Source organism: Scyliorhinus canicula, chromosome 5, assembly GCF_902713615.1.
Source record: "Scyliorhinus canicula chromosome 5, sScyCan1.1, whole genome shotgun sequence".
NCBI classification, from domain to species: domain Eukaryota; kingdom Metazoa; phylum Chordata; class Chondrichthyes; order Carcharhiniformes; family Scyliorhinidae; genus Scyliorhinus; species Scyliorhinus canicula.
The window spans coordinates 72,560,399-72,704,577 of NC_052150.1; the positions used below are offsets into that span (position 1 = coordinate 72,560,399).

At 48.5% G+C, this 144,179-nt stretch overlaps 1 protein-coding gene and 1 pseudogene across 1 annotated transcript; one reads left to right on the plus strand and one right to left on the minus strand.

Moving 5' to 3' along the window:
* Window positions 1-29,342: 29,342 nt before the first annotated feature.
* Window positions 29,343-78,153, minus strand: c5h5orf49 (chromosome 5 C5orf49 homolog). The gene is made up of 3 exons (XM_038797205.1): window positions 77,687-78,153; window positions 54,091-54,207; window positions 29,343-30,201 (listed from the first exon to the last, which is right to left on the minus strand). Exons 1-3 carry the CDS (start codon window positions 77,804-77,806, stop codon window positions 30,049-30,051), a joined length of 390 nt encoding a protein of 129 aa, XP_038653133.1. The 5' UTR covers window positions 77,807-78,153; the 3' UTR covers window positions 29,343-30,048.
* A 54,867-nt stretch (window positions 78,154-133,020) lies between these two features.
* On the plus strand, window positions 133,021-134,693 carry LOC119966045 (annotated as a pseudogene).
* Window positions 134,694-144,179: the final 9,486 nt, after the last annotated feature.

Genomic DNA, 144,179 nt, shown 5'->3' on the forward strand with positions numbered 1-144,179 from the left:
TGATTGAATTTTTTGAAGAGGTGACCGTGTGTAGATGAGGACAATGCTTTCATATAGTCTATCTGGACTTCAGAAAGGCTTTTGATAAGGTCCCACACGGGAGACTGATAGCAAAAGTAAGAGCCCATGAGATCAAGAAGATTTGGAAAATTGGATCCAGAACTGGCTGAATGGCAGGAAGCAGAGGCTGATGGTCTAGGGTAATGTTTCTGACTGGAAGCCTGTGCCAATGGGGACCTGCAGGGACCAGTGTTGGAGTCCTTGCTGTTTGTGATTTTTAAAAATTATTTAGACAGAAATTTGGGAGGGTTGATCAGTAAGTTCATGGATGGTCTGGAAATTGATGGAGTAATAAATAGTGAGGAGGCTAGCCTTAGATTACAGGAGGATATAGACAGGCTATTTAGATGAGCTGATCAGTAGCAAATTGAATTCAATCCGGATAAGTGCGAGGTGATGCACTTGGGCAGCACAAAGAAAGCAAGGGAATACATGATAAATGCCAGAACACTGGGAAGCACCAAGCATGGTGTGTGTGTACACTGGTCCCTTAAGGTAGCAGGGCAGGGGAATAAAGTGGTTAAGAAAGCATATGGTATACTTCCCTTTATTAACTGAGGCATTGAGTTTAAGAGCAGGGAGGTTATGCTGGAACTGTACAAAATGTTGGTTAGGTCAGAGCTGGAACATTGTGTGCAATTCTGAAATCCACATTATAGGAGGGATGTGATAGCACTGGAAAGGGTGCAGAGACGATTTGCCAGGATGTTGTCTGGGCTGGAGAGTTTTAGTTATAAGAGAGTTTGGATAGACTTGGATAATTTTCCTTGGAGAAGAGGAGACTGAGGAGGGGATATGATTGAGATGTGTAACATTGTGAGGGGCATAGATAGAGTTGACAGGAAAAATAGTTTTCCCTCGGTGGAAGGATCAATGACCAGGGGGCATACAGGGGGCATAGATTTAAAGTAAGGGGAAGGAGGTTTAGAGGTGATGTGAGGAAAACATTTTCAGCCAGAGGGTGGTGGGAATCTGGAACTCGCTGCCTGAAAGGGTGGTGGAGGCAGAGATCCTAACATTTAAGAAGTATTTAAATGTGCACTTGCAATGCCAAGGCATAAAAGGCTAGGGACCAAATGTTGGAAAGTGGAATTAGAATAGTTAGGTGGTTGTTTTTGACTGGGCAGATGTGATGGGCTAAAGGGCCATTTTGTCCTGTAGACTTACGTGACTCTATGACTCTATAAAACAAGTTTCCTGGTAGGTCTAAATCAAATAAATTATTTTCATAAATAAATTTAGATTACACAATTATTTTTTTCCAATTGAGAGGCAATTTAGCGTGGCCAGTCCACCTACCCTGTGGGGGTGAGAGCCACACAGGCATGGGGAGAATGTGCAAACTCCACACGGACAATGACCTGGCGTCGGGATCAAACCCAGGTCCTTGGCACCGTGAGGCAGCAGTGCTAACCACTGGCCACCGGGCTGCCCCAAAATCAAATAATTCTAAGGAATTAGTCATTTCTACGATGCAGTGTTGATGGCATGGATGGGTTCTCTCATGTAGTTCTTTAGAGAAGAATAGAAGTTGGAAATCTCTAAGTTTCCAGATGAAGTTATTCCCGAGTTTCTACAGTGATGAATCCTTGCAGATGAAGAAAAATTAGTCTCTTTGCACTGCTTGGTTTGACTGGTTGTTTCAACAGGGTAAACTGGCAAACCTAATGGCCCCTCTTGTGTCCAGTTGGTCTGCAGGCTGAATGCTCCCATTTGGTCCTTGGAATAATAAGATTTGTTTTCTGAAGTCAGTTTTGGTCCTGTGAGCACATGATCAATACATCTATTGTCCACACAGGAGTCAAAGTTAGAAGTCGTCCCTACAAAATGGGGGGACAAATTGTGACCATTCACACCTACTTGTGATAAACTGCCATAGTCATACCTCCCTTTACTAAGTTTTGAGTTGGGGGGGCGGACTATTATATTTGAGTTTTGGTAATCATTCAGACAATAGGAGCTGTATATTCCACAAGTGATTTTACAGAATGTCTCTTCAAATGAGAGAACTCCACCCATTGACAGTTACATTTTAATGACTGTCCGGAGACATGTGTTATTCTTCTGATAACGCTTACGAAACCCACGAGGGTTGATCTCCCTGTGGAACTTGGGGAATAATGGGCGGATGTCCTCCCAGCTGGGGCTCGTTACCTTTCTCTGTAAAAGCCAGCCTCGACAGGGACCGGCATTCTGGCAACCTTGACTTATTAAGAACTTGTGTGTACACCGCTGTGGCGGATCATTTCTTTGACACAAATAGACTTTTGCTTACTTTCCTTCTCGGGCCTCCTGGGTCTTCATACTGGCAATAAGGTAAATACTGGGCTTCCCAGTTGCATCGGAATACTGCCGCTCTGGAAAGAGGTCGAAGGAATTTTGAAAATGCTGTGCTTCGGGAAATTAGAGGCCTTTGATGTAGGCCTGTAGGATTGGGCCCAATATGCCGAGCAAATGCGGTATTACTTCCAGGCGAATGGCATCATTGGAGAGGACCGACTAAAAATAATCCTGCTGGACTTCTGGTGACGGACATTGAGTGAGTGGTTGCACCTTTCATGCCTCCCGCTCGAGGTGGATTTTTTCAGTCCTTTCCCACCCGAATTGTGTGATGTTTTGAGGGCAATAGATGCATAAGTATCCAAGAAATGTAATAGTCCTCTGGTGGGGTTGGTTTACGGCTCATCGAATGAGGGGTGCAACGAGGAAGAAAGAGCAATTAGAGCGGGAAAGTTTTTGTGGAGCGACACAGGTGAAGATGGCAGCAGGCAAGGGGCAGCGGAACACCACTAGTTGCAGATCTCCATTCGGAAAAACACCCTTCCACTGCTGCCCTCTGTCTTTTATGGCCAAGCCAGTTCTGGATGCATCCAGCTAGTTCACCCCTGACCCCATGTGACCTAATCTTTTGCACCAGCCTACCATGAGGGACCTTATCAAATGCTTTACTAAAGTCCATGCAGCCAACACCCGCAGCCCTTCCCTCATCTATTATTTTGTCACCTCCTCAAAAAGATTCAATCAAATTAGTGAGACACGACCTCCCTTGTACAAAACCATGCTGTCTGTCACTAATAAGACCACTCACTTCCAAATGTGCATAGATCCTATCTCTGAGACTCTTTTCCAACAATTGCACTATCACTGACGTCAAGCTCACTGGCCTATAATTACCCGGGTTTTCCTTGCAACCCTTCTTAAATAATGGTACAACATTAGCTATCCTCCAATCCTCTGGGATCTCCCATGTGGCCAATGAGGACACAACGATTTCTGTCAGAGGCCCAGTGATTTCATCTCTTGCCTCCCTCAAAAATCTGGGATTGATGCCATCTAGCCCTGGGGATTTGTCTACCACTTAGACACCATCAATCAACATGTCCCTTTCCTTTGTGAATACTGATGCAAAATATTCATTAAGGAGCTCACCTACTTCCTCTGGTTCAATACATAATTTCCCTTCTTTGACATTGAGTGGGCCAACTCTTTCTCTAGCTACCCTCTTGTTCCTAATATATGTATAAAATGCCTTGGGATTCTCCTTAATCCTGTCTGCCAAGGACATTTCATGACCCTTTTTGCCCTCTAACTCCCTGCTTTAGCTCTTTCCTACTTTCCTTGTATTCCTCAAGTGCTTTATCTGTTTTTATTTGCCGGGACCTCACATATGCATCTTCTTTCTTTTTGACAAGATTCTCAATTTCCCTGGTCATCCATGGTTCTCGAATCCTGGCTTTGCTGTCTTTCCTTTTTACCGGCACATGCCTAACCTGCACTCACATCAACTGCTCCTTGAAAGACTCCCACCTGCCAGATGTGGAGATGCCCTCAAACAGCCTCTCCCAAACAACAGCCTCCAAATCCTGCCTAATCTGGCTGTAGTTAGCCTTCCCCCAATTTAGCACCTTAACCCTAGGACAACACTCGCCCTTTTCCATCAGTATCCTAAACGGGGCAGGTTTAGCACAGGGCTAAATTGCTGGCTTTGAAAGCAGACCAAGGCAGGCCAACAGAACGGTTCAATTCCCGTACCAACCTCCCCGAACAGGCGTCGGAATGTGGCGACTAAGGGCTTTTCACAGTAACCTCATTTGAAGCCTACTTGTGACAATAAGCGATTTTCATTTCATTTCATAAAGCTTACAGAATTATGGTCGCTGTACGCCACATGTTCTCTCACTACAATGTTGATGACCTGGCCGGGCTCGTTCCCCAGTACTAGGTCCAATATAATCCCCTCTCTAGTCGGACTATCCACATATTGTTGCAAAAAACCTTCTTGGGCACACTTAACAAATTCCTCACCATCCAGACCCCTAGCTCAAAGGGATTTCCAGTCAATATGAGGAAAATTAAAGTCTTCCACTTCAACAACCCTATTATTTCTACATCTATCCAGAATCTGCTTACATATCTGTTCCTCAACTTCCCGTGGGCTTTTGGGTGGCCTGTAGTACAGCCCCATCATAGTGACTGCCACCTTCCTGTTTCTGAGCTTTACCCACAGTGCCTCGTTACGTGATTTTTACATGGTGGGGGGGGGGGGGTCCTCCCTATGCACAGCTGTAATATGTTCTCTAACCAGTATTGCAACTCCCCCACCTCTTTTACCTTCCTTCCTGTCTCGCCTAAAACACCTATATCCTGGAATATTTAGCTGCCAGTCCTGTCCCTTTTTTAACCAAGTCTCCGTTACAGCAACCACATCCAAGTTCCACGCGTGAATCAAGGCTTTAAGTTCATCTGTCTTACCTGTTATACTCCGTGCATTGAAGCAGATACACTCCAGACCTCCAATCTCACTGGGTTCGACCTCACCCAGCCTACCCTTCCTCTTAGTCAGCCTGACCCTGGTACCATGCTTACCCCCAGCCTCTACAATTGCTGGCTTACTGTTCTGATTCCCATCCCCTGCCAAATTAGTTTAAACTGACCCAAACCATACTAGCAAACCTCCCAGCCAGGATATTGGTGCCCCTCCAGTTCAGGTGTAACCCATCTTTTTTATACAGGCCCCACCTTCCCTGGAAGACATCCCAGTGATCCAAAAAACTGAAGCCCTCCCTCCTGTACCAGTTTTGTAGCCACGTGTTTTAGCCACAAAGGTTGAGGTCCTGGAGAACAGAGTGAGGATGCCGATCCTCAGAATCGTGGGGTTGCTGGAGAGGATGGAGGACCCGAGGCCAACAAAGTACTTTGCTCAGATGTTAACAAAGTTGTTGGGGAGCGGGTGGGGGGTGGGGGGTGTCGGGGGAGGATTGAGTGACCTCTCCTAAGCTGGAGAGGGCCTACCGGACACTCCAGCAGAGGAGCTGGGTGAATGAGTCACCCGGGCAACGATATTTTGTTTCCACAGCTACCAGAAAAAGGATTGGGTCCTGAAATGGGCCAAAGAGAACCGGTATGTGAGATGGGCAACAAGCAGCATCCAAAAAAAAGAGGTGAGCGGCCTTTATTAGGGCCAAGTCAGCACTATTTAAAAGTGGAGTGCTTTTTGGTGTGGTCTACCCAACGAGAGTGAGAGTGACGCATAACTCAAAAGATTTTCTTTTCGAGGCGGCAGAGGAAGCGGAAGATTTTGTCAAAGAACAATGACTTGAACTTAATTGAAAGCGTTTGAATGGGACTTTAATGGGTGCTGATGGGATGGGATTGTTTGGGGCTGCTTCAGTTTTTTGTATGTATGTTTGGTTAACTGGGGTTTATTGTTCCATATTGGAGTGTATATGTTGTTGGGGGAGTGATCGTGGGGCCAAAGTTGACGGGATAACGGTTAAGGCAGCAATGTGGATAATATATGGCTCAAGGTGAGTGGTTGATGAAGGAGCTGCGCTCCAAAAGCTAGTGATTTGAAACAAATCTATTGGACTTTAACCTGGTTTGTAAGACGTCTTACTGTGCCCATCCCAGTCCAACGCCGGCATCTCCACATCATGGATAATTGTAATTATCTCGTTAGATGCCGAAAAGGCATCTGATAGGGTAGAATGAGAGGTATCTTTTTGCGGTTCGGGAGAGGTTTAGGTTGGGTCCCAAGTTTGTTTCATGGATACGTCTGTTGTATAAAGCCCATCGGCTAGTGTCTGCATCAATACCACGAGCTTGGGGTATCTTCAATTAAATTAGGGAACAATAAGAAGTGTTACAACACCAGGTTAAAGTCCAGCATGTTTGTTTCAAACACTAGCTTTCGGAGCACTGCTCCTTCCTCAGGTGAATGAAGAGGTATATTCCAGAAACATTTATATATATAGACAAATTCAAAGATGTCAGACAATGCTTAGAATGCGAGCATTTGCAGGTAATTGAATCTTTACAGATCCAGAGATAGGGGTAACCCCAAGTTAAAGAGGTGTGAATTGTCTCAGGCCAGGACAGTTGGTAAGATTTCACAAGCCCAGGCAAGATGTTGGTGGATGAACCTAATGCGACATGAATCCCAGGTCCTGGTTAAGGCCATACTCATGTGTGCGGAACTTGGCTATAAGTTTCTGCTCAGCAATTCTGCGTTGTCACGCATCCTGAAGGCTGCCTTGGAGAACGCTTACCCGGAGTTCAGAGGCTGAATGCCCTTGACTGCTGAAGAGTTCCCCGACTGGAAGGGAACATTCCTGCCTGGTGATTGTCGCCGCGATGCTCGTTCATTCGTTGTCGCAGCTTCTGCATGGTCTCGCCAATGTACCATCCTTTCCTGCAGCGTATGAGGTAGACAACGTTGGCCGAGTCGCACGAGCATGTACCGCGTACCTGATGGGTGGTGTTCTCATGTGTAATGGTGGTATCCATGTCGATGATCTGGCATGTTGGACTTTAACCTGGTGTTGTAAGACTTCCTACTGTGCTCACCCCAGTCCAACGCTCCACATCAGGGAACAAGACGGGGCACCCTCTGTCCCTCCTCTTGTTTGCATTGACAATAGAGCCCCTTTGCCCTCACTTTGAGGGCTTCGGATAATGGCAGAGAGATAATGAGGGATAGGTGGAGCATGGGGTGTCCCTGTATGCTGATGATCTGTTACTTTACATGATGGACCCGGTCCCCACCACGGGAGATATAATGGAACTACCTGGCTTCTTTTCAGGATATAAGGTAAACTTGGAAAAGAGTGAGTGTTTTCTGGTGAATCCCCTGGGGAGGGGAGTCAATCTATCATTTTGCACGGTTGGTTCCAACTTTACACATCTGGGGGTTTATGTGGCTTGGGATTGGCTTGACTTCATAAACTAAATTATACTAGTCTGGTCAGTACAGTCAAGATCAATCTGCAAAGGTGGGGTAACCTTTCCCTGTCCTTGGCGGACAGGGTCCAGTTAAACAGGATGAACATTTTGCCACCATTTTTGTTTCTGTTCCTGTGTCTGTTGGTTCTCCTTCCTAAATCCTTTTTTAAGAGTGTTAAGAAGTTGATTACATCCTTTATATGGGTGGGCAGGACCACGAGGAATCGTACGACAGTCCTTCAGAGAGATAGATGGTCAGGGGCCTTGACGTTGCCAAAACTAGTATTTTATTACTGGGCAGTGAATGTGGAGAAGGTGTTCGGTTGGTGGAAGGATCCGGGAGCCACGTGGGTGCAGGTGGAATCAAGGTCATGTAGCAGGTCTGGTCTGGGGGTGTTAGCGACGGCCTCACTCCCGATCTCACTGAAACAGTTTTTGGTGTTTCCACTTTGCAGATATGGAGACAATTTCATCAACATTTTAAATTGGGGTCAGTGTCGAAGCTGGCAGCCACCTGTGTCAATCATCTGTTTGATCCAGCGAGATTGGAAGTCACGTTCGGTTGGGGGGGGGGGCGTCGGGGCGTTGGGAAGAGAAGGGGCTGGAGAGAGTGGGCAATTTGTTCCTGGACCGGTGGTTTGGCAGTTTAGAGGAAGTGAGGGAGAAGTTTGGACTTTCAGGTTCAGATTTATTCAGATATCTTCAAGTTGGTAACTTGCGAAACAGATTTTCCCAACATTCCCCATGGTGCCACAGGGTCGGAGGGAGGGAGCACTTCCGGTATTTATGGATGGATCATGTCAGAGGATTCAACTGTGGAGGGGTTAAGGCTAGGTGGGAAGAGGAGTTGGGTCGCATACTAGATGACGAGGTGTGGGGTGAGACCCTTCACAGGGTGAACTCCACATCCTCATGCACGAGGCTTGGTTTGATCCAACTTAAAGTATTTTTTAGGATGCACTTGACCAAGTTCAGGATGATTTGCTCCTTTGCAGGATAGGTGCAAGCACTGTTCAGGACGTCCGGTTAATCATGCTCACATGTTCTGGACTTGCCCCAAGCTCATGGGTTTCTCCGTCTCCTTCTTTAGCACCATGTCAACGATTCTGAAGATTGAGCTGGAGCTTTGTCCTTTAGTGGCCATATTTGGGGTGTCAGACTCGCCGGAGTCACAGAGGGTGCAGGGGCCGATGTCTTGGCCTTCGCCTCGCTGATTGCCCGGAGGCGAGTACTGCTGGAGTAGAGGTCGGCTTCTCCATGTCGTGCCTTGATGTGGCTGGGAAACCTGATAGGGTTCATATACATCAGAATAGTAAAGTACAACATGAGGGGAGCAATCAAGGGGTTCTATCGGAGATTGCAGTCATTAACTGTTTATTTCAAGGAATTTGTCACCATTAGTTGTTAAGGGGGAGGGGGAGAAGGGAAAGGAGGTGGGGTCAGGTTGTGCGAGGGTTTGTTTTATGTGTTGGTTGTTTTAGAAATATTATTTGTGTTTATTCTTTCTGATTATTTTGTATTGTTTAAAATGAAAAGTTTTAATAAAAATATTTTAAAAAATAACAGGACCAGACAGAATAGATGCAAGAAGCTGTTCCTGATGGCAGGGAAGTCCAGAACCAGGGTGTCACAATCTAAGGATACGAACTAAATCATTTAGGACTGAGATGAGGAGAACTTTCTTCACCCAGAGAGCGGTTAGCTTGGGGAATTCTCTACCACAGAAAGCAACTGAAGCCAAAATATTGTCGGCAGGATTCCCCGTCTCAGGACACCTGGATTGGGTTCCCTGATGGAATGGAGAATCGGGCGCGGGGGGAAATCAGTTCATGGCAGGGTCCTGCCCGAGGAGGTCAGGACAGTCACTAGGGACTGCCACATCTGCGCGGAGTGCAAGCCACACTTCTACCGCCCCAAACAAGCGCATCTGATAAAGGCTTCCCGCCCCTTTGAACACCTCAGCATGGACTTCAAAGGTCCCCTCCCCTCTACCAACCGCAACACATACTTCCTCAACGTGATTGACGAGTACCCCCGCTTCCCGTTCGCCATCCCCTGCCCCGACATGACCACACCCACCATCATTAAAGCACTCCACAGCATTTTCTCCCTGTTCGGATTCCCCGCTTACATTCATAGTGATAGGGGATCCTCCTTTATGAGTGACGAGCTGCGTCAATTCCTGCTCAGCAGGGGCATCACCTCCAGCAGGACGACCAGTTACAACCCCTGGGTTAACGGACAGGTCGAGAGGGAGAACGGTACGGTCTGGAAGACCGTCCTGCTGGCCCTACGGTCCCGAAATCTCCCAGTCTCCCTCTGGCAAGAGGTCCTCCCAGCCGCCCGCCATTCAATCCGGTCACTTCTTTGCTCATCCACTAATCAAACGCCTCACGAACGCCTTCTTGTTTTTCCCAGGATGTCTTCCTCAGGGACCCCACTCCCGACCTGGCTGGCTACCCCCGGGCCCATCCTGCCCGAAACACGTGCGGATGCATAAGCCGGACCCGTTGGTCGAGAGGGTCCAGCTGCTCCATGTGAACCTGCAGTATGCATATGTGGAGTATCCCGACGGCCGACAGGACACGGTCTCCCTACGGGACCTGGCACCCGCCGGATCCCGGCCACCACCCCCGGCGCAGCCCCCCCCAACCACCTCCCAACCGCAACTACTCCCGGCAGGCGCTCCCCTCCCTGGCCTGCCGACACCCTTACACGCTCTGCCTAATGGGCAGGACGACCCTCCCCCAGCCTGGCCCTCGCCAGCTCCGACTAGGGGTACGGATGCAGCCACAAGGACCGGATCATCGCTCCCGGAATCACGGACGACCACCACTCCAACGTCTCCAGCGCAGCTCCCCAGGTCGCACAGGATGTCCAAGGCACCTTTAGGGGCCAAGCCCTCACATTGAGGGGCTTGGCCCGCGCCGGAGTGATTGGCACTCCACCAGCTGGCGTGAACGGCCTTTGGCGCCACGCCAGCCGGGGCCGAAAGGTCTTCGCCGGCCAGCATAAGTCCGCGCATGCACTGGAGCGTCAGCGACTGCTGACGTTACCCCGGCGCATGCGCAGGGGAGGGGGTCTCTTCCGCCTTTGCCATGGTGAAGACCATGGTGAAGGTGGAAGAAAAAGAGTGTCCCCACGGCACAGGCCCGCCCGCTGATTGGTGGGCCCCGATCACGGAACCGGCCACCGTGAGGGCACACCCCCGGGTCAGATCGCCCCGCGCCCCCCCCCCCAGGACCCTGGTGCCCCCCCTCGCCGCCGTCAGGTAGGTGTTTTGATTCCCACTGGCGGGAGAGGCTTGAAAGCGGCGGGACTTCGGCCCATCGCGGGCCGGAGAATCGCCGGGGGGGGCCCACGGATCGGCACGGCGCGATTCCCGCCCCCGCCGAATCTCTGGTGCCGGAGAATTTGGGACACGGCGGGGCGGGATTGACGCTGGCCCCCGGCGATTCTCCGACCCGGCGGGGGGGGTCGGAGAATCCCGCCCCAGGGGTCAAACAAAGCAAATGCATGAACAAGAGCAGCATACGGCGTCGTGAACAGTGTCCTTACAGGGAACAGATCAGTCCGAGGGGGAGTCGTTGGGGAGTCCTGTAGCTGTGGGGAAGAAGCTGTTCCTATGTCTGGATGTGTGAGTCTTCAAGCTTCTGCACCTTCTGCTTGATGGAAGGGTCTGGAAGAAGGCAATGCCTGTGTGGGAGGGGCCTCTGATAATGCTGTCTGCCTTCCTGAGGCAGTGGGAGGTGCATACAGAATCAATGTGGGCTGGCAAGCTTGTGTGATGCGCTGTGCTGAGTTCACCACACTCTGCAGTTTCTTGCGATCTTGGACCGAGCAGTTGCCATACCAGGCTGTGATGCAGCTGGATAGGATGCTCTCTAAGGCACATCTGTTTGAGGTTTGTGAGAGTCGATGCAGACATGCCAAATTTCTTTAGCTTCTGCTTACAGGTGTATCACCACAAAGTGTGGGCTGGCCGCAATAGGAAACCCCATTGGCCGGCTCCCGGAACAGAGGATCCGCTGCCGGCGGGGGAGCGCCAGAAAACGGGGCCGATGGGAAGGAGAATCCCGCCCATGGCATTTTAAAATTATCTGCAGATCTAAAACATGGCCTGCAAAAAGAAGTAAAAAATATTAAAGCTAAGTCACACATAAGAATTGGAAGAACTATAGTAAAAGGAAATAACTTTCCTTGGGTAAGTAAAGGAAACAGAAAATAAATACTGGATTGTTAATCTAGAAGTGGTTGGACACCCCACATTGTTGAATTAGACAGGGGCAAGAATTTCTATCTTACCCAGCCAAATAAAATGGCTTAAGCACATTACACTATAGCCTTCATCTATCACGTTTAGGGTCTAAGTGGGACTACGCTGAAAGTCATAGACAGAGAAAGCTCTGTGAGTCATTCAAGAATCTTCTTTGCCAAGCAGGAATGTAGGCTTAAGATTGAAACTAATCCAAAAGGTTGATGAATTTTCTGATGGGCATTACAGCAATACGTTTAGGAATGAATTCCCAAGATTATTTACAGACTTGGGAAAACTGATGCCGAGTACAATATCACCCCAAGAGCTGATGTTAAACTAATTTGCCTCTTTACATTTCGGAAAGTCCTTCATCCACTTTTCAACAAAGTCAAAGGTGAAAATGAGATCATGCTACAGCAAAGCGTTTTCTCATTGGTAACCATACCAACAAAAATGGTATTCAGAAATAGTCATGGTCCCAAAGCCAAATGGTTCAGTTAGAATCTGTGTGGATTTAACAAACTGAACAAATCAGTGGAATGTGAAACTCACTCGATGATCTGAGTGGATGAGAGTTTTGCAAAACTATGCAAAGGTACTTGATGGTGTCACATCAAAGGAAACTAAAAACTCACGGCATGGGGGGGTAACATGTTGGCATAGGAAGAAGATTGGCTGGCCTATAGGAAGCAGTGAGTAGGCATAAATAGGTCTTTTTCAAGTTGGCAAGATGTAACAAGTGTGCCACAGGGATCAATGCTGGGACTTTAGCTATTTATGATTCATATAAATGACTTAGACAAAGGGATTGAAGGGCAGAGCGATTGCACAGTGGTTAGCACTGCTGCCTCACAGCACCATGGACCTGGGTTCAATTCTGGTCTTGGATCACTGTCTGTATGGATTTGTATATTCTCTCCCTGTCTTTGTGGGGTTCCTCTTGGTGCTCCAGTTTCCTCCAATAGGTCAAAGATGTGCGGGCTAGGTGGATTGGTCATGATAAATTTCCCCTTAGTGTCCAGGGATGTGCACGTTAGGTTATGAGGTTACGGGAATAGGGCGGGTGGATGGGGGAGTGGTCATGGTAGAGTGCCCTTTTGAAGGGCATTTGATGGGCCAAACAGCCTCCTTCTGCACTGTATAGATTCTACAATCGTATGAAGGAATGGTTGCCAAACTTGCTGATAACACAAGGGTAGTAAGGTAGGAAAGTAAGTTGTGAAGAGAACAAAATAAGGCTACAAAAATATTTAGATAAGTTAAGTGAGCGGACAAAGACGTGGCCAGTAGAATATAATGTGGGGAAATGTGAAATTCTCCATTTTGGCAGGAAGAATAAAAAAGAAACATTATCTAACTGATGAGAGATTGCAGAGCTCAAGTGCAGAGGGATCTGGGTGAGCTCGTGGATGAATCACAAAAGCCTAGTATGCAAGTACAGCAAGTAATTAGAAAAGATAATAGAATGTTGCCATTTATTCCTCTGGGAACTGAATTCAAAAATTGGGAGATAATGCGTCAGTTATACAGAGCACTCATGAATTAATTCCTAAATGTATTGCTGTAATGTCCATCAGAAAATGAATCAACCTTTTGGAGTACTGTGTAGAGTATTTGTCACCTTATTTAAGGATGAAGGATGTAAATTGTATGGAAAACATTTTTAAAACATTTTCTGATCCTGGTTTCCTTTTAATGCCAGTCCTGCTGGGTGTTTTTAAAAGTACACACTTTTAATTTTGAACTTAACCCCCCCCTCCCCCACCTCCCTGCTGCAAGTAGCTATTTGAACTGACCCAGACACATCATCTGATACAGTGTGCTCTGTGGCGTAGCTCGTGATGTCATTTTGATGGACTTCGCTAGCAGCCATTCCCTTCTTCTGCAATTGTGGGACATTTTCTGTTTTTGATTGGGATTGGTGAAGCATTTTGGATGATTTTGGAACAGAATGGTTTTCATCTCAGTTCTGTGGAAACCTAGGATGCAGCAGGAGCTGATTTAAATACTCTCAGGCCTGTGAAAGTTTAACTTCTGATTTCAAAGTTGCAAGCCAGGCCTGTGAAGTTTAACCTCTGATCAAAATGAATCCAGATTGCTAACCACCATTACAGCACCATTTTGGTCATTGCTGTTTTTTGAAAATTATTTTTATTGAGATTTTACAGTTTTTAACAAAATACCACAACAAAGTTACAAAATAATACAGCATCCAAAGGAAGGGAAAAAACAGATGCAGCTTAACCCACATGAGTGAAGAATGGAACAGGAGAACGTCATCGCGATTGGCTTACTACCATCATTCAGTGATCTAACACAGCCTTATCTTCTCAGATTCCAGACCACCTGGGCCCATGTGGGAGCAAGCAATGGATCTGTCATACTCACAGATTCAAAATCAAAAGAAAATTCATGGATATCCCAGAGTTACAGGCATACTGCATAACACAACCCCAAACTCAGGTCCAGTACCAGAACCCACAATTATAATGAACAGTAAGAAGTCTTACAACACCAGGTTAAAGTCCAACAGGTTTGATTCAAAGACGAGCTTTCGGAGCGCAGCTCCTTCCTCAGGTCAGGTCCTCAGGACCTGAGGAAGGAGCAGTGCTCCGAAAGCTCGTGTTTGAATCAAACCTGTTGGACTTTAACCTGGTGTTGTAAGACTTCTTACTGCGCTCACCCCAGTCCAACGCCGGCATCTCCACATCAATTATAATGAAAGGAGCAGAAGAGAGGACCGGCAACAGTATTAGTATATTCAGAATACCGTCAGGCCCACTGGACCTCTCTAGGCAGAAAATAAAGGAAGAGCGACAAAACCCATCCCCACACCCTCAGAGAGGGACATCCGGAGACTCAAGGGATAACAGCCACAGCACTGAGGCGGGCCTCGCCCAACTGACAGAAAACCACAGCCCCAGTGCTTCCAACACACCCCAAATCAAAAACCGGCACCCCAATCACGCCTGTACCTTTCCAGCCACATCCAGAGAAATACACCATAAGAAGATGATTATTCTAGCCCCAGCTAAGAGGGGGGCTCCTGCCCGAGAAGAAAAGGGATCATCGGGACACCCAATAATTAGATTAGGTGCCTTGGGAGGGAGGGCCGACTCCCTCTTCCCTGGCACAAACACAAAAAGGCCCCCAAACCACTGGGCCAGATCAGAATGAGGAAATAACCACCATGCTCACCTAAATGAAGAAAATACAAGAGAAAGAAAGCCCAGAAATGAGGCACCCACCCTAGCTCAAAGCGGCCCTATCGCAGAAAGGATATCCAGAGCAACCTCCCACCTTAATGCCCGACCACAACAGAAGCCTGGGGGAGGGGCATAAAGCGAGACCCAAACAAGAGGAAAGAAAAACTCAGCCTCAGCAAGGAGACAGAAGGAACCCAGTCTTCCCCAGGATGCAAACTCTGCCCAGGCCAAACAACGATGAGGACACGGATTCTTAATTCATGGAATGTACAAATCCAAAAGTAAAACCCGAAACAGATTAACTCTAACTGCGGGCAGGGGGGCTAATCCCAATCTCAGTGAGGACCAAACTAACTCTGCCAACCATATCCACCCACCCTTCACCCCACCCCAGCTCCACGTGACTTCTCATAAACAACACATAGGTTGACAAGAGTCACTCCTAACCCAAACCACAAGGATTATAAAACTATGCACAAATCACACTTCTCATAAGACAGGATAACAGGATAAGAATAATCAACGGCACAAGCCATCATGCTGACATTTCACACTCTCCAACTGGAAAAACGACAACAATAAGAAAAAGCATGATAAACAGGGAGTCATGGTCAGGATTCCCAAAGATCTGTAGGGTAAGTTGCAGGATAAAGACATCTTCCATGTTGCACGTGAGGGCAAAGGGTAAGGTAGGGCGTTGGGGAGAGTTACAGAATAAAGATATCTAGGGATACAGATTCATAGCCCTTGAAAGTGGAGTCATAGGTGGACAGGGTGGTGAAGAGGGCATTCAGCATGCTTGGTTTCATTGGTCAGAATACAGGAGTTGGGACGTCATGCTGAAGGTTACAAAACAGTAGTAAGGCCACACTTGGAATACTGTGTACAGTTCTGGTCACCCTATTATAGAAAGGATATTATTTAACCAGAAAGAGTTTAGAAAAGATTTACGGGGATGCTACCGGGACTTGACGGTTTGAGTTATAAAGAGAGGCTGGATAGATTGGGACTTTTTTCCCTGGAGCGTAGGAGACTTAGAGGTCTACAAAATAATGAATGGCATAGATAACTAGATAGTCATTATCTTTTCCAAAAGGTAGGGGAGTCTAGAACTTGAGGGCATAGGTTTAAGGTGAGAGGGGAGAGATATAAAAGGATCCAGAGGGGCAATTTTTTCACACAGAGGGTGGTGAGTGTCTGGAACGAGCTGCCAGAGGCAGTAGTAAAGGTGGGTACAATTTTGTCTTTTAAAAAGCATTTGGACAGTTATATGGGATAGATGTGTATAGCGGGATATGGGCCAAATGTGGGCAATTGGGACTAGATTAGTGGTAAAAACTGGCCGGCAAGAACAAGTTGGGCCGAAGGGCCTGTTTTCATGATGTAAGCCTCTATGACTCCATGACTAATCAATGAACACTCTCCAGGATCTCTCTATGATTCCATCGATGGAAGCACGAGACATCATTACTTCTACCATGCTGTCTTCCCGACGCCCAGATGGTCCACAACGTATACCCCACACTGGGGGCAATGGCTTGATCCACTCGGCCGCCTACAATCCCTCATGACAAGCACCGAGAGTAGGACAATATAGAACTAGTGATTGGTGGGCTGTCCTGTCTCCTGGTGTCGCAGACAGGATACGTTGTTCTCCATCAGACCTGATGCACCCAGCCTTCAAATCAAGATTACCAAAGCATGGCAGCCAATTCTCAAACTCAATTGGGAATTCATCTCCCATCTTTCACCAAGGACTGGGCTCAGCGGGAGATCTCGCCCAAGCCATCATCTCCCGAACCAGTCACGATACCCGACCCAACATGCACCAGGACTTCGACAACACAAAAGCGACCCTTGACAGGACAGTGCTCCTTCGAGTGTAAGAGCCCTCTTATGTGCCTCCACCGCTCTTTTAAAGGTATCCCACAATACCTCGAAGTGAGCTTTGATGATGTGCACCACAGAGCCGAAATTCACCATCTTCAAAGATGGCGATCATCCGATGCACTGTCAAGGCAGGAACTCGCTCAGCAGCAATTGTGCTACTCCCAGCTGAGCCCTACCCTGCTACTCTGACGGCAACAAAAAAAGTACGGACTTAAGAAGTTTTTTCGCAGTTTTTTTCTCAAACAAATTCAGGAATTTCCCAGGTCAACCATGTAGCCTAAGCAAAATCAAGTAAAAAATGTGAAGCACGATGAAATAATGAATTAATTGATAAAGAGAGTTAAAGCTTGTGAAAATGCTACTGCTCCCGTGTTCACATCACGTGACCTCCCGTCATTATTGTTTTAATAGATTAGCATTCAGAATTGCATCCTGAAATAGTCCTGTGAACCATACCACAAACCCCAGAAGGCATGGGATGAATAATATTCCATATGGATGGCATTCAAGGGACATAACTCCATGGATGAAGAGCATGGCCATAGAGTTAGAGAAGTCCTGAAAGTCTTACAGAATGCAGGCCTGACATTGAGTAAAAAATTTGAGTTCACGAAACCTATGATTACATTTCTAAATCACATTGTACAAGCCTCTGGAATAACAGTCGACCGACAAAAAGCAAAGGTGATCAGAGAGTTTCCAAAATCCAGGAATACGCCTGAACTTTAGAGATTTCCTGGGATGGTCAAGCAAGTAGGCAAGCTCCTATCAAATTTGGTAGAGGTCAATGAGCCTTGAGACAGCTGTTGAGGCAGGGTCAAAGGCGGTCCTGGTATAATGCTTTTGTGAAAACCAAAAATCTTTTAATATCCTCTGAAACGTTAGCACATTTACTGATCCTACTAGGGGCAGATGCATCATCTACAGGTCTGGCCACAGTATTATTTCAATATAGATGGTGAACATAAACCAATTTGCTGCATCTCAAGACTACTCACAGACACAGAAAAAAGTTATGATACTTTTGAGAAGGAAGCACTGGCAATAACATCAGCATGCGAGAAATTCTTGGGACTACATGATGGGATTGCGATCCAAAATGTAAACAAACCATAAACCACTAGTCACTCATCTGAACATGAAAGAGATTGCGAAGATGCCACCTAGAATCTAATGGTTCACGTTAGGATTAATGAAATCTGCCTCCATAATAGAATACTTTCCAGAGAAGGCCCTTGACAAACGACAGAGGACTTTCCAAAGAAGTACCAGATGACAGCAGATGCATTATCGACGATACTAGTTGAAGGAATGAACCTCTATATAGGATTTTCATTTCACCGAGGAGGTTGAAGTGAGTACTTGTCTCATTATTCAACTAGTTACTGCAAAGTTTAAGAAGATAAAACAAGCACAGCAGCAAGATAACAATTGTATCCAGATAGGAAAATACCATTTGGCAGGTTGGTCAGACTATAGTCCTCACAATCCAATACTAAGGCAGTACTTCGGAGAGAGAAAAAACCTCACAATCATTGATGATTCCACTTTGTAATGAGAGAATAGTCATTCTGAGAACATGCTGTCTTAATATTCTTCAAAGATTTCATTAAGGTCACTTAGGGACAGCAAAATGTTGAGCGAGAGCCCAGGAATTAATCTGTTGGCCAGACATTACTCGTTCGATAGAAGTAATGATTTCCAATTATTTTATGTGTGCAATAAACAGCCAAAAGCAAAAAGAACTACCATCACCATCTACTTTTCCATCAAGGCCATGGAACTGCCTGGGAATGGATATATTTAATTTTAAAGGGAAGGTATTCCTTATTATTATTGTTTGCTCCTCATGGTGGAATCAAGTGAACAGCAGAAGCAGTCATTCAACCACTGAAGATAATTTATTTAACACATGACATTCCAGACATTGTGCTATGAGTCAATGGTCCACAATTTGCTCATGCATTATTTCTTTTTCTTATTTTTATTGATATTTTAACGGTTTTTAATAAAGTTTACACAAAAAACATATATTAACATAAGTAAAGGAATAACCTCTTCCCCCCTCCCCCCATACCAACATCAACTAATCACCCCCCAACTGTTTACATATTTCATTGGCATTGCATTCTATATTACATATTATCAGGGTTTTAGTTATTTACATGTGTCAGCCCCATCAAACAAAAACAGGAGAGGGAGGCATTTCATGTGGGGTACCTCATCTCTATCCCTGCCCCCTTCCTTGGATGTACACTGGCTCAGCTTATTCACCATTCTTATTTACATGTTTCCATATGGGATTGGGGATGGGGGGGGGGGGGGTTGTGCCCCTCCCCTAACAGTGTTAGTTCGGCATGTTATGCCCCTGTTCTGACCTGGCACCGTTTGACCCTGCTGTGGGGTCCTTTCTTTGCTCTCGATCCCCTGTCGTCTCCCTTCCCCCTCCTTCCTTCTTCTCTCTCCTTATTCTTTGGATATTTTGTGGCTTCTATGCGGAGCCCACTGCTCCCCCCCCCCCCCCCCCCCGCCCCGCTCTATTGGCGGTTGGCTACAAACAGGTCCTGGAACAGGTTGGCTAATGGTTTCCATGCCTTGTGGAAGCCCTCTTCTGACCGTTGAATGGCGAATTTGATTTTCTTCAGTTGGAAAAATTTCGCCAGGTCGGTCAGTCAGTCTGCAGCTTTGGGTGGTGCTGCTGATCGCCAGCCGAGCAGGATTCCTCGGCAGGCAATTAGGGAGGCAAAGGCAAGGGCATTGCCCCCCTCCCCATGAATAGTTCTGGCTGGTCTGATACCCTGAAGACTGCCACTTTCGGGTTGACTCCACCCTCACCCCCACAACTTTGGGTATTGCTTTGAAGAAGGCTATCCATAACATGACAGGTCTGGGGCATGTCCAGAACATGAGAGTGGTTGGCTGGGCCTCCCTGGCACCGTCCATATGTGTCCTCCACCTCCGAGAAGAACTGGCTCATTCAGGTACTGGTTATATGCGCTCTGTGCACCACCTTTAGCTGCATTAGGCTTAGCCTAGCACATGTGGAGGTGGAGTTGGCCCTGTTCAGTGCTTTGCTTCAGAGTCCCCATCCTATTTCTATGCCTAGTTCGTCCTTCGATTTTTCCTGTGTCTTGTCCAGTGGGGAGTGTTCCCCCTCTAACAGTCTCTGTAGGTCCCCCCACCTAAGTTGCCTGCGTCCAGCAGTTCTTCCAACATTGAGTGTCCGTGGTTATCATGTTTTTTCCTTGCGGAGGAGGTTTTTTACTTGTAAGTGTTGCAATTTGTTCCCGTTGGGCTGTTGTAACCTTTCCATCAGTTCCTCTAACATTGCTAGCCTGTCGTCCATGTAGATGTCCCTAAGTCAGCGTCCCTCTTTCCTGTCTCCACCTTGGCGGCTTCCATTGTAGCTGCTGTGAATCTGTGATTGCTGCAGATGGCGGCCATGGTGGACATTTCAGTCAGACTGAGGTGCTGTCTCAGTGGTTCCAGGTCCAGAGTGTGGATACCGCCACTGGGTTTGTTGGGAGTGCTGTTGTGGCGAGGGCTTGGAGGGACGTTCCTATACCACTGCTTTAGCCGCCAGTGGTATTGTAGGTTTGAGAGGGCCAGGCTCCCCCACACTTTTTCTTTGTAGGACTATTTGGGAATCCTTGTTTCTCCTCCCCCCCCCCCCCCCCCCCCCCCCCCAGACAAACACCATTGTTGGATTTATTAATTGTATGGGGTCCTTTAAGAAATCAACTAAATACATGCTGGGAAATAAAATGGTTTTTAGAAATACTAAGTCTGCAAAAAGTATAATCGATGTTCTGAAAAATGAGTGAACTGTTGAATCCTTAAAGGTCATGCCTGCAGATACGAACAATGTTTCGAAGAATGTTCCATGTAAACTTTGCTTAAAGAAACAGTGTATATGGATATGCCATTATACTGAATACACATTTAGCAAATTGCAACAATCAAGTAACATAGTAAGGCTTGTGACTAGACATGATGTAAAGGCTTTAACCATGAGAAAGTGTGCAGGAAAGTGTTTTGTGTCAGGGAAATATTCATTAATCTTGAGTGAGTGATTAATGTTTAATTAACTAATCACCTGTTGAGTGATTGACATATTTCTGAATGAACCAGGGGGGTCTCAGCTGAGAGTTAGAACCAATGAAAAATGAGTAAGGGACTAAACTATAGATAAGGTTGTGTTGATTGTATACCTGTGCAGATGCAATACAACTGAGCAAGCACTAGAGGGAGCACAGGAGAGGTATAAATACACACGAACAGGAAGTCAGGACACACTTCACAGGAACGGGAGATGGTAGCAAGACACAGACAAGCAGCACAGATGTAACATTAAGTTAAGCACCGAAGAGAGAACAAACTCACAATAAAGCATCTACTTCAACTTTAAGACTACGAGCTTTATTAAGACACAAGGAATAACACAAAGGATTTTCTTAAGAGTATAATTGTATGATTAATTTTTGAGCTGAATTCTAGCCTTCTGGAATTCTTGAAGCATCTGTTGAAATTACTTTTATTGTCAAAGTATTTTCTTTACATTTTTCCATTGTTTATGTTTAATGCTTGTTCGCTATGTCTTGACAAGTTTATGTACTATTTTGATCTAAGTTTTGATTCAGTTCTTATGCAAGTGTATTAAGTGATTCTTGAGCAATTAAATCGTGATTTGGACACCTTCAATCAACTGGACTGATTACCTTACTTTATGAGAAAATTGATCAGCCATGATCAAGTTGTCAACTGTGTTTTTAAAAAAAATTTAGAGTACCCAATTCATTTTTTCCAATTAGGGGGTAATTTAGCTTGGCCAATCCACCTAGCCTGCACATCTTTGGGTTGTGGGGGTGAAACCCACACAAAGACGGGGAGAATGTGCAAACTCCACATGGACAGTGACCCAGAGCCAGGATCGAACCTGGAACCACGGCTACATGAGGCAGCAATGCTAACCACTGCGCCACCGTGCTGCCCCCATTTTGTCAACTGTGTTAAAGTAGGCCTTGGGGATGTAGATCGGTATGGATCTAAACAGGAAGAGGAACCTGGCCAGCACGTTCATCTTGAGCGTCTGCAACTTCCCCACTAGGGAGGGTAGGAGTGTGTCCCACCTCTACAGATCCTTGTTAATTTCCCCGCCAGACTGGACAGGTTCCATTTGTGGATCCGTGTCCAGTCGCGGGCAACTTGAATCCCTAGGTAGCGGATTTTGTTTTGGGGTTTGTTGAACGGCGGCTCCTCTAGTTCTGCTCCTCCCTTTCGGGTTCCCCGGGAAGATTCCACTCTTGTTCAAGTTTAGTTTGTAGCCTGAGAAGGCTCCGAACTCTTTCAGGAGTTTCCTGATTCCTTCCAAGTTGCCTTGTGGGGTCCGAGATATAGAGGAGCAGACCATTCATATAGAATGAGACTCTGCTCTCTGTCCCCTTCCAATTTCTCGCCTTTCTAAGGGCGACCGTCAGTTGCTCGATGACCAGGGTGAATAGTAGCAGGGACGGCGGGCATCCCTGCCTTGTGTCTCTCTGCAGATGGAAGTATTTAGAGAGGTGGTGTTGGTCCATACACTCACAATTGGGGCATTGTACAGGTGCTTCACCAGGGAGGTGAACCCTGGTCCCAGCCCAAACCGCTCCAGTAGCTCAATGAGAATCCACATTCAGTCGAGTCTTTGTCTTTCTTGGGTATCAGCGAGATAGTGGCTTGCGCTAGCGTTAGAGGCATGGTGACCCTTGCTAGTGAGTCTGCAAACATTTCCCCCAAATGTGAGGCCAGTGCACCACAAATCTTATGTGGAAGTCCCCCAGGAACCCATCCTGTCCCGGCGCCTTCACCGCCTGCATGGAGGTAATGCTGTCCATGACTTCCCCCAGTTCTAACCATGCTTCCAACCACCTCCTCCTATCTTCGCCCACGATGGCATGTCCAGTCCATCGAGGAACCACTTCATTCCCGAGTCATTAAGAAGTGTACAGTCCCCGGTAGAAGGCCTTGAATGCTTTGTTTGACCTTTTTTGGCTCAGCTACCAGTCTGCTATGAGAATAGCCTCTGCTATTTACTTTGTGACTTCCTGCTTTCTCTGTTGATGAGCCAGCAAGCAACTGGTATTTTCTCCATGTTCGTAGAAGGTCCCCCATGTCTGGTGGAGTTGGTGCAGTGCTTAATTGGTGGACAGCATGTTCAAGTCCATGTATAGCTTTTTCCTCTCTGCCAAACTCTCTACGTTTGAGTTCTCAGAGCATCGCCGGGCCACCTCCAGTATAGAGTCAACCAGTTGTTGCCCAGCTGCCCTTTTTTCCCCAATCTCTGCGGGCTTTGTAAGTGATAATTTCTCCTCTGATCACAGCCTTCAGTGCTTCCTACAACGTGGAGGGTGAGACGTCCCCGCTCTGGTTCTTGGTTATATTCTCGTCTATGGCCTGTAATATTTTCCCACAGAAGGCCTTAACAGCCAAGAGGGCCATGTCCAACCTCCATGGGGGGCGCTGGGCATTGTCCGTCTCCAACCTGAAAACCATGTAGTGTGGAGCATGGTCGGAGATTTTGATTGTGGAGTATTCTGCTCTTACTATCCCTGGAAGCATTGATTTCTCCACCATAAAGAAATCGATACAGGTGTTGACCCTGTGTACCAGGGAGACGAATGAAAATCCTTCTTCTCTGGGTGCGTGAACCTCCATAGGTCCACTGCCCCCATCTGCTCCATAAATGCCCCTAGTTCTTTTGCAATGCTTGATGTCTTCCCTCTTTTGGGGTTTGATGTGTCTGTCAGTGGTACACAGCTAAAGACTCCCCTGCCATAATTAATCTGTGGTTGTCTACGTCGGGTATTTCCGCCATGGTTGGAAGCTTACACGTTCACTGGTGTCGCCTAACAATGACCCCCTGGGTCCATAATCGTCCTTGTCGCGCTAAATGCTGTCCTCTTATTAAGAGTATGGCTACACCCCTAGCTCTCATCCCATAATGTGACTTGTACGTCTGTCCCACCCATCCCTTTCTTACCCGCAGTTAGTCCTTCTCCTTCAGGTGTGTTTCTTGGAGGAAGACTATGTCGGCTTTCATACTTTTCAGGTGGGCAAAGACTCCGCATCTTTTCACTGGGCAACTAAGTCCCCTGATGTTCCAGGTGACTATTCCGATGGAGCATTTTGGTCACACCCCTACGGGATCAACCATACTTACTTTGTGAATGCGTCCCTGCACTTTGTCCAGGGGCCACCCAACATGGCCACCAACTATGTGTACACCATGTGGGTGAGACCCTGCACTCTGGGGTTTCCCTTTGGGGACCCTCCAAAGTGATTTATTGCGGTGCCATTTTATTCCTTGTTACTTTGTGTGGCCTGTTGTGGCCAACCTAGACTCCTTCCCTCCCTTGTCCCTTTGTTCCCCCTGTGGTTCTGCCTCTCTACCCCCCCTTCCCTAGTGTTGTCCCCACCCCCATTCTCTCTCCCCTAGCCATCCCCCCATTGGTGTACACCGCATCCCCCACCCTGGCGCCAGGCTTTCTCTCCCTAGTGGGAGATGAACTACGCCCCCCCCCCCCCCACACTTGTACTTCCTGCTGCTAGCTTTCCCACTATGTGGTGGCCTCCTCCTGGGGGAGGCTAGACCCCCTCTTTCTCCCGCTGCTTTGATTTCCCCTCTTTCTCCTCCTCACCCTTTCCTGTGCTCCATTGCCCTCGCCCCCTCCTTTCTGTGCTCTGATTCCCAGCTTCAGAACGAGGCGTTACAGTCCTGCACAAATTGTCCTTTAGCATTCTCCACATCTCAGGTGTCTGCCTCATCGTTGTCTCTGCTGCTTTCTACCCAGCCCGTTCTTTTCGACAGAATGCATCCGCAACCACAGGGGTCATGGAATAATGCTGCCTACCCTGGTACATTATCCAAAGTCTGGCTGGGTATAGCATCCTGAACTTCACTTCACCTATACAGGGCTGCCTTCACTTTATTGAACTCTGCCCTGCACTTTGCCAGGTCCGCACCAATGTCCTGGTATATCCTGATCTTGTGTCCCTCCCAGTTACAAGCCTTTGTTTGTCTGGTCCACCGCAGAATTTTCTCCCGGTTTTGGTGCCGGTGCAATTTGGCAATGATCACTCTCGGCTGCTCCCAGCCTTGGGTTTTGGACGGAGCGACCTATGGGCATTTTCGATCTCTGGTTTCCCAACATCTCAGCCACATACCCTGTCGCGTCCCTGCCCACGGATCCCTCTGGCAGGCCCACTATCCTGAGATTCTCTTGTCCTCAATCTTTTCCTTCAGGTACCCCTTGGTTGCCACCAACCTCTTTATTTCCGCCTCCATGTCGACAATCCAGTATTTCTCCAATCTCCTTTTCACTTTGTCGATGGCCACCTGCATGGTGGCCAACTCTTCTGTAACTGCCACCTTAACCACTGCCTTGATCTCGATCTTCATTTTATCCTCAGCTCCTTTAGCTCCCTCATGAGGACCTTCCATCCATCCTCCAGCAGGGTGGAGGTGCACTTGGTTTGTGGCTTGCTGGTCTCCCTCTCTCGGGTGTGGCTGGGGACCCCCCCCCACCTCGTGGGTACACTGATCTGCTCGCTCACTTCTCCTGTCCATTGCTGCTAGAGCTATTGCTTCTTGGTATTTATCCTTGTCTGTGCATTGCAGAGGGTGGGGGGATGTTCTTTGTCCAATCTTTGGAGGCTAATTTTGGCTAAAAGTGCCTCTTGTCCGGTTCTTCTGAAGCGAGCCACCTTGTGTGCGTCCGCTCGACACATCCCCGTCACCGGAAGTCCGTTAATTAATTATTTCAAAACGTTGCAACGGAATATGGATTCATTCAGGTAACCAGCTCCCATCATTATTCTCAGGACAGAAGGGAGAATATGGAATGTCCTCAAACTCAGAAAGAGGTCAGAATAAGATCAGGGACATTGGTCATAGCACCTCAGAGACTAACGCTGTGAAGTCTGAGACTTTGTGGGTGTAGGAGGATGTTTATCATTGGGATAAACATTTGAGGAGAGATGTAGAATAAAGGGTGAATATCAGAAGCACATGATGCTGATGTAATGATGACTTGACATCACACAATCGGAGATCTGGGGGGAGCAAAGGTTCCAAACTCATGCCGAGGTCCCGGCATGTACATAATGACTGGGTTCTCCATGCTGAGATTCCCGGAATGTGTTCCTCGATTGGATGGAGAATTGGGCATTGCAGCAAACTTGGGATTAGCACTGGGTGCCACCAACATCATGGGCTGGATTCTCCACCCCCGACGCCGAAAACGGTTCAACGCCGGGGCAGAAAATCCATTTTGATGCCAATATCAGGAGTGGTGCCGGTTTTTGTAACCTCCGCCCCCTGAAAAGCGGCGTACCGCTAAGTATCCACAGCCTCATTGCCTGAGGCCCGTCCCACGAAGACCCATCCTCGACCGGCTGAGTTCCCGACAACGTGGGTTACGCGTGCTCACACCGTACGGAAAGCTCGCGTGGTGGCTGCAGACTCAATTCCAGCACCGCCACAGTCGGGTGAGGTCCGATCCGCGGGCAGGGGGTGGGGAGGGGGGGTGCTTCTTTCAGGGCTGGGGTACTGTAGGCTGCAGTCCGTGGTGCGTGAGTGGCTGAAGGGGGGCACTACTTTTGAGGTCCAGGTCCGTGGGCGGAGTCCGCCATGGAGCCCGGCGTGACCGCTGCAGGCCGCCGCCGTGCGCATGCATGGCCATGGAACCGGAAATGCTCAGGGCTGTATCGGCAGCTAGAGCTGCGAGCTCTACGCTGCCTCCCTACTAGCCCCAGCAAAACGGGGAATCGGTGGCCATTCTGCGCCAGTTTTCCTGTTTTCACCACCGTTTTCATGCCAGTTTGGGGACTTAATCTCCAAAAGGGAGAATCCAGCTCCATGCTCCAATCCAACGCTGGCAGCGCAAGTGAGTTCCGCACCTCACGCCAGTGGGAGCATGTAAATAAATGGAAATGGGCCGTAACATGTTATGTGGCAGCTGTTGGGAACACAGCAGAGAGCCTTCACTGTGAATGAATGCACTGCTCGACGGTTGGTAGGAAATGGGAGATTTCACTCAACAACTCAGAGAGTTGGCTTTGCTAGTGTTGCAAGGCTTGGATCAGTGATCAGTGAGTCATTGGACTCTTGAGAGGGACATGAGACTCCAGACACCACTTGGGCAGAGGTGGGTAGACAAAGTCTTAGTGAATCAATGAGCATCAGGGAGGGGTTTAGAGACGGAGGCAGAACACTCTGACATTGGACAGAATAGCGAGGTGTTTCAGAAGATGCATTCTCCTGATCAGGAGTGGGAGGCCAGGGTAGCATAGCGGGGGCGTGTTAGTAAAAGGTGCTACCCAAGACATGATGTAGTACCCAAGAGTTAAATGACAGAGCGCTAGTGCCTATCCAGGCAGGTGATTTTGGACATTTGTGCTCCAGTGCCTTATAGCCCCCATGGAAGTCCTTACAATAGCAGCTGTCAAGGTTTCCAAGGTGATACATTTTTCAGGTCATTCCAGTATTAATTGTGGAGCTGGGTTACATCTTGCAGTTGGCTGCATATCATGCAATCAGGCAGATGACAGATGCCTTCTTCCAGAAGGTGGGAGGCTACATTTAGGCCATCACTGGCATCAAAACGCAATGGGCAGGATTCTCCGGCCACGCCCGTCCGGTGACTGGAAATTCCTGCCTGCTGTCAATGGAACTTGACATGGACCGTGTCCCGCCTGTGGCGATGTTGTGGCTGGCAGGACGTGGAAGAATCCAGCCCAATATCTTCTTTACCTGCAAGAGATTACCCCAGATCCAGTGGATCATCAATTGGATCCATGCAAACAGCAAAATGTTGAAACCAGCCAATTAGATTCCTGAACAGAAAAGGATTTCACTCCGTGAATGACCAGCTGGTCTGGAAGTACATATTGCAACTTAAGCTTGGTTTCTAGGCATCTGTTATGATGTTAATATTCTTTGAGAGTTCCAAGTGCTACCCATCTTCAAACTAACATCCAGACGCTGTAGATGCCTGCTGGGAGATAAGGGTTGTACCCTGAATGGGTGGTTCCTGATATTCATCCACCATTCAGTCCCAGGGCAGACAGGTGCTGCAACCAAAACCATCTACTGACACATACGTGCACTGAACAAGCCATTGACATTTTGATGTTCCCATGGGATCTCCTCTCGGCCCAGCTTTTACAAAAATCTTTGCTAGGTTCCATGAGAAACGTGTCTTTGATGGAATGACACCAAGCCCCCACTGTAACATGGATAACCTGGCCTGGCTCATTCCCCAACACCAAGTCTAGCATGGCCCCTCTCTGGTTGGATTGTCAACATACTGTATCAAAAAGTCCTCCTGGACACATCTAACAAACTGCTCTCCATCCAAGCCCCAGGCTGTAAGGGATATCCAGTCATTATGGGGACGGTTAAAATCGCCCATCACAACTGCCCTGATTTTTTCACACAACACAGCTGTGATCTGCTCCCTAATCAGCAATGCAACTCCTTCATAGAATCATAGAATTTACAGTACAGAAGGAGCCCGTTCAGCCCATCGAGTCTGCACCGGTCCTTGGAAAGAGAACCCTACTTAAGCCTACACCGCCACCCTAATCCTGTAACCTCGTAGCCCCACCTAACCTTTTGGAGACTAAGGGCAATTTAGCATGGCCAATCCACCTAACCTGCACTTCTTTGGACAGTGGGAGGAAACCAGAGCACCCGTAGAAAGCCCATGCAGGCATAGAATGTACAGTGCAGAAGGAGGCCATTTGGTCCATCAAGTCTGCACCGAACCACTTAAGACCTCACTTCCACCCTATCCCCCTCACCCAATATCTCCTCCTAACCTTTTTTGGACACTAAGGGAAATTTAGCATGGCCAATCCACCTAACCTGCACGCCTTTGGACTGTGGGAGAAAACCTGATCAACCGGATGATGCGCTATCAATCGTATTAAAGACTCAAATGGGTACAATAGAGGCTTTATTACAGTTAGATGTTTATCCTCCGACTGTAGCTGGTAGAATGGCTGCTCAGGAGAAGTCATGCATATTTATACGGCTCCTTGTGGGCGGAGCTAGCCGGCAGGGGCTACCGGCGAACCTGTAGTATAGGTACTACTGTACATCCCCTAATATAGGCACACAAACAATTACACAGTGGATCACCACACCGGAGGAAACCCACGCAGACACGGGGAGAACGTGCAGATTCCGCACAGATAGTGTTCCAGCGGGGAATCGAACCTGGGACCCTGGAGCTGTGAAGCCACAGTGCTAGCCACTTGTGCTACCATGCTGCCGACATGGGGAGAAGGTGAAAACTCCAGACAGACAGTAACCTGAAGCCAGAATTTAACCTGGGACCCTGGAGCTGTGAGGCAACAGTGCTAATCACTGTGCCACCATGCAGCCCTTCCTGTTTCCCCTTCTAAAACAACACTATCCCAGAATGTTAAGCTGCCAGTCCTGTCCTTCCTTTAAACATGTCTCCATAATTGTAATTACATCATAGTTCCATGCTGTAATCCAGGCTCAGTTCATCTGTTTTACCTGTTACACTTCTTGCATTGAACCAAACACACACCAGACCTACAATCCCGCTAAGCCATGCGGCTTCCCTCTACCTGCTCTTACTCTGCACTATGTTTATCTCAGTCTCACTTTTTTCCCCAGTCTCTGGATTTACTGGCCTGCTGTTCCAGTTCCCACCATCGACATGGAGGACAGAAGACTTCCAGCGAGTGAGAAGCTCATCGGGAATTGTAAGGGCTTGTCAATTCCAATTTAAACACTCGCTTCATGGGCAAATAGGCTCTCTGGCAACTTCAACAAGTGTGGAGTCTCATTTTTAAAGATTTTAATTAATGTTGGTGAATTAAAAAAATGTTTTATTGTTTCGTTTATTTCTTTCTCTTAATCCAGTATATTTTCTCTTTATTTTGCATGCTGCACCTGATTTGTCAGTGAATATGATGGAAACTTACGGACCAAACTCTGTGCTCCTTAATGATTTTTCTAGTTGATTAGTTCAGGAAATATACAGACCTTTGCCCTACTCTCAGTTCTGATACCCTGTAGATGACACTAGCTGGCTGACATGAACGTACAGTGCAAAAGCCCAAAAAACTGTACGGAAATGTAGGTATAATGAATGGCTGACAACATTCCTTTGCCACTGAACATAAAAGCTTGTCCATAGTATATAGAATGATAGCTCCCTGCAGATGACCTCCCATCTGTGAAGAGATTACTCCATGTGTAAAAAAAGTCTTGAACTGAGTTTCAATTTTTAATCAAGAACTCTTTAAAAAAAAAGCAAAATCTAGATTTTAAAAGGGACATATTAAAATTGTAGAGGAAAGAAAACCATATTAGTCTGACTTTACTCTTTGTCATTACTAATCCTCCTCCAAATAATTGGCAATGCCATTTCTTCTGTAAAATTCTGTTTGGACTCGGGCAATTCTGACAAAAGTTCGATTTGGTGCTTCAAGTGGTGGGCGTTTACCATAGTGTGATGAAGTCAATACTGGAACTATTCGAGATTTTTCCTGAAAGACAGATGAATAGTTATCACACAAAAGTTTTTAACAGTAAAATGAAGAGTGGTAATATATCCTGAACGAGATCCTAAACTAATTATTATTTAAAACAAGCTATACGTTTCTTAACAATTATCATTCCATGTAATAAGAGTTCGGATTTTACTCCTGAAATCTCTGAAGATTGAAAACAAAACTAATTCTGAAATCTTTCTTATTTCCTGCACTAAACTAGTAAACTAATTTATATTTTTCAATTCAAAACAGCTTGTAACTCTTGAAAAGTGAAAACCATTTTTCTGCTTTGAATAAACAATTCGGCTTCGCCCAAGGAGAGGAGATACAAAAATACAATTTGCTACACAATCATTCTTGATAAAATTATACTTGTCTATTGTTTCCTTGTCTTTGCTAAACATACCAGGAATAATTTTCTTGCATGTTAATCTGGCAGAACAGATCACCTACCTATTTGCAGAACAGGTCCCATTCAATCCATTCTGACAGATTACTTTGCAGATGGTGAAGATAAAAATGATGCCCAATGATATGCTGGAGTATAGTTCCACAAGCACTCTTAGCTCAAATAAACATTCTTCATGCATTAGCTTAGAAGGTTGTTATTGATTTGCAAATGCAAAGCATCGAAGCCAAGCCAAAGCCTCCAGAACATTTGTGACATTTCTCTGTAATGTGCAGCATTGTTTGTGCCTTTCCACAAGTGCATAAGGCATTTGTACTGAATCCTCAGCGGTAAAGGTTGGCTGCACAGGGGCCCTACTTTGTACTGAGGCCCCAAAGGTGGTGGTTGGCTGCACAAGGGCCATAGTCTGCCCTAAACCTATTTAGCACGGAGCACTGATGCCGTGGCAATTCAAAGCCTAACATTCGACAGAGGAGTTTGTCACAAGTAACTTTCTAGTGACTTCCTGTGTTTCCTGCTACTTGATCCAAAGGATGTCTGCTGGTAGATCTTGCTCAAGAAGGGTTCTCCATATGAGGCGCCAAGGTGAAAGGCGGGTAGTAGGTGGTTTTAACAGGTATTCATGGAGTGGAACGTGAGATGCAACACAGATATTTCAACCAGCTTGTGAGTTTTCATCAGTTCGCAAATGTAGCAGAGCGATGTTTTCAAGAATAGGAATCCAGGGAGGGATGTTGAACAGAAAGTTCAATTTATGATGCGCACAGCTGCATTTAGTTGAGTGTCAACTAGGTGTGCACATGATGACCTTCGCACAGTGTCTGCTGCAGAGTAGAATGGGGTAAGTGCTGAGGTCTGGAGTGTTACGGAAAACAGCTTGGTCAACATTAAGGATAGTCTCTATTTCCTGGGATATGTGCTGCAAAATAAGATGCTCAGAGATCTTAAAGCACACAGTGATGCACTATCAATTACGCAAAGCCAAGAGCAGGATGTAATCAAGGCTTTATTGCACTGAGATGTGTGGCCTCCTACAGCAGCTGACGAAATGGCTGCTGTACGGGGAGCCCACATATTTATACTCTACCTACTGGGCGGAGCCAGCAGGCAGGGATCTACCCCCGTACCTGTAGTACAGGAGCCTTACCGTAAAGCACCTGTAACAACATCCTCTATATACAATATATACATCAGTGGTGACTACCACATTCACCCCCTGTTAAAAATGAGTCCGGCGGGGATGGTGGAGAACTATATACAGGAAATTGTGTTTTAAAAGTACAGATAAAATTATAAATTCAGGCGGTCCAGTGCCTTAATCTGTCGTAGAGAGCACCGTAGTGTTGGTGGCGACTCCGGCGGCGGCATCGTCTTCGGAAACTCCGGGAGCGTGTCGAAATCCTCTTCATCCCCGGGTGTGGGCAAGAGGAGGGTGGAGTGTCCCGGAGCGGAAGCTGCGGTGGGATGTGCCGGGGGAAGGGAGGGTGGCGCCGGGTCGGTGGGGGGGTGATGTGTGGGGAACCAGTTGGTGCCAGGTCCTTGAGGGAGACTGTGTCTTGGCGGCCATCGGCCATACGTAAGCGGGTTGGCGTGAAGTAGCTGTACCCCCTCAACCAACGGGTCCGCCTTGTGGAGTCGAACGCATCTACGGAGGAGAACGGGTGCTGGAGCTGCCAGCCACGTTGGGAGCGATACCTCGGAGGTGGACTTCCTGGGGAAGGCAAAGAGACATTGATGGGGGTTTCATTAGTCGCGGTGCACAGGAGCGACCGAATGGAGTGAAGTGCATCGGGGAGGATCTCCTGCCAGCGGGAGGCCGGGAGATTTCTGGACCGTAGAGCCAGCTGTACAGCCCTCCAGACCGTCCCATTCTCCCTCTCTACCTGCCCTTTTCCCCTGGGGTTTTAGCTGGTCATCCTGCTCGAGGCAATACCCCAGTCGAGCAGGAACTGACGCAGCTCATCGCTCATGAATGAGGATCCCCTGTCGCTGTGGACCTAGGCGGGGAAACCGAACAGAGCGAAGATGGTGTTGAGGGCTTTGATGATGGTGGCAGACGTCATGTCGGGGCATGGGACAGCAAGGGGAATTGGGAATGTTCATCGACCACACTGAGAAAGTACGTGTTGCGGTCAGTGGAGGGGAGGGGCCCTTTCAAGTCCACGCTGAGGCAATCAAAGGGGCGGTAGAAGTGCGGTTTACACTCTGCGCAGACCTGGCAGTCTCTGGTGATAGCCCTGACTTCCTCGATGGAGTAGGGCAGCTGGCAGGCCTTGATGAAATGGTAAAAACGGGTGACTCCTGGGTGACAAAGGTTGTTGTGCAGGGTGCGGAGTCGGTCCACTTGTGCGCTGGCACATGTACCTCGGGATAGGGCATCGGGGGGCTCATTGAGCTTACCAGGGCGATACAAAATCTCGTACTTGTAAGTGGAGAGCTCGATCCTCCACCTCAAGATTTTATCATTTTTGATCTTGCCCCGCTGTGTGTTGTTAAACATGAAGGCAACCGACCGTTGGCCAGTCAGGAGAGTGAATCTCCTGCCAGTCAGGTAATGCCTCCAATGCTGCACAGCTTCAACGATGGCTTGGGCCTCCTTTTCGACGGAGGAGTGCCAAGTTTGGGAGACATGGAGGGTGCTGGAAAAGAATGCCACGAGCCTGCCTGCCTGGTTGAGGGTGGCGGCCAGAGTGACATCTGGTGCATCGCTCTCCACTTGGAATAGTAACGTCGCGTCGACCGCGTGCATCACGACCTTGGCAATTTCAACATTAATACGGCTGAAGGCCTGGTGAGCCTCGGCCGTCAGTGGAAAAACGGAGGATTGGATGAGTGGGCGGGCCTTGTCCGCATAGTTTAGGACCCACTGGGCGTAATACGAAAGGAACCCCAGGCACCGTTTGAGGGTCTTGGGGCAGTGGGGTCGGGCCCCAGAACTCCGTTCTGGACCACATAGCCGAGGATGGCTAAGCGGTTTGTGCTGAACACGCATTTCTCCTTGTTGTACGTGAGGTTGAGGCGAGTGGTGGTGTGGAGAAATTTGGCAAGGTTGGCGTCATGGTCCTGCTGATCGTGGCCGCAGATGGTGACATTGTCCAGGTACAGGAAGGTGGCCCGCAGTCCGTACTGGTCAACCATTCGGTCCATCTTCATTGGAAGACCGTGACCCCGTTGGTGAAGCCGAGGGGGACCATAAGAAAGTGGTAAAAGCGGCCGTCTGCTTCGAACACAGTATATGGGCGGTCCGCTTTACGAATGGGGAGCTGGTGGTAGACATATTTCAGGTCCACTGTCGAGAAGATCCGGTATTGTGCAATCTGATTGACCATATCAGATATGCGTGGGAGGGGGTACACGTTGAGCTGCGTGTACCAATTGATGGTCTGACTGGAGTCAACGACCATCCTATTTCTCTCCCCAGTTTTGACTACTACCACTTGGGCTCTCCAGGGGCTGTTGCTGGCTTTGATGATGCCTTCCCGAAGCAGCCGCTGGACTTCAGACCTGATGAAGGTCCTGTCCTGGGCGCTTTACCATCTGCTCCTGGTGGCTACGGGTTTGCAATCCGGGGTTAGGTTTGCAAAAAGGGAAGGTGGATCGACCTTGAGGGTCGCGAGGCCGCACACAGTAAGGGGTGGTAGGGGCCCGCCGAATTTCAGGGTTAGTCTCTGGAGTTTGCACTGGAAGTCCAGGCAGAGTAGCAAGGCAGCGCAGAGGTTAGGGAGGACGTAGAGGTGGAAGCCGCTGAACTCCAAGCCCTGGACAGTGAGAGTGGCGATGCAGTACCTACGGATCGCCATGGAGTGGTATCTCCGGGAGATTCTCTGATTGGCAGGGTGTACCGCGAGGGAGCAGCGCCTTCCCGTATCAGGGTGAATGAAGCTTTCAGTACTCCCGGTGTTCAGCAGGCAGGAGATCTCATGTCCATTGACCTTCACTTTTGTTGAAGCAGTGGCGAGGTTGTGTGGTCGAGACTGGTCAATCGTGACTGAGGCGAGACGTGGCTGGTCGTCGGTGGTTGCAGGTGATGAGTGGCCTGATGAGGTGCCCGACGGACAGGGGTCCCGAGTCGGGCAAGATGGTGGCGCCCACGAGCCGCACGTGTCGTGGGGGAGGCAAGGTGGCTGCGCCTGTTGGTCTTGGGAGGAACAAGATGGCGGCGCCCACGGGCCGCACGTGTTGCGAGTCGAGCAAGATGGCGGCATCCACTGGCCGCCATGGACCACAGAGGGGAAGACGGCGGTGCCCACTGGCCGCACGTGGGGGGTGCCGGGACAATAGTGGCGTTTCAGGGGGCCTGGCACACTGCAGCGAAATGTCCCTTTTTGCCACAGGCTTTGCACAGAGTGCTCCGCATTGGGCAGTGCTGTTGGGGGTGTTTTGACTGTCCACAGAAGTAGCATTTGGGCCCCCCGAGATTGGTTGGCTGCCGCGCGGCACATGCGTGGGGCTGGCTAAGGGCGGTCGCTGATGGGGTCCACGATGGGGCAGTCATCTGCAGAGTCCACGATGCACATTCCACGTGAGTTCACTTCAGCCATTATCACAGCGGTCTACATCCCACCCCAGGCAGAAGTGAGGAAGGCGCTGGATGAACTGTACACAGTCATAAACAACTATGAAACAGAACACCCGGAGGCCTTGTTCATTGTGGCCGGAGACTTCAACAAAGCCAACCTCAAGAGTGTACTGCCAAAATTCCACCAGCACATCTCCTGTCCCACCAGGGGCGACAACACTCTTGACCACTGCTACTCAAAAATCAAGAGCGCCTACCGTTCCATCCCCCGACCGCACTTTGGGAAATCAGACGATAAGACTGTGCTCCTTCTCCCGGCTTACAAGCAGAAGCTCAAGCGGGAGAATCCAGCTAAGAAGGTTGTGCAGTGCTGGTCCGAGGAGACAGAAGAGCTCTTACGTGACTGCTTGGAGACAGTGGCCTGGTCCATATTTAAGAACTCAGCGACTAACTTAAATGAGTATGTCACCACCGTCACAGACTTCATCAGCAAATGTGTGGACGACTGCGTGCCAAAGAAAGCAGTACGTATGTTCCCCAACCGGAAACCATTGCTCAACCGCAAGATTGACTCCCTATTGAAGGACAGATCTGAGGCGTTCAAGGCAGACGACCCTGTCCTATACAAGAAATCCAGGTACAACCTCCGCAAAGCCATCCGAGATGCCAAGAGAGAATATCAAACTAAGCTAGAGTCACAGACAGACTCTCGGCGGTTGTGACAAGGACTAAACAACATAACGGGCTACAAAGCGAAGCCGAGCAGTATCTCTGGCAGCAGCGCACCCCTCCCCGATGAACTTAATGCATTCTATGCTCGGTTTGAGCAGGTAACCAACAATCCGCTGTCGAGTGCCCCAGCAACCCATAATTCACCCATACCCACCATCACAGTTTCCGAAGTCAGATCGGCCTTCCTGAATGTGAACCCACGGAAGGCGATGGGCCCGGACGGGATCCCTGGTCGTGCACTCAGAGCCTGCGCATACCAGCTGGCAGATGTATTCACAGACATCTTTAACCTATCCCTACTCCACTCCGAGGTCCCCACCTGCTTCAAGAAGACCACCATCATACCGGTACCAAAGAAGAACCAGGAAACGTGCCTCAATGACTACCGCCCGGTGGCCCTGACGTCAGTTGTAATGAAGTGCTTCGAGAGGCTGATCATGAAGCGCATCACCTCCATACTCCTGGAACGCCTTGACCCACTTCAATTCGCATACCGTCGCAACCGGTCCACATCAGACGCCATTTCCCTGGCCCTACACTCATCCCTAGAGCATCTCGAAAACAAGGACTCCTACATCAGACTCCTATTTATTGACTACAGCTCCGCCTTCAACACCATAATCCCAGCCAAGCTCATATCAAAGCTCCAAAACCTAGGACTTGGCTCTCCACTCTGCAACTGGATCCTTGACTTTCTGACCAACAGACCACAGTCCGTAAGAATGAACACCAACACCTCCTCCACAATAGTCCTCAATACCGGTGCCCCACAAGGCTGCGTACTTAGCCCCCTACTCTACTCCCTGTACACACACAACTGCATGGCAAAACTTGGTTCCAACTCCATCTACAAGTTTGCTGACGATACGACCATAGTGGGCCGGATCTCGAATAACGACGAGTCCAAATACAGGAGGGAGATAGAGAACCTAGCGGAGTGGTGTAACGACAACAATCTCTCCCTCAATGCCAGCAAAACTAAAGAGCTGGTCATCGACTTCAGGAAGCAAAGTACTGTACACACCCCTGTCAGCATCAACGGAGCCGAGGTATAGATGGTGAGCAGTTTCAAATTCCTAGGGGTGCACATCACCAAAAATCTATCCTGGTCCACTCACGTCGACGCTATCACCAAGAAAGCACAACAGCGCCTATACTTCCTCAGGAAACTAAGGAAATTTGGCATGTCCACATTAACCCTTACCAACTTTTACAGATGCACTACAGAGAGCATCCTATCAGGCTGCATCACAGCCTGGTATGGCAACTGCTCGGCCCAGGACCGCAAGGAACTTCAGAGAGTCGTGAATACCGCCCAGTCCATCACACGAACCTGCCTCCCATCCATTGATTCCATCTACACCTCCCGCTGCCGGGGGAAAGAGGGCAGCATAATCAAGGATCCCTCCCACCCGGCTTACTCACTTTTCCAACTTCTTCCATCGGGCAGGAGATTCAGAAGTCTGAGAACACGCACGAACAGACTCAAAAACAGCTTCTTCCCCACTGTCACCAGACTCCTAAATGACCCTCTTATGGACTGACCTCATTAACACTACACCCTTGTCTGCTTCATCCGATGCCAATGCTTATGTAGTTACATTGTATATATTGTGTTGCCCTATTATGTATTCTCATGTATTTTCTTGAATTCTGTTTAATTCCCTTTTCTTCCCATGTACTGAATGATCTGTTGAGCTGCTTGCAGAAAAATACTTTTCACTGTACTGAGGTACACGTGACAATAAACAAATCCAATCCAATCCAAGGAAGCGTGGGCCGCGCGGTTGGGGGCATAGGTCTGAATGTTGCGTGATGCGACCGTAAGTGAGAGCGCTAGCTTTTTGGTCACCGCGAGGTCGAGCGTGGCCCCTTCTAGGAAGCACTGGTGGATGTAGTCAGACCCTATGCCTGTAACAAATGCTTCTCTCATCAGCAAATTCGAGTGTTCCGTGGAATAAATGGCCTCACAGTCACAGACTCTAACTAGGGGAGAAGGCGCGCCAGAAATATTCCACTGACTCACCGGGAAGCTGGCGCCACGTGGAGAGGAGGTGTCTGGCGTAGATTTTCCGCTGAGCGTAGTTTTCCTTCAGTAGCGCCATGGCCTCTGCGTAGGTTGGCGCATCCTGGATGAGTGGAAAGACGTTGGAGCTCAGCTGCGTGTAAAGGATCTGGAGCTTCTTTGCTTCTGGAATTGTGTCTGGCGCAGACCTGATGTACGCTTAGAAACAGGCTAGTCAATGTTCAAAGTCCTTTTTGGCATTGTCTGCTTGAGGATGCAGCTGCAGGTGATCCGGCTTGGTGCGGAGGTCCATCTCTGAAAACTCAGTATAATAAATTGATGCTCTATCAATTACGCAAAGACAAGAGTAGGATGTAATCGAGGCTTCATTACACTGAGACGTGTGGCCTCCTACAGCAGCTGACGAAACGGGTGCTGTACGGGGAGCACATATATTTATACTCCGCCTTCTGGGTGGAGCCAGCAGGCAGGGATCTACCCCCATACCTGTAGAACAGGGGCCTTACTGTAAAGCACCCATAACAACATCCTCTATATATAATATATACATCAGTGGTGACTACTACACACAGGTGTAGTGGAATCAGTGAATAGCTGGCCACCAATTTGAGATCTTTTCCAGGTTTTGCAATGGCAATTACTTTTGCCATATGCCACACCTTTGGGAGTGAGTTTGGGCTGATGATTCTTATGTAGAACTGATTGAGCTCGGCTTGAGCACGGGAGCCACATTGTTTCAGGAGTTCTGGTGCAATGCTGTCATATCCTGCTCCTTTGCCACATTTCCCAGCTCTTAAACTTTTCCCAGCTCTGTGATCTTGAAGGGATCAGGACTGTCAAGTTCTGGATGTTTCTGGTGTTAATTTTTTCGGCTTGTTATGTGATGTGTTTTCATTTCTATTTCAATGGTATCCTTGCTACCTTTTTCTATTTGTTCATGGGATGCAGGCGTCACTGGCTAGGACAGCATTCACTGTTCACCCTGAATATGGAATAGATGGCAACTTGGTTAGGGGTGACTAATGTAGGTGAATTTTGGGCTGTTCCATGATAGCGAATCAAGACCAGCACCTTCGACTGGAATGAGTGAATTTGAGCCCTGCTGTTGTTTCCTGTCACCTAGGTGTGATGTGCAGCACTGAAAGATTTGATGAGATGGTCTGCTATATCAGGGTCACTAAATGGGTTATATTCCTACCGGAGTCTCTGTGTCAAGGCATGGATGAAGGCATGGAACAAGCACCTTTGTGAATACCACCACAATTCTTCCACAAGTATATTACGAAAAGACAGTGGTTGGGATTTTCCACTCCTGTTCAAGACAGGCAAGTTTGGCAATGAGAGCGGAAAATATTGCATGACCAAAGTTTCACGTCGATGCAAAAGCAGGAAACAATTACCCCCTCACTGTTAGTGGCAGGCTTCATTCCTGCCGTTCAACATAGGGAACCTTGTTGTAATATATTAGCATCTCATTATTAGGCCCATATGAAGGGATCACATCCCCACGTAAAAAAATCTAACAATGCTGGCATGAAGTCAGAACGGCGCGAAGCATGACTGGCATCAAAAGGCATCCACTGGGCAAGCAGAACTCTGAGGGGAACTTGGAGGTGAGCGCAGTGTTTCAGACACAACTACATGTCTTTGGAGGGAGAATGGGGTATGAGGGTTGAGTCGAAGGATTGAGACAGAGGGTACAGGAGTTGATTTGGGGGAGATGAATGTTGAGCCAGGGGTATGGGGGTTGACTCATGGGAGGACAGGGGTGAGCCTGGAAGATGAGTCTGGGAAGATGGGTGGGGGGTGGAGGGCAGGGCAAGCCAGAAAAGACAGTGGGGTGAGTCAAGGGCGATTCAGGGGAGGAGGGGGGTCGGATCATTGACTTAGGGGAGGGGGTGGGCGGGGTTATTCATAAGCAAGTGTGAAAAGCAACGTTTTGGAGGATGCCTCCTGCTGCTAGGTCACAGAAGTCTTGGAAAGACTGTGCAGGAAGAGAAGCCTGGGTCACAACCTTCTTGGAAGGACTGTACAGAGGGAAGGGAAGCTTGGTGCATGGGCTTCAGTGTGCCGGGGTGGGCAGTCACCACAAACTGACGGTTCCACTACATCACTGGGGGGGGGGGGGGGGGGGGGGGGGTTTACATCTGGAAGCATAATGTTCACAAGAGCAAGGATAACGGAAAAACTTGTCAATGATCAGTACCCTGTTGAAGCTGAGACCATTCAGCTTGAACTCAATTTACATGCTTAGAGTCAAAGTAGTCACACAATTATTCCCATTGAAGCAGCAATTATGTGTGTCAGTGCCGCTCATTGCTGCTCAGCTATTAACGCTTGGTGCACCGATTACTGAAATCGATAACTGCCAAGGTGTGACTGTACCATTGCCTGACTAAGCAAACAACTATATCCTCTTAGAAATGCCACACTGCCTGAGGATAGCGCTCCTAATCCTTGGTTGTGTGCTGAGATGTGTCCCCAATGGATAAAATTGAGTGCAAGGCCTTGGAGTGAAGCTTAGGATAATGCCTGCACCGGAGATGAGAGCTCAGGATGCAGTCAAGCAGCCAAAAGCATCACTTCTTTGTCATGTGGTTGGAGCAAGGATTGTGTGGGGTCTTGCCAAACCAACAAGCAAACCAAGGACTGGCTGTGGCCAGCACATAAGTCTGTGGGCTTTGAGAGGCAGCTTTAAATGATGAATGGACATAGACTGATTGGTCCTTAGAAGACAAATGGTAACGGTGAGTCTCTGTCTTTAATACTGCAGTGTGGAATCTTCACGAAGGCACACAATCTCATCCATCTTGACCGGGGTGAGGCAAGATCAATGGGATTTGTGTATATCTCTGTGTGTTCCACAGGTGCAGGGTGCCATCGACTGCTCTCACATGACACTCAGTGGTCTGTGACATCAAAAGCACCATAAGTTGTTGGAGAAATAGGCCATTCAGCCCATCAAATCTGCTCCACCATTCAATGAGATCATGACTGAATCTGGTATGATAGTTCTCAATTCCACTTACCCATATTGTCCATCTGAGCCTTGAACATACTTAACGGACAAGCCTTTATAGCTCTCTGCGGTAAAGAATTCCACAGATTCACTACCTTCTGAGAGAAGAAATTCTTCCTCATCGCTGTCTTCAATGGGCAACTCCTTACCCTGAAGTTATGCCCTCTGGCCTTAGACTCTCCCACAAGGGGAGGCAACTTCTCAGCATCTACCCTGTCAAGGCCCCAGAAAATTCTATATGTCTCAATAAGGTCGCCTCTCATTCTTCTAAACTCCAATGGGTCCTGGCCTAACCTACTCAACCTCTCACCAACCCAGTGAACCTTCTCTAGACTGCTTCCAATGTCAGTATATCTTTCCTTAGATAAGAGGACCTAAAGTGTTCCAGTACAGCAGGTGTAGTTTAACTAGTGCCTTGTATACTTTTAGCAAGACTTCCCTATTTTCATACTCCATTCCCTTCGAAATAAAGTCAACATTCCATTTGCCTTCCCTATTACCCAGCTTTTTGTGATTTATGCACAAGGAAATCCTTCTGTGCTGCCGCTTTCTGCAGACTTCTCCATTTAAATAATATTCAACTCCTTTATTCTTCCGACCAAGTGCAAAACTTCATATTTTTCTACATTATATTCCATCTGCCAAATTTTTATCCACTCAGTTAACTTGCCTGTATCACTCTGTAGCCTCATTGTGTCATTCTCACCACCTACCTTCCCACCTATTTTTGTGTCATCCGCAAACTTAGAAATAATACATTCACTCCCCTTGTCCAAGGCATTTATATTATAAATAATTGTGGCCCAGCACTGATCCGTGTGACACGCCACAGCTAGATTGCCATCTTGAAAATGCCCCACTGATTCCAACTCCCTGTCTTTGATTAGTTAGCCAATCCTCTATCCATGCTAATATACTACCCCCCAATGCCATGGACTCTTGTCTTATTAAGTAGCCAAAATTTTGTGTGGTACCTTATTGAACGCTTTTTGGAACTCCAAGTACATTACGTCCACTGGTTCCCCTTTATCTATCCTGCTTGTTAACACCTCAAAGAATTCTAATAAGTTTGTTGGGCATGATTTTGCCTTCATGAAGCCATGCTTACTCTGCTTAATTATGTTATCTATTTATAAATGCATATTACATCCTTTGTAATGGACAATAATACTTTCCCAAATGACAGATGTTAAGCTAACTAGCCTATAGTTGTTACCCATTTTTGCCTCCCTTCCTTTTAGAATAAGGGTTTTACACTGGCAGTTTTCCAATCCTCAAGGCCTTTTCCAGAATTTAAGGATTATTACCAGTGCATTCACTATCTCTGTAGCCATTTCCTTTAATATCCTCGGATGCAAGCCATCAAGTCCAGGAGATTTACCAGCCTTTAGCCTCATCAGTTTCCCTAGTACCCGCACAAGATGGCGCCAGAGCATGGCGACTCTCTGCAAGCTCTCCCTAACAGATCCCCTTTTTACTTATCTTACAATTGTTCCAATCTTTACATTGTGTACCTTGTGTTGTCCTATTATGTATTTCTTTTATTTCCTTTTCCTTTCATGTACTTAATGATCTGTTGAGCTGCTCGCAGAAAAATATTTTTCACTGTACCTTGGTGACAATAAACAAAATCCAAAACCAAACATGTTCTCAAGTGATAGTTATTATATTTGTTTCCCCAACAAATTATTTAATGTTTTTGGATTGTTATTTGTGTTTTCCATCGTGAAGACTGACACAAAGTATTTATCTAACACCCCTTTCATTTTTTGGTTCCCCATTATTATTTCCCCAGTCTCATTCTCTAAGGGACCTATGCTCACTTTGGCCTCTCTCTTCCTTTTTATATATTTACAGAAAATCTTATTGCCTTTTTTATATTCCTTGTTAGTTTCCCCTCATCTTCATAATATTTTGATAATCTTTAATTGTTTTTTAAAACTCTCTCAATCCGCTGGTTTACCTCTGATTTTTGCCACATTGTATGTTTTTTCTTTAAGTTTAATATTACTCTTAATTTCCTTGGTTAACCATGATTAATATATCCCCTTCCTAGAATCCTTCTTCCACTCTGGGATCTATCTTTGTTGTGAGTCATGAACTATTTTCATAAACATCTGCCATTGCTGATCAACTGTCTTTTCTGTTCAACTCCTTTCCCTGTCCACTGCAGCCAACACTGCCCTCGTTTCTTTGTAATTACCCCTATTTAAGTTCAGCACAGTTGTTTCTGACCCAAGTTTCTCACTCTCAAACTGAATGCTAAATTCTATCATGTTGTGGTCACTGTTTCCTCGGGATCTTTCACTCAGATTGTTTATTAAACCTGCCTCATTATACATTTCTAGGTCCAAAATAGCCTGATCCCGAAGTGGATCTATAACATATTGCTCTGGGAAACTGTCCCAAATATACTCTTTTAAAAAAAAACATTTTATTGAAGGCATTTTAAATATTTACAAAATCACAAAAATACAAAAATCAACCATGGCCACAGGTAACAAGCCCCACCCACCCTGAAATTTCCCCCCCCCCCCCCCCCCCTGACCAACACCCCCACTCACCTCGCTACCACCCCAGCAGCCGCATCCCTTTCCAACTTCCCCCCCAATAAAAAATAAAACAACCCTACCTCCCCGCCTCCGCTGACAATTGAATACCCCTTAAAGAAGCCGACAAACAGCTTCCACCTCCTCCACCCCCGAATGGCAAACTTGATCTTTTCCAAATGCAAGGGAACTCTGCCAAGTCATTCACCCATCACCCGGCCTTCAGCAGTTCTGAGTCCCGCCAACACAATAAAATCAATCTCTGTGCAATCAGGGAGGCAAAGGCCAAGACATCGGCCTCTCTCCCCACCTCTCCCCCCGGATCCTCCAACACTCCAAATATTGTCACCTCCAGACTTGGAGCTACCTCAACCCCCATAATCTTTCTTTGACATTGCAGCTGAAAATCCCTCCCAAAACCCCCTCAACCTCGGATATGCCCATAACATATGTACATGGTTCGCCACACTGCCCACACCTATCCTCCGCCCTGGAAAAACCAGCTCATCCTGGGCACCGTCAGGTGGGCTTTAAATTAAATTATATCGAATAAGACTTAGTATTGCACACAAAGAGGATGCATTCACCCTCTGCAGAGCTCCCCTCCACATTCCAGACCCCAACACCTTTCCCAATTCCTCCTCCAAGTTGAGCCTGACCTCTTCCACAGGAGAACTCTTCCTTTTCATCAGCTGCCCGTACATGTCTGCAACCTTGCCCTCCCCAATTTCATCTTTGGACAGAAGCTTATCCTGCAGCACTAAGGCTGGCAGCGTCGGGAACGACAGCACCCCCTTCTTAATACCTCCCTGACCTGGAGGTACCTGAACATATTCTCCATTGGTAACTGGTAAGACCCCTCCAGCTACTACAGGTCTGCAAACATCGCTGCCATAAACATTTATTGTTTCCTGAACCAATGCCAAGAAAACAACTACACGCCATTTCGGGGAGCCCACCATTTACCATTTCCAATGGAATCATTACTTTGTGCCCATGTGTTTTATTTGTACATGTGTTGAGTATATGTGTTTGTGTGTATGTTATGTATGAGTAAAGTATTTTAGAAAGAAAAATTATACTTCCATATTTCATACTGTATGTTAATAAGCTTTGCCTTTTGACTTGCCAAGTCTGGTTTTACAACAAACTAAGAATTTTATTATTTATTGTGGAGACCTGGTCATTGAGTGTTCACATATTTGGCTATGTAGCTAGTTTGAAATGTCATTTAAATATATGTTGTGACCTGTGGAGTAGTGGAACTAGAAACAGACAGAGCATTCCTCCCATCTCGGTCATAACAATGCATTTAACTGGATGTAAAAACGTATCCCATAATATCTGTAGTACAACCTGCATTTTTAAAATTTGTTTCTAAATGTGTGTTTATATTACAAGGAAACCAGGCCATTCATAAGACTTCTTGGGCGAGATTCTCTGTTTCTGAGACTGAGGGCGTGATTCTCCGCTCCCCACGCAGCGTGGGAGAATCGCGAGAGGGCCCCCCGACATTTCAGGCCCCCCTCGCGATTCCACACCACCCCCCCCCCCACCCCCCCCCCCCCCCCCCCCCCCCCCCCCCCGGGAGAATCGCCGTTCGCCGTGAAAAACGGATGGGCCGAGAGGCCTGCCGTTCACGACCGTTTCACGGCGGCGGCAACCACACCTGGTCGCTGCCGTTGTGAAATGGGTGTGGAGATGCCCGTTTGGGGCTTGTAGGTGGCCTTTTGGGGAAAGAGCACCGCGACTGTGCTCGGGAGGGGACAGGCCCGCGATTGGTGCCCACCGATCGTCGGGCCGGTGTCCCAATCGGACCCACTATTTCCCCTCCGCCGCCCCGTAAGATCAAGCCGCCACGTCTTGCGGGGCGGCTGAGGGGAAAGACGGCCACCGTGCATGGGCAGGTTCGAGCCGTCAGCGGCATGACCTCAGCCGCGCATGCGTGGTTTGGAGCTGGCCAACCTGCGCATGTGTGGCTGATGTCACATAGGTGCCGCCGTCGCGTCATTCTTGGTGCGACGCCTTGACATCAGCATCAAGGCCCCGCCGCCGAGAATAACGGAGCGCCGCTCCTAGCCCCCCGGGTGGGGGTGAATTAGATACGGGAAGCGGGCTCCGAGGCCGTCGCGAAAGTCGGCTGATTTCACGACGGCCTTCGCGATTTTCCGCGGGAGCGGAGAATCGCGCCCTAAGTGATGACATCGGTAGAGAATTTGTGGATTTTCACAACAGCAACCGAGACCACGGGAAACACAATCGATTCAAATGAAAAATGGTGCTGGATTCACCAGGTCTGTGATCGACACTCGGGAGGCTGACAAGCTGCAGCCTTATGTACAGATTACAATCCCCACACACACTCATCTCAGCCAACAAGATGGTACAGGTTGTGCTGAAGTGCACCCATAGAGCTGATGGTTTGGCTGGGGCCAGAGGGCACCTAGGAAGGTTGCCTAGGGCACACACATATGATCTATGGCCCTAAGTTCATAGTGGGCTCTGAGCGGCATGTGCAGCTGCATGGCTGCCTTTTTGGCTGCGGCAATGGTGCTCCGTGCCCGTCCATCCACCCCCACAGTCCACCGCATGGTCATGGCCCCATACTCCCCCCACACTAGCAGAAGCCCCCCCCCCCGGCCAACGGCACCACTGTCGGAAAACTATGGCGATGTTGGACACTTTCCATACCCCTTCTTTCTCCCTCAACAGCCACAACGCTGTTTCACCATTTTAAAAAGCACAAGTGAACCGCTCCATCGGGAACTCGGCCCATCGGAGGTGGAGAATCGCGGAGGCCCTGGAGAATACCAGGTCAGGCCCGCTAATGATCTGCAAACAGTTTTTACTGTATGTGCATTCTGGACCGCATTGATGTCGTTATCGAAGGGATGAAGAATTGCGATTTGTCATCAAATCAGTGCCTGCTATGATTGTGGCGTTGGAACCTATTCTCTGCCCAATCACATTTCCTGATTTTGATGTCAGCTACCAGAGAATCCGCCCCTTAGCTCTAATGGTCGCAATCACAAAAGCTGTAGGAAAAATGATGGGCGAAATTCTCCGACCCCCACGACGGGTCGGAGAATAGCGGGAGGGCCTTCCCGACATTTTTCCCGCCCTCCCGCTATTCTCCGACCCCCCCCCCACCCAACTCCCGACACGAATCACAGCTGTTCGATGGGCCGAAGTCCCAGCCCTTTACGCTGTTTTTACGAACGGCAAACAGACCTGGTCTGGCCGTTCGTAAAAACGGCGGGAACAACTCGCTTTTTATAACCATGGCACCGATTGGCACGGCCGTACCACGGCCGTGCCAAGGGTGCCATGGGCCCGATGCCCGCGCACTATTTGTCCTTCGGCCGCCCCGCGAATGGGGGCATCCCGGCCCGCGCATGCGCGGGTTTCGCGCAAATACGCGATGACGTCATCCGCGCATGCGGACGAAATTCGTTAAGCCCGTGATGCCGGAGCTTGCAGCGTCGGGCTGCTAGCCCCGACTGGGGACCAGAATCGGTTCCCGGTCGGGAAGGGGCGCGTTGGCGTCAAACCCGCCCGGGTTTGACGCCAGCCTTACGATTTCTCCCGTTTTGGGAGAATCGCACCCGATATGTTTCTAAGAGCCTCATTCTCATCATTTCAGGTGCTCTGATCAGAGGAGTACTTAGGAGCTTTACATGGCTATTTTTAAATTCCATTAAACATTGATGTGAGCAGAATTTAATGTTAAATAATTTATTTCATTTTACTCACTCTTAGAGTACTGATTTTCACTCAACCGTACAAAAAGGTGAAGTGGCCTTTTGATGGCACCCTTTAAAAGCTTGGAGTGTGAAATCCATCCCCCCTCACCCTCATTTTTGGGTGCAGGTAAGTCCATGTCCATTGAAAACAATGTGAGTAAGAAGTAAAATTCAAGGAAGGGGCAGCTGGTAGTTCAAATAGGGGGGAAAACAGCAGAGCCTCTGCCCTATTGACCCACTAGCTGCCTATTTTTGGGTGGGTTAGCAAGAAACAGTGTTCTTAATAACAACAAAGAACAAAGAAAATTACAGCACAGGAACAGGCCCTTCGGCCCTCCCAGCCTGCGCCGATCCAGATCCTTTATCTAAACCTGTCGCCTATTTTCCAAGGATCTACTTCCCTCTCTTCCCCCCCCCTCCATTCATATGCATCTTAAATGATGCTATCGTGTCTGCCTCTACCACCTCTGCTGACAAAGCGTTCCAGGCGCCCACCACCCTCTGCGTAAAAAACTTTCCATGCACATCTCCTTTAAACTGGTTTAGCTCACCAGGCTAAATCGCTGGCTTTTAAAGCAGACCAAGCAGGCCAGCAGCACGGTTCGATTCCCTTACCAGCCTCCCCGGACAGGTGCCGGAATGTGGCGACTAGGGGGCTTTTCACAGTAACTTCATTGAAGCCTACTCGTGACAATAAGCGATTTTCATTTCATTTCAACTTTCCCCCTCTCACCTTGAAATTGTGACCCCTTGTAATTGACACTCCCACTCTTGGAAAAAACTTGTTGCTCTCCACCCTGTCCATACCTCTCATAATTTTGTAGACCTCAATCAGGTCCCCTCATAACCTCCATCTTCCCAACGAAAACAATCCTAATCTACTCAACCTTTCTTCATAGCTAGCACCCTCCATACCAGGCAAAATCCTGGTGAACCTCCTCTGCACCCTCTCTAAAGCATCCACATCCTTCTGGTAATGTGGCGACCAGAACGGCACGCAGTATTCCAAATGTGGCCTAACCAAAGTCCTATACAACTGTAACATGACCTGCCGACTCTTGTACTCAATACCCCGTCCGATGAAGGCAAGCATGCTGTATGCCTGTAGCGCTAACAATTATACTCAAAGACGAGAGACTAGTACAATAAAGGCTTTATTGCTGTGCGATGCTATTCCTCCATCTGCAACTGCAGACTAGGGTCTGAGTAACTCACACGCATATTTATACACAAGCCCCCTGTGGGCGGAGCTAGCCGGCAGGGGCTTACCGGAGGAACCTGTATTACAGGTACAGGCATACATCCCCCTACTGCAAGTACACATATCTACAGTGGTTATATCACCACATTCACCCCCTGTAAAACATGTGTCCGGCGGGGGTGACGTGTAACCATAATACAAAGGATGAGCTATTTACAAGAGGGTCCAAACATAGAAATCCAAGAGTCCATCCGGTTAGCAGGTTACAGGTTGAGCCGAATCGGCGGTCAAACGTTCCGCTGTGATCGGCGTAGCGGTGATGGCAACGATGGTGCAGGTGTTGGCAGTGTTGATGCTGGCTGCTGGCGGGATGACTCCGAGAGCGAGCCAAAATCTTCCGTGTAATCCAGTGTGGGCAGGGGGACGAGGGACGGACCTGGTGGGGGCGAATAGGGGGGCGCCGGAGGAAAGGAGGTTGGTGCGGGGGAAAAAAGGGGCGTGGGCATGGGATCGGCACCTGAGGGAGCCAGTTCCCGGATCGAGACTGTGTCCTGGCGGCCGTCGGGGAACTCCACATAGGCATACTGAGGGTTGGCATGGAGAAGGCGTACTTTGTCCACCAGGGGTTCCGCCTTGTGGTGCCGGACATGCCTATGGAGAAGGACTGGGACCGGAGTCGTGAGCCACGCCGGGAGCGACACCCCAGATGTAGACTTCCTAGGGAAGGCAAAAACACGTTAGTTGCGGTGCACAGTAGCGACCGAATGGAATGGAGCGCGTCAGGGAGGACCTGCTGCCAGCGAGCGGCTGGGAGGTTCCTGGACCGTAGGGCCAGCTGGACGGCCCTCCATACCGCCCCGTTCTCCCTCTCTACCTGCCCGTTTCCCTGGGGGTTGTAGCTGGTTGTCCTGCTGGAGGCAATACCTCTGCTGAGCAGGAAATTACGCAGCTCATCGCTCATGAGTGAGGATCCCCTGTCACTGTGGATGTAGTCGGGGAAACCGAACAGGGCGAAAATGGAATCCAGGGCCTTGATGACGGTGGCAGACGTCATATCCGGGCATGGGATGGCGAAGGGGATCCTAGAAAATTCATCGACCACACTAAGGATGTAGGTGTTGCGGTCGGTGGAGGGACGGGGTCCTTTGAAGTCCACGCTGAGGCGTTCAAAGGAGCGGGATGCTTTCACCAGGCGCGCGCGATCTGGCTGGTAGAAGTGCGGCTTGCACTCGGCACAGATCTGGCAGTCTCTGGTGACTGTCCGTACTTCCTCGACGGAGTAGGGCAGGTTGCGGGCTTTGATTAAATGGAACAAGTGACCCCCAGATGGCAAAGGCTCTCGTGCAAGGCACGGAGCTCGTTCACTTGTGCGCTGGCACATGTACCTCGGGAGAGGGCGCCTGGGGGCTCGTTGAGCTTGCCGGGGCGATACAAGATCTCGTAGTTAAAGGTGGAGAGCTCGATTCTCCACCGCAAGGTTTTGTCATTCTTGATCTTGCCACGCTGCGTGTTGTTGAACATGAAGGCTACCGACCGTTGGTCAGTGAGGAGAGTGAATCTCCTGCCGGCCAGGTAATGCCTCCAGTGCCGCACCGCTTCAACGATTGCCTGGGCTTCCTTTTCAACAGAGGAATGCCAAATTTCGGAGGCGTGGAGAGTGCATGAAAGGAATGCCACGGGTCTGCCTGCCTGATTTAGCGTGGCGCAAGTGCGACATCTGAAGCGTCACTTTCTACTTGGAAAGGCAGTGTCTCGTCTACTGCGTGCATCCCCGCCCTGGCTATGTCAGATCGAATGCGGGCGAAGGCCTGTTGTGCCTCGGCCGAGAGGGGGAAATGTGTGGACTGGATAAGTGGGCGGGCTTTGTCCGCGTATAGTGGGACCCACTGGGTGTAATAAGAAAAGAACCCAAGGCAGCGTTTGAGGGCCTTGGGGCAGTGGGGGAGTGGAAGCTCCATGAGGGGGCGCATGCGGTTGGGGTCGGGCCCCAGTAGTCCGTTTTGGAATACGTAGCCGAGGATGGCTAAGCGGTCTGTGCGGAACACACACTTCTCCTTGTTGTACATGAGATTAAGGAGAGATGCGGTGTGGAGGAATTTAGAAAGGTTGGCATCATGGTCCTGCTGGTCATGGCCGCAGATGGTGACATTGTCGAGGTACGGGAAGGTGGCCTGGAGTCCGTTCCGGTCAACCATTCGGTCCATTTCTCGTTGAAATACCGAGACTCCATTCGTGACTCCGAAAGGAACCCTAAGAAATTGGTACAGATGTCCGTCTGCCTCGTAGGCAGTGTAGGGACGGTCCGATTTACGGATGGAGAGCTGGTGGTAGGCGGATTTCAGGTCAATAGTAGAGAAGACCCGGTACTGTGCAATCTGATTGACCATATCAGAAATGCGGGGGAGAGGGTACGCGTCGAGCTGCGTGTACCGGTTGATGGTCTGGCTGTAGTCCATGACCATCCTGTGCTTCTCCCCGGTCTTAACCACTACCACCTGGGCTCTCCAAGGGCTGTTGCTGGCCTCGATGATACCCTCCCGATGATACCTGATGAAGGCCTTGTCCTGGGTGCTGTACTGTCTGCTCCTGGTGCCGACGGGCTTGCAATCTGCGGTCAGATTGGCAAAGAGTGAGGGAGGCTTGACCTTGAGGGTCGCGAGGCCGCAAACGGTGAGGGGAGGAGGGGTCCGCCGAATTTGAGGGTGTGGCTCTGGAGATTGCACTGGAAATCCAGGCCTAGTAAAAGTGACACGCAGAGGTTGGGGAGAATGTACAGATGGAAACGGTCGAATTCCACGCCCTGTACAGTAAGTTTAACCAGGCAGAAACCCCGGATCGGGACAGAGTGGGAACCGGAGGCGAGAGAGATCTGCCGGTTGGCGGGATGGACCGCAAGGGAATAGCGCCTGACCGTGTCCGGGTGGACGAAGCTCTCGATGCTCCCGGAGTCGATGAGGCAGGAGGTCACGTGGCCGTTGACCAGCACCGATGTAGAAGAGGGTGCCAGGTTGCGAGGACGGGATTGGTCGAGCGTAACGGAGGTGAGTAGCGGGCGATTGGCGGTGGAGTCAGATGAGTCCGACGAGGAGCGGTAGCGACCCGTGTCCCGTGGCCCCGTCCCGAGGGAGGACAAAATGGAGGCTTCTGGAGTACCTGTGGGTAAAATGGCGGCGCCCATGGGGCGCACGTGGCGGGGGGCGGCGAAAGATGGCGGCGCCCACTGATCGCATGTGGGGTCGGGGGAAGCGGACGGCGGGGCCCATTGAGCGAGCGGACCGAGGGCGCGAAGGCGGCAACCGTCCAGGACTGGCACACCGTTGCAAAGTGGCCTTTCTTGCCACAAGCTTTGCAGGTCGCGGTGCGGGCCGGGCAGCGCTGGTGGGGGTGCTTCTGCTGACCGCAGAAGTAACAGTGGGGACCCCCAGGGAGTGCGGTGCGGCGGGCAGCACAGGCATAGTGCGCGGGGGTGGCTGCTGGGGGGGGCGTTTGGCGGGTCCACGAGGGGTAGGACGGGTGGGCCTGAGGGGCTGTTTGAGGGGTCCACGAGGGGTAGGAAGGGTGGGCCGAGTGGCTAGCGGAGTAAGATCGCGCACTACGGGTGGCAGCCATCATGGAAAGCGGCAGAGCCTTTGCGGCCGCGAGGTCGGGGGCGGCCCCTTCCAGCAGTCGTTGCCGGATGGGGTCCAATGCAATGCCTGTAACAAATGCATCGCGCATGAGTAAGTCAGAGTGTTCCGTGGTTGTGAGGGCCCGGCAGTCGCAGTCTCGTACCAGAGGTATAAGGGCCCTCCAGAAGTCCTCAATCGACTCACCTGGCTGCTGGACGCGAGTAGAAAGTTGATGCCTCGCAAACAGGGTGTTCGCCGACTGTGCATAGTTCTCCTTGAGCAGTTCCATTGCTGTGGTGTAGTCAGTCGCATCTCGAATTAGCGGAAAGACACTGGAGCTAAGTCTGGAGTACAGGAGTTGCTTTTTCTGAGCCTCCGTCGGGGGAGGGTCCGCTGAAGAGATGTAGGCCTCGACTGCGGAACCAGCTGCAGACGGTCAGGCTTGATTCTGATGTCCATGGTGAACGGAAAAGCACACAGCAATAAATTGTAGCGCTAACAATTATACTCAAAGACGAGAGACTAGTACAATAAAGGCTTTATTGCTGTGCGATACTATTCCTCCATCTGCAACTGTAGACTAGGGTCTGAGTGACTCACACGCATATTTATACACAAGCTCCCTGTGGGCGGAGCTAGCCGGCAGGGGCTTACCGGAGGAACCTGTATTACAGGTACAGGCATACATCCCCCTACTGCAAGTACACATAACTACAGTGGTTATATCACAACAATGTCTTCTTGACCACTCTATCGACCTGCGTTGCCACCTTCAGGGTACAATGGACCTGAACTCCCAGATCTCTCTGCACATCAATTTTCCCCAGGACTCTTCCATTGACCATATAGTCTGCTCTTGAATTAGATCTTCCAAAATGCATCACCTCGCATTTGCCTGGATTGAACTCCATCTGCCATTTCTCTGCCCAACTCTCCAATCTACCTATATTTTTCTGTATTCTCTGACAGTCCTCCTCATTATCTGCAACTCCATCAATCTTAGTATCATCTGCAAACTTGCTAATCAGACCACCTATGCCTTCGTCCAGAGCATTTATGTATATCACAAACAACAGTGGTCCGAGAACGGATCCCTGTGGAACACCACTAGTCACCTTTCTCCAATTTGAGACACTCCCTTCCACCACTACTCTGTCTCCTGTTGCCCAGCCAGTTCTTTATCCATCTAGCTAGTACACCCTGAACCCCATACGACTTCACTTTTTCCATCAACCTGCCATGGGAAACTTTATCACACGACTTACTGAAGTCCATGTATATGACATCTACAGCCCTCATCAATTAACTTTGTCACTTCCTCAAAGAATTCTATTAGGTTTGTAAGACGTGACCTTCCCTGCAAAAAACCATGATGCCTATCACTGGTAAGTCTATTTTCTTCCAAATGTGAATTGATCCTATCCCTCAGTATCTTCTCCAACAGTTCGCCTACCACTGACGTCAAGCTCACAAGTCTATAATTCCTTGGATTATCCCTGCTACCCTTCTTAAACAAAGGGACCACATTAGCAATTCTCCAGTGCTCCGGGACCTCACCCGTGCTCAATATGCTGCAAAGATATCTATTAAGGCCCCAGCTATTTTGTCCCTCGCTTCCCTCAGTAACCTGGGATAGATCCCATCCGGTCCTGGGGACTTGTCCACCTTAATGCTTTTTAGAATACCCAAAACTTCCCCCTTCCTTATGCCGACTTGACCTCGAGTATATAAACATCCATCCGTAGCCTCAACATCCGTCATGTCCCTCTCCTTGGTGAATACCGATGGAAAGTACATAATAAGCCAAATACATTTTTACCAAATTTTCTAAATTATTATAAACCATTCAATACAAGTTTAATCATGGATGAATATGAGCAAATAATGAAAATTCCATCATAGTTTAACAAAAGAATAAATTGCTCCTGGTGATGTGACAAGAAGAACTGAGTTGCTCTAACCATGACAACATTATATACTCACCCCCATCTTTAAAAGGGGCAATACATCTTTTATTCCCCCATCCTGCTAGCTGGGTGATATCCATTCATTTTTACCTGAAAAGCTAGTAACCTACCTCAGCATTCACATTAAATGCTTGGCTGTAGCTGCGTTCTCGATCATCACGATGAATCTTATTATTATACCCTTGTTGTACTTTAAAAACTTGATCATAAAACAGCACGGATACTTCCTAAAAGAAATAATAGCTATATAAAAACTTGTTCAACTTGCATTCCAGTATAATACTTCAGATTATTTGGTTCACTGGATATATATAATTATCAATTGATTTTCCACAGCATTTCTCAGGGATAAATGTAAACTAAAAAATGAATTCCTTCATAAAAAAACACCACTCCTTTAGTTTTCCACCATTATTTCATAGATTATTTCATAGAATTTACAGTGCAGAAGGAGGGCATTCGGCCCATCGAGTCTGCACCGGCTCTTGGAAAGAGCACCCTACCCAAGCCCACACCTCCACCCTATCCCCATAACCCAGTAACCCCACCTAACACTAAGGGCAATTTAGACCCTGAGGGCAATTTAGCCTGGCCAATTCACCTAACCTGCACATCTTTGGACTGTGGGAGGAAAATTATCTTTATGGGCATGATTTGCCAGGCAACCCGCCATGTGTTTCATGATGGCGAGAGGCGGCCTGCCACTGACCGTCGGCAGGACATCCTTGTCCCGCCATTGCCAACAGGATTTCCCATTGGGAAACCGATGGCAGGGGAGCGCTGTCAGCGGGGCCAGAAGGTACCACCAGCACAAATGACTGGAAAATTCCACCCAGAAGTTCTCCATGACCTTGAACTTTGTTTGAGCTGTGCCTGCTCTATCACTGTGACTTCATCAGAAATGCAGCTCAAACCATAAATATAGAGATGAGTGGGTTCTGTGTTGCATTTTTAGAGAAATGTTGGTGGCAGGATGGAAGCAGTTCCAAAGAAAATCCAGGCTTAATTCTTTTTAATTCTGCTTGCAACTCTGTATGGTTCAGATAATTTCTCCCAATAAGAACTTGGGTGGGATTCTGCGATCCGGAGGCTAAGTGTTGACACCGTCGGAAATGCCGTCGCGTCAGCAATTCTGGTCCCTACAGGGGGCCAGCACACCACTGGAGCAGTTCACGCCGCTCCATGTGCTGAACCCAGCGTGAACTGGGTGCCGTACGATCCACGCATGCGCAGTGGCACCGGCGCCAACGCACGTATGCGCAGTGGCTTCCTTCAACGCGCTGGCCCTGACGCAACATGGCGCAGGACTACAGGGGCCAGCACGGAAGAAAGGAGGCCGCCAGTCAGAGGGGCCGGCACGCCGATCAGTGAGCCCCGATCGTAGGCAAGGCCACATCGGAGCCCCCCCCCCCCGGGGTCGGACCCCCCCCACAGGCCATCCCCCGACCCTTCCACACTGAGAGCAGGTGTGGACGGCACCGGCAGGACTCGGTGTTTTTACTACAGCCGCTTGGCCCATCCCAGGCCAAGAATCGGTAGGCTGACCGCGTAGAGCGGCCTCCGACTGGCGCCACGCCAACCACACTGGCGCCAATAGCGTTAAATCGCCGCTCTGCGGAGATTCTCAGCCCTGGGCTGAGATAATCCCGCCCCTTGTCTTTGTATTACACTTTTAACATAGGAAGTCTTCCAAAGTTACTTCAAAAAGGTATAGAGAAAATGGATGCTAAGCTCAAGGAGAGATAATGACTGGTGACAAAATGATTGATCAAAGAGATAGATTTTAAAGTTGTCTTAAAGGAATGGAAGCTGCAGAAGCAGAAGAGTTTAGGGATGGCATTTCTGATCGAGGTAACTGAAGCCTTGGCGACCATTAATAGAGTTCATGAATGGGGCAGACAGAGTTGTGGTGCACAAGACGCCACAGTAAGAAGACCATAGAGTTTGCAAGGATAAAGATAGGAGGCTAGGGATAGACATGGTTGTGGCTATGACTGGCATTAAATAAAAGCATGAGACATTTAAATGGTAAGCACTAAGACATTAGGAACCAATATAGTCAGTAAGAATGAGATGATGGACGATGGGACGTGGGCCTGAATGTTTTCAGATGGTAGGGTCTCGCTTCTTCATTGACTTTTGAGTGTCCCGCAGACATTTCACACTCGAATAAGTATCTGTAGGCGGGGCCTCCACCCCTCACACGTGAGGAAGCCCACCTTAGAGAGTTGCTGACCAATCTGATTAACCGGCAGCAATCCAGTCTCTGCAGCAAAAGCGCTGCATTGGATAGATGGAGAAATGCAGGAGGCAGCCTGAGACTAATTTCAGGCACCGGAGTTCCAGGCAAATTCAGGGTATTCCAGGAAGAGGAGGATAGGGAAAGCTGGGGAGGGAGGAGTGTGAATGGAGCGATCGAGGTTTCGGAGAAGAGGCCTAAGAGGAAAGATAGTGGAGAGGTCACCAGACCTAAAGCACAGTTGCTTCACAGCTCCAGGCTCCCAGGTTCGATTCCCGGCTTGGGTCACTGTCTGTGTGGAGTCAGTACGTTCTCCCTGTGTGTGTGTGGGTTTCCTCCGGGTGATCCGGTTTCCTCCCACAGTCCAAAGATGTGCAGTTTAGGTGGATTAGCCATTCTAAATTGCCCTTAGTGTCCAAAAAGGTTAGGTGGGGTTACTGGGTTACAGAGATAAAGGGGATACAGTGGAGGCATGGGGATTAAGTAGGGTGCTCTTTCCAAGGGCCGGTGCAGACTCGATGGGCTGAATGGCCTCCTTCTGCACTGTAAATTCTATAATCGAGTAAAAGATAATCATAGCAAAATGACAGAAATATTTGCCAGAGAGATTAACATGATGGACGTGACATTGAAAGAGGATAAAAAGCGAAAGAAAACTGAAAAAAACTTTTCAAACTTGGAGAGAATCAAACTTATGGATTCTGAATTGGGGAGGTGCAGTGAATGCAGAAAGGAATGTGTCAAAATAAAAGAAACAGTAATAAACTTCCAGGATGGGCCTGCAATTCGCAAGGAAATTCAAAGTGTGGTTGGAAGAACAAGGAATAAGGAGGTCACATGCTGCTTGGAAAATAAATGTTTAAGCTAGGTAGAGCAACGGGTATTTGGCAATACAGAAACACGAATCACTAAAAGTAGCACTGCAGGTTCACAAAGCTATAAAAATGCAAACAAAGGACTAGAGTTCATTTCTAGAGAGATAAAATTGAAAAATAAAGAAATAATGTTACATTTGCAAAGAACCTTGGTTAGGTCACTTGACAAATAGTGAACAGCTATGGTTTCCACGTTATAAAAAGGTAATAAAGATAATAGAGGCCGTACCAAACCACTTGCTAGAATGAAAGGAGAGGTTGTATCCATCAGGAAAGATTGAACAGGCTCTTTGGCCTGTAGTAAAGAGGAAACCGAAAGGTAACCTCAGGGTTCTTTATTATTATGAATGAGGTGATATGCAGATATAGAGATGTTTGTATTTATGGTCCCTCGTCCTACAATCCAATGGGACATGTAGGAGAAATGTTTTTACCCGGTGAGTGAATGCGGGCTGTTGAGACATAGATGGATTTAAGGGGAAGCGAGATGACCACATGAGGGTTTGAATAAGGTATTAGGGGTTCAAAGGAGAAGACAAAGTGCAAACTTTGTAGTTAACTTAGTTAACTAGTTTGTTAGTTAAGGTAGACTAAGAAATAGAGGTAATTGAGTTTGACTTCTGAAGAGGTTAGTTGAGACGAGAGATGCAAATGGAAAAATTTATATTGGAGACATTCAACCTATGCAAGGGTAGCTGTTTAAGATCTCAACCAACAGCAGGAATAAACTGTTTTAACTCCCAGAAAGCCGTGTTGGTCAAGAAAGTCTGTTTTGAAAACCCAGTTAGTTTGTTCTACCTCAGAAGCGACCCCAAAGAGCCTGATGTGGTAACTCTTATTGGATTTTTTGTGGTGGTTTGGGGAGAATTATCTCCGAAGCTAGTGAAATAAAGGTATTTGGAACTGAATAAATTAGTGATTCTGTCTGCAGCCATTGTTTTAGTTAAGTGTTCTTCTAGTTGACATTATTGTTGTCTATTTAATCATTTAATAAATATTTACTTAAAATCATCACAAAACATCTGGGGCATCATTCTCTGTATTTTAAATCTTCTTCACATTACATCAAATTTAAAAATAGAGTTGAAGGCTGTTTTTTTTAAGTTTTGATTCTGGGATTTAGAATAACCCAGCATTTCCCATCAGCCATGTTCTCAGCACAAGACACAGATAATAAACATTCAGCTGTCTTGCATAAAAGCAAAGGTCCACTGAACTGTTTCATCCCTGTTATGTTGAAATTCTTGAGCTGTCATTCTCATCTTACACAAGAAAAATGTTTTTGAAGTTTGCAGGCATTACATAATTCATACTGTTCCACTTCGGAAAATGGCTGCATCACAAATAACAGATCACAAACCCAAATCTATTTCTTTCAATATTTGAATGAACAATTTAAACAATAATGTTTTGAACTTGAATTACCACACTATTGTGCATTTTGAACATAATAAAAAGCCAATACTCAGAAATTGAAAATGTTGAGTTCTTAATTACAATGGCAGAGCAAAATTGCATTAGGATAATGCTTCAATTCAAGGTTTTGTTTTGATTGGTATGATAAATCTCTAGTTATTAACAACATATTCCTTCAGAATTATTTACTTATACTTTCCTGAAACATGAACATACTTAAACATAGAACATAGAACAGTACAGCACAGAACAGGCCCTTCGGCCCTCGATGTTGTGCCGAGCAATGATCACCCTACACAAACCCACGTATCCACCCTATACCCGTAACCCAACAACCCCCACCTAACCTTACTTTTTAGGACACTACGGGCAATTTAGCATGGCCAATCCACCTAACCCGCACATCTTTGGACTGTGGGAGGAAACCGGAGCACCCGGAGGAAACCCACGCACACACGGGGAGGACGTGCAGACTCCGCACAGACAGTGACCCAGCCGGGAATCGAACCTGGGACCCTGGAGCTGTGAAGCATTTATGCTAACCACCATGCTACCGTGCTGCCTAACTTAAGCTTGGAGAGTGCAGGCGGTTTATCGTGGAGGGAGGGGGGGGGGGGGGGGGGGAGTGGGCAGAAAACAAAAAAACCTGGGGCAAAATCTTCCCATTTTTTTTCCATCTCAGGCTCTGACTGAAAACTGGCATGGAGCTCTCAAACTACGCAAGCTAGTTTTCTTTCCTGATCTTGAGTCTCTCAGCAGAAAAAAAAAATGAATGAGCTGAGTTTTCACCCTTAGGCTGGCGGGGCAGGACCTGATAGAGAGTCAGCAAGGCCGGCTCCACAGAGGTCAGGCCCATATCTCTAAAGGGCATCCAACTCAACCCCATCCGCCCTGCCCTCCACAATCACTGGGATTCCCTCATCCCCCCCACCCTCCGGTGTTGTAATACTCGCCGACATGATGTTTGAATATTCGGGGGGGGGGGGGGGGGATCATGTGGCAAGAGGGCTGGCTAATGATGAGGGTCGGAGGGAGAATCACCGGGGGTGGGGGCGGGGGGGGGGGGGGCGTGATTCACGTGATGCCGCTCCGACGCCGGTCCACCAAATTTCCGGAGGCTGGAGAATCGGTACCGGCGCAGTCGGTGCGGCGCCGGTTGGGGGCCGTCTCCGGCGATTCTCCACATGCAATGGGCCAGGTGGCCACCGAGATAGGCCGAGTCCCGCCGGCGCCGTTCACGTGTGGTCCTACCCGGCAGGACCTCGCCATTCATCCTGAGGGGGGTGGCCTGGTTGGGGGGGGGGGGGGTTATCCGACCCCGGGAGGGGCCTCCACCATGGTCTGGTACACGATCGGGGCCTACCAATCTGCGGGCTGGCTTCTCCTGGCTTTTCCTTTGCGCCGGGCCCCTGTAGCTCTTCGCCATGTTACGCCGGGCCTGTGCAGAGAAGGCAACTAGCGCGCATGCACGCGTGTGCGGTGGTCGTAACACATATGCATGAATTTGGGCCGGTCATAGCGCACATGCACAGACCCACGGCGCCCATTTGATGCCAGTATCGGCAGCTGGAGTTCCAGTGCCATGCTGGCCCTCTGTGAGACGGAGGATCGCTGATCCTCGGGGCCTGTTGACGCCGTTGTAAAACGCGACGGCGTTTACGACGGCGTCAACACTTCATCTCAGGATCAGAGAATCATGCCCAATATTTAAATATTTTAAAATGAGGTTCTCACCCTTTGTGGGTATGAACATTGTTACATCACCTGCGAGGGGTGTGGCAAATTGTGAGACAGGGGGCGGGATTCCACGCCGGCGGGCTGCTCCGTTTTGTCGGCGCTCGGGGGTTTTCCGATGGCGTGGGGCTGCCCCACAATGGGAAACCCCATTGACCGGCTGGTGTAACAGAGAATCCTGCCGACGGGTTGAGGCAGAAATGTGGCGTGGCGGGGAGGAGAATCCCGCCAAGGATCTCTCCGGAGAGAATCACGTTTCCCGATTCTCTCCAGATTCTCCATCTGCATCGTCATTCTGTCAGATGGCAAACATGGGCTGAAAATCGTCCCTTTAAAGTTTCCTTATGCCTCACGGAGCAACATTTCTTTCATGACTTTCTTCGCACCATGATTTTGGTGGAAAACAGGTGGGCAATCTGCTCCATCACATTACTCCAGGAAGCAAAAAAAAAGACTCCCTGTCTCTGCCCTGTTCGTCTATTGATTTGATTTGCTTACAATTACATAAGAACAGGAAAAGTCCACTAAACTGAACAAGCTTGTCCGTTCCTAATTGTTCTCAATCCTACTTGCCCACTTTATCTTCAATTCTCTTCATAGCGGCAGAAACACATTGGGCGAAATTCTCCCCCCCCACGACGGGTGGGAGAATAGCGGGAGGGCCTTCCCGACTTTTTTGACGCCCTCCCGCTATTCTCCCCCCCCCCCCGCCGAAATCCCGACACGAATCGCTGCCGCCGTTTTTTTTACGGCCGGCAGCGATTCACAGCTGTTAGAAGGGCCGAGTTCCCAGCCCTTTACGACCTTTTTACGAATGGCAAACACACCTGGTCCTGCCATTCGTAAAAACGTCGTGACCACCTGGAAAAAAATAACCATGGCACCGATTGGCACGGCAGTACCACGGCCGTGCCAAGGGTGCCATGGGCCCGCGATCGGTGCCCACCGATCGCGGGCAGCGGGCCCGATGCCCGCGCACTATTTGTCCTTCCGCCGCCCCGCAGTATCAATACGCGGGGCGGCTGAGGGGCAACCCGGACCGCGCATGCGCGGGTTTCGCGCAAAAACGCGATGACGTCACCCGCGCATGCGCGGGTGGAGTCTTCCCACCTGCGCATGCGCGGCTGACGTCATATGACGCGTCAGCCGGCGCTAAGTCCGACAAGCGGGCTTAACGATTTTCGTTAAGCCCGACTTGTCGGAGCCTCCGACGTCGGGCTGCTAGCCCCGACGGGGGACCAGAATCGGTCCCCCGTCGGGAAGGGGCGCGATGCCGTAAAACCCGCCCGGGTTTTACGGCAGTTTGACGATTTCTCCCGTTTTGGGAGAATTTCGCCCTATGCCTCATTAATTGCGTGAGATTTTTATTCTATTGATAACATCTAGTTATGCGTTGGTACAATATTTTACATTAGCATTTGTATTCACATTTTCAGTAAACAACAAAAACAATCAAACGACCATGAAAATGATTACCAATTGTTGCAAAAATCAATCTGGTCACTACTGTCCTTTAGGGAAGAAAATATGCCATCCTTACATGGCCTACATGTGACTCCAGACCCACAGCAATGGCTCTTTTTTTTGTTTGTTAATGGGATGCGGATGTCGCTGGCTGGGCCAGTATTTATTGCCCATCTCAGAGGACATTTTGGAGTCAACCACATCACTGTGGATCTGGAGACACATGTAGGCCACCAGGTAAGGAAGACAGACTTCCTTCCAGGCATTAGTGAACCAGATGGGTCTTTACAACAATCAACAATCTTTAGACTTTTTTGTAATGAACTCCAATTGGCTTTATTGGTTGGCCAATTGGAGTATGAGCTCCCTCAATGATAGGTCATTGAGGGGGCCCATATAATCACATGTGTAGGCTTTGTGAGCCAGTCTTAAGTTGACTGGACTGCTAGCAGCACTGTTTGTAGCTGCTCCTGTAATATCATTATTGTAAATAAATATTGGCGTGGTGACGGAACTCCTGCCTCCCGTGGATTACAACAGTGGCGACGAGGTAAACTAAGAATTTTGCGGAGACCAGCTGCCGCACTCGGAGGGTAAACCTTGCCATTTTAAAAATGCCGTTTTTTGGGAGGTTAGAGGCATTCGGCCCAGCTATTGAGGACTGGTCTCAGTATGTGGAGAGAATGTGTTACTTCTTCCGGGCAAATGATATACTGACGGACGAAAGGAGACGGCTTATCCTGCTGTCGGCGTGCGGACCCTCAGCTTTCGCCATTATACGTGGTCTGACTTATCCCGATGCGCCGGACACGAAAACTTTCCAAGAAGTAACGGAATTGGTAAAAGAGCACTACGACCCAAAACCACCCCTCATTTTGCGTAGGTACAGATTCTACACAGCGAAGCGGGAAGACAGGGAGTCAGTCACAAATTTCTTGACCCACCTGAGAAGGCTGGCGGAAATATGTGAGTTCGGCCCGATGCTAAATGAAATGCTTCGGGACCGGTTCATGTGTGGTATAAACAACCTCACAATACAGAAACGTCTGTTGGCGGAAACGGAGCTAGACTGCAGGCAGGCATTACAGCTCGCACTGTCCCTAGAAAAGGCAGCAAGTGGGGTGCAGGAACTACAGGGCACGCCAATGGAGGTAGATATCTGTGAGAGGGACTACCACAACGGGTCCTGCTACCAGAGCCGCTCTCAGGAAAAATCTGAGGAATAGAGGGAAAAAGGAAAACCCCAGAACTGCCCCCAAGTCTGCCAGGACTAACTGGAGACAGAGGGAAGTCCCGGCTGAGGCTCCCCCAACAGAGAAGGACCGTTTCTGGCACCCGACAGAGTGGGGTAACAGCGACAGAAACCCTAGAAGGAGGTGGCAAAAGAAGAATAGCAGGTGGGGACGCAGGGAAGTACACAACCTAGACGCCCCATCCTCCTCCGAAGGGGAACAATTATACAATATTGCAACGAAGAAAGCAGAACCCATTAGGATTACCCCACGGGTGAATGGGTGGCCGACAATAATGGAAATAGACATGGGTGCGGCTGTATCAGTAATGGGAGTGGCAGCATTTTGAAAAATCAAAGATGGACTCCAGCCACTAACCCTAACAAAAACATTGACGAAACTTAAAACCTACACGGGGGAACCCCTGGAAGTTCTAGGCACGACTCATGTACCCGTGGAATATGAGAAACAATTGCTCAGATTACCGTTGACTATAGTAGAGGGCTCCGGACCGAGTTTAATGGGAAGGCGGCTGCGAACGAGGCTGAGTCTCCTTTTCCCAAATTTAACGGGGAAAGTGGAGAAACAACAGGAGGCCCAACGCAGGGGACATGATAATAGTCGGCAGCAGAGACATTTCCAGGTGGGGGCACCGGTTTGGGTCAGGAATTATGGGAATGGACCAACGTGGGTCAAAGGCACGGTAGAGTCCCAAACAGGGCCCATATCCTATGAGGTTTCAATAGGAGGTAAGGTGCTGAAGAAACACATAGACCAAATCAGGGCAGCGGAACCACACCTGGAGGCAGGCGAAGTAGGACCGCCTCGAGCTGGGATAGCCCAGATGGAAAGGATACCCACACCCCAGCCCCAAGCAATTTCTCCAGACCCCGGCATCCAGTCGTCAGAGTCGGAGATGGACACGCTCGACGAGGCCGCCGCGACACCTCTCCCCAAGGAGGAGGAAGAACAACTTCCAAGGAGGTCGTCAAGGAAAAGACGGGCACCTATAAGGTACACCCCGCCCACTTCGGAGAACGACCCGGCGGACGACACAGAGGTGACAGACCCAGACATGAGGTGCAGGAAGAAGCTCAGAGGAATGCCAGCTGGCAGGAATTCCTCGGACCTTGGGGGAGGAGGGGTGTAATGAACTCCAATTGGCTTTATTGGTTGGCCAATTGGAGTATGAGCTCCCTCAATGATAGCTCATTGAGAGGGCCCATATAATCACCTGTGTAGGCTTTGTGAGCCAGTCTTAAGTTGACTGGACTGCTAGCAGCACTGTTTGTAGCTGCTCCTGTAATATCGTTATTGTAAATAAATATTGGTGTGGTGACGGAACTCCTGCCTCCCGTGGATTACAACACTTTTAATTCCAGTTTTTTTTTGTTGAATTCAACTTTCACCATTTACCAAATTGGGATTTGAACCCGGGCTCCAGAGCATGACTCTGGATTATTAGTCCAGCTACAATACCACAATGCCACTGCCTTCCGTTAAGTGACTTTTGCACTGGGCTAGCAAGCCGCTCGGTTCAAACAAAAACAAAACCGAGTTAAAGTCTCCTTCTCTCTCCACAGATGCTGCCAGACCTGCTGGGTTTTTCCAGCATTTTGTTTTTCAGATTTCCAGCATCAGCAGTATTTTGCTTTTAATTTTATTGAATGGGTTTTGCCATGGCTCTTACCTGGGCTATAGCATTAGCATTATATTTCTAAGTCTCACAATAAATCAGAATGGGTTGGCATGATCATGGTCTTACCACGACATTTAAAAGGACTCCAGAAAGTAAAGCTCTGCAAGAGGCAAGTGAGGACCACAACTCAAGTGATGGAATCACATTGATCCAAGGCTGCCATCAGATCTGAGGCATTGCTAAAGATCATTCTCTGGATTATAAGGGCCCGCAGAGACATTTTGTTCCCAGTGGATAGAAGGAAGAAACCTGCCTCTGGAAACAAGTAAGCATTTGGTCCCTCGCTCCTGTATGTATCATGTCGGGAAACATTCAGTTATCTCATCAAGGCAGAAAAAGCAAGTGACATGCCACAGAAGGCTATCACATAAGTGCAGATCAGATATAAGAGGGAAGATGGAGGAAGGGTATGTGGAAATGAGGACTCTGCTCAAATCGCTCCCACTCCTACCCCTGCCTTGCCTATCCCTCAGTCAGAGCCCCATACGTTTCCTCCTGACTTGATTGGATACTCTGAATCACAAAACATTTGCTTGAGGATGATGCAAATAATTAGGAAGGTAAATGGATGTTGATTTTTTATGGAAGGGGGATGGAGTAAATTAGTACGGTTATCGTCAAGCAGCACGGTGGCACAGTGGGTTAGCCCTGTAGCCTCATGGCGCCGAGGTCCCAGGTTCGATCCCGGCTCTGGGTCACTGTCCGTGTGGAGTTTGCACATTCTCCCCGTGTTTGCGTGGGTTTCACCCCCACAACCCAAAGGTGGATTGGCCACGCTAAATTGCCCTTTAATTGGAAAAAATGAATTGGGTACACTAAATTTATTAAACAAAAAGTAAGGTTATCTTGTTACCATTTTGTACACGGTATTGGTGGGACTCCACCTGGAGTATTTTGTACAGTTTTGATCTCCTTATTTAAAGAGAGATATACTTGCATTGAAAGCAGTTCAGGGAAGATTCACTTGGTTGATTGGTGGGGTGAAGAGATTGTCTTATCAGGAAAGGTTGAGCAGGTTGGGCCTATAATTCATTGGACTTTAGGAGAATGAGAGATGATCTTGTTGAAACGTGGCGCTCAGGAGTTAGAAGAATGAAATCACAATGTTGGGAGAGTACTCAAGACCTCCCAACAACCCGCAGGAGACAGAGGAGCAGTTTTGTAGTCATTGTGATTCCATCACTCGAGTTGCTGTCCTCACTTGCCCCTTGCAGAGTTTTTACTTTCTGGAGTCCTTCTAAAGATTCTTGACAGGGTAGAAGCTGAGAGGATGTTTTCCCTCATCAGAGAATCTGGAGCTAGGGAGCACAATTTAAAAATAAGAGGTCTCCCATTTAAGACAGAGGTGAGGAGGAAGCTTTTCTCAGAGGATTGTTAATCTTTGGAATTCTGTACCCAGAGAGCATTGGGAGGCTGGTCTGAATATATTCAAGGCTGAACACGTGGCTAAAAAGCTGATGTAGGAGGGAGGGCTTTAGTTTTGCCATCACTGGGATGTCTTCTGGGGAAGGTGGGACCTGTATAAGAAGGACGGGTTGCGCCAGAACTGGAGGGGAACCAATATCCTGAGGGGATGGTTTGCGAGTGCTGTTCGGGAGGGTTTAAACTAGCGTGGCAGGGGGGTGGGAACCGGAACAGAAATCATTGAGTACAGGAGTTGGGAAATCATGTTGCAGCAATGTAAAACCTTGGCTAGGCTGCATTTGGAGTATTGTGTGCAGTTCTGGTCACCACATTATCAGCAGGATGTTGCCTGGTCTCAAAGGTTTTGGCCTTGAGGAGTGGTTGAATAAACTAGGATTGTTTTCACTGGAAAGGCAGAAGTCTACAAAATTATGAGAAGCATAGACTGGGTGGATAGTAAGAGGCTTTTTCCAAGAGTGGCAGTGTCAATTACAAGGGGGCACAGGTTCAAGGTAAGAAGGGGAAAGTTAAAGGGAGATGTACGGGATATGTTTTTCACACAGAGATTAGTGGGTTCCTGGAACGCGCTGCCAGAGGATGGTGGAAGCAGGCACAGTAGCAATGTTTAAGAGGCATCTGGATGGATACATGAATAGGGAGGAAATAGAAATATAAAGTAGGTTTTCTTTTTAGTTAGGGCATCATAATCGGCACAAGCGTGGAGGGCCAAAGGGCCAGTTCCTGTTCTGTGCCTTTGTTTGTTCTGTGTTAGATTTTTGATCTACAAGGGAAATCTACATTTTTGATAGGTTAAGGGAAGCCAATCAAAGTTAAAGCCACAGGCAGATCAGCCTTATCTTATTGAATGGCAGAGCAGGCTCGACAGGTCAAATGGCCATGTCTTGCTTTTATTTCTTGTGTTTTTATGTAGAGGTTTAAGAGGAGATTTGTTTAGAAGTGTGCAAAATCATGATGGGCTCTGATCAGAGTTCAAAATACACAAGGATGGCAGGCAGATGCGCCCTGGAAACTTCATAAATAACCCCTGTAAACTCCATGATGGGGACAAAACAATTAATGAAAGGTGCACCACATACCCCCCCCATGAATTTTGTTTGGAGGAGCAGTGAGCGCAGGAAACATGAGGCGCAATCCAATTACCAGGCTGCGCCCAAAGAGAAGCTCACTGTGGCACAGCGTGGCCGTTGAAATCCGGGAGACCCCGCTACCAGGATCTACAATGGGCGGGATCTGCATATTAGAACAAGGGAGTAAGCCTCACTCTAATGTGCAGATTCCCAAGATACCTGAGGTTTTGGGATTCAACCTCTTTGCCTCAGAGACCTCGGGCGAGCACCGTTCACCACAAACAGGGACCAGATGGAACAGCACTTGTGGAGTTCACCAAGTGGCTTGGAGGCCTCCAGCGGCATGCCCTTTGGGCAGGGTGGTGCTCTGGCACTGCTAGCGCTCCCTGGGCACCCTGGCAGTGCAAGCCTGGCACTGCCAACTTAATGCCATCCTGGCACTGCCAAGGTGCCCTTGTGGTACTTCCAGCTGGCAGGGTAGTGCCAGTTCTTTTTTGTGTGTGTAATTGGGCCGGGATTGCCCGGCATGGGTGTTTGGAGTGCAGGGGTCCTGGGGACCCTTCCATAGTGCGTTTGGGCTGGGGGTTGTTTGGGGATCGTTTTGGCGGCCTTGAAGATCGGGCCGCCATTTAAAAATCTCTTGCTACAATGGGAAGTTCTGGCAAGCAGAGCTCCCCAATGTAAAAAACAGGGCCATGTGCAGCCTCGATCACATGTTCCTCATTCAGGCCCCTTATTCAATGTGGGTCCGTTGAATAGCCATTTATTTCTCGTCACTGCGAGTGCCTGGAAATACGCGGCTAAACACACGCGCTAGGGGACTTTGTTCCCTTTTGGGAGAATTGCGCCCATAATCTGAGGAGATGCTCCTCCAATCACAGTTCTGTCTCTCCCATGTTGCTGTTCCAGCTCCCCAATCTCAGGTCCCCTTTCGCCTGCATTTTCAGATCATGTTCTTTTACCTTACTAAACTTTTCAATTTTCTTGGGCAGCAGCACAACATGGATATTGGATATTGTTGATGGAGGGAATAGAGCACAAACTAGATTTATAAAACTCTGTTCAGCAACTTGGTAATTTGAATTGATATTTCTAACCAAAGTGCCGTAAACCAAAATTGAGTTGCAAGGATGCTATTTAAAGCGCAGAGTGAGGAAACACTCATCGGATTGTTAATGAAGCACAATTGGCTTACAATTGAAATTTTTGATTAGATTACAACATTGAATCTAATTCCCTCAGAGGGCGGTGTTTTCTGCCTCCCACCCACTCGCTATATATTTTACGGCAGTGGAAGGGGCCCCACCATTGGCCCGAAGGCGGGAATGGGGATTCCCATTGTTTGCCTTCTCTGCTGCTGTGGTGGGGATGGGGGTACCAGTGGGAATGGCTAGAAAATTCCACCCTTTCTGATTAACTTTTCTATAGATTTGCACCCATGCCCGCTCTCCGTAGCCCTGAAATTTCTATATAATTGATGAATCCAGTCTTAATTGAATGTTGGTAAATTGGGAATTGTAGTAAGAATACAAATGAGAGAAAATACCAAGGAACAAAGGAAGAATGGTATCCTGAATGTCTCATGTGAAAATTAAATTTAGCACCCCAAACTCAAAAAGTGGACTTTGAGAAAATCTCAAGCCTTTGAGAAAAAGTTATTTTGACCCCTGGTTCTGATAATGTAAATGAGGAAAAACTGCTTCCAGTGGCAAAAGGGTCAGCAACTAGATGACAGAGATTAAAGTTAATTGGCTAGAGAACCAGAGGTGGCTTGAGGGAAAAATAAATTATGCAGTGAGTTGTTATGATCTGGAACGCACTGCCTGAAAGGATAGTGGAAGCATATTTAATAACTTTCAAAGGGAATTGAAGAAATATTTGAAGGGAAGACAGGCTAATTGCGCAGCTCCACCAAGGAGCTGGCGCTGGCCTGTATGTCTTCCTTCTGTGTTGCGGCGCTCTGCGATATATTATTAACAAGACAATCGAGAGCAGACATGCCAACTCTCATGAATTGATCCTGGGAAACATGTGGTTATTCAGTCAAACTTTATTCAATATCTTGTAAGAGAGTTCTGAAAACCCAGGATTTTAGGTCCTTCTGTAGATGCATACCCAGTCCACAACATAACATTGGTCGCAGCCAAGTTTACATTGAAACAACGGTGAGCATTCTACTAAGGGAGCGGAAGTGTGTTCTGCTGAAGCACATACTTTGATGAGCCTGAAGACCTAGAGATGCTGCCTCACAAAGTAGTATCAATCTTGTCCCATTATGTGACAAAATGAAGTTTCCGTGGTGATATGCCAATGGGTTATATCACAGTTGGATGGCGTGCGACCTCCAACCAGCAGGTGGCGGTAGAGACACACCATGCAGTGTCTAGACCAAGGTCATGTGAAATAGATATAAAGGGAGACACTTCTGGTCATCTTCAAAAGAAGATTGAGAGGGTAATAAGATGTACATGTGAATGGTCGGTGCTAGGTGCAAGTTTCAGAGGAGTAGTTAGCAGATTCCATGATAATGTGCTCCGTATCAGAATGCTATCTTACCACACGAGACTCAATAAAAGATTCTGGTTTGAACAAGTTGAAGTATTTGGTGAGTTTCTTCGTGAAGTACAAAGGACCAAACACAATATGGTACGACGAGTGCAGAAGATTAAAGATAGAGATGGCAGTGACGTTAAGCATTCGGCTTTAGACTGGTCTAATGAACTGCAGCCTGAGGCGACCCAACGTGAAAGAAAATGATGAAGCTTGAGATGGACGCACTGAGAACCCTCCACCAGCTTCAGATGTTCGCTAACATAGGTGAGAACTGGCGGCTGTTCAAACAGCAGTTCAAACTTTATGTTTCGGCAGTGGGTCTACAGGCCCAGCCTGATGAAACGTGAATTGTGTTGCTGCTAACAGTGGCAGATCCACAAGCGCTCAAAGTGTATAATTCGTTTGTGTTCAATAATGCGGAGGATCACAAGGAATTTGATGGAGTGATGAAGCACTTCGATAAGCATTGTTCCCCAAAGAAGAATGAAAGGTTTGAGCCCTACATGTTCCGTATGTGTACCCAGAGATCTAGTGAATCATTTGACAGTTTTGGGACGGACTTGAAGCTGAAGGCCCAGTCATGCAACGTCAGTGATCTGAAATCTTTGCTAATCTGCAACCAGGGGCTGGTTTAGCACAATGGGCTAAACAGCTGGCTTGTAATGCAGAACAAGACCAGCAGCGTGGGTTCAATTCCCGTACCGGCCTCCCGAACAGGCGCGGGAATGTGGCGACTAGGGGCTTTTCACAGTAACTTCATTGAAGTCTACTTGTGACAATAAGTGATTATTATTATTATTACTAAAGCGCATCAGTTGGACTCACAACCACTGAAATTGTTCAATGCTGAAACACAAATCATCGCCTGCACAGGCTACACAATTGACTGGAGGGAGGGAAAAAATGTTACAGTAAGAACAATTCGAACAAAACCAAAGTACCAGTGTCGGAGCACTCCAAGAACAGCGACAGGAACCATATTTAATGAATCGTTCTTCAACTTCTTCGGTCCCATTGAAGCTCCACTGGCTGGAATTTTAAGCCAAGATTTGGCAATCAAACAAAAGGATTTTGAACTTGGTGCTCTATTTCAAAAACAAATAATTCCATATCATAGTTGGATTGTGTGAGACCTCCAACCAGCAGGTGGCGGTACAGACACCCCATACGGTCTCTAGATCAAGGTCATGTGACTTGTGACTCAGATATAAAGGGAGACACACCCGCCATCTGGAGAAGAAGATTGAGAGGGTAATAAGACGTACATGGTCAGTGCAAGGTGCAGATTCCAGAGGAATAGTTAGCAGACTCCACGCTAATGTGTTTTATATCAGATTGCTATCTCACCATGCAAGACTCAATAAAAGATTCTGGTTTGGACAAGTCGAAGTGTTTGGAGAGTTCCTTCATGAAGTACAAAGGACCAAACATAAGTTTCCAGTGTTAAAGGCGTTTGCCAGGCGGCAGGTGGAGGGATTCCCTGTGCTTCCCGCAAGGGGGGTGAGTGATAGGGTGCTGTCGGGGGTCTGGGTCGGGGATGGGAAGATATCTGATATCTACAAGGTCATGCAGGAGGTGGAGGAGGCATCAGTAGAGGAACTAAAGGCTAAGTGGGAGGGGGAACTGGGGGAACAGATCGAAGATGGGACATGGGCTGATGCCCTGGAAAGGGTTAACTCTTCCTCCTCATGTGCGCGGCTTAGCCTCATCCAATTCAAGGTGCTGCACTGGGCCCACATGTCCGGGTCTAGGATGAGCAGGTTCTTTGGGGGGTGAAGACAGGTGTATCAGGTGTTTGGGGAGTCCAGCGAACCATGCCCATATGTTCTGGACATGCCCGGCAATGGAGGAGTTCTGGAAGGGGGTGGCGAGGGCCGTGTCGAGGGTGGTAGGATCCAGGGTCAAGACAGGCTGGGGACTCGCGATTTTTGGGGTTGCGGTGGAGCCGGGTGTGCAGGAGGCGAGAGAGGCCAGTGTTTTGGCCTTTGCATCCCTAGTAGCCCGGCGGAGGATCTTGCTATAGTGGAAGGATGCGAGACCCCCAAGCGTGGAGACCTGGCTCAATGACATGGTGGGATTTATTAAGCTGGAGACGGTCAAATTCGCCCTGAGAGGATCGGTACAAGGCTTCTTTAGGCGGTGGCAACCTTTCCACGACTTTCTGGCTCAGCGATAGGGTACTGGGTCAGCAGCAGCAGCAACCCGGGGTGGAGGGGGAGGGGGAGTTGAATATGCGTATTTAATTTTAATTTATTTTTAAGTTATCTTGTTGTTTACTGGGTTTGGAGGGGTTGGGGGGGGGGGGGGGGGGGTGATACATGCGGTGTTACGGTCTTGGGGGTGTTATACTTATTATGTGTTTTATTGTTGCTTGTTATTGTTTGTTGTTATATTTTCTGTTAGGAATTTCAATAAAAATTATTTAAAAAAAAAAATAAGTTTCCAGTGTTAACTCAGATGTATTATTATAAAAGTACTGACTCACGCTCTGAAAGTTAGGTCCTCACCCGTTTCTGTTCACCTCTCAGACTGATGGGTGTTAGTTTTGACTTCAGTAATTTACCACAAAAGCAGCACAGAACAACATTCTTTGTGAAGAGCAATCTGACGGCTCCTCTCTCTTCCCCCATTGTCCTTCCTCTGACATCACAGGCTTTCAACAGGACACTCACCAATATCTAAGTTCAATGGGCGCGATTCTCCGCACCCGCGAAGTTGGCCGTGAAAACGGCCGAATTTTGCGACGGCCCGACACGGCCCATTTCCCGAGGTATTACGTCTGGGAAATGGGCTAGGAACGGGGCCGCGTCAATCACGTGCGCGATGATGCCCACGTGACGCCGCCCGACGCCGTAAAAAGGCATGGGCGACCACAGAAACTAAGCCAGGATGTCGGAGCTGAGGAGAGCAGCCCCTCGATTCGTGGAGGCTGATGTGGAGATGCTGTTCGAATCAATCGAGCAGAGGAGGGGCATCATCTGCCCACGTAGAGGGCATCGCCACCCTGCCAGCGAGGTGCACCAGGCCTGGCGTGAGGTGGCTGCTGCCGTCAGTGCTGTGGGGCAGACCCCTCGCTCTGCTGACCAATGTCGGAAGAAGATGCACGACCTCACCTGGGCTGCCAGGGTAAGTGCCAAGAGGGTGCCCCCGGGTCACAACCATCCCTCCCCCCCCCTTTACTTAATCACCCACCTCCCCCCCTGGCACGGGGGGTGGAGGGGGATTGGGGCAGAGTGAGTTGAGGGTGGTTCACAAAGTTGTCACAGACCCAGCGCTCTGGCCCCCGTGGAGAGATGCAATGGTCTTATTACAACTTGAACCCCAAACTGTGCCAGTATCTGAACGGACTGCTGATACCTGCCGTATTGTAATGATCTACCTATGCCCCCTCCCCCAACAGGACAAGACTGCTCACAAAACCCGTGAGCGGAACAAGACTGGAGGGGGTTAACCCATCCTGCGGCCCCTCACCACGTTTGAGCAGAGGGCACTGGACCTTGTTGGGGGATCTGCCACCCGGGAGATCGCGCAATGCGAGGTTGGCGGAGCTGCAACAAGTGAGACAACCCTGCATGACAATCACCCCCCCTCCCCCATCCTCTGTCCCCTCACACACCCTGCCCACTGGGACACGTACCCCATCCTCTGTCCCTTCACACACCCTGCCCACTGGGACATCTCCCCCATCCTCTGTCCTTTCACACACCCTGCCCACTGGGACACCTCCCCCATCCTCTGTCCCTTCACACCCTTCCCACTGGGACCGTCCAGCGCCCGGCCGAGCGAATCTAAATAACTCGTTTCATTCTCTTCCCTAGGACGTAATGCCAAACAACCAGGGCCGTCTGCCTCCAGGCGGACACAGGCATCTGCCCCCACCTCACCCGGGGCCGCACAACAGAGGGTGCCCGATCAGCGGGGAGTCCCATCCTCTCCAACCGAATCTGTGGAGCAGGACGCCCAGAGGGCGGCGACACAGCCAGAGAGAGAAATGGCCCGCGAATGTCCTGCGGCCTCTCAGCAGGCTGATGACATAGAGGAGGTGTCAAACCAAGACGACCTCGAGCTTGCGGCACAGCTATCTCCCACACCATCCACCATCCCAGAGACACTCACCCCGGCTGGCCTATTTAGTGATGAGGCCCCTGGGTCACAGTCTGGGTCGCACATCACAGCTGAGCAGGTACAGCAGGTGGAGGTCGGAGCAGCCGAGGGCCCGGACTGGGTGAGGCCAGGCCAGGCCCAGCATGCAGCTGGCTCCCAGACATTTTCCGAGTTCCTGGACTTTCTCAACCCACCCGCACAATAGATGCATCAAGAAACCCAGGGACACAATGACGGGATGAGGGCTGTCTTCCAGACTCTGCAGATGCTGTTAGAGGAGTCGAACCGCGTCCACGAGCAGGGAGTGGTGCCGCTCATGGCAGCAACCCAGGCCGACACCGCATGGGTGGCATCCGCGGTGGAGGCAATGGGTCAGGTTATGCAAGGCGTTGGGCTTAATGTGCACGCTTCATCCTCGGCCCTGGACAGGGTTGCCCTCTCACAGGCAGCAATGCGCCAGAGCCAAAACGACATTGCCGGCGTGCTGCGGGCCTTGGCTGAGTCTCAGCAAGTCAAGGCCCAGTCACAGCACGCCATGGCACAGTCCCAGCAGTCAGTCACGGAGAACATCAACCGCCTGACACATGTGCTGGATGGTGTCGTGCACTCACAGGTTGAGATCGCACAGTCCCTGGCGGGAATGTCTAACTCCTTGGACTCCGTCTCTGCAAACCTTCGGATCCTGGTGGATACCGTTGCAGGCCTCCAGGACTGGCAGCGCCAGGTGTCGGTGGCGCGACGGGGCACCTCCCCGCTCGTGGGGTGGCAGTGGCAGTTGTGGTGGTGGCAGTTATGTGTTGACCCTCTGCACGACTAGCGATGCAGGTGATGGTTTGGTGTTCAGCAGGTCCGTCGCATATGACGCGTGAACCGTGCTGCCACCAAGGCGTTGCGTGCCCGCCGTCCTCGCCGGGTCCGTCGTGCCGCCTCCTGGACATCACCAGCACCTGGGTCGTGTCTGCATGGTGCGCCCGCCACTCCGCCAGCCTCCTCCTCCTCCTCCTCTGTGCTGGCACCACTGCCACTTGCTTCTCCCTCCGCCTCCTGCAGCAGGTCATCTCCCCTCTGTATCGCGATGTTGTGCAGCGCACAGCAGACCACAACAATGCGAACGACCCTGCCAGGTTGGTACTGCAGGGCCCCTCCGGAGTGGTCCAGGCACCTGAATCTCATCTTCAGGAGGCCAAGGCAGCGCTCCACCACACCCCTGGTTGCTGCATGGGCCTCGTTGTATCGTGTTTCTGCATTGGTCTGAGGTCTCCGTATAGGCATCATCAGCCAAGACCTCAGCGGATAACCCCTGTCGCCTAGCAACCAGCCCCTCAGCCGGGGGGGGGGGACGCCCCTCAAACATCGCAGGGATGTACGACTGCACCAGTATGTAGGAGTCATGCACACTCCCTGGGAACCTTGCACAGACGTTCATGATCCTCATGTGGGGGTCGCATACCACCTGGATATTCATGGAATATGTCCCCTTCCTGTTTGTGAACACCTCCCTGTCCCCTGCAGGCAGGCGCATGGGGACGTGAACACAATCGATTGCCCCCTGCACCATCGGTATCCCGGCCACGCTGGCAAATCCACAAGCTCGTGAGTCTTGAGTTGCTCGTTCCTCGGGAAAGGTGATGTAGGGATCGGCGATGGCATAGAGGGCGTTGGTCACATCCCGGATACACCTGTGGACCGATGACTGGGAGATCCCGGAGAGGTCCCCGCTCGGAGACTGGAAGGAGCCGGTCACATAGAGGTTAAGAGCGACCGTCACCTTGATGGCAACCGGGATCGCGTGTCCTCCCCCCATTCCACGTGGGGCGAGGTGCGCCACGAGGTGACAGATATGTATCACCGTCCGCCTACGCAGCCGGAGTCTCCTCCTGCAGGTGATGTCTGTCATTGTTAGGAAAGAGATCCGGACACGGTACACCCTCGGCCTTGGTCGTCGCCTCTGGTGCCGTGGCTGCACCCTCACTCTCTCCTCCTCCCCCTCCTCCTCCTCCTCCCCCCCATGCTGCCCGACGACTGGCAACTCCTCGGCCCTTCCCTCTGCTGCTGCAGCTGGCCCTGCATCCACTGCGGGGTGTGGCTGTGGATGCTGCTCCATCTCCAAATGCAGTGCAGCGGCCCCAACAACTGCGCAGAACATAGCCGTTCTGTTCACAGACATTGTGCTAACCTACTCGAAGGGTGGTGGGGGGTAGAGAAACGGGACATGTTAGACGGAGGTTAGTCTACACCTCGGCAGCCGCCTGCCATGGGATACCTGTGTGTCCCGGTGGCCTGGTCGCACTGCTGACACGCGGGCAGCCTAACCCCTGATCACTTTCTGCATCCAACGGGCAGTTAACTACGTCCTCTTCACCGGTGCGTCAGTGGCTTGTGCCCATAAGCCACAGGGCAACCAGCGGCCGTGTCCTCGTGACCGACACGCCATGGCATGGTGGCAGACACTTTGTAACCGGGGTTGGACGGGTCACTCGCTCACTCTCTCCCTACCCCCCCACTCCCACTCCGCCCCTCCGTCTCCCACACTCCCCCCTCCGTCTCCCACACTTCCCCCTCCGTCTCCCCCACTCCCCCCTCCGTCTCCCACACTCCCCCCCTCCGTCTCCCCCACTCCCCCTCCGTCTCCCCCACTCCCCCCTCCGTCTCCCCCACTCCCCACTCCGTCTCCCACACTCCCCCTCCATCTCCCCCACTCCCCCCTCCATATCCCCCACTCCCCCCTCCATCTCCCCCACTCCCCCCTCCATCTTCCCCACTCCCCCCTCAGTCTCCCCCCTCCATCTCCCACACTCCCCCCTCAGTCTCCCCCACTCCCCCCTCAGTCTCCCCCCTCCGTCTCCCACACTCCCCCCTCCATATCCCCCACTCCCCCCTCCATTGCTGGGAATCCCGACGTGGAGTTTGTGCGGGGTTCACAGAATAGCGAGAGGGCGTCGGACCTGCGTCGCCGTGAAAATTTGCGCGGCCCGCTATTCTCCGAACCGGCGTGAGTGCGGAGAATCGCGCCCAACATTTTGTGTACACCATCTGGGGTTTTACTCTGTCCACCCAGTTCTGGTGTGCACAGTGGGCATTAATCCTTCTCTAAGAGTGAGTGATTGCTTCAGTCACTTGCTTTTTGTATTGGTTGTGGGGAACCAGTTCATTGCTACATCTATACTTGTAAAAATAGAAAATTGCAACGCTATGGTGGATGTGCATCAGAGGGGAACAAATTGGGAAAGTCATGATCATTCTCATATAATAAATAGGGCTTTAAAAATGCAAAGCATTTTCAAATGGGCTAACATAGATGTTATAGAGTTCTGGCATGTAAAATATTTACTAAACCACTAATGAAGTTTATAAACCATGAACTATATTAATGTTTGGGAAAAAAGCTCAATTTTTATAACAAATCTCTTTTAGGAGGCAGCAGGGTAGCATGGTGGTTAGCATAAATGCTTCACAGCTCCAGGGTCCCAGGTTCGATTCCCGGCTGGGTCACTGTCTGTGTGGAGTCTGCACGTCCTCCCTCTGTGTGCGTGGGTTTCCTCCGGGTGCTCCGGTTTCCTCCCACAGTCCAAAGATGTGCGGGTTAGGTGGATTGGCCATACTAAATTGCCCGTGGTGTCCTAATAAAAGTAAGGTTAGGGGGGGGGGGGTTGTTGGGTTACGGGTATAGGGTGGATACGTGGGTTTGAGTGGGGTGATCATGGCTCGGCACAACATCGAGGGCCGAAGGGCCTGTTCTGTGCTGTACTGTTCTATGTTCTAGGAGTTTTTGATTTATGCGACGGTGGAATTGGCATGTCTGCAGGGGTACATTATGATAAGCAGATTTTTTTTTACAATTAAGAAGGGTGACTGGCAGAATTCAGGGGAAGGTTTCTGTTTTGGAACGAGCACCTACCTTCTTCTGGTTACCGAAGTAAGTCAGCTCGTTGGGGTCTCTTCTCTCTGGAATGAAACTGAAGCCAGACAAGGCAGAGAGCGGCATTTTCTTGCTCAGGCGTTTGGTTATTTCCGTCATGTCGCTTTGATTTATCTCTCTCTGGGTTTACTGAGGGGAAAGGCTGAGGCGCCAGCTCCGCGGCCCGGGACTGCTGGCGTCCACTGGTTGCTAAGTTACAAACACACCCAGCTGGGACTCTGGGGCCAGCTAGTTCCGGCTCCTATACTCAGCTTGAGACAGAGGAGAGCAGTTTGATCATGAGCATGGTGACATTCCCCAGCACTGGCACTAACCCTGGCTGCTCTCTCTCTCTCTCTCTTGCTCTGAGTTGCTGCTGCTGCTCCTGTCCTTGCAGGTGTCCCAGTGACGTCAGGGGCTTCCGTGTACCTGCGTGACGCCACAATACTTCGATTCTTCCCCGCTTTCTACGTCACAACAGTTTGCGACGTCACCCAGGTTTCCTATCCCACACCTGTTGAGCTCACCTCGAATGGAGACCATACGCATACACACAGGCAACATGCCACCTCAGACTCCCAGAGGGCAGTACAAGACCTTGTCAAGATTTCTGGTGGGTCTCCTTAGAAGTCGAAGGGTTTTGAACCCGCTCCAGTGCAGCCCGGCGCAAGCTGGAGGAGCAGCATCCCACCTTCCAGTTGGGACACGCTGCAGCACTGGGGATTCAATGTTGAGCTTGGCATCTTTAGATTGTGACCTTTCTCTCCATCTCAAACTCCTTTTTAATATCACCCCCCCCCCCCCCCCCCCCCCCCCCCCCCCACCAGGTCTTCTGTCTTTTGTTCTTAAAGTTACTACTTTTTGTTGCAATTCTCACAGCTACACTTTAAAATCTAACACATTCTCCTGCCCTTCAGTTCTGGCAGAGAGCCAAAAAGACTTGAAACGTTAACTCTGCATTCTCTCCTTGCAGATGCTGTGAGACCTGTTGAGTTTTTCCAGCATCCTCTGTTCTTGTTTCAGATTCCAGCATCCGCAGTAGTATTTTGTTTATTTTTAAGAAAGCAGGTATGGCTATTTGGACTGCTACCAGAACTGGCAGGCATTTAAATTGGGCTCTCCACCCTGCTGGACCAAATGCCCTACCCTGCCAGCCTGCACCTGGGACATTCCGTACAAAATTCAAGAAAAGTGGAATTTTAAAACCAAAGTAGAATCAAATTCAGCCCAGATGGCAAATTATCTCCCAACAATTGATACTAGAAGATAAATATATGTGTATTCAAGTTTTTCAGCACAAATGATAATTAGTAATAATTTGGAAGTACATTTTCCTAATCTCCAAATTCTAAGGGGCTCTTTTGCTTACAAATGATGAACACTATGCAGAGATAACATTCAAGCTTCCATTCTTTTATGTGATTCACTAGCCCTTGTCAGCCCTGTGACTGTAACACAACAAAAAAAAATTCACTAACATGAAAACTCTAACCACTCACCGATTAGTTAATTAGGAAAGGCAAATTAAGCATAGCCACATTTTTAAGAACAAAGTATGAGGATCAAACGTATGATCCTCAATAATGAAGTATGGAAAAATGGGAATTTAATTAAATCATAAAAGCATGTTCAGAAGAAGGCATAGAATTGTATGGCAACAAAAGCGGTCACCTGACCCATCAAATCTGTGCTGGTTCCTTTGAAAATCAATCCTGTTCATTTCACTCCCTCTCTTTTCCCAAACATAACATGTTTACATTTACAGCTGTTGAAATTGGTTTCTGTGTAAAGTTCCTTTATAAAAGAAAAACAAATGATATAATGGGGTAAATTTTCCATCCATTTAGTTTTCAGCAGCTGGCTGGAGATGTGACTGTTCAGTCCTTTTGAGCCTATTCAGCCATTCTATTAGATCATAGCTGATCTGCACTTCAACTTCATTTATCCCTCTGCAACAAACCTCTTGTACCAGTATGAAAGAAAAATATATCACACAACCAAAAAATGACAGAGCATAGAGGGTGGTGATTTGATCCTAAGTTCCTTTCCCATTCTTCAATATAGCTGTCCAGTTGAAATGAAAAATGAAAATCGCTTATTGGCACGAGTAGGCTTCAATGACGTTACTGTGAAAAGCCCTTAGTCGCCACATTCCGGCACCTGTCCGGGAAGGCTGGTACGGGAATCGAACCGTGCTGCTGACCTGCTTGATCTGCTTTAAAAGCCAGTGATTTAGCCCAGTGAGCTAAACCAGCCCACATGCCCAGTTGCACACATGTTTACAGGCATACGAAATAGGAACACAAGTAGCCCATTTGGCCTCTGCCATTCAATAATATCACAGCTGATCTGTTTGCGTTTTGAATTCCACGTTCCCATCTACCCTAGATAACCTTAATCAACCTTGTCCAACAAGAATCCAGTGGCCACCTAAAATGGCATCTGGCAAAGAATGCTGGGAAAAGTGGCCACGTTCGAGAACAAGCAGACTGCAGCTCCAAATAAACAAAGGCTGCAGCCCAGACTTTGCAAAGTAACACAGGAAAAAGGCCATCAAAAGGCTATCCTGGGACAATGAACTTAAATGCAAATCATCTACAAAGTATCAGACTCAGCGGCGTCTGTTTCCCTCATTTGGAAAGGCCTATGTGCCTCGGACACTAACAGAAATGGCCGTTAAGGACATGCCCCACCATCAAGGTGGTGGGCCTTGAATGGACTTAATCAATCAGGGTGATTAAGCCCTGATCGATTGATTGGTAGCTCACCTGGGACCGCCCAAAAGGGCGTGAAATCCCAGGGATAAAGGGTACCGCACACCCCCTCGATCTCTCTTTCTGCAGCAGCAACCGACAACAGTGACCCTTCACCGGCTAAAGAAGAAGACTATCCACGACACCAGCAGAAGGAAGACCAGAGCCAAGGGTGAGGAAGACCAACAACCAATCTGCGGGTCACAGATAAAGGCCTTATCTACCTCCTTGCCAGTCACTTGAAGTTAAGTTGAGGTCTTGTGCATTCTAGCTTTGCAGTTTAACTTATGTTGTACGTGTGTGCGATTGATTAACAGTAACAATTGTGTGATAGTAAATAAATAGTGAATTGTTTCATGAAACAGACTTGTAGTCATTTGTCCACCGTACATGAATTAAGACAGGCTGTGGTTTAGGGACAACACCATCTTCCTCCACCATTAAAACATACAATGACCCCTCCCTGCACTGTTTTCTGAGGCAAAGTTCCAAAGCTGCACAACTCAGAGAGCAAAAAATTCTCCTCTTCTCTGTCCGAAAAAGTTGACCCCTAATTTTAAAAGAGTGACCCCTCGGTCTGGTCTCACCCACAAGCCAAATTGTCCTTTCCACATCTACCCTGTAAAGACCATTCAGGATTTTATATATTTCAATCAAGTCCCCCCTGACTCTTCTAAACTCCAGGGGAAACAAGCTGAGTGAACAATTAATTGCACCCTCCTACTCTTTTCCCATCGTCTTGTAATTTTCCCATCATGTGTTTATCCAATTCTCGTTTGAATGTTAACATTAAATCTACTTCCACCATTTTCTCAAGTAGTACATTCCAGAACAAAACTTATTGTGCAAAGGAAATGTTTCCCCATGTTCCTCTGGTCTGTTTACCAATCTCCTTACATCTGTGTCCTCGTTACAGAAAAATATTCCACTGGAAACAATCAGCAGGATTCTCCATGAGCGGGATCCTCCGGTCTGCCGGCAGAAAATCTATGCCCGCAAGTTTCCGATGGCATGGGGTGGCCGGCTGCGGGGACAGAGAATCCCGCTGCTGGCGAGGGCGTGCCGAGCCGGAAAACGCAGCTGCTGGAGCGGAGAATCCTGCCCAATTTCTTTATATTTATTCTATCAAAACCATTCTTGAATTTTTAAATCTCCTCTTAATTTCTTCTGCTCAAAGGAGAACAAAGGAGAATGGGGTACTGTATAATGAGAAAGGCTTAATTAACAATCTAGTTCTACAGGGTCCCTTGGGAAAGAGCGACCATAATATGATATAATTCTTCATTAAGTGAAGTAGTTGAATCCAAAACTAGGATCTTGAAACTAAATAAAGGGAATTATGAGGGTATGAGGAGTGAATTAGCAAGTCTAGATTGGGATAAATTATTAAAGAGGTTGACGGTGGATAGACAATGGTTCATATTTAAAGAACATCAATTATTCATGCCTGCCTGGCTCAAAAATAAAAGAGGAAAGTGTGGCTCAACCATAGCTTACAAAAGAAATTAGGGACCATGGGCAGGAGTCTCTGTTCCCGCAGCTGCGTCTTTCTGAACAGTGCGCCATTCGCTGGTGGTGGGTTCTCTTTTCCCACTGTTTATCAGTGGGATTTCTTATTGAAGCCGCCCCACCTGGAATCCCGATGGCTGGGGAATTCCAGCCAATAATAAATCCAAAGACGACATGTAAAATTGCTAGATTAAGCAGCAAGCCTGAGGGTTTGGAGCATTTTAGAATTCAGCAAAAGAGGACAAAGAAATGTGATCAAGAGGAAGAAAATAGAGCACGTGAGTAGATTTGCAGGGAACATAGAAACTGACCGTAAAAGCTTCTATAAATATGTGAAGAGAAAATGCTTGCTAATGACAAAATTTAGGTCCCTTTCAGTCAGAAGCTGAGGAAATTATAAAGGAGAACATGAAATGGCAGAAGAATTGAACACATATTTTGTCTCTCTCTTCACAAAAGAGGGCAGAAATAACCTCCCAGAAATTTTAGGGAACCAAGGGTCTAGTGAGAGGGCAGAATCGATGGAAATCGGTATTAGTAAGAAAACGGAGCTAGAAAATTAATGGGGTTAATTTCCATGTCACCATATCACCAGGGCCTGATCATCTACATTCCAGAGTATTAAAGGAAGTGGCTCTGGAAATATTGGAAATATTGGTAGTCATCTTGATGAAAATTCTCAGGACTCTGGCACAGTTCCTGCAGATAGCGGGTGGCAAATGTAATCCCACTATTTAAAAATGGAGGGAGAGAAATAAGGGAGAATTACAGATAAGTTAGGCTAAGATTAGTAGTGGGGAAGATGTTAACGTCTGTTATAAAATATGTGATAAAAAAACAGTGGATGTGGTATATTTGGACTTTTAGAAGATTTATGATAACGTCCCTCATAAGAGGTTCATGGGCAAAATTAAAGCACATGGTATAGCGGTAATGTATTGACATGGGTTGAGAGTTGGTTGACAGACAGGAAACAGAGAGTAGAAATAAATGGTTTTTTTTTGGGTGGCAGGCAGTGACTAGTGGGGTGCCACAGGGATCAGTGCTTGCATCCCAGCTGTTAATTATATATCTAAATGACCTGGATGAGGGAACCACGTATAACATTTCGAAATTTGCTGAAGATACAAAACTGTGAATTGCGAGTTGTGAGAAGGATGCAAGGAGGCTTCAAGGTGATTTTGACAAATTGAGTGAGTGGGCAAATACATGGCAGATGCAGTACAATATGTGTAAATGTGAAGTTGTACACCTCGGTGTTAAAAACAGAAAGGAAGAGTATTATTTAAATGGTGATATATTGGGAAGTGTGGATGTACAAAGGGATCTAGGTTTCCTTGTACACGAGTTAATGAAAGTGGAGAGGCAGATGCGGCAAGCAATTAAGAAAGCAAATGGTATGTTGGCCTTGATGAAATGAAATGAAATGAAATGAAAATCGCTTATTGTCATGAGTAGGCTTCAATGAAGTTACTGTGAAAAGCCCCTAGTCGCCACATTCCGGCGCCTGTCCGGGGAGGCTGGTACGGGAATCAAACCGTGCTGCTGGCCTGCTTGGTCTGCTTTAAAAGCCAGCGATTTAGCCGAGTGAGCTAAACTAGCCCCTGGCAAGAGGATTTAAGTTCAGAAGTAGGGATGTCTTACTGCAGTCCAACGCCCATCATAACTGCAGTTATACAGGGCCTTGGTGACACCATACCTGGAGCACTGCATTCAATTTTGGTCTCCTTACCTAAGAAAGCATATACTTGCCATAGAAGAAATACAGTGGAGGTTCGCTAGACTAATGCTGGGGTTGGTGGGACTGTCCTATGAGGACAGATTGGTTCAACTCGGCCTGTATTCACTAGAGTTTAGAAGAATGAGAGGAGATCTGATTGAAATGTATAAAATTCTAACAGGGCTGGACAGACTAGATGCAGGAAGGATGTTTTCCCTGGTTGGGGAGTCTACAATCAGGGGGCACAGTCTCAGGGTACGGAGTAGACCATTTAGTACTGAGATGAGGAAAGGTTTCTTCACTCAAAAGATAGCGAACCTGTCGCGTTCTGTACCACAGAATGCAGTGATGTGGAGATGCTGGCATTGGACTGGGGTGAGCACAGAAATAAGTCTTACAACACCAGGTTAAAGTCCAACAGGGTTGTTTCAAATCACTAGCTTTCGGAGCACTGCTCCTTGCTCAGGTGAATGAAGAGGTATGTTCCAAAAACATATATACAGACAAAGTCAAAGATGCAAGATGCTTAGAATGCGAGCATTTGCAGGTAATTACGTCTTTATAGATCCAGAGATAGGGGTAACCCCGGGTTAAAGAGGTGTGAATTGTCTCAAGCCAGGACAGTTGGTAGGTTTTCGCAAGCCCAGGCCAGATGGTGGGGGATGAATGTAATGCGACATGAATCCAAGGTCCCAGTTGAGGCCGTACTCATGTCCTGAAGGCCGCCTTGGAGAACGTTTACCCGGAGATCAGAGGCTGAATGCCCTTGACTGTTGAATTGTTCCCTGACTGGAAGGGAACATTCCTGCCTGGCGGTTGTTGCGCAATGCCGATTCATCCGTTGTCGCAGCGTCTGCATGGTCTCGCCAATGTGCCACGCTTCGGGACATCCTTTCCTGCAGCGTATGAGGTAGACAATGTTGGCCAAGTCGCACGAGTATATACCGTGTACCTGGTGGGTGGTGTTCTCACGTGTAATGATCCATGTCGATGATCTGGCATGTCTTGCAGAGATTGCCATGGCAGGGTTGTGTGGTGTCATGGTCGCTGTTCTGAAGGCTGGGTAGTTTGCTGCAAGCAGTGGTTTGTTTGAGGCTGCGCGGTTGTTTGAAGGCAAGTAGTGGGGGTGTGGGGATGACCTTGGCAAGATGTTCGTCTTCATCGATGATGTGTTGAAGGCTGCAAAGAAGATGTCGTAGTTTCTCCACTCCGGGGAAGTACTGGACAACGAAGGTTACTCTGACGGTTGTGTCCCGTGTTTGTCTTCTGAGGAGGTCGGTGCGGTTATTTGCTGTAGTGCATTGGAACTGTCGATTGATGAGTCGAGCCCCATATCCCGTTCCTCAGCTTCTTTCACTGTTCCAGCACTTCGGCCGCTGTCTTCGACACCACCGCATTCACTGGGGCAATTGCCTCCTCCACCAATACCTTGTTTGGCAAACTGTTTCTCAAACTCCCCAGCCATCACCTCGGTCATGTTTTCTACTGTGAAGGGCAATTCAACTTCCGCAATCTTTCTTGCTGCCGGGCTGACCTGTTCGTTCAACGGTGAACCTTCGCTTGTCCATTTCTTCCTGACTGATTTCTTCTGATTTTTAGACATCCCCCTCCTTCCTTCTGTCTTCCTGCACCTGCTCATCTCAAAATTGCCCCGGGACATAAGAACATAACATAAGAATTCGGAGAAGGAGTCGACCATTTGGTCCTTCAAGCCTGCTCCGTCATTCAATGAAATCGTGGCTGATCTTTTGTGGACTCAGCTCCACTTTCCCGCTCGAACACCATAACACTTTATTCCTTTATTCTTCAAAAAACTATCTATCTTTAATGAAGGAGCCTCAACTGCTTCACTGGACAAGGAATTCCATAGATTCACAACCCTTTAGTGAAGAAGTTCCTCCTAACTCAGTCTTAAATCCACTTCCCCTTATTTTGAGGCTATGCCCCCTAGTTCTGCTTTCACCCGCCAATGGAAACAACCTGCCCACATTTATCCTATCTATTCCCTTCATAATTTTATATAGAAAGGGATAGGTATATACCGCAAGGCAAGAGTCATATCTGGGGGAAAGGCAATTATGATGCGATGAGGCAAGACTTAGGATGCATCGGTTGGAGAGGAAAACTGCAGGGGATGGGCACAATGGAAATGTGGAGCATGTTCAAGGAACAGCTACTGCGTGTCCTTGGTAAGTATGCACCTGTCAGGCAGGGAGGAAGTGGTCGAGCGAGGGAACCATGGTTTACTAAAGCAGTTGAATCACTTGTCAAGAGGAAGAAGGAGGCTTATGTAATGATGAGATGTGATGGTTCAGTTAGGGCGCTTGAGAGTTACAAGTTAGCTAGGAAGGATCTATAGAGAGATAGCTAAGAAGAGCCAGGAGGGGACATGAGAAGTCTTTGGCAGGTAGGATCAAGGATAACACTAAAGCTTTCTATAGATATATCAGGAATAAATGTGGGCAGCACGGTAGCTCAAGTGGATAGCACTGTGGCTTCACAGCGCCAGGGTCCCAGGTTCGGTTCCCTGCTGGGTCTCTGTGTGGAGTCTGCAAGTTCTCCCCATGTATGCGTGGGTTTCCTCCGGGTGCTCCGGTTTCCTCCCACAGTCCAAAGACGTGCAGGGTAGGTGGATTGGCCATGCCAAAATTGCCCTTAGTGTCCAGAAAGGTTTGGAGGGGTTATTGGGTTACTGGGATAGGGTGGAAGTGAGGGCTTAAGTGGGTTGGTACAGACTCGATGGGCCAAATGGCCTCCTTCTGCACTGTATGTTCTATGTATTCTATGTAAAAAAAAAAATGACTAGGGTAAGAGTAGGGCCAGTCAAGGACAGTAGTGGAAAGTTGTGAGTGGAGTCCGAGGAGATAGGAGAGGTGCTAAATGAGTATTTTTCGTCAGTATTCACACAGGAAAGAGACAATGTTGTTGAGGAGAATACTGAGACCCAGGCTACAAGACTAGAAGGGCTTGAGGTACATAAGGAGGAGATGTTAGCGATTCTGGAAAGTGTTAAAATAGATAAGCCCCCTGGGCCGGATGGGATTTATCCTTGGATTCTCTGGGAATCTAGGGAGGAGATTGCTGAGCCTTTGGCTTTGATCTTTAAGTCATCTTTGTCTTCAGAAATAGTGCCAGAAGGATAGCAAATGTTGTCTCCTTGTTCAAGAAGGGGAGTAGAGACAACCCCGGTAACTATAGACCAGTGAGCTGTACTTCTGTTGTGGGCAAAGTCTTGGAAAGGTTTATAAGAGATAGGATGTATAATCATCTGGAAAGGAATAATTTGATTAGAGATAGTCAACATGGTTTTGTGAAGGGTAGGTCATGCCTCACAAACCTTATTGAGTTCTTTGAGAAGGTGACCAAACAGGTGGATGAGGGTAAAGCAGTTGATGTGGTGTATATGGATTTCAGTAAAGCGTTTGATAAGATTCCCCACGGTAGGCTATTGCAGAAAATACGGAGGCATGGGATTCAGGGTGATTTAGAAGTTTGGGTCTGGCTAGCTGGAAGAAGACAAAGAGTGGTGGTTGATGGAAAATGTTCAGACTGGTGTCCAGTTACTAGTGGTGTACCACAAGGATCTGTTTGGGGCCACTGCTTTTTGTCATTTTTATAAATGACCTGGAGGAGGGAGTAGAAGGATGGGTGAGTAAATTTACAGATGACACTAAAGTCGGTGGAATTGTGGACAGTGCAGACGGATGTTACAAGTTACAGAGGGACATAGATAAGCTGCAGAGTTGGGCTGACAGGTGGCAAATGGAGTTTAATGCAGAAAAGTGTGAGGTGATTCATTTTGGAAGGAATAACTGGAAGACAGAGTACTGGGCTAATGGTAAGATTCTTGGTAGTGTGGATGAGCAGAGAGATCTCGGTGTCCATGTCCGTAGATCCCTGAAAGTTGCCACCCAGGTTGAGAGGGTTATTAAGAAGGCGTACGGTGTGTTAGCTTTTATTGGTAGAGGAATTGAGTTTCGGAGCCATGGGGTCATGTTGCAGTTGTACATAAGTCTGGTGCGGCCGCATTTGGAGTATTGCATGCAGTTCTGGTCGCCACATTATAGGAAGGGTGTGTAAGCATTGGAAAGGGTGCAGAGGAGATTTACCAGGATGTTGCCTGGTATGGAGGGAAGATCTTATGAGGAAAGCCTGAGGGACTTGAGGCTGTTTTCGTTAGAGAGAAGGTTAAGAGGTGACTTAATTGAGGCATACAAGATGATCAGAGGATTAGATAGGGTGGACAGTGAGAGCCTTTTTCCTCAGATGGTGATGTCTAGCATAAGGGGACATAGCTTTAAATTGAGGGGAGATAGATATAGGACAGATGTCAGAGGTAGGTTCTTTACTCAGAGAGTAGTAAGGGCGTGGAATACCACTTTAGAGGGGTTTCACAGGTCGGCGCAACATCGAGGGCCGAAGGGCCTGTACTGCGCTGTAATGTTCTATGTTCTAAGGTCCCCCCCCCCTCCACCCCCCCGCATCCTTCTAAATTCCATTGAGTACAGTCCCAGTCTGCTCAACCACACCTTGTAATCTAACCCCCTCAACCCTGGGATTAACCTAGTGAATCTCCTCTGCACACCTTCCAGCGCCAGTACGTCCTTTCTCAAGTAAGTAGACCAATACTGAACACAATACTCCAGGTGTGGCCTCACTAACACCTTATACAGTTGCAGCATAGCCTCTCGTGTCTTAAACTCCATCCCTCTAACAATGAAAGACAAAACTCTATTTGCCTTCTTAATCACCTGTTGCACCTTTTTGCGACTCATGCACGAGGCCACCCAGGTCTCTGACCAGCGGCATGTTTTAATATTTTATCATTTAAATAATATTCCCTTTTGCTGTTATTCCTACTAAAATGGATAACCTCACATTTGTCAACATTGTATTCCATCTGCCAGACCCTAGCCCATTCACGTAAACTATCTAAATCCATCTGCAGACTTCCAGTATCCTCTGCACTTTTTGCTTTCCCACTCATCTTCGTGTCGTCTGCAAACTTGGACACATTGCACTTGGTCCCCAATTCCAAATCAACTATGTAAATTGTGAACAATTGTGGGCCCAACACTGATCCTTGATGGATACCACTAGCTACTGATTGCCAACCAGAGAAACACCCATTAATCCCCACTCTTTGCTTTCTATTAATTAATGAATCCTCAATCCATGCTACTACTTTACCCTTAATGCCATGCATCTTTATCTTATGCAGCAACCTTGTCAAAAGCTTGTGGAAATCCAGATATACCACATCCATTGGCTCCCCATTGTCTACCGCACTGGTAATATCCCCAAAAAATTCCACTAAATTAGTTAGGAACGACCTGCCCTTTATGAACCCATGCTGCGTCTGCCCAATGGGAATTAAATTCTGAAAAACCAATCTTTGAGCAGGAGCTACCCAGTGGTTAGGGTATGGAATCAGACACTTTAGGAACTTTCAAGCGGTTATTGGATAGGCACATGGAGCACACCAGAATGACAGGGAGTGGGATAGCTGGATCTTGGTTTCGGACAATGCTCGACACAACATCGAGGGCCGAAGAGCCTGTTCTGCGCTGTACTGTTCTATGTTCTATGTACGACTTCCACTGACATGCTGTCACCGGAAGTCAACATCGGCAATCCTGAATGACTATGGGGTTGGTTTAGCACAGTGGGCTAAACAGCTGGCTTGTAATGCAAAACAAGACCAGCAACGCGGGTTCAATCCCGTACCAGCCTCCCCGAACAGACGCCGGATTATGGCGACTAGGGGCTTTTCACAATAACTTCATTAAAGCCTACTTGTGATAATAAGTTATTATTATTATTACTATTATTATTATTATTAATAAGATGCCATAGGTCACCTGTGGCATATTACCTTCTTGGCCGAGAACTGTTAACCCAACTCTTGCAGTTTCAGAAATATTTAAAATAGCATATTGATTTTTTATTTTAATTAATTTATCTCAATTTATTTCCGATTAATGGCATATTCAGTCTGACCAGAACTTCTAACTTTCCTAATCTTGCATTTCATATATCTACTGATACTATAAGGCTCTATCTTGTGACGTAATCCAGTGGTACCTTGTAAAATGCTTTCTGGAAGTCCAGGTGGATGATGGCCATCAGATTCACTTCATCACAACCCTTCTGACTTACTCAAAAAACTCTTAACAAATTTGATAGACATAAATTATGTTCCCAGAAACCAGTGTTGCAAATTTGTAATGGTCCTTTCCCAGTAGTCCTAAGTTCATAAGATATAGGAGCAGAATAAGGCCATTTTGCCCATCGAGTCTGCTCCACAATTCGATCATGGCTGATTTCACCCTGGCCTTAATGCCACCGTTCTGCCTGTTCTCCATAACCATTCAACCTGTTACCAGTTAAAAGTCTGTCTAGCTCCTTACATTTATTCACTGTCTCAGCATCCACCACACTCTGTGATCCTTCTAGCAGTAAAGATAATAAAATAATTGTTTTTCTAAAAAATGTACTTGAAGATTAAAATGGGGGGATTCCTACAATAGAGGCATTGAGCATGATCGTACTGCCTTGTCGTGCCTGACTTGGTGATGCTTCAAAGCCGATAATGCGTCAAGGCCAGTATGATGATCGGGACACATTGTGAGATCTAACGAAGCTAAGCGCGGAGTGTTCCTCGTCAATGCACCCCAAAAAAAGTGTCCCATTTAATAGCGGGGTCGTTCTGAGTGCTGCAGAGAAATACCCCGCTAAACATGCCCAAAACGGGACTCTTCCTTTATGTCAAATTGTGCCTATTGATTTCAATGCCCACATGGCTGATCTCCCCTAATCTTCTCTTCAGCTTTATTTTTTTAATGACTAAAAGGATCACTGAACTTGTTTACAGCACTCAAGATAATGTCAATGGTAAAATATTTAATTATTCTAGATAACATCTTTATAATTAGGCCAAATGGAAGTAGGTTCTTATATCTATTGAGGAGGTTCAGCTAACACTCAGGGTGAGATTAAACCTCAGCCCCCCACCCCAATGGTGGTTTATGGGCGGCGGCTCGTCATTGTCCATTGGTGGGATCTTCCGGTCCCACTGATCGCTGCAGTGTTTTGTGAGGCTCACCCGTTCCACCGCCGGGGAAGCTGCTGCAGGGGTAACCTTCAGCTGGGCTGGAAGATGCCGTGAGCGGGAAAAGCCGGAAAATCCCACTCAGTCTTGGGAATATAACCGAAAAAAATACTGGGAAATGAGGAACCACTGAATGTGCACTAACAGCTTCCCTGCCAGAAGTCAGCTTGATTGGCACATTTGGCTTCCAGGTGGACAGGGAGAACTCCAGAGAAGGGCTTCAGGACCAGGGAGATTGAAGATGGGTTGAATTATCTCTTTCTGTGCTGTGTGATTCTGTGTAACTTCCCTGCTACTTAAAAAAAATACAGAGCCACATTTTGAAGTAGCTCATTTTTTTTTTGGCATATTATGAAAGCACAATGTGCAATGCTCATTTATCTCACCCCTTAAACTTCATTCCGCTTAGATCAATACCAGCCAAGAAAAACATTGTTGCTCTTTCAAATGTAAAATCCATCTGATTTGAGCAGAACTCCAAAGGCATTTGTACAACGATCTGTGAAAGCATCAGGGCACAGCCTATCAATCTTACTCTCCCGAGTAGTTTCAAGGTAGACTTAATGGCTTCTAAAAATCATACTACTTAATCAAACCCATCTGGAAATGCATTGAATGACACAGCTGCAGCCAGAAAGAACCTAACAGCCAGAATTTTGCAGTGGTAATGATGGCAAAGCTGCTAGTGTTCAGGGTTATTAATGCTCTGAAACTGACAACAACTCCTTGAGTCCACACATGCAGTTATACATGGAAATCTGTTAGTGATTCAATGCTTTGACTGAGGATATGCCATTGAAGTCCCCTCAGAATGTAATTGATTAGACATCATTGAACTGACAGGAGCTGTCACTTTTACTCTCCTAGTTTCACTGTAAAAAAACCTCTGAAAAAGTCACACCTTGTTGGATGAGGTGTGATTGGATTTTTAACATTTTGCGAAGATCATAATTATTGCTAAACACCATCACTTTCCCTGAAGAGCCAATTTTGTATTTGTTGCCTGTCAGAATTCTCAATAATTTCCACATATTTTTAAAATAATTTCTTTAATATTTATTTATTATATTTTAGTTTCTACTTTAATCCTATTTGTATATTCATCCCAATCATTCATTTTGCTATCTGTCGAATATATAAATTACAAATGAAGGAATTCAGAGGTTTATCTTATTTCCTGCTTTGTTGTCTGTGAGGATACTTTAATGTGCTTGGCTGTTTCCCAGCTTGATGATATCAATGTTGCCCGATTGCCTGCAGATCGCCTTGGACTTAGCACCAGATTCAAACTGACATCAGGCAACTCGAGATCCATTGGATCTCTGTGGGCAGTTGGCTTGAGGTCAGCGTTGAAGTGCTGTTGCTGCAAATTGACTGCCAAAGCCAGGCCCATCAAATTGACCTTTTCCAGTGCTGCATGAGTAGCATGAAGCCTCTTGGTGGTATGGACAAAATGTTACAGCCCTTCCTCCCAGCGGGATTTTCCAGTCCCGCAAAACTCAATGGACGTTTGACCGGTTCGCTGCGTTTTCTGGCCCCCGTCCTGCTGCAAACTGGCGGTAAAATGCTATCCTGCATGTGGGGTGGAAAAGCAAACTCCTAGAATGTCCATTTTGTAGTATGTTCCATTTTCAATGTGGGTGGGGTGACAGTGGGGCAGTGACAGATTGGGTATTAAATCAGGTGACACATATGACATATGTATGTAACTTACTAGCTCTTAATCTTTTTATTGAGGACTGTTGGTGCGACATCGACTGTCTCAATTTCCCTGCCCTTCTTGCACTCTAACCTGGTTCCCTCTGAACTTACTTCACTCAATTCTCTTAGGTCCAACCTTGATCTTGTGAGCACACCTGCTGACAAAGGTGGTGCCATTATCGTAGAATCCCTACAGTGCAGAAGGAGGCCATTTGACCAATCGTGTGTGATCCGATCCTTCGAAAGAACACTCTACCCATGTGCACTTGTTTGTCCACCTTGGCCTATCTCTGTAATCCCATAACCTAACCTGCACATCCCTGGGCACTAAGGGGCAATTTAGCATGGCCAATCCACCTAACCCGCACATTTTTGGACTGTGGGAGGAAACCGGAGCAGATGGAGGAAACCCACACAGACACAGGGAGAAGGCACAAAATCCATGCAGTGTTCCACACAACTCGACACAACTCTGGCATGCTGTCCTCTACCTCCTAGAGGCTGAGTGCCAACTCTCAGAAACTTCTTCCTACATTCCCCTGACCATGACCCCACCACCAAACATCAAGCTATTTTTCCAGGATGATCGCTGACCTCATCACCTCTGGTGATCTTCCCTCCACAGCTCCCAACCTCATAGTCCCCCAACCCCCACAATGCGCTTCTACCTCCTTCCCAAAATCCACATACAGGACTGCCCTGGTAGACTCATCATAGTAGCCTATTCCTGCCCCATTCGGCCTTTCGGGTCTGCACCGGCCCACCGACCCACTGAAAGAGCACTCCACAGCTCCCAGCCTTGTGCCTGTAACCCCACCTAACCATCACATCTTTGGGCACTAAGGAACAATTTAGCGTGGCCAATCCACCTAACCTGCACATCTTTGGATTGTGGGAGGAAACCGGAGCACTCGGTAGATACCCATGCAGACACAGGGAGAAAATGCAGACTCCACACAGTCAACCCAGGCCAGAATGGAACCCAGGTCCTGGCACTGTGAGGCAACAATGCTAACCACTATGCCCACATGCCACCCTTTGACTCAGGGGTACCAGCTTTGACTCGGGGGACACCAGCCTTTGACTCGGGGCTCACTGACATTCCTCTTGATCATAGGAGGAGAGAAGAAGACGCCAGTGGAGGCATCTGCTCACCAAAGGCAGGAGCAGAAGCATGAAGAGGAAGGGATTGTAGGGCCTGCCCTGCACGCAGAGGATGAACTGCAGAGCGCCATGGCTTGGAGGTGCCTCACTAGACTCAGGCTCCAGAGGCAGCACCGTACAAAACTGCAGATACCTGAGAACCAGTCTCACCATACACTTTGTTAGGTGAATTGGACATTCTGAATTCTCCCTCTGGGTACCCGAACAGGTGCCGGATTGTGGTGACTAGGGGCTTTGCACAGTAACTTTATTGCAGTGTTAATGTAAGCCTACTTGTGACAATAAAGATTATTTTTATTGTTATTATGCATGTCCAGGAAAGTGGTTAGTCACATCTATCACCTACTGCAGGATTTGGTGCTACAGGGACTTGGAGGGTGTCCACTGCCAGTGTCGCTGAAAGTTACAGTGGAGCATAATTTTTATGCCACTGGCTCCTTCCAAGGCTCCACAAGTGATCTCTGTGGGATTTTTCAAACCCCTGCACACAAATGCATCTAGGGGTTAATGGACGCAAACTTCGCGAGGTCCGCCCATTTTGACTGAATCCAGGCAAACTGGAATACAAGAGCGAGAGGCCTTGTGCAAATCTCTGGCTTTCCATAGGTGCACGATGCCATTAACTGCACTCATGTTGCATTCAGATCTCTGGGGCATTAAACAGTGAACTATGTGAACCGCAGGAGCTTCCACTCGCTGAGAGCTCCATTGGTCTGCAACCATACTAAATGCAGCCTCTAGATGTGTGCTTGATTCCCAGGGTGTGTGCCAACTCTGGTTTAGCTCACTCGGCTAAATCGTTGGCTTTTAAAGCAGACCAAGCAGGCCAGCAGCACAGTTCGATTCCCGTACCAGCCTCCCCGGACAGGCGCCGGAATGTGGCGACTAGGGGCTTTTCACAGTAACTTCATTGAAGCCTACTCGTGACAATAAGCGATTTTCATTTCATTTTTCATTTCAACTCCTACATTCTTAGGCACTTTAAGACCCCTCTTTCAGGGTCAACAGAGGCTGCAGTGTTGGCTCCTCAGAGACAAGGGCTACCCACTGAGGAGGTGGCTGATGATATCTCTGCGGAGGCCACAGAGTGAAGATGAGACAAGATACTATGTACGTGTGGGCGGCATGGTAGCACAGTTGATAGCACTGTTGCTTCACAGTGCCAGGGTCCCAGGTTCAATTCCCAGCTTGGATCACTGTCTGTGCAGAATCTGCACATTCTCCCTGTGTCTGCGTGGGTTTCTTCCGGGTGCTTCGGTTTCCTCCCACAAGTCCCGAAAGACGTGCTGTTAGGTAAATTGGACATTCTGAATTCTCCATCAGGGCACCGAACAGGTACTGGAGTTTGGCGATTAGGGGATTTTCACAGTAACTTCCTTGTACTGTTAATGTAAGCCTACTTGTGACACGAATAAATATTATTATGAAGTTCATATTGCAACTGACACTTTGGTGGAACTGGCCACAGGGATACTGAAGATGAGATTCCGGTGCCTAGACCGATCCGGTGAAGCCTTGTTATACAATCCGGACAGGGTATCGTACACCATGGTTGCTTACTGCACCCTGCGCAACCTGACACAGCAATAGGGGGAGGAACTGCCAGCGGAGGAGATGGAGGAGCAGCAAATTTCCTCTTATGAGGAGGACGTCAAATGTGTTGAGGCTGAGGAGTTTGTTACAGGGCCATGAGGCAATAGCAATGTTCAGACGAGGCAGGACGTGCTCATTGCTGGAAGATTCATGGAGGGTGATGAAGATATCCAGTGAGGACATTCCATTATCGTCGCATGGCTTCTGTAAGCATTAGTCTTAGCTCAAAAGGTGGACAATGACTGGAATGATTGACGCTAGCCCTGTACCTTATGGGAGAAATTGCCTATGAGATACAAGCATGACTTGTGTGTTTAGTCACTGCGAACAGACGCTGCCAATGGGCTGGAAACTTTGCACAAAGCACATGGAGAAAGCACTAGACTGAGAGCCCTGCCTTTTTCTTGTACAGGATTCCAGTTTTCAGGTCGGGTCTACAGGAACACAGCTCATCAGAACAAGGAGCCATAGAAAGGCTGCAATTAGTGAGTTTATTTGCTGAGGGGAACATTATGTACAGATGCTCAGTACCTGTGCCCATGCAGTACAACTACAGCTTCTTAATCTTTCTAACCCTGCTGCTACGTCTGGGTCCATCCCGAACATCCACAGAAGAGGTGGAGGCAGCCTGTTGTCTGCCACATCCTTTTGTTTGTAGTGTTAGTCCTTTTCTATCAGGGTCTGTGAATATCTCCTCTGTGCTGTTGTTGGAGCGGGAGCTGAGGTATAGCTAGTGGGCTCCCTCGGCTGCTTCCCTGTTGTGTCCATGAAAGAAAGACGAAGTGCAAATCAGGGACCTTTAGAAACAGGAGATATAACTCACAGCATTGTTGTTTGATGGATAATGCAGTGCTGGATGCTCACATGGTTTATTGCTGCCGACCTCATCATCATCAGAGGAGCGTTTGACGTCCTCCCAGCCAGCTGGAAGGCTCTCTCGAAGTCTGTGAGGACCTTGAGTTCTCTATTCTGTCTGCTTGTCTGGGCTCTCTCCTTCTGGTTGTGTGCCTGCTCCGCCTGGATGAAAACAGATGGGCACATGCCAGGACAGAAGTTAAGGATGCCTGGCATGTGTGGATGGTGAGCAGGAGCAGTGAAGAGATGTGTACAAGACCTACAGGGGAGATGATGTGCTTGGGGGACTGAGTCATGGTGTCCCGTGAGCTGGCGGTGAGTGAGGTCCCTGTGGATGTGTAATGGCTGTGTGAGGTGAGTTGAGAATGATGAGAAGGACTTCCGGTTGCGGCTATGCCTGGGTAGGTCGCATGTTCAGCAGCTCCCGTCGAAAACAGACTTTCGGGCCCTTTTAAGGAGCCCCAGAGGCACTTGGATGACGATTCCTGGTGTGGGAAGATTTTTTTTTTTTTTTAATTATTTTTTTAAAATTTAGATTACCCAATTATTTATTCCAATTAAAGGGCAATTTAGCATGGCCAATCCACCTACTCTGCACATTTTTGGGTTGTGGGGGCGAAACCCACGCAGACACGGGGAGAATATGCAAACTCCACACGGACAGTGACCCAGAGCCGGGATCGAACCTGGGACCTCAGCGCCGTGAGGCGGTTGTGCTAACCACTAGGCCACCGTGCTGCCCTCTGGTGTGGGAAGATGGCAGTAAGGTTCCCCCAGCACTGTATGGAGTGGACCAGGAGCGGCGCGGTCAAAAAAGGGCATTAGAGAAGAGAGGAGAACGGGTGCGAAAAAGCAAGATGGCGGCGGGCGGAGACCAGGCAGCGTTGGCTCAATGGTCGCGGGAGCAGCAAGAGTTCCTACGCAGCTGCTTTGCGGAATTGAAGGCGGAGATGTTGGCCCCTATGAAGGCGTCGATTGAAAGGCTGGTGGAAACCCAGAGGATGCAGGGGACAGCAATTAAAGAGGTGCAGCAGAAGGCCTCTGATAACGAGGACGGGATCCTGGGCCTGGCAGTGAAGGTGGAGGCGCACGAGGCGCTCCATAAAAAGCGGCAGGAGAAATTCGAGGATCTGGAAAATAGGTCGAGAAGGAAGAATTTGCGGATTCTGGGTCTCCCTGAAGGTGTGGAGGGGTCGGATGCTGGGGTGTATGTAGCCACGATGCTGAGCACGCTGATGGACACGGGAGCCTTCCCAAGGCCCTTGGAGCTGGATGGAGTGCACAGAGTACTGGCGAGGAGACCGAGGGCGAATGAGCCGCCGAGAGCTGTGGTGGTGAGGTTTCACCGCTTCACCGACAGGGAGTGCGTCTTGAGATGGGCGAAGAAGGAGCGGAGCAGCAGGTGGGAGAATGCTGAAATTCGCATTTAGCAGTACTGGAGCGCAGAGCTGGCCAAGAAGAGGGCAGGATTCAATCGGGCCAAGGCGGTTTTCCACGGAAAGGGGGTGAAGTTTGGGCTGTTGCAACCCGCGCGACTGTAGGTCACATATCAGGACCATCACCACTATTTTGATACGTCGGACGAGGCGTGGACCTTTATCAAAAATGAGAAGCTGGACTCAAATTAGTGGTCTGTATTATGCTGTGGGGGTTGTTGGGGAGTGGGAGGGGGTGATATTTATGTTTCTTTTTTTTTCTGTGTGTGTGCTGGTTTGGGAGGGGTTGTTCCCCACGTTCAGTGGGGGGAGAAGGGGCCGGGAACCCTGGGCCTCTGGGGATGGGGGTGAGGTTGCTTGAGAATGGAACTGCGCCATAGAGGGCAGGGTCAGCCCGGACTGGGAGCGCGGTGTGGTGATATAACCACTGTAGTGATGTGTACTTGCAGTAGGGGGATGTATGCCTGTACCTGTAATACAGGTTCCTCCGGTAAACCCCTGCCGGCTAGCTCCGCCCACAGGGAGCTTGTGCATAAATATGCATGTGAGTCACTCAGACCCTAGTCTACAGTTGCAGCTGGAGGAATAGCATCGCACAGCAATAGAGCTTCTATTGTACATGTCTCTCGTCTTTGAGTATAATTGTTAGCGCTACAATTTATTGCTGTGCGATTTTCCGTTCACCATGGACATCAGAATCAAGCCTGACCGTCTGCAGCTGGATCCGCAGTCGCCTCACGCCAGAAAAGACTTTGTTCACTGGCTGGCAGTCTTCGAGGCCTACATCTCTTCAGCGGACCCTCCCCCGACGGAGGCTCAGAAAAAGCAACTCCTGTACTCCAGACTTAGCTCCAGTGTCTTTCCGCTAATTCGAGATGCGACTGGCTACACCATAGCTATGGAACTGCTCAAGGAGAACTATGCACAGTCGGCAAATACCCTGTTTGCGAGGCATCAACTCTCTACTCGCGTCCAGCAACCGGGTGAGTCGATTGAGGACTTCTGGAGGGCCCTTATACCTCTGGTACGAGACTGCGACTGCCGGGCCCTCAAAGCCACGGAACACTCTGACTTACTCATGCGCGATGCCTTTGTTACTGGCATTGCATCGGACCCCATCCGGCAACGACTGCTGGAAGGGGTCGCCCCCGACCTCGCGGCCGCAAAGGCTCTGGCGCTTTCCATGATGGCCGTCTCCCGTAGTGCGCGATCTTACTCCACTAGCCACTCGGCCTACCCGTCCTACCCCTCGTCGACCCCGCAAACGGCCCCCCAGGCCCACCCGTCCTACCCCTTGTGGACCCCGCAAACGGCCCCCCCAGCAGCCGCCCCCGCGCGCTACACCTGCGCTGCTCGCCGCATCGTGCTCCCTGGGGGTCCCCACTGTTACTTCTGCGGTCAACAGAAGCATCCCCGCCAGCGCTGCCCGGCCCGCACCGCGACCTGCAAAGCTTGTGGCAAGAAAGGCCACTTTGCAGCGGTGTGTCAGACCCGGACGGTTGCCGCTATCGCGCCCCCGGTCCCCTAGCCTCAGCCGCTCGCTCAATGGGCCCACCGTCCGCTTCCCCCGACCCCACGTGCGATCAGTGGGTGCCGCCATCTTCATCCACCACCACCATGTGCGTTCCATGGGCGCCGCCATCTTGTCCCGACCCCACAACGTGCGCTCCATGGGCGCCGCCATTTTATCCACAGGTACCCCAGACGCCGCCATTTTGTCCTCCCCCCGGGACGGGGCCATGGGACACGGGTCGCTACCGCTCCTCGTCGGACTCATCTGACTCGACCGCCGATCGCCTGCTACTCGCCTCTGTTACGCTCGACCAGTCGCGTCCTCGCAACCTGGCACCCTCTTCCACATCAGTGCTGGTCAACGGCCAGGTGACCTCCTGCCTCATCGACTCCGGGAGCACCGAGAGCTTCGTCCCTTGCTATTCCCTTGCGGTCCATCCCGCCAACCGGCAGATCTCTCTCGCCTCCGGGTCCCACTCTGTCCTGATCCGGGGTTTCTGCCTGGTTAAACTTACTGCACAGGGCATGGAATTCGACTGTTTCCGTCTGTACATTCTCCCCAACCTCTGCGCGTCACTCTTACTAGGCCTGTATTTCCAGTGCAATCCCCAGAGCCTCACCCTCAAATTCGGAGGACCCCTACCTCAAGGTCGAGCCTCCCTCACTCTTTGCCAATCTGACCGCAGACTGCAAGCCCGTCGCCACCAGGAGCAGACGGTACAGCACCCAGGACAAGGCCTTCATCAGGTCCGAAGTCCAGCGGCTGCTTCGGGACGGTATCATTGAGGCCAGCAACAGCCTTGGAGAGCCCAGGTGGTAGTGGTTAAGACCGGGGAGAAGCACAGGATGGTCGTGGACTACAGCCAGACCATCAACCGGTACACGCAGCTCCACGCGTACCCCCTCCCCCGCATTTCTGATATGGTCAATCAGATTGCACAGTACCGGGTCTTCTCTACTATTGACCTGAAATCAGCCTACCACCAGCTCCCCATCCGTAAATCGGACCGTCCCTACACTGCCTTCGAGGCAGACGGTCGTCTGTACCAATTTCTTAGGGTTCCCTTCGGCGTCACGAATGGAGTCTCGGTATTATAACGAGAAATGGACCGAATGGTTGACCGGTACGGACTCCAGGCCACCTTCCCGTACCTCGCCAATGTCACCATCTGCGGCCATGACCAGCAGGACCATGATGCCAACCTTTCTAAATTCCTCCACACCGCATCTCTCCTTAATCTCACGTACAACAAGGAGAAGTGTGTGTTCCGCACAGACCGCTTAGCCATCCTCGGCTACGTAGTCCAAAACGGACTACTGGGGCCCGACCCCAACCGCATGCGCCCCCTCATGGAGCTCCCCCTCCCCCACTGCCCCAAGGCCCTCAAACGCTGCCTTGGGTTCTTTTCTTATTACGCCCAGTGGGTCCCACAATACGCGGACAAGGCCCGCCCACTTATCCAGTCCACACATTTTCCCCTCTCGGCCGAGGCACAACAGGCCTTCGCCCGCATTCGACCTGACATAGCCAGGGCCGGGATGCACGCAGTAGACGAGACACTGCCTATCCAAGTAGAAAGCGATGCTTCAGATGTCGCACTTGCCGCCACGCTGAATCAGGCAGGCAGACCTGTGGCATTCTTTTCACCCTCCAAGCCTCCGAAATTCGGCATTCCTCTGTTGAAAAGGAGTCCCAGGCAACCGTTGAAGCGGTGCGGCACTGGAGGCATTACCTGGCCGGCAGGAGATTCACTCTCCTCACTGACCAACGGTCGGTAGCCTTCATGTTCAACAACACGCAGCGGGGCAAGATCAAGAATGACAAAATCTTGCGGTGGAGAATCGAGCTCTCCACCTTTAACTACGAGATCTTGTATCACCCCGGCAAGCTCAACGAGCCCCCTACGCCCTCTCCCGAGGTACATGTGCCAGCGCACAAGATAACCAGCTCCGTGCCTTGCACGAGAGCCTTTGCCATCCGGTGGTCACTCACTTGTACCATCTAATCAAAGCCTGCAATCTGCCCTACTCCGTCGAGGAAGTACGGACAGTCACCAGAGACTGCCAGATCTGTGCCGAGTGCAAGCCGCACTTCTACCGGCCAGATCGCGCGTGCCTGTTGAAAGTGTCCCGCCCCTTTGAACGCCTCAGCGTGGACTTCAAAGGGCCCCTTCCCTCCACCGACCGCAACACCTACATTCTTAGTGTGGTCGATGAATTTTCTAGGTTCCCCTTCGCCATCCCATGCCCGGATATGACGTCTGCCACCATCATCAAGGCCCTGGATTCCATTTTCGCCCTGTTCGGTTTCCCCGACTACATCCACAGTGACAGGGGATCCTCATTCATGAGCGATGAGCTGCGTCATTTCCTGCTCAGCAGAGGTAACGCCTCCAGCAGGACGACCAGCTACAACCCCCAGGGAAACGGGCAGGTAGAGAGGGAGAACTGGACGGTATGGAGGGCCATTCAGCTGGTCCTACGGTCCAGAAACCTCCCAGCCCCTGCTGGCAGCAGGTCCTCCCTGACGCGTTCCATTCCATTCGGTCGCTACTGTGCACCGCAACTAACAGTACACCCCATGAACGTGTTTTTGCCTTCCCTAGGAAGTCTACATCTGGAGTGTCGCTCCCAACGTGGCTCACAACTCCGGGCCCAGTCCTTCTCCGTAGGCATGTCCTGCACCACAAGGCGGAACCCCTGGTGGACAAAGTACGCCTTCTCCACGCCAACCCTCAGTATGCCTACGTGCAGCGGGTGTGGAGGGGGGGGACTTGGGTTTTAGGATGGAGCTCTGCGGGGATCGGTGGCAGAGGCGGGAGAGGCCGGGGTCAGCAGGAGTCAGCTGACATACAGGAGTGCAATGGGGGGAGTAGGGGGGTCAAGTAATTGCTTGGCCGGGGGAGGGGGGGTTGGGGGGGGGGGGGGGTGCGTACTGGGTTGCTGCTGTATTGACCGAGGGGGAGCTGGAGATGATAGGGAGAGTCGGGGCGAGGAGCCTCCGCCTGGGGGCTGGAAGGAGCGGGATGCGTGTGCACGTGGCTGGCCCAAAAAAGGAGATGGCTAGTCGGCGGGGGGGGTAGTCCCCCGATCTGGCTGATCACGTGGAATGTGAGAGGCCTGAATGGGCCGGTCAAGAGGGCCCGGGTATTTGCGCACTTAAAGGAACTGAAGGCAGACGTAGCCATGCTACAGGAGACGCACCTGAAAGTTGCGGATCAGATCAGGCTGAGGAAGGGATGGGTAGAGCAGGTCTTTCACTCCGGGTTGGACGCGAAGAACAGGGGGGTAGCAATTTTGGTGAGCAAGCGGGTGACTTTCGAGGTGGTGGGCACTGTGGCGGATAAAGGGGGCCAGTATGTGATGATGATTGGTAGGCTGCAGGGGGCCCGGGTGGTGCTGGTGAATGTATATGCCCCAAATTGGAACGATGCAGGGTTCATGAAGCGGATGCTAAGTCAGATCCCGGATTTGGAGGTTGGGAACCTAATTATGGGGGCAGATTTCAACATGGTACTGGACCTGGCAATGGATCGGTCTAGGTCTAGGTCGGGTAAGAGGCCGGCTGCAGCCAAAGTCCTGAGGGGGTTTATAGATCAGATGGGGCGAGTGGATCCGTGGAGGTTTGCTGGGCCAGGGGCGAGGGAGTTCTCCTTCTTTTCCCATGTGCACAAGGCCTACTCACGGATAGACTTTTTCGTGGTGAGAAGGGCACTGATCCCGAGAGTATAGGGGACGGAGTACTCGGCCATCGCGATTTTGGATCATGCCCCACACTGAGTGGAGCTGGAGTTGGGAGAAGAGAGGGGCCAGCGCCCGTTGTGGCGCTTGGACGTGGGATTATTGGCGGATGAGGAGGTCTGTGGGCGGATCTGGGGATGTATATAGAGTTATATGGAGGCCAATGACAATGGGGAGGTCTCGGTGAGTGTGGTCTGGGAGGCACTGAAGGCGGTGGTTAGAGGGTAGCTGATTTCCATCAGGGCTCACAGAGAGAAGAGGGAGAGGAGGGAGAGGGATAGATTGGTAGGAGAGATACTTAGGGTAGATAGGAGATATGCGGAATCCCCCGAGGAGGGGCTGTTGAAGGAGCGCCGGAGACTCCAAACGGAGTTTGACTTGTTGACGACGGGGAAAGCTGAGGCCCAGTGGAGGAAGGTACAAGGAGCAGCGTATGAATATGGGGAGAAGGCGAGTCGGATGCTGGCACATCAGCTGCGGAAGAAGGAAGTGGCTAGGGAAATTGGGGGAATCAGGGACAAGGGAGGGAATACGGTGCGGAGTCCAGTCAGAATAAAGGAGTCTTTAGGGACTTTTATGGGAACTTGTACAAATCAGAGCTCCCGGAGGGTGGGGGAGGGTGGGATGCGGCGTTTCCTGGACCAATTGAGGTTTCCGAGGGTGAAGGAGGAGCAGGTAGAGGGCTTGGGGGCCCCGATTGGGATGGAGGAACTGGTTAAGGAGAGTATGCAGACGGGCAAGGCCCCGGGACCAGATGGGTTCCCGATTGAATTTTATAGGAAATTTTCGGAACTGTTGGCTCCGTTGCTGTTGAGAACTTTTAACGAGGCAAGAGAAAAAGGTAGTCTCCCCCCGACGATGTCGAGAGCTCTGATCTCGCTTATTCTCAAGCAGGACAAAGACCCGCTGCAGTGTGGCTCGTATAGGCCGATTTCACTCCTCAATGTGGATGCCAAGCTATTGGCGAAGGTCCAGGCCACTAGGATTGAGGATTATGTCCCGGGAGTGATACATGAGGATCAGACGGGATTTGTGAAGGGCAGGCAGTTGAATGCAAATGTGCGGAAGCTTCCGAATGTGATTATGATGCCCTCCGAGGGGGGGGATGCAGAGGTGGTGGCGGCTATGGACGCGGAGAAGGCCTTTGACCTGTGGGAGGCGATGGGGAAGCTTGGGTTTGGGGAGGGGTTCATAGGGTGGGTTAAATTGTTATACCAGGCCCCAGTGGCGAGTGTATCAACGAACCGGTTGAGGTCAGAGTACTTCAGACTGTATCGTGGAACGAGGCAGGGGTGCCCCCTGTCCCCCCTGCTGTTTGTCTTGGTGATTGAGCCATTGGCCATGGTGCTGAGGGAATCCAGAAGCTGGAGGGGTTTGGTTCGGGGGGGGTGAGGAGCACCGTGTCTCACTATATGCGGATGATTTGCTTTTATATATTACAGACCCAGTGGAGGGGGTGGGGCAGGTTATGCAGACCCTCAGGGAGTTTGGAGACTTCTCGGGTATAAGCTTAATGTTGGGAAGAGCGAGCTCTTTGTGGTGCATGCGAGGGGCCAGGAAAAGAGGTTGGATGAGCTGCCGCTCAAGATGGTGGAGAGGAGTTTTTGGTATTTGGGTATTTAGGTGGCCAAGAGTTGGGGGGTCTTGAATAGGCTCAATTTGGCGTGGCTGGTGGACCAGATGGAGGAGGACTTTAAGAGGTGGGACATGCTACCGCTCTCCCTAGCGGGTAGCGTGCAGTCTGTCAAGATGACGGTCCTCCCTAGGTTTTTGTTCGTGTTTCAGTGCCTGCCCATCCTCATCCCTAAGGCCTTTTTCAAGCGAGTGAGCAAGAGCATTATGGGATTTGTGTGGGCCAATAAGACCCCGAGGGTTAAAAGACTGTTCTTAGAGAGCAGTCCGGGGTGGGGGGGGGGGGAAATCTGTGTAGCTACTACTGGGCAGCAAACGTGTCGATGATTCAGAAGTGGATGATGGAGGGAGAGGGGGCGACATGGAAAAGACTAGAGGGGGCGTCTTGTGTAGGTACCGGGGGCACTGGTGACGGCACCATTGCCGCTTCCACCGACGCGGTATAACACAAGCCTGGTGGTGACGGCGACGCTGAGGATTTGGGGGCAATGGAGGCGGCACAGGGGGGAGGCGGGGGCCTCAGTCTGGTCCCCGATATGGAATAACCATAGATTTGCCTCGGGCAGAATAGATGGTGGGTTCCGAAGCTGGCACCGGGCGGGAATTAGAAGGCTGGGGGATCTATTCACTGACGGGACTTTTGCCAGCTTAAAGGCGCTGGAGGAGAAATTTGGGTTACCCCCGGGAAATGCCTTCAGGCACATGCAGGTTCGGGCGTTTGTTAGGAAGCAGGTCGGAGAATTTCTGTTGCTGCCTGCCCGAAGGATACAGGACAGGGTGATCTCGGGCGTGTGGGTCGGAGAGGGTAAGATCTTGGAGAGATACCAGGAGCTGCAGGAGGCGGAGGAAGCCTCGGTGGAGGAGCTGAATGGCAAGTAGGAAGAGGAGCTGGGTGAGGAGCTGGATGAGGGCCTGTGAGCTGATGCCCTGGGCAGGGTCAATTCCTCCTCACCTTGCGCCAGGCTCAGCCTGATCCAGTTTAAAGTGGTACACAGGGTGCATATGACAGGGGCGAGGATGAGTACGTTTTTTGGGGTGGAGGACAGATGTGTGAGGTGTTCGGGGAGCCCAGCAAACCACGCCCATATTTTCTGGGCATGCCCGGCGCCTCCGGAGTTTTGGAAGGGCTTTGCAAAGGTCATGTCCAAGGTCCTGGACACTCGGGTAAAACCGAGTTGGGGGATAGCATTATTTGGGGTATCGGAGGATCCGGGAGTGCAGGAGTCGAAAGAGGCCGGAGTTCTGGCCTTTGCCTCCTTCGTAGCTTGGAGAAGGCTCTTGTTATTGTGGAGGGACACAAAGCCCCTAAGTGTAGAGGCTTGGATCAATGACATGGCGGGGTTTCTCAGGTTGGAGAAGATAACGTTTGCAGGGGTTCTCCGGGCGGTGGCAACCTTTCCTTGACTTTCTCGCGGAACGTTAGGTGGAGGTCAACAGCAGCAGCAACCCAGAGGGGGGGGGGGGCCTGATTTATTTTCCTTTTTTTTTGAAAGGGGCGCTTGCCCTATTTTGTTTTGGGTTGGGTGTTAATTTGTTAAACTGTTTATCGTTTACAGGGTTAAGTTGTTTTGTTCGGTTGGCATGTTGCCCTTTTCTCTTTGTATTACTTTCCTTTCTGGAGTGTTCTGTAAAACCTTTTGAAAAACTTTGAATAAACACATTTTAAAAAATAAAAGAGAATGATGAGAAGAGTGACATCCTGACAGAATGGAAGTGATAATTCATCCTCTTGTAATATTAGATGGCAGCCTTATTCTGCAGGGCATTGGCACCCATGACTGCTGCAACCGACTCCCATGTTGGGTTTGTCACCTTGCTGGTTAGTTTTCTTCCTCAGCACGGGTACAGCACATCACAGCATCAAGCAGTCTCACCAGGGAGGCATCCAAAAACTTGGGGTGATTTTCTTGGCAGCCATCACTGTCCAGCGACTTGCAAAGTGTGGCTGGTGTGCGTTGGGCAGTCTTTAAATATGGCAACTTGATGATTGCAGCGTTGATGTGATGGCGGTGCAGATGAATCAGAGGCTGCCCCACCAGTGATACAGCAGGGAACCCTTAGCAGAAAATCATTGACCAACAAGTGCTGCACTCTACGGCAAGAAATGCTGCCATTGCCATCGGTGAGCTCAACGCTACTTTTCCCATCCGCAGTTGAAAGTGGGTTGTGTGACTGGTGATGATTAGAGGCTTGAACCTTGGGGTAGAGAACATGCAATTTCCTAGCAGCTAGAACCACATCTGACAATGCATCATATCCGCCTCTATTTAGGCAATCCATTGGGGGGACCTTGTATGTAACAAGACAATATACAACTAACCTGGCACGAAGCCACCACAATAAACCAGTGGTATTATAAGAGTTGCGTGTGCTTTACAAGTCCCATACTGCCTAAAATAAACTTATACATTAACAAATAGGATATAAAAGTGTACAGGTAACTGAATGCCTGTGTGCTTTATCATTATGACGTTTATGAGGATTTTATAACTCAGTTTATTTTAGGTATAACATCAGCTCATAAATTAAACAATTTTAAAATTTACTAGTGCCCGCTTGATATGCCTATTGAAAATGTTAAGTTACAGCGCAAACTGGACAACTTGGGAGTTAAATTGATCTATGCTGGTACTGCAAGATGGGAGTGATAAACGAAAGTGGACACATTTATTTGGTTCTACGCTGTTTTATGCTATTGGCATTGATCAATTCACCCCCATTAAATTTGCACATCTTCAATTGAAAAAAGAACACATCATTAATTAATTGAATTTGTAACCATGAGTTACGTGAAACATGGTTTAGTCAATAATTGAAGAAAATCCAATAACTCACAAATGGCAGTGGTAAAATTTCCTCTGCACTGTGCGTGATCAAAATCCTAAGTTTTCTCTGTAGTTTTAAGTAAGTTATGTTTGTGGTGAGTTATAAGATGATTTGTGACTGAACAACATGCATAATTAGAATACTCGATGAAACAGTATTAATGTGGAAGTGCTTTCTTGGACTATGGTACAACATAAAAGGAACTATACACTGTAGATTAAATTATTTTTTGGAGAAGTTAACTGCACAGTAACAGGCCATTTGGCCCAATAAGAATGCGTGTGTTTATGCCACACACAAACCTCTTCCTTCCTACTTCATTTCACATGATCAACATATCCTTCCATTCTTTCACTCCCATGTACTTACCTAGTGTCCAATTAAATGCATCTACATCATTTTCTTCAAGCACTCTGTTATGGTAAGTTTCATAATCTCCCCACCATCTGAGTTAAGAACTTTCTCCTGAATTCCCAAGTGATTTAGTATTGACTACCTTGTATGCATAGCTGCTAAGTTTGCTTGAAAAAATGCAACGGATGATTCTGACTGCCTTCCAAAAATAGTCACACAAGAAATGTTGGAAAAATTAAACCACTTCTAGCTTCTTGGTAACTATTGTACTATTCTCCCCTGACCACACACGGGACTCACACAAAACCTCCACTTCCGCCCCCAATGGTTAACTCGACACATTACTCCCCACTACCCCACTTCCGGGTATCCTTCCATTGGACTCCACCCAGGACTTCACCCTCACCTCCACTACCCCCAGAGGCTCCTGCTACTCCGTAACCCCCATAAGATATCCTTACCACCCCAATACTGCTCTCTGATCCACAGTGGGAATGCACCCCTCACTCCGCCCACTAACCCTCACCTGACCTGATCTCCCCTCCACAGGCCTGACCAGCCGCCCCTCCCTGACCCCCACAAATCTTATCCACCTATCTTATAAACTTACCTTCTCCCTGGCTTGTCAAAGTGGTTGGAACTTTAAACTTAACTGATTTTCTGCAGTTTAAAAAGAATTGTTGATGATATATGGGCATCATTGACTAGGCCAGCATTTATTGCCCATTCCTAATTGTCCTTGAGAAGATGGTGGGGAGCGGCCTTCTTGAACCACTTGCAGTCCATGTGGTGTAGGTGCACCCCAGCGCTGTGAAGGAGGCAGTTCCTGCATTTTGACCCAGCGACAGTGAGGAATAATTATATATTTCCAGATCAGTGTGGCTTGGAGGGAATTTGCAGATGGTGGTTCTCACATACATCTGCTGTCTTTGTCCTTCTAGATTGTAGCGGTTGTGGCTAGAGAGCCTCGCTGAGTCCCTGCAGTGCATCTTGTAGATGGTACTCACTGCTGCCATTGGTGGAAGGAATGAATGCTTGTGGATGTGGTGCCAACCAAATGGGCTGCTTGGCCCTGGATGTTGTTGAGCTTTTGAGTGTTGTCGGAGCCGCATGCATCCAGGCAAGTGGAGAGTATTCCATTACTCTCCTGACTTGTGCATTGTAGATGGTGGACATGCTTGGCGAAGTCGGTAGGTGAGTTATTTGCTGTTGGATTCCTAGCATCTGACTTACTCTTGTAGCCACAGTATTTACAAGGATAGTCCAGTTCCATTTCTGGTCAATAGTAACCCCCTGGATGTTGGTGGTGGGTGATTCAATTATGGTAAAGTCACTGGATGACAAGGGGCAATGGTTAGGTTTGCTCTTGTTGGAGATGGTCATTGCACTAATGTGGCAGAAATGTTACTTGCCACTTGTCAGCCCAAGCCTGAATATTGTCCAGGTATTGCTGCATTCGGTCATGGATTGCTTCAGTGTCTGCAGAGTCGCCAATGGTGGTGAATATTGCGCAATCCTCAACGAACATCCCCATTCCTGACCTTATGATGGAGGTAATGTCATTAATGAATCAGCTGAAAGTATTTGGGCCTAGGTCACTATCCTGAGGAACCCCTATCGTGATGTCCCAGGACTAAGATAATTGACCTCCAATAACCACAATCATCTTCCTTTAGGTTAGGTATGACTCAGATCAGTGGAGAGTTTCCCCTCTATTTCCCATTGACTACAGTTTTACTAGGGCTGCTTTATGCAAAAATTGGTCAAATGCTGCCCTGATGTCAAGGCCCTTTGCCTCACCACTGGAGTTCAGCTCTTTGGGCCATAATTGGAGTAAGGCTGCAATGAGATCTGGAACTGAGTGGTCTGGCTGAACCTAAACTGAACATCATTGAGCAGTTTATTGCTGAGTAAGTGCCACAGGATAGCACTTTCAATGTCATCTTTTTTTACTTTGTGGATGATTGAGATAAGAATGCTGGGGAGGTAAGAAGTAGGGTTTGCTTTGCCCTGCTTTTTGAAGACTGGATATACTTGGGCAATTTCCCATATTACCTATACTAGAACAGCTTGGCTAGTGGTATGGCTATTGCAAGGATTCTTCAGTTAATCCCTGACTGTTCTTTGTTTTTCCTTTTAATTTCTGTTATTCTGCCATTTCAATTTTTGTACCTGGACAATTAATGGGACCTATGTTTTGAGATGCACTTCCCCTTTAATAAAAAAAAAAGGAATCCAGCAGGTTGAGCTGTTTAGTCTGACATCGATGATGACTCATTTTGTTGGACTTAGCTGTCGGCCAATCAGCTGTTTACTTTGCCAGGCTCTTAGCTGATAGTCTATGCTGATTGGTGCTGACCGTTCTGGAATTTTCTGCCACGGGAAGGCAAGTTTCATCTGGCTCTCAGTTTCTTTTTGAACTCAAACCTGAAAAAGGTTCTTTAGAGTTTCTCTCCCCCGAGAGGGTAAATCTCTCTCAGGCATCCAATTGGAGATTCTGTTTTCTCTTCAGTAAAGCTGGATCACATTCTAGTAAGTCTGGAAACCAAGTAGGAGTACAGTCCAGGATGAGAACTGAGTTTGAGGGTAGACAAAGAAAATCTTAAAGTGATCCAGCCAAGCCACCAGCTGCAGGTCAGGTCAGTTGTTTAAAACCCCTTTAAATCTCTGGTGTGGGTAAACCTGCCCTTATCTCAGACAAGCTGTTGGTCATTCTGATGGAGTTGGAAACAAATAAGAATTACACAGGCCTGAGGCTGTTCTTGTGAGTGAAGGTCCAGGTTAATAAAAATGAAAGTGACTCCCCAGAGGAAACACTACACCTGAGAGTTCTGACTGAATAATACCACCAGAAGATCCTTGTCAGCAATCCAACTGATGGTTTGAACACTCTGCATCCTGGGAAGACAGCCAGCAGAATAACTTCAATATCAGCAACAAGGACACTCATCACTCTTTTTCCATTTTAATCCCTATCATTTTGCCCTTTTCCCTTCCTCCATGTGTCTCTGCTTTGTCTGTGTTTGGGTAGAGGGTTGGACGCTAAAAGGAGGGGGAGTAGTAGATTAGCTGGCCGCTATTTCGTTACATTTATTGCATGTCTTATCTCTATTTTTGTGATAAATAAACAGATGTTGTGTTTCAGTTACAAATCTGGTGCCTGTAAGTCATTGGAGCAGTCAAGAGCTAAATATCTCAGAAACATTATACAAATTATTGGTTAATTCACTTGTGTTGAAACTCCGGGATCTGTGAGGCTGGAATCGATCGTGCACTAACCCAGAGTGCTGGAACACTAGTTTTGGACCTTTTCAGTATCACAGCTGGAATGCCGTATGGCAAATATTTTATTTTTGCTAAATGTTTAGGGGAATTCAACATTCAGATTTAGTCCTTGCACCTGATTTTTGTTGCTGGGATTGGATCTGAATAGAGAAAAAGATGGCACTGATGTTGTATATGATGATGCATTGCCTCCATTCCCTACCCATCCACTTTTTGCAAGAACGGGAGAAGCACCACCGAGTGGGAAAGTGAAATTGTTCACATGGTTAATTGGGGGCATCTGGGAAATGTAGCAGCTCCTTAACAGCTCCCTTCTAAGGTCTCAAATTTTTCAGACTGTCAGGCGGCCATTGGGAGCGATGTAAAGCTGAACACCTGCCTGGCTAGTATTAAAGCTGGAACAGAGAAACCATCTTAGGCATGTAGCCTCAGTAAAATACATAACTGCCTCCTGAGAGCATGTTGGAGGGCTATCCTTGGCACTGCCTCCGTTGAACCGTTGTGTGTTCAAGATAGATTGTGTTCAGGGATTGAAAATATTTACTCCCTTCACCACTGTTGCTCTGTGGTTATCTTGTCTACGTCTACAAAATGCACTGCAGCAACTTGTCAAGGTTTCTTTGATAGCAATTGCCAAACCTTCAGCTTTTTTACCCCCTGGAAGGGCAAGGGCAACAGAACAGGGAACAGTACCATCTTCAAATTCTTTTCAATTGGCCACGCACCATTCTGGCTTGGAATTATATCGTCGATCCTTTATTGCCACTGGAGTAACATCCTGGAATTGAATGTTTTTGTTTTAATTCATTTTTCTGGGATGTTGAACTATTCATAGCTAAAATAACAGAATACATAGAACATAGAACATAGAACAGTACAGCACAGAACAGGCCCTTCGGCCCTCGATGTTGCGCCGAGCAATGATCACCCTACTCAAACCCACGTATCCACCCTATACCCGTAACCCAACAACCCCCCCTTAACCTTACATTTTAGGACACCACGGGCAATTTAGCATGGCCAATCCACCTAACCCGCACATCTTTGGACTGTGGGAGGAAACCGGAGCACCCGGAGGAAATCCACCCACACATGGGGAGGACGTGCAGACTCCGCACAGACAGTGACCCAGCCGGGAATCGAACCTGGGACCCTGGAGCTGTGAAGCATTTATGCGAACCACCATGCTACCGTGCTGCCCCAAGCCAGACAAACTCCTAACTGAACTGATCAGATCACACTGTTGAGGACTGTGACCTTTTCCAGTCATCAAGGCATGGTAGAGAGCTTCAAAAGTATTTTAGAGGCAGTTTTGAAGGTTTCTCTTCAGTCACAGAAATCTCAGTTACATGCAAAGTCTGTAAAAGATTGTGCACTTCGCCTTTGAAGAACAGGGGGAATACAACATTGCATAAATATGGAAAAATGTAATTCTAAAACAAAGGTAAAACTAACATGACAAAACATCCAAGCCCCCATCCCCATTCACAGGAGACTCCCCTCCTGCATCAACCCACGGGCCCAACTCTCATCCTCAACCCTCCTGATCTGACCACCACAATCTGGCTGGAAACCCTTCCAACCCGACCCTCCGATCCAGAAGTAATTTGATGCTGGTAAGTGGGTACAGAGTGGCAATTCAATGCTGATTGCCACTCCGAGGAAGGTACAGACCAATCAGTGTTCATGTGACTGGTACCTAGGGAACCTATGTGTAACTGAATAATCAGGATGTTAATATTGACATATATGTTGAGTACAAGACTCAGATAGACCAGTGTTCATAGACTAGGCCCCTAGGGAGCGCCATGTATGTCGTACCTTATGTACTGCTGATTGCATTTTCCCACAGTAATGCTATCATATCAATGCTTACTACATACTATTATTTAACTTGTGGCCACATAGTGTCAAGAGATGTTTTTTATGTGTTTCCCTTCAATGCATCTGAGCTATTCTATCTATCTTTAGTTCAGTATTTTGTTTATATGACAAACCATAAATATCAATCATGGCCTTCATTTTCTTACCTTCTCATAGTTCATCTTACAGCTACTTCTATTCATACAGCTGTATTCCCATCCTATGTCCAATCTATCTATCCTATGCCCAATGCACCTTTCATCTCTCCCACAAACTGTCACTGAGCAGTGCCTGCTATACACCGGGGCTAACCTCATCAAATTTGCACCCACTGCAGAATTAGTTCTACTTTATACATAATTTATTTTATTGTTTGGTATTTTTCCATATAAAGGATGATGAAACTGTCAGCATTCGCTGTCAATTCTCTGAAATTGTCAGTAATATCTGGAGTCCGCATAGGCACAATTAAATTCAGAAGTTGCTGTCAGTAATTCCATGCTGCTTCCGTGTTCCCCCAGTCAGCAATTAGAAATAAAGCACCAAACGTATTCTTTTACATCATTAGTTGTACCCTTGAATGACCCGTGAAAAAGGAGGGCACAGTGGTGCAGTGGTTAGCACTGTTGCCTCATGGCGCCGAGGACCCAAGTTCGATCCTGGCCCCAGGTCATCGTCCGTGTGGAGTTTGCACATTCTCCCCATGTCCTTGTGGATCTCACCCCACAACTCAAAGATGTGCAGAGTAGGTAGATTGGCCACGCTAAAAATTGCCCCTTAATTGGAAATAATCTTTTAAAAAAAGAAACCCTTGAAATAGTTACACCTTGTTAATGAGGTACACTGGGCTTTTTGATGGTATACTAAGTTCATAATTATTGCTAAGCATAAGTGGCCCTAAAGGAGTAATTTTAAATTCGCGGAATGCCAAATTTCTACATTATGAAATTCTACATATTTTTAAAACAATAAACATGTTTGAAGTTTGTTTATGTTTTAGCTTCTATCTTAATCCCATATGTACACATCCTAATCCCTTATTTTGCTATCTTCAAAATTTAAAAGTAAAACTGAAGGGATTCAGCGTTTTTTTGTCACAGGCTCACTGCCTGTGAGAATCCTTCAATATGATTGGCTGCTTACTCTGCTTGATGACATTATTTCTGCCGGATGACTGAAGATCATTTTGGCTTGGTGCTGGTCAGTGGGTACAATTTAATGCTGATTGCCACTCCGAGGAAGGTACAGCAAGTCAGGGTACATGAGACTGGTGCTGAGGAAATTATGTGCAATTGAAAGATTCAAACTGACATCAGGAGAGGAAACATCCAAGTCACAGAGATTGCTAAATCTTTGTGGGCAGCTTTCTTTGAGGCCAGTGGTGAGAGGTGAAATCCAAAGCAATATGTTTCACATGATGAAATGCTTATTAGGGTTGTTCTACCTGGTATACCCATTGTGGGGGCTTGAGACATTATCGGGTAGACATTGATAAGGAAGGAAAAAGTGCTTATTGGTAACTAACAAGGGTAATTTATATACAGGCACAGAGTCTCTATGCCCGTGTTCATACTCTGGCTCCTGTATTTACTCTGACCAGAACTCCTCTCTCCGGACCCCAAGTTTTTCCTCATTGGTTGGGGTTCACGTACTCCCACATGATAGGTCCCAAGCCAGTCACATGGACCATGAGGGAATGCCCCTTAAAGGTGCCGTGCTACCACATTCCTCCCCCCTGAAGTCTCTCAATTACAGGTAAGCTATATACAATAACTATATGCAATATAAGGCTGAGGAAACAAAAGGGTAGAAAGGCCAAAAGAGTCCATCACAGCATTAACCAATCGGGGGATTTCCTGGGTCTCGGGAACTGCCTTAATTCCCTCACTGGCTCCTCCAACTCAGAGATAACAACATTGTCATTCTTGGCAGAATGTCCTTGAGAGTCAACCAACCCGGCATGGTATTCCCTTCTGTGGCTTATTCCTGGATCATCAATTGGCTTCCCCAAGACTCCTGGATCCCTTTTGCTCCAGATCCACCACTGCAGCACTTGCGCAGCCTGCCAGCTCCAACTGTTGCGACATTGGAGTTGTCGTATCCCGGCTTCTCATGTGATCAATGTATTTCCGTACTGTCCTGCTGCTCAAATCCACCACATATGAGACCAGGCCTGACTTGGACACAATTCGGCCTGATAACCATAGTGGGCCTAAGAAAAGGTTTCTAATGAGGACCAGGTCACCCACTTAGAATGATTGCGAAATGTGCTGTTTCCTCTGGTAGGCCTGCTGTTCCTCCACCCTCCCCGCCAAATTCTGGGAAACCAAGTCCAACTGGGTCCGGAGACGATAGCCCATAAGTAATGCTGTTGGTGTGATGCTCATAGTGGCATAGAGAGTTGTATTATAAGACAAAAGAAAATTGGTCAACCGCAGACGTAGTGGTCTCCTGGACGGCATCTTCACAGCAGCCTTAAACATTTGCACAGCCCTCTCTGCTGACCTGTGGAGGCAGGGTGATAGGGGGCTGTCCTGGTATGTCGAATGCCATTCATTCTGAAAAGGTACTGACAGTCCTCATCAGTGAAGAGAATGCCATTGTCAGGCACTATTACTTCAGGGAGGCCATGAGTAACAAATACTACAAGGCCTCTACTATGGCCACCGAGGTCATTCTTCCCATCTCTTGAACCTCCAATCACTTTGAATGGGCATCAACCAAAATGAGGAACATTTTGCCCAAAAAAGGACCAGAAAGGTCTATATGAACCCTCATCCATGGGCAACCAGACCACTTGCAAGGGTAGATATTGGCTATAGGGGACAGTGTCTGCTGTGTCCGGCAAGGATCACAGTGGCGCACCATGTGTTCAACGTCCTTATCTATTCCAGGCCACCAAATATAGCTATGTGCGAGCATTTTCATCTTTGTCTGGCCCTATGGGAACTATGCAATTCTTGCAACAAGGTCTCTCGGGCCGGGAGTGGTACTACCACTCACGATCCCCAGAGTATGACTTCATCCTCACAACTGAGTTTGTCCTTACGAGTAAGGTAAGGTCTTAATGGGTCAGATTTATCATGGTACCACCCGATTAGGATCATGCATTTCACTTTGGATAGAACTGGGTACCATTGTGTCCAATTCTTTATGTGGCTGTACAAAACTGATAGAGTTCAATGCCAAGAAAATCTCTTGATATACCGGAGGGGTGCCAGGTTCTTTAGAAGTGGGAGCCGACTCAACGCATCTGCATTTGTAATCTGTGTACCTGGCCTATGCTGAAAGATATAGTCATAGGCCACCAGCAACAAGGCCCATTGTTATATTCTGGCAGAGGCGATTGGTGATATCGTCTTATCTTCAAGACGAAGCCCAGCAGAGGCTGGTGGTCCGTTATTATTGTGAAACATCGATGGTAAACATACAGGTGACATTTCTTGACACCATAGGTTACGATAATGCCTTCCTTTTCAATTTACGGTTAACATCAGAAAGTGGGGCGGCACGGTGGCACAGTGGTTAGCATTGCTGCCTACGGTGCTGAGGACCCGGGTTCGAATCCTGGCCCTGGGTCACTGTCTGTGAGGAGTTTGCACAATCTCCCCGTGCCTGCGTGGGTTTCACCCCCACAACCCAAAGATGTGCAGGTTAGGTGGATTGGCCACATTAAATTGCCCCTTAATTGGATATTCTAAATTTTTTTTTAAAAAGAAGAAAAAAAACATCAGGAAGTGTTCATGAGGCAAAGGCAATTGGCCTCTCTGAGTCATACTCCATTGTATGGGATAGAATTTCCCCAATACCATACACTGAAGTGTTGCAGGTCAGAATGACGTGGTTCCTCGGGTTAAAGTGGACCAATAGGCTCAATTATTGTACGACCTGCTTAATGTCTTGGAAGGCTTGTCCTATGGTTCCTTCCAATGCTAACTCTGTTTTTTCTTCAGAGCAGGTGTAGTGATGCCAATGCTATTGCACAGTTGGGAATAAAATGGCCGTAATAGTTTACCATCCCTAAGAAAGACTTTTATTCTGCCACGCATTTAGGTGCCAGGGCTTCTCTTATGGCTCTCACCTTGTTTTCCAGGTGTGTGCAGGCCTTTTGAGTCTTCTTTGAACCATAGGTAAGTGACCTCACCAGCTTAGAAAGTGCACTTCTGACGTTTCAGTCGGATTCATATATCTCAGAATTTTCTCAGCATCTCTCCTAAGCTTACCAGGTGCTCCTCAAGTGCAGGAGATCCTCCATTGTGTGTTGAAATATCGCACAGGCCGAGGAGATGCCAATGGGTAATCTGGTGTATTGAAACAGGCCTTTATGCGTTAATTGTCGCAAACATCCGGGAATCTTCATCCAGTTCTAGTTGCAAGTACACATGACTGAGGTGGAGTATGGTGTATGTGAAGCCCCTGCCTCAATTTGTGGAAATGGGTATTTATCTACTTGGGTTGCCTGGTTGATATTCGGTCCAACTCCTTCTGGAACATATCTTTGTATATAAGACTTCAGGAAAAATGCTGAGATTTAAAAAATTTCCAACCAGTTCAACTTGATTTGGCACAACCAATCCCTCCCCATAAGACTTGGACATGTCCCTCGACATTGATCTTGCAATGTTTGGCCATTTGCCTGAGTCTGGAAAAGAAGATGGAGATTGAACCTCCTGGGTCCCTTGCCGTCGAGTTCAACTTGATTCGCTGTATGATCGTGGGTCTGGGGTTGAAATGCTCCATGACCAGCTTCACCAACTGGTCAAGTGACATTATCTCAGGAGCCCCCGGGATGTCAAATTTCTTATAAGGTTGAAGATTGTTGATCTACAAACTGTTGATATTTCTGTTTATCTCCCCCCCGTTATTTCATTTGTTGTGAATAATTAATAGAGCTGTTCAATATACTGACTCCAGTCTTCGGCCTCCTGGTTGAATGTGTCTAACTTCCCAATTGTGGGCATTTTCCACCTATTGTTCTCTGGTATTGTCGATGCTTTCTGACTCTGCGTTTATCTTGGTGGCTTCACCCTTTCCCCCCGGGCTTGCGTTCAATCCGGTTTATACTCGTCAACAATGTGGTGGCTCGAGGCAATACCAGGTAGACATCAATAAGGATGAACAAAGTGTTTACTGACAACTAACAGCAGTATTTTATATACAGACATAGGGGGCGGGATTATCCGGCCTCGTCCGCCCGGCGACCGGAGAATCACGCCTGAGGTCAGTGGAGTTCTCACCGTGGTGTTCATGCAGTGGGCGAGGTGGAAGCATCCAGCCCAGAGTCTCTATACCGGTAACCAAAAAGAAAATGCTGGAAAATCTCAGGAGGTCTGGCAGCATCTGTAGGGAGATAATAGAGCTAACGTTTCGAGTCCAGATGACCCTTTGTCAAAGCTGTCTTATCAGGTGTTCACCTTCTGGCTGCTGGGTTCATTATCACCAGAACCCCTTTCCCGGACCACACACCTTTTCCTTTCAGGTTCACGCGTTCCCGCATGATAGATCCTGAGTCAGTCACATGGACTGCAAGGGCATTCCCCTTAAAGGGGTCACGCGATCACAACTATGTTTACAAATTCCTCTCTGACCTCCTTCGATTGGCAGCATGGAATCCTTCACAATAGGTTTTCTCCTGGTGCTCCAGCTTCTTCCTACAGTACAAAGGTGTGCAGATTAGGATGAGCCATGCTAAATTGCTGCTTAGTGTCCAAAGCTGTGCAAGTTAGGTGGGGTTATGGAGTTGCGGGGATAGGCTGGGGGAGGGCCTTGGTTCATCTGAACAGAGAGGTAGTATATTGATTTAACATACCATCAGAAAGATAACTCTGACAACAATGCAGCACTCAAAACTATCAGGTCAGAATATGTGTTCAAGTCCTGAATTGAGAAATAAGCCTAGAATCTTTGCTCTTAACTGCATCAGCACTATCCATGATCCAAGCTGACATTTAACATAATGATACAGCATCAGTCATTAACTGGAACAATTCACAATTTCACAGTGACAGGCAATTATAGTGCTGTATGATGGACATTATAATTAGGCAATTAGGAATTATTAAATTAATACGTCAATTATAGAATTATTCTATTAACGATACAACATGACACTAGTAACGCAAAATCCATGAACTATTATACAGGGTTTTTAAACGTTTTCTGCCACATGTTTCTAAAGAGCCCACCGAGAGATAAAGATTGGCACAGTGACACAGTGGTTAGCACTGCTGCCTCGGGTGCCTGTCTGTGTGGAGTTTGTACATTTTCTCTGCGTCTGCGTGGATTTCCTCCAGATGCTCCGGTTTCCTCCCACAGTCCAAAGACATACAGGTTAGGTGGTAAATTGCCCCTTTCTCCATCTTGGTTTCTATTTCATCTGACTGTCACCACTGGGAGGTAATTTTAACTTTTGGCATGTAATACGAAATCATGTTCTCCAACACTAGCCACATCACGAGGCAAGCTGTTTCAGAAAGCGACAATATTGGCATATACCTGATCATTTAGAAAATTGCACAATTTTTGCAAAAATTGCACAGTTTTGCAAAAGTCGGGACAAATCAAATCATAAATAAAAGCAAATTACTGCATATGCTGGAATCTGAAACCAAAAGAGAAAATGCTGGAAAATCTCAACAGGTCTGGCAGCATTTGTAGGGTGAGAAAAGAGCTAATGTTTCGAGTCCAGATGACCCTTTTCTCAAATCAAATCCTGCTTATTACCATCCCATCAGTTTTCTCTCAATCATTAGCAAAATGATGAAAGATGACATTGAAAGAGTTATCATGAAGCACTTACTCATCAATAACCTGCTCAATGATGTTCAGTTTGGGTCCTGCCAGGACAACTCAATTCCAGATTCCATTTCAGCCTTGTTCCAATAATGAGCAGGGCCCTGGAGTGGTCTTGCTGCTCTGGCTGCATTATGGGGCCCTGCACTTCTGGTTGGGAGTCCGCGCATGCGCACGGTGGCGGTTTGCGACGGCCGCCCCATGGAACATGGCGGACCCGGACCACGGAGCGGCACTAAAAATGTAGGCCCCCCCCCTCCCCCGTGATCGGCAGAACCTGTGGATCAGTGCCACCAGATCGCCCCCCTAGCTGTCCATGAGGCCCTCCCCACCCTGGTGAAGGATCCCCCGCCCCCCCCACCAGGGCAGCTGCAGACTGAGTCCACAGCCGCCACCGGCCATTCCTGATAGGCGAAACGTGGTTTGAACCACGTAGTTGGGTACTCGACCAGTTACCCTCGGTGAATCGTGTGGGGGGGAGTGCCTGTCAATGGTTCCCTACCATTACAAAGACTATCTGCGTAGACCGCCCATGCGTGATTCGCGGTAATTCTCCGAGGATTTTGTTATTGACGCCCATTCTCTGCCCCCGTGCCGATCACGATTTCGGCATGGAGGCTTGGAAAATCCAGCCCCTGAACTCCAGTGGTGAGGCAACAGTGATTGCCCTTGACATCAAGGGAGCACTTAACCGAGTTTGGCATCAAGGAACCCGAGCAAAACTGGAGTAAATGAGAATCAGGGGGATTAGTCTCCACTAGTTGGAGTCATTCTTAACCTAAAGGAAGGTGGCTGTGGATGTTGGAGGTCAATCAGTTCAGTCCTGGGACATCGCGTTTGGAGTTCCTCTGGATATTATCCTAGGCCCAAATACCTTCAGCTGCTTCATTAATGACCTTCCCTCCATAATCAGTTCAGAAGTGGACATTTTTGTTGATGATTGCACAATGTCCGGCACCATTTGTGACACCTCATATAATGAAGCCCCGCATGCAACAAAACCTGGACAACATTCACATTGGGCCTGATAACTGGTAGATAACATTCATGTCTCACAATTGCTAGGTAATGACCATTGCCAATAAGATCAAATCTAACTGACCCCCATGACATTCAACGGAATTAATATTGCTGATTCCTGCAGCATCATTATCCTGGGTTACCGTTGACCAGAAAGTTAAATGGACCAGCATTGTAAATATTATAGTTACAAGAACTAACTCTCCTCCTGAAGGCCCATAGCCCATCCATTATTTGCCAAGCACAGTCAGGAGTGTGATGGGATACTCTGCACGGCCTGGATGAATGCAGATTCAATAACATTGACTTAATAGAGGCATACAAAACGATCAGAGGGTTAGATAGGGTGGACAGCGAGAGCCTTCTCCCGCGGATGGAGGTGGCTAGCACGAGGGGACATAGCCTTAAATTGAGGGGTAATAGATATAGGACAGAGGTCAGAGGTGGGTTTTTTACGCAAAGAGTGGTGAGGCCGTGGAATGCCCTACCTGCAACAGTAGTGAACTCGCCAACATTAAGGGCATTTAAAAGTTTATTGGATAAGCATATGGATGATAAGGGCATAGTGTAGGTTAGATGGCCTTTAGTCTTTTTCCATGTCGGTGCAACATCGAGGGCCGAAGGGCCTGTACTGCGCTGTATCGTTCTATGTTCTATGTTCTATGTTCTATGTGTGGCCTCACTAACACCTTATACAATTGCAGCATAACCTGCCTAGTCTTAACCTCCATCCCTCTAGCAATGAAGGACAAAATTCCATTTGCCTTCGGAGTCACCTGTTGCAACTGTAAACCAACTTTTTGTGACTCATGCACTAGCACACCCAGGTCTCTCTGCACAGCAGCATGTTTTTTAGTATTTTATCATTTAAATAATAATCCCTTTGCTGTTATTCCTACCAAAATTGATAACCTCACATTTGTCAACATTGTATTCCATCTGCCAGACCCTAGCCCATTCACTATGCCTATCCAAATCCCTCTGCAGACTTCCAGTATCCTCTGCACTTTTCACTTTACCACTCATCTTAGTGTCATCTGCAGACTTGGACACATTGCACTTGGTCCCCAACTCCAAATCATCTTTGTAAATTGTGAACAATTGTGGGCCCAACACTGATCCCTGAGGGACACCACTAACTACTGATTGCCAACCAGAGAAACACCCATTAATCCCCACTCTTTGCTTTCTATTAACTAACCAATCATCTATCCATGCTACTACTTTACCCTCAATGCCATGCATCTTTATCTTATGCAGCAACCTTTTGTGTGGCACCTTGTCAAAGGCTTTCTGGAAAACCAGATATACCACATTCATTGGCTCCCCATTATCTACCGCACTGGTAATGTCTTCAAAAAATTCCACTAAATTAGTTAGGCACGACCTGCCCTTTATGAACCCATGCTGCGTCTGCCCAATGGGACAATTTCCATTCAGATGCCTCGCTATTTCTTCCTTGATGATAGATTCTAGCATCTTCCCTACTACCGAAGTTAAGCTCACTGGCCTATAATTACCCGCTTTCTGCCTCCCTCCTTTTTTAAACAGTGGTGTCACGTTTGCCAATTTCCAATCCGCTGGGACCACGCCAGAGTCTAGTGAATTTTGGTAAATCATCACTAGTGCATCTGCAATTTCCCTAGCCATCTCTTTTAGCATTCTGGGATGCATTCCATCAGGGCCAAGAGACTTGTCTACCTTTAGCCCCATTAACTTGCCCATCAATACCTCCTTAGTGATAGCAATCATCTCAATGTCCTCACCTATCATAGCCTCATTTCTATCAGTCACTGTCATGTTATTTGTGTCTTCCACTGTGAAGACCGACCCAAAAAACCTGTTCAGTTCTTCAGCCATTTCCTCATCTCCCATTATTAAATATCCCTTCTCATCCTCTAAAGGACCAATATTTACCTTAGCCACTCTTTTTTGTTTCATATATTTGTAAGAAACTTTTACTATCTGTTTTTATATTCTGAGCAAGTTTACTCTCATAATCTATCTTACTCTTCCTTATAGCTTTTTTAGTAGCTTTCTGTTGCCCCCTAAAGTGTTCCCAGTTTTCTAGTCTCCCACTAATCTTTGCCACTTTGTAGGCTTTTTCCTTCAATTTGATACTCTCCCTCATTTCCTTAGATATCCACGGTCGATTTTCCCTCTTTCTAACATCCTTCCTTTTTGTTGGTATAAACCTTTGCTGAGCACTGTGAAAATCGCTTGGAAGGTTCTCCACTGTTCTTCAACTGTTTCAACATAAAGTCTTTGCTCCCAGTCTACCTTAGCTAACTCTTCTCTCATCCCAAAAAGATGTGAGGGTTAGGTGGATTGGCCATGCTAAATTGCCCGTAGTGTCCTAAAAAGTAAGGTTAAGGGGGAGGGGGGGTTGTTGGGTTACGGGTATAGGATGGATACGTGGGTTTGAGTAGGGTGATTATTGCTCGGCACAACATCGAGGGCCGAAGGGCCTGTTCTGTGCTGTGCTGTTCTATGTTCTATGTTCTAACATTCAAGAAGCTCAACACCATTCGGGACTATGTTATTTGATCAGCACCCATTTGCTACCTTAAACTTCACTCCCTGCAGAGTGGCATCAGCGTGTACCATGTGTCGCATGCATTGGAGCAGCTCATCAACTTTATCGAGGGAGGAGATTGCAGAGGCTCTGACCCTATTTTTTAATTTTTCTCTGGCCACTGGGGAAGTGCCAGAGAACTGGAATTATTGCTTAGCTTTTAAAGTTGCAGGAAAAAATGCCAGAAAGTCTGGTTCTTCACGTCTGCTGTTGTTTACTTTTTGATCAAGCATCATAAAGAATTGCTCTCAACTTAAAAAAAAAACCTAGAACTTTATCAGTGACCACAAAATAGAGCAAGTTTTATAATGATTTTCATGTCCTTATACGTACTGCAGCCTTCAGTGTTCAGAGCTCTGAATTTTATTCTGCAGCATAATGTTGACACCTTTACTTTTCAAATTGATTTTGAAAGCTCTGTTAAATCATGAATAGAAAAATGTCATACAAGCATTGCTGCTAATGGCAAAAGCAAGTGTCGCCTTTTTTTTAACAATGAAGTATGGGTTGAGTGACATAATTGTAGTTCCTTATAATCAGGGGCTATTCAAGTCTTTCCCTGAATGTTACTTAGAAAACTAGAAGAAAAATAAGTAGTTATAGACCACAAGCTGCTCTGAACAAAAGCAAATTGCTATATCGTATTTTGCAGGTGGTGTACATGACTATCACTGTACACCAGTAGCGGAGGGTATGAATGTTTGAAGTGGCGGATGGGTAACAATCAAACAGGTTGCTTTGTCCTGGACATTGTCAAGCTGTTGAAGAATGGAGAATAAGAGGTGAGACCAAAATTACAAGGGTATGGGAAAGGGTGCCAGAAGGGATGAGCTAACTTGTAGAGGGCTGGCCTGAACTCAATGGGCCAAATGGCCTCCCCCTGCACCGTAACAATTTTATGATCCTATAAAGATTCCACTGCCCAGAATGCTCATGAGGAGCCTTCCAGAACTCAGCCAAGTCTGTGTCCTGATTTTTGATTATCATCCACAATCTGGTCATCCTGCCGAGGCTAGAGCAAGTAGCTCACGAGCAGGTGGAGGAAAAAGAGAAGGAGGAAGAAGAAGAAGAAGAAGAGGAGGAGGAGACAAGGCGACGGAGAGAAGACCAGTGAGTAGCACTATGTAAATTGCTCTTTTGCAGAGCCAGTGCAGACACGATGAGCCAAATGGTCTCCTTCTGTTCTGTGATTCTGTGAGCTCTGACTCCGTGGTTTGCACAACTTCCAAGTGTGTGAGGATGAGGTGAGGCAATGAATGCCAGATATGAGGCATGTTTGAGAGAGAGTGTTGGTTGGTGAGTGGAAGAGTGTGTGGTGAATGGAGCAGTATATGAGTGTTTTATTTGTGAGTGTATTGCAAATGAAGCTGCATTCACTGACCCTAGCCTCTTGTGTGGCCACTGAACCTTATAGTGGTGCTGCATCCGTGTCTTCGGCACTATTTCTGGCATTGATGATGATACCTATATCAACTGCCTTCTCAATGTCTGCCTGATGCCTCCTGACCCCGTTGGAAAGGAACTTTTTTTCCTCATGTCCGCTGCCTCCTCCAGGTCTCCAGTACTGCATTAGAGAATTTAGGAGTACAATCTCTTGCCTGTAATGCCATTTCCACTCTTTTCTATGCTCATGGTCTTTTGCAACCAGTTTCAACCACTCTTGCAAACTGAATGCACCTCAGGTTTAAGTAGCTTTAAGTAGCACAGGCTTGGTTTAAGTGGTGCCAGCTACAATCCCTAACATGGGCCCCTTTCTGAGCCGTTTTTTGGCCTAATCTAATCCATTTTTTCCTCCTCGGCATTTTACAATGTATTATTATGAGACTCACTTCCATAATTCTCACATCTAGACTGGTTTCAGACCTGCCTTTCAAGATTCAAGTAAGTTTCCTTTCTGGTTCTCAAAATATGACAATATAAAAATTCAGTTTTCACAATGTTGTTGAGTTGCACTTTGAGAATGGTAGGCCCCAATTATAACCTTAAATGAGTAGGTGATCGAATTCTAGATGCATGCCAACATGTACTCGAGTGCGTGAAATCTTGAATTTATTCTGGTGTCTGATCAGCTTTGCACTTGTGTGTCTGCAGTGACAGTAACAACAAGCTGACTTGTGTTCCTAATAACTAACTTTAGATGAACGCAGATTTCCATTCCAGTTATTGTTGACTGGATGTCCTCTAGTTACTGATTTGAAGCCATCCTATTAAAAGACCTTGAGGATGCTGCCTTGAGCACATTATTACTGGGTGAATGTACACTGCCTATGAACAGACTTTTTTTTTCCCCATGCTGTGCTTTCATAACTTAATCAGCTTACAAAATGGGCATAAATCACGTTTTGTCTGTCTGTTAGTTATGCAGGTCACCAGTGGAAGGTTGAATTTGATTGATAGCCATACTGATACATAATTAATTGCAGTTTCTTGGCGAAGAACACTTTGCTGTGATCATTGTAGCTGGCTGTATACCTCTGCATTATGAATTCAGCGACAGCTAATCTATCATAGTGTCAGCACTTTGCTACAGATATGATGATATTTATTTCTATTATTCTCACAACACACATGATGCATTCTTAATTTTTCCAAAAAACTTGAGGCTTGTGGTGATTTTAAATGTCGGTTTGCCAAATGAAAGCTGATGTATGTTTACTCATGTACTATTCCTACTAACTGATCTTAAATTCCTGATGTGCGTACGGAGCTGATTTTCCACACTCCACATCCCACCCCACTTCTACCCCACTTCCCAGCAGAACAGCCGTGGTATGGTTTTTGCATCTACTCAATTGACCTCCGATGAAACCAGGGGCTGGATTTTCGCTACCGAGACGAGTAGCTCAGGTCAGGAAATTTCAAACTCAACTTCAAACATTTTAAATTCAGTGGTATTTTCAAATCGTCTGTGGTATTATCATAACTATCAGCATTACAAGGGTTAATGTAGTACCATGAATAGCCACTAGGGAGCTGCAGATGCTTCTATATAAAGCAGTGATGCTAGACCTTGGGGGAGGAGTAAGCAGGAGACAGCTAGTGAAGGTCATCAGAGCAGTTAGTGTGAGATGGTTAGATTATAGTTATACTGTATCAGTGAGTGAGATTAGCAGGAGAGTGTAGTTGGATGTTATTGATCAGTTCTGTATTCTAAAAGGACAAAATGACAAAACCCAGTTTAGCAGTGTAAATAAAATCATTTGTTTAAGTAAAAGTTATACAGTGGTCTTGGTTGAACACTTCGCCAACCATCCTAAACAAGCATCACAAAGAACACCACATCGTCCAGCAGATTTGTGTTTCATACTTGTTTGATTCATATCCCACCCCCTTTCCTCTATTGGTCAAAATTGTATCTGCTGGAAGTGGGGGTGGGACGTCCGCATTTGGGTTAGTTCTCAGGAGGTGTCCTGATTGCGCAAATCTAACCCAGTTCTTTTCAGTATTAATCATATTTTGATATGTTGGGGAGCTCTAGACAAGGCTTAGATGTGGCATTAAATTGTGTGCCAATATAAACTGTAGTGTTATGAAAATTGCATTGTGTATTTTGTCCACTTAAAGCTACCAGCCAAATATGTACCTGGAGGGAGAGCCCAGAGTCAACTAAAATAATCCATGATCTAGGCCTTCTGGTCAGTGCTGATGCTGCAGGCATTGATGCTGCCTGTGAAGGTTTCTATGGCCTGACACTTTTGCAATTCTTCAGTGAGACCCTCTGATCCTGCTGAAGCGTTGAAGGGTCAGCGCACACATCAACGGGAAAAGCAGGCAACTTCAGGTGGCAGCATGTAGGTGGAAGTTGCACATTGGGTGGCTCCTGCTTGGGCTCAGTTTTTCGGACTTTAATGCCCAGTCCCAGGGGCAATTTTTAGATAGCAGGTCATACAGTCATAGAGTCATAGATGTTTACAACATGGAAACAGGCCCTTCGGCCCAGTTTGTCCATGCCACACAGTTTCTATCACTAAGCTAGGCCCACTTGCCCGCATTTGGCCAATTTCCCTCTATACCCATCCTGCCCATGTCTAACTGCATTTTAAAAGACAAAATCGTACCCGCCTCTACCACTGCCGTTCCACCCTCTGTGTGAAGAACTTTCCCCTCTGGTCTCTTTTGTATCTCTCTCCTCTCACCTTAAACCTATGCCCTCTAGTTCTAGACTCCTCTACCTTTGGAAAAAGATGTTGACTATCTACCTTATTGATGCTCCTCATTATTTTATAGACCTGTATAAGATCACCCCTAAGCCTCTTACACTCAGGGAAAAAAGTCCCAGCCTATCCAGTCTCTCTTTATAACTCAGACCATCAGGTCCTGGTAGCATCCTCGTAAATCTCTTCTGCAGTCTTTCCTTCCTTTAATAGAACCAGAACTGAACAATGTTCCATATGCAGTCTGATCAAAGTCTTGTACAACTTCAACAAGACGTCTTAACTCCTGTATTCAATATTCTGACCAATGAAACCTAGCATGCCAAATGCCTTCTACACCACCCTGCCCACCTGCGACTCCACCTTCAAGGAGCCATGAACCTGTACCCCTAGATCTCTTTGTCTGTAACTCTCCCCAACTCTCCACCATTAACTGAGTAGGCCCTGTCCTGATTTGATCGACTAAAATGCATCACCTCACATTTATCCAAATTAAACTACATCTGCCATTCATTGGCCCACTGGCCCAATTGGTCAAGATCCTGTTGCAATCTTATTTCCACTATGCCACCAATATTGGTGTCACCTGCAAACTTACTAACCATGCCTCCTACATTCTCATTCAAATCATTCAAATACATATAACAAATAACAGTGGACCCAGCACCGATCCCTGAGGCACACCATTTGTCACAGGCCTCCAGTTTGAAAAACAACCCTCCACAACCACCCTTTGGCTTCGGTCGCCAAGCCAATTTTGTATCCAATTGGCTACCCTGCCCTGCATTCCGTGAGATTTAACCTTTTGCAACAACCTACCATGCGGTATCTTGCTAAACCATAAGGAGGAGCATGATCTGTTTCCCAGGAAGACATATGGAAGGAGGGGGATGTCTAAAAACTAGAAAAAAGCCATCAGGAAGAAGGGGGTAAGCGAAGGTTCACCATTGAGCGAATGGATCAGCCCGGCAGCAGGAAAGATGGCAGAGGCTGGATCGCTGGGTGGGGCCACGCCCTTCACAGAAGAGAATATGACCAAAGTGATGGCCGGGGAGTTTGAGAAACAGTTTGTCAAATACATGGAGGTGTCGAGAAAGGAAATGATGGCAGCGATGAAGTGGAGGAGGCGATTGCTCTGGTGAAGGCAGTGGTGTCGAAGACATCGGCTAAGTTGCGGGAGCAGGGAGAGAAGCAGAAGCGGGTGGAGGATGCATTGTCGCAGCACATTGACCAGTTCACCTCGAAGGGTGAAGAGCTGCAGAGGGTGGTGAAGGCCAACAAAGGACTGAGAGCGAAAGTGGAGGACCTGGAAAATAGGTCTAGGCGGCAGAACTTAAAAAATGTGGGTCTGCCCGAAGGGTGATTTGGGATTGGGCCAAGGTTTATGGATTGGGTAAAGCTATTGTATAGGGAACCAATGGTAAGTGTCCATACAAATAATATGAGCTCGGGGTACTTTGCTCTGCACCAGGGCACCAGGTAGGGGTGTCCTATGTCCCCCCTGCTGTTTGCATTAGCGGTAGAGCATTTGGTCATACTTTAAGGAGTTTGGGACTGTGGAAGGGGATGGTGCAAGGGGGGAATGGTACATGTGGTGGGATTCTCCGATCGCCGATGCCGAAATTGCATTCAGCGGTCCGCTGGAGAACCAAAGTTTGCAACCAAATCGGGAGCGGGACCGCATTTGCGATGCTCCGCCCCTTCCAAAGCATCACATATTGACGGCCTCAGGACCTCAGGACATTGCCTGAGGCCCACCCCCCGATGCCCCCCCCCCCCCCCCCCGGACCGGCGGAGTTCCCGACGACGTCGGTCGCGTGTGGTCTCATCCGTCTGGAACTCGGCCTGGCGGCTGCGGATTCAGTCGGGGAAGGCCGATCGGCCGGCAGGGGGACTTTGCCAGGGGCTGGGGGCACTGGAGAGTGGTCCAGGGTGCGCGAGCCGGCCAAAAGGGGAGGCGGGTCCGCGAATGGCCGGCGCCATGTTGCACATCACGGCAGCTGCAGAGCCAGGTGCTCTACGCTGTCTTGATGCTAGCCCCCAGCCAAACGGAGGATCGGTGGCCGTTTTACCCCATTTTTTTCAGTCGTAAAACGCCACAATTCCCACACTGGCGTGGGGACATAGCCTCAAAATCAGAGAATCCACTATCCTTGTCCGTGGACCATTTATTGCTTTATATTTCAGAGCCAAGTATGTCGATGGGGAATATAATGGGACTTCTCCAAAGATTCGGGACGTTTTCAGTGAATAAACTAAATTTAAAGAATGAGTATTTCCTGGTGTCCCAGCCAGGAGTAGGGGCAGGAGTGGGGGTCATGCCATTTCGCAGGGCGGTAACCTGTTTCAGGTATTTGGAGGTGCAGGTGGTGTAGGACTCGGCGGGGAGGCTCCATAGGTACAATTTCACCAGCTTGGTGGGGACGGTGAAGGCCGACTTGACAAGGTGGGACAACCTCCCTCTGCCGTTGGTGGGCCAGGTGCAGGCGATTAAAATTAATGCGTTGCTACGATTTTTGTTTTTGTTTCAGAGCCTGCGGTTCTTTTTACCCAAAGCGTTTTTTAAGGAAATGGACAAAATGGTCACCTTGTTTACCTGGGGGGGAAAGGTAGCTAGGGTCAGGAAGGTGGTCCTGCAGAGAGGGTGGCAGACGGGGGGTTGCGCCTCCCAAATTTATTATACTAATATTGGCCTGCGAACGCGGAGAAGGTGAGGGGTTCAGTCGTTGGTGGAAGGGAATCCAGTGGGTCAGGATGGAGAAAGGTCTGGGTAAGGGGTTACAGTTGAGGGCAGTGGCAATGGCACTGCTCCCGATGGTGCCGGACAAGTACTCTGGAAGTCCAGTGGTGGTGGAAAGGCTGAAGATTTGGATACAGCTGAGGCAGCACTTTAAATTGGGGGCTAGGTCAAGGGAGATGCAGATTAGGGTGAATCACAGATTTGAGGGTGGACGGGAGATTCCGGAGATGGCAGGAGAGGGGGATCAAGATAATAAAAGACCTATTCCTGGGGCGGTGTTTATGAGGTTGGAGGAGTTGGGGGAGAAGGACGGACAGGCACAAGGGGAAGGGTTTAGGTATCTGCAGCTTCAAGACTTTGTAAGAAAGGAGTTTCCAAGTTTCCCGATAGCGCCGCCCCTCATTGTTGAAGAAGCTATTGTCGGCATGGGGGGTTTGAAGAAGGTGGGGTGACGGCGATCTACGGGAAGATTCTGGAGAAGGACAGCACAGTAGCACTGTTGCTTCACAGCTCCAGGGTCCCAGGTTCGATTCTTGGCTTGGGTCACTGACTGTGCGGAGTCTGCACGTTCTTCCCGTGTCTACGTGGGTTTCCTCCGGGTGCTCCGGTTTCCTCCCCCAGTCCAAAGATGTGCAGGTTAGGTGGATTAGCTATACTAAATTGCCTGTAGTGTTCAAAAAGGTGAGGTGGGGTTACTGGGTTGTAGGGATAGGGCGGAAGTGTGGGCTTAGGTGGGTTGGTCTTTCTGGTGCAGTCTCGTTGGGCCAAATGGCCTCCTTCTGCACTGTAAATTCTATGTCTATGTCAATAATGGGGTGTCCATGGAAGGGATTGAGGCCAATGGGAAGAGGTGTTTGGGGATGTAATGGAAGAAGGTTTGTGGTGTGAGGTGCTGTGAAGGGTAAATGCTTCAAACTCATTCACAAGGTTGGGGCTGATACAGCTGAAGGCCGTATATAGGACGCATGTCATGAGGGTGAGGATGAGTCGGCTCTTTGAGGGGTTGGAGGAAACCTGTGAGCGGTGCGGAAGGATCCCCGCAAACCATATACATATGTTTTGGTCCTGCCTGACGTTGGAGAGCTATTGGAGGAAGGTTTTCAGCATCAACTCAGGGATACTACAGGTGGACTTCGAACCGGTTCCCCTAGAGGCCATTATCGGGGTGTCGGACCAGCCCGAGCTGCAGGCGGGTGCGGGGGCAGATGTTTTAGCCTTCTCGTCACTGATTAGCTGATTGACACCTCCACCACCCTCTTAAAAATACACCATGACTCTTCGAAGTGAGCTCTGATGGCCTGTACCACATAGCTGAGGCTTTCAGTCAAGACAGCATTTTGGAAGGCAACCATCATCTGGCTGAGATCAGAGCCCGTTCAGCAGCAACTTTGAAGCTCGGCCCAGCCTCAATCCACTCCGATTGCCACAAATAAACAAGGATATTAACTTTTCATCTCGGCTCTTCCTTGCAAAAAAAAACAATCAGAAACTTCCAGGAACAAAGCACATGCCCACAAAAGACAACAATGAACGGCTGGATCCTCCGTTTGGGAGGCTATATTTTCCCACTGGAAATGAATTGCTCTGGGTTGTGCTGATACTAGGAGCGATGCCCAGAAGCAATTCAGTCTCCCTTGCCATACAACTTTAAGCATGGCAGGAAACGCAAGGGATTCCGTTCCAAATCCCACTATCGGGCCGTCATTTTCAGTGAGCAGTCTGATCCCAAGGTCTGGCGGCTGGCCCTACTCCTTCCCACAATGCAAATCCTGCCCTCTCCTGCCACTGACAAGTAGGGGCATCCTCCCCAACTCACTAACACAGAAATTGCTGGGTCACCACCCGCCCCCGCCATTGCACGCACTCATGAGGGTGACCTGACCCCTCCAAAAGACCTACATCAGCCCACCCACCAGACTCCTCTGTCAGAGACCCCCACCAGACTACCCACCTGACCCCTTTTCATTTCCCTTCATGCTTAAAAGCATCACATGCACTCTGCTTTCAACAAGATTCCAATGTGGCATAGCAATATTGTCACTGGACTAGGAATCCAGAGCCTCAGGGCAATGCTCTGTGGTCCTAGGTTCGAATCCCACCAGGGCAGTTGGTGACATTTGAATTCCATTAAAAAAAGCTGGAATTAGAAATCTAATGATGACCATGAAACCATTGTCCATTGTAGAAAAACCCATCTGGTTCACTAATGTCCTTTCAGAAAGGACACCTGCGTCCTTACCTGGTCTGGTCTATATGTGACTCCAGACCCACAATGTGGTTGACTCTTAAATGTCCTCAGTGATGGCCAATAAATGCTGGTCAAGCCAACAACACATACATTCCAAACCCAATAAAAAAACGTGATTGGCAGCTCCTGATCGTTCCGGCTCCGCCACCGTTGCGATGAACAACAACAGCAAAGGGATGTCGGCTTTGGGCCACATTTATCCGCCAGGCATCCTCCGATCCTTTCTGCTGAGAAAAATATGAAGTTCCTAACCTCAATATTTATAAACATCTGAAGGAAAATTAAACTTAACAATCAGACACCTAGGGATTCTCCGAGCCTCCGGGCCGCAATTGCGCTTGGCGCCGTACCCGGGGAATCTCCGGCAATCGGGTGTACGGTCAACGCGGCACCGGTCGGGGGTCATTGAAAGAGGCTCCCACGGTGATTCTCCACCGGCAACTGGCCGAGTTCCCACCGGCATGGTTCACTCATGGTTCCGCCCGGCGGGAGTTCATAGTGGCGGCTGCGGACACAGTCCGCGGCTGCCCTGGTGGGGGGCGGGGGGGATCCGTACCCAGGGGGTCCTCCAGGACTCCAAGACACGTGATCAGGGGCCACCTCCCCACCCTCGCCCCACACCAAATCAGCCAAGTATCACGGGCTGGATTTTTCGTTTTGGAGACTAAGTCCCCACGCCGGCATGAAAATGGTGGTCTTGCCCGGAGCCTGAGCGCGCAGCCGGGGCCGGGACGGCAGTTGCTGGCCGGAGGATGCCTGGCGGATAAATGTGGCCCAAAGCCGACATCCCTTTGCTGTTGTTGTTCATCGCAACGGTGGCGGAGCCGGAACGACCAGGTCCATGGCTAGGCCTGGCCAGACTTTTATTAGAACTGCGATGTACCCCTGGACAGTTTGCTTGTAATACTGGAACTATTAAATGTATTCCTCTCACCTGGCATTGTGACGGCTGGCAGACCTGTGAAGATGGCAGTGATGAACTGGATTGTCCAGGTGTAATTGCCGATCACCGGGTACACCATGTGGAGGAAACCGTGGACTTGAAACATGGGCATGGCATAGGAGCTGAAGACACACACTTCTACCCCGTCAATGTGGGCCAGCCATTTCATTTCACCCGGAAGTGCCCAACAGGCTGGCATCACTATGAAGGGACAGCAAGCTGTTACCGAGTGTATTTGAACAGTGAGAATTATTGGGATGCAGTCCAGAAATGTCAGCAAGCAAATGGATCACTGGCCACCTTCACAACTGACCAGGAGCTGTGATTCAAACTGGTAGAAGAATGGGATCTGGAGGAACATCCAGTGAGCCACAAGGACCAACGCAGGATCTGGGTTGGCTATCAATACATGGTAACCGACCGAAGCCACACCTCACTCCAGGGCCAGTGGGAAGTAGCCTACAAGAGTAGTACCTCGGAAGTGTTCCTTCCCCCGGAGAAAGTAACGTTTTTTGGGATGACCATCTCTGAGCAGGAAAATGTATTGTGCGCTCAGCTCCAATGCTCCCACTTCCGCAGCCTGAGACACCGTGGCTTACACAGCTGGTATGCAGAGAACTGCAATGAAAAGTCAGCATTTCTTTGCAAGAGAAGTCAAACCGGTGTGGATATAAAAGATAACGTGGTGGATGAGGGCAGATACTTCACTCCAAAGGGCAATGACCCATGTTTGAGCTGCACCTGTCACAATGATGAACCTGAAATGTGTGTGGCAGCTTTGTGTGAGCGGCCCCAAGGCTGTCAACATTATGAGAAAGACCCGAAGGAATGCTGCAAATTCACCTGCCTCGACCCAGATGGCAGCAGTATTTTTGACTCGATGGCAAGTGGAATGCGTTTGATCGTAAGTTGGATCTCCTCCTTCCTCATCCTCTCACTGCTGCTTTTCATGGTTCACCGATTATGACAGAGACGCAGAGAGAGAATAGAGTCTCTCATCGGGGGCAACTTGCATCATTTTAATCTTGCCCAAAGTGGAATGTCAGGCTTCGATTATGGCCCAGATAGCCTTGGGTCAGGTTTAACTCCTTTACATCTTTCTGATGATGGTGAGGGAGGAGCATTCTACTTCCATGACCCCCCACCTCCATATACAGCATACAAATACCCAGACATACAACATCCTGATGATCCACCATCTCCATATGAAGCATCCATCAACCCAGACAACATGCTTTGTGTTAGCCATGATAGCAATCATGGCCAGGTGATAGAGCCAAGTGGCGAGCTAGCCATGGCAGAAGATGCTGTTGGAGAACAAGCAGATGCTGCAAACTTTACTCTACCAAGCGTCACAGAGGAGCTGGAAGATTCAGCTGACAGCTGTACATTGCTAGTGCCACAAGACATCAGCTCAGAGAGTGGAGCACTAAGCAGTCATTCCTCAATAAACACTGTTGTATAAATGGATGGGTTTACCATTGCTTTATGGAAGAAGAGCAGATGTTTGCACAGTGCTGTACAGACGAACACTAATCAGGTGACTAAAAAAGGCTTTAGTTCTGGTTTTCAGCAGTCAAATTTCCTGTTTCAATGAGCGAATTGATCCTTTTTGTATATATTGATGGTGTAATGCAGCACATTTCCCTGGAGACAGGTTCAATAGAACTTTTAAGAAGCTAATGGATGGCTGGTTTTTGTGTTTTTAAAAATATATACATCTGAAAGCAGGGTTTGTAATTAAGAGGCTGGAAAAGATTTGAGGTGGTTCTGCATGCTGAATATATATCTTGGCATCACAAAGCTCTCCCATAACCAGAGTTTTCAGGCCAGGAACGGATGGAAAGAGCTGAGTGATATTTCTAGGCAAACAAAAGCGCAGGCACCATTTTGTGCTGTCAACTGGGATACAAGAATGATGGGAGTGGGCTGTGCACTAGGATGAAGGATATGCCTGCGCTGTGCAAGCTGCTTGAGGGCTTTGTTGTGGGGATGGTGGGGTGGGGGGGGGGGCATGGGTGGACGCAGGCTGGGGCCGTTACTGCCCCTCCAAATAGGTTGGGGCAGGGGGGAAGGGCAGTTTGCAGGCTCTCAGGATCTCATTGGGCATTGGAAATTTTGGCTATCACTAGAACGGATTGAAGGTCTGAATTAGGGATATTATATAATAGTGCAAGGTTTGGTACAGTATCAGTAGCAATCTGTTCACCAAGCTGGTGGTAGATTTTACTCCCAGCATTGGGGCACAGAAGGAGTGGGACCTGTGTATTTCAATCTGCTCCCAATCCAGGTTTAGTACTGGAGAACTGAATGGTGAGGGGGTGGAACCAGCATAATTTAAGAATATAGATTCCAAGAGCACATTCCCCTACTCTGTGCACAATTACCTGCTCACTCTTCTGCACTGGAAATTTTCAATATCATTTTAATTTCAGTTCAATAATATTGATCAAGGTATTAACCAGTAATGTTGATATTGATTAACAAGTTAATCATTGATACTGATGCAGTCAATAGAATTGATTGTTAATATTTATTTTTTTTAAATAATTTTTATTGGAATTTTTTACAGAAAATATGACAACAAACAATGAAATGCAACAAAATAACCCCATAGTAACTGTAACACCCCCAAGACCGTATCAACGCATGTATCACATCCCCCCCACCCCCCCAACCCAGTGAGCAACAGGAGAACTTAAAAATAAATTAAAATTAAAATTAAATAAGCAAACATAGTCATCGTTTCCCCCCCCCCACCTTTCTCCCCCCCCACCTTTCCCCCCCCCACCTTTCCCCCCCCCACCTTTCCCCCCCCCCACCTTTCCCCCCCCTCTTCCCCCCCTCCCCCCCGGGTTGCTGCTGCTGCTGTCCCAGTACCCTATCGTTGAGACAGAAAGTCGAGGAAAGGCTGCCACCGCCTAAAGAACCCTTGTACCGATCCTCTCAGGGCGAATTTGACCTTCTCTAGCTTAATAAAACCCGCCATGTCGTTGATCCAGGTCTCCACGCGTGGGGGCCTCGCATCCTTCCATTGTAGCAAGATCCTCCGCCGGGCTACTAGGGACGCAAAGGCCAGCACACCGGCCTCTTTCGCCTCCTGCACTCCCGGCTCCACCCCAACCCCAAATATCGCGAGTCCCCAGCCTGGCTTGACCCTGGATCCCACCACCCTCGACACCGTCCTCGCCACCACCTTCCAGAACTCCTCCAGTGCCGGGCATGCCCAGAACATATGGGCATGGTTTGCTGGACTCCCCGAACACCTGACACACCTGTCTTCGCCCCCAAAGAACCTACACATCCTAGACCTGGACATGTGGGCCCGGTGCAGCACCTTGAATTGGATGAGGCTAAGCCGCGCACATGAGGAGGAAGAATTAACCCTCTCCAGGGCATCAGCCCATGTCCCGTCTTCGATCTGTTCCCCCAGTTCCCCCTCCCACTTAGCTTTCAGCTCCTCTACTGACGCCTCCTCCACCTCCTGCATTACCTTATAGATATTCAGATATCTTCCCCTCTCCGACCCAGACCCCCGAAAGCACCCTGTTGCTCACCCCCGTCGCGGGGAGCGAAGGGAATCCCTCCACCTGCCGCCTAGCAAATGCCTTTACCTGCAGATACCTGAACATGTTCCCCGGGGGAGCCCAAATTTCTCCTCCAACTCCCCCAGGCTCGCAAACCTCCCATCAATGAACAAGTCCCTCAGCTGTCTGATGCCCGCTCTGTGCCATCCCTGGAATCCCCATCAATGTTCCCCGGGACGAACCTATGGTTCCCCCTTAACAGAGCCTCCATCGAGCCCCCCACTTCTCCCCTATGTCGCCTCCACTGCCCCCAAATCTTGAGGGTAGCCGCCACCACCGGACTCGTGGTATACCTCGTAGGAGGGAGCGGCCACGGCGCCGTTACCAGGGCCCCCAGGCTTGTATCTCCACAGGACGCCCTTGCCATCCGTTTCTATGCTGCCCCCTCCCCCTCCATCACCCACTTGCGCACCATCGACACATTGGCCGCTCAATAATACCCCGAGAGATTGGGTAACGCCAGCCCCCCCCCAATCTCTACCTCGCTCCAAGAAGACCCTCTTCACCCTCGGGGTACCATGCACCCAAACAAAGCTCATGATGCTGCTAGTCACCCTTCTAAAAAAGGCCCTAGGGATAAAGATGGGCAAACACTAAAAGAGGAATAAGAACCTCGGGAGAACCGTCATTTTGACGGACTGCACTCTACCCGCCAACGATAGCGGCACAATGTCCCACCTTTTAAATTCCTCCTCCATCTGCTCCACCAGCCTGGTAAAATTAAGCTTATGGAGAGTCCCCCAACTCCTGGCCACCTGCACCCCCAGGTATCTGAAACTCTTCACTGCCCTCTTAAATGGGAGCCTCCCAATTCCCTCCTCCTGATCACCCGGGTGTACTACAAATACCTCACTCTTGCCTAAATTTAACTTATAGCCCAAGAAGCCCCCAAACTCCGCTAACAGCTCCATCACCCCCGGCATTCCCCCTTCTGGGTCCGCCACATACAACAGCAGGTCGTCCGCATACAGCGATACCCGATGTTCCTCCCCACCCCGCACCAGACCCCTCCACCTCCCTGACTCCCTCAACGCCATAGCCAGAGGTTCAATCGCCAATGCAAAGAGCAAGGGGGAGAGGGGGCACCCCTGCCTGGTCCCATGGTAGAGCCTAAAGTACTCTGATCTCCTTCCTTTAGTAACTACACTCGCCATCGGGGCCTCATAGAGCAACCTCACCCATTTGATGAACCCCTCCCCGAATCCGAACCGCTCCAGCACCTCCCACAGGTACCCCCACTCAACTCTATCAAACGCTTTCTCTGCATCCAGCGCCACCACTATCTCCGCCTCCCCCTCCACCGCCGGCATCATAATAATATTTAGCAATCTCCGCACATTTGTGTTGAGCTGCCGTCCCTTGACAAATCCTGTTTGATCCTCGTGTATCACGCCTGACACACAGTCCTCTATCCTGGTGGCCAGGAACTTCGCCAGCAACTCAGCGTCAACATTGCGGAGCGAGATAGGCCTGTATGATCCACACTGCAAGGGGTCCTTATCCCGCTTCAGGATCAGAGAGATCAGTGCCTGCGACATCATCGGGGGCAAAGCCCCCCCCCCTCCCATGCCTCATTGAAGGCTCGCACCAACAGGGGACCCACCAGATCCGCATACTTTTTATAAAATTCCACCGGGAACCCATCCGGCCCCGGCGCCTTACCTGACTGCATTTGTCCAATCCCCCTGACTAGCTCCTCCAACTCTATCGGCGCCCCCAGCCCCTCTACCAGCTCCTCTTGAACCTTTGGGAAACATAGCCTGTTCATGAAGCTCTCCATTCCCCCCCCCCCCCCCCCCCCCCCCATCGGAGGCTCCGACCGGTACAGTTCCTCGTAGAAGTCCCTAAAGACCCCATTTACCTCTGTCCCCTTCTGCACTACATTCCCACCCTTATCCGTCACTCCACCAATTTCCCTAGCCGCATCTCGCCTACGGAGCTGATGCGCCAACATCCTGCTCTCCTTCGCCCCATACTCATATACCGCGCCCTGCGCCCTCCTCCACTGTGTCTCCGCCTTTCTGGTGGTCAACAAGTTGAACTTGGCCTGCAAACTACGCCGTTCCCCCAACAATCCCTCCTCCGGTGCCTCCGCGTACCTCCTGTCCACATCCAGGAGCTCCCCCACCAGTCTCTCCCTCTCCTTCCTCTCCCTTCTTTCCCTATGGGCCCAGATGGAGATCAGCTCCCCCCAGATCACTGCTTTCAGAGCCTCCCAGACCATCCCCACCCGGACCTCCCCCATGTCGTTGGTATCAAGATACCCCTCAATACTTCCCCAGACCTTCCTACACACCTCCTCATCAGCCAGCATCCCCACATCCAGGCGCCATAGCGGGCGCTGGTCCCGCGCCTCCCCCATCTCCAGATCAACCCAGTGCAGAGCATGGTCTGAAATTGCTATGGCCGAATACTCGGCATCCTGCACCTTCGGGATCAATCTCCTGCTCAGGATGAAAAAATCTATTCGGGAATAGACCCTATGGACATGGGAGAAAAAGGAATACTCCCGCGCCCTCGGCCTCCCAAACCTCCAGGGATCCACCCCTCCCATCTGGTCCATAAACCCCCTCAGCACTTTGGCTGCCGCCGGTCTCCTACCCGTCCTTGAACTGGACCGGTCCAGTGGGGGATTTTATTGTTAATATTGATATGTGTAATGAACTCCAATTGGCTTTATTGGTTGGCCAATTGGAGTATGAGCTCCCTCAATGATAGCTCATAGAGGGGGCCCATATAATCATCTGTGTAGGCTTTGTGAGCAGTCTTAAGTTGACTGGACTGCTAGCAGCACTGTTTGTAGCTGCTCCTGTAATATCATTATTGTAAATAAATATTGGTGTGGTGACGGAACTCCTGCCTCCCGTGGATTACTACAATATGGAAAATGATTTTGATGTGGTCAATATGGATAATCTCTTTTGCTAATCAGTATGCTAATCTTTGGTATTAAAGCAGTTGCTATTGATATGTTGATGCTGGGGAACATTTAGAGTACAGTGACCATTGGTTTAGGTTGGCTATGGAAAAAGGGCAAGGAACAATCCAGAGCAGTAATAATTAACCGGGGAAAAGCCAACTTCAATTGTGTAAGAATGAATCTGTCCCAGATGAATTGGAACCAAAGATTGGTGGACAAAATAGGCACTGAACAATGGGCTGCCTTTAAAGCAGAGATAGTTTGGGCACAGGCAGGGAAAATCCCATTAAGGAGAAAAATAAAGGCAAACAGATCTAGAGTTCCCTGGATGACAAAAGAGTCCGAGATTAAGATGAAGTGTGCTTATGGCAGAAATTAGATGGGTAAAACAACCGAGCCTGAATATGGGAGATTCAGAGGGGGATTTTTAAGAAAGAGCCTTAAAGATAGCGCAAGAAGGAATCCAAAAGCCTCCCAAAGGCATAGAAAGAGCGAAAAGGTAGGAAAAAGAGGGTTGGGACTTATTTGGGACCAAAGAGGCAGGGGGCATTGCTGAGGTGCTAATTGAATACTTTGTATCTGTTCATACCAAGGAAGATGATGCTGTGAAGATCATGGTGAAAGAGAAGATAGTTCAGACATTTGAAGTGCTTAAAATTGATGAGGTATCAGATAGGCTGTTGGTACTTGAAATTTGACACCAGGATCGAGTAAGATGCATCCAAGGAGACCGAGGGAAGTGAGTGGGAATTGCAGAGGCACTGGTCATAATTTTCCAATCTTTCTTAAACCCAGGTCGTGCCATTGCAAACATGACACCCTTATGAGTTTAAGGATAAGCCCAGCAACGGCGGACCAGTCGATTTAACCTTGGTGGTGGGAACGCCTTTAGAAAGGATATTCTAGGACAAAATTAATAGGCTGCATGGATTTAAGGATAAATTGTGTTTAACTAGCTGGGGTTTTTGAAGCGGTAACAGGGTTGATGTGGTTAATGCTGTTGGTGAGGTGTACATGAAAATGAAATGAAAATCGCTTATTGTCACGAGTAGGCTTCAATGAAGTTACTGTGAAAAGCCCCTAGTCGCCACATTCTGGCGCCTGTCCGGGGAGGCTGGTACGGGAATCGAACCGTGCTGCTGGCCTGCTTGGTCTGCTTTAAAAGCCAGCGATTTAGCCGAGTGAGCTAAACCACTTGATTGAGTGCCACACAGACTTGTGAGCAAGCACATGGAATAAAAGACATCAGCAACATGGGTATGAAATTGGTTGAGTGACAGGAAACAGGATTGTGGTTTATGGATGTTCTTCAGGCGAGAGGAAGGTTTGTAGTTGGGTACCCAAGAGGCTCTTGTTTTACCTGATGTATGCTAGTGACCTAGACCTTGGTGCACAGAGCACAATTTCAAAGATTGTGGTTGATACAAAACTTGGGAAGTATTGTGAACTGTGAGGGGAATAATGTAGAACTTTAAAGGGACATAAGTTTATTGAATCAACAAGTGACAGATGAAAGTTACTGCAGAGAAGTGTGAAGTGATTACTTTTTGGTAGAAAGAATATGGAGAGACAATATACAATAAAGGGTACAATTTCAAAGTGGATGCAATAACAGAGGGACCTGGGTGCATATGTGCATAAATTATTGAAGGTGAAAGGACAGGTGGAGATGTGAATTGCGCTTTCACGTATCTGATCGTCAGTCCAGAAGTAAAACACTCGAACACGTCAGTAACGAATATTCGTTTATTTACGGCCGGGCCAAATCTCTAAGCAGTCGGGTAACTACCTTCGAGAAGTGCCAAAATCCCAGAATAAGGACGGTATCTTTATACATCTTACAGCTTAGGGGTGGTCCCCTTAAATTCCTAGATACACCTATGATTTGGCAAGGATCCAGAACATGTACATATATGGAATTATTCTTCGAGGTCGGGAGGTTATTTTTGACATAATCATTAGCACAAGTCACTATCAATATTAATACAAAGGTTTTTGTATCCCATGGCCATCTGGCTTATCTCATTCCAAGGCCCTTCCTTTTACATTTCAATGTTTATTTGTTCCAACTGGTCAAACGAGCTTAATTACGTTATCTCTGCAATAAAGTAACGGTTCCCATTCATTCCATTCTTTGCCTTTTTGACCTCTCTGCTTTCACAGATGCGGGTCAGGCCATTAAATGGAGCCTGGCTACACTCCCTATATTCCATCCCATAACCTTCTGACATCTTTGCTTTCACAGATGCCGGTCAGACACACTCCCTTTATTTCATCCCTTGACCTGTTGACATCTCTTTCACAGAGCTTTTCAGAACTGTTATATTAACCCTATCAGCGAAGTTCCAAATGAAATCCACTTCTACATTCCCCCCTTTGATCATTCCTTGATCACATAACACTCAGGATACTTTAGATGGAAATGAGAGCGAGGCGGAGGTACTCCTCCTCTACTAGGCTCCGGCAGGATGCCACTTCCTCATATAGGTCAGGGGTAGGTGGAACCAGTTTTTCTTTTTCGTCTAGGGCGGATCTCTGAAGCATCTGTGGTAATGCAGTGGCACCCAAACGGTTGCATAGGCATTTCACACCAGTCACACCCATGGAACAGGTAAGTGGCCCAAGAATTGGACCACATCCAGCTCCACCAGTCAGCCTGACCGGCGAGTCGCAAGCGCTGTACTCCATCTCTGATATGGGTTACCAGACGCGTGATATTCTCTGAACTGTCTGGAATATAACCCATGCAGCCGTCTGTTCGATCGAGAAAGGAACAGATATCAAGGGAACGCCTCCATGGGCATGGGTCGGGACCTGTGTACATACCCAGCAAGAGGAGACACCCACTTTCTTAGCATAGACATAGGACATAAACAGAAATGAATTCGCCGTTACATGGTGCATTGCCCGCTTCCTTCTGGAAGGCGAGTAGGGGTGAGTAGTCCTTGATGGTAAAATTTGTACCCTGTCCTTATCAATGCACCGGTGGTTCCACCTGCATGTGTGGCGATCGTACATTAGAACCATGTACGTAATCAGGAATCGGCGCTTCTGGTCGTCGGGAGGAACGGTGGTCGGGCAGGTTTTGATAGCGGTGGTGATCCATCGGAGATCTGTCGTTGTTCCACATCGTGGGGTCCCTTCCCGGCACATGGGTGGGTGTCGACTTCCGTACAGGCATCTCCTTCCTTCGGATGCAGCGAGAGAGAGCAGGGTGGCGAGTATTGTGACGGCGAAGAGGGGCCTCATCCTGGTACTCGTGTTCCTAGGACTTAAAGGAAAAGTTTAGAACATCATGGATACTTAATTAACTTACAATGGTGCATATGTACCCATGCGTTCCGGCCCTCCACTTTTACTGCAGTGGGGGTAGTGAGTAGAACCTGTAGGGGACCCTCCCATCGAGGTTCCAAACCTTTACGTGTCCAATTTCGAATTAGGACATAATCCCCAGGGTTGATGGAGACGTCATGAGTAATGGAGGGGACTTCTTCCTGGGTGGCACGAACTCGGGAGTGTAATCCTTTCAAAATTCTAGTTAGTGTTAATATATAATTAGCCATCTCGGTAGTCATGTAATGGAATTGAACATTCCGTGGAACACTGCTGTCCCAAGGCGTTCGAAAGGGTCTGCCATATAGTATTTCCGCGGGGCTTAGGCGAGTTTTTCCTGCGGGGGTGGCACGTAGCTGGAAGAGTGCTAAAGGCAGGAGTTTGAGCCAAGTGGCCCCAGTGTCTGCCTGTAGTTTAGCGAGTTTAGTCTTTAGAGTCTGATTAGCCCTTTCCACCACTCCAGCGGCTTGTGGTCTGTAGGCACAATGAAACTGTTGCTTTATTCCAAGCAGAGCACAGAATTCCTTATTGATTTGACCTATGAAGTGGGGACCATTGTCAGAGCTCAGCCGGGCTGGAATTCCAAATCGCGGAACAATTTCTCGCATTAACACCTTAACTACTGTCGAGGCCTTGTTATCCGTAGTCGGGTAGGCCTCGATCCATTTGCTAAAAGTGTCCACAATGACTAACACATATTTATAGCATTGACATCTTTCCAACTCAATGTAATCCATTTGTAGGGTCTCAAATGGACCCTCAAGTAAGGGGGTTGTGCCAGGATCACAGGGGACGGCCTTACCGGGGTTGTGCTGTTGACAGATTAGGCACCGACTGCTAATTTGTTGGGCCATTTCTTGCAGTCGTGGGTGCCACCAGCTTTTTAACAATATGTCCCCTGTGGCACGAGCTCCACAGTGAGTTGCAAAGTGTACACATTCGGTCACCCAGGCTGCTAATGCATCGGTCATACATGTTTGTCCTACCGGGGTGACCCACAGCTTATTTTCGATATCATATATACATCCTAAGTTTTTCCACATATTTACAGCAGTTGCAGGAGCGTCCTCCTGCATTTGGATTATGTCAGTAATGGTTGGCATAGGTTTTTCAGAGGGAGACTTTT

Bases quoted from the DNA above. Each gene is read 5' to 3' on its own strand.
- c5h5orf49 (XM_038797205.1), bottom strand. From the start codon at position 77,806: ATGACGGAAATAACCAAACGCCTGAGCAAGAAAATGCCGCTCTCTGCC. The intron at 54,208-77,686 runs GTAGGTGCTCGT...TATTTCTTTTAG, and splicing joins ACTTCGGTAACCAGAAGAAG to GAAGTATCCGTGCTGTTTTA. The intron at 30,202-54,090 runs GTAGGTTACTAG...TCTGTCTTTCAG, and splicing joins CATTTAATGTGAATGCTGAG to GAAAAATCTCGAATAGTTCC.